General features: G+C 37.0%; 2 protein-coding genes across 3 annotated transcripts; both read left to right on the top strand.

Annotated features, from left to right (window-relative positions):
• Positions 1 to 25523: 25523 nt before the first annotated feature.
• Positions 25524 to 105564, top strand: INTU (inturned planar cell polarity protein; the record flags this gene model as incomplete). 2 transcript variants are annotated; one of them, XM_079712816.1, is made up of 16 exons in its annotated part: positions 25524 to 25612; positions 48688 to 49226; positions 59927 to 60012; positions 68466 to 68669; positions 73065 to 73183; positions 75415 to 75504; positions 78023 to 78100; positions 81551 to 81740; positions 85531 to 85584; positions 92367 to 92429; positions 93262 to 93483; positions 94109 to 94564; positions 95584 to 95681; positions 100038 to 100227; positions 103029 to 103186; positions 105453 to 105564. In XM_079712816.1, 16 exons carry the CDS (start codon positions 25524 to 25526, stop codon positions 105562 to 105564), a joined length of 2748 nt encoding a protein of 915 aa, XP_079568942.1. The 2 variants fall into 2 exon arrangements, with proteins under 2 accessions (XP_079568942.1, XP_079568941.1); XM_079712815.1 differs by lacking the exon at positions 25524 to 25612 and adding an exon at positions 34691 to 34836.
• Positions 105565 to 111703: 6139 nt separating this feature from the next.
• On the top strand, positions 111704 to 143958 carry SLC25A31 (solute carrier family 25 member 31; the record flags this gene model as incomplete). Its single annotated transcript, XM_079701538.1, has 6 exons — positions 111704 to 111947; positions 126905 to 127032; positions 135968 to 136085; positions 138192 to 138346; positions 140187 to 140312; positions 143758 to 143958. The coding sequence occupies 6 exons, from the start codon at positions 111704 to 111706 to the stop codon at positions 143956 to 143958; spliced, it is 972 nt and encodes a 323-aa protein (XP_079557664.1).
• Between the last annotated feature and the right edge of the window lie 221 nt (positions 143959 to 144179).

Below are 144179 nucleotides of genomic sequence, written 5' to 3'. Positions count from 1 at the left end.
TATTTATTAAAGAAACTTGCCTAAGCTCAGATTGTTCTTTTTTTAAAAAAATATTTATTTATTTATTTATTTTGGTTGTGCCAGGTCTTAGTTGTGACAGGTGGGCTCCTTAGTTGTGGCTTGCAGGCTCCTTAGTTGCAGCAGGCAGGCTCCTTAGTTGTGGCATGTGAACTTTTAGTTGCAGCATGCATGTGGGATCTAGTTCCCTGACCAAGGATCGAACCCAGATGCCTTGTATTGGGAATGCAGAGTCTTATCCACTGTGCCACCAGAGAAGTCCCCCTCAGATTGTTTTTATGGCCACATATTTCAGTAGCTCCTTTATTATTCATGATTTAAGCTTAATTTATGTCTTGCCCCAAGGAATAAATACAAACCTTTTAACACTTGTTTTTCTTTTCTATTTTTTCCCTTTATTTATTTATTTATTTTTTTTGGCTGCACCGTACGGCTTGTGAGATCTTAGTTCCCCAACCAAGGATTGAACCCAGGCCCTCGACAGTGAGATGGTGGAGTCCTAACAACTGAACCGCTAGGGAATTTCCGAAATCCTGTTTTTCAATATTCTGCTCTGCTTCTTCAGCCTGCTTAATAATGAACTGCTCTTCATTTCTCTAAGTCTTTACTCTCTATTTCATGGTTTTCTGTACCAGGAATCTATAGGCTGACACTCAAGGAAGCAGAAAGGAAGAGAAAAACAAAAAACAAAACAGAACAAAAAAACCCTCTGCAACTTCCTTTTTAAGCCTGTATTTCTTTGTGTTCATACACTATGGCAAAGACAATACTATGTGTACACCAAACTATTTGCATTTTCCTCCTGGACACACAAGAAGGTTACATTTCCCAGCCCTCTGGCATCTGGGTGGGCCCATATGACTAGTTCTGGCCTAAGGAATGTGAGTAGAAGTGATGTACACCACTTCTAAATCTGGTCCTTAACAAAGTTCTCACACCTTTTCTTCTCTCTCTCAATCTCTCTCCCTCTCTGTCTTCCTCTGTTTCCCCATGTACTGGCCTGGACATAGGACTCCAAAATGGCAGAATCACACAAAAGTAGCTCAGATAATTGAGGCACCTCTGAGAAGAGGTGCCTGATCTGCCCCAAACACAAGTGAAAATTAACTTACACTGTGTTTGTCACTGAGAGTTCAAAGACATCTTATTACAACAAAAAGAAACACATAAATACTATCATCCCTCCCTGTTTATACACAAAGTGTTCAGAAAAAAGGGGAGGGCAGAAGGCCTATATTCAGGGAAGACTAGATTAGTGTTATTTCCATTCTCTGTACTTGGCTTGTGTTTTAAGAATGTTCAGTAGAATAAGTTTAATGCCTAGTTTACTGTAGAACTCTACTGTTTAATCATAGTCATTTACCCTCTCTGAATCTCAGTTCTTCATCTAATAAACTGAGAAAGTTTGGAATAGATGATTCTGTGTGATTCTTCCCAACCTCAAAATGCTATATAACAAATAGTATATTTAGAGTCTGAAAAATGACTCTCGAGAAATATTGAATTTATGGGCTTGCTTTTTTTTTTAACATATCTTTTTAACTTGCTTTGGTAAAAGTATACCAAAGTCCTTGATCAGGCACATATGGAGTCTTAGAATTATATTGTTCCCATGCAGAATACAATCTAGTTTGTAACAATTCATTTTATAATATGGTTTCTAGAACTATTGATATAATGTGTTGAAAAACATTCTTTAAAATCACCCCATATTAATAAGAAAATAATGCCTAAACTTTTTATTTCTGATTGTGCTATGAATGAAAGTAAAAGCACTGCCTAAAAGCCTGTTTTTTAGAATTAATTAAAATACATTTTTAAAATTGAAGTATAGTTGATTTACGATGTTTCAGGTGTACAGCAAAGTGATCCAGATATATATATATATATTTTTTTTCTTTTTCAGATTCTTTTCTGTTATAGTTGTTACAAGATATTGAATATAGCTCCCTGTGCTATACAGTAGCTCCTTGTCGTTTATTTATTTTATATATAATAGTGTGTATCCATTAATCCCAACTTCTCAATTTATCCCTCCCCCCACCTTTCCCCTTTGGTAACCATAAATTTGTTTTCTATGTCTGTGAGTCTATTACTGTTTTGTAAATAAGTTCAGTTATATCATTTATTTAGATTCCACATATCAGTAATATCATATATTTGTCTTTCTCTCTGTCTTACTTCACTTAGTATGATAATCTCTAGGTCCATCCATGTTGTTGCAAGTGGCATTATTTCCTTCTTTTTCATGGCTGAGTAATTTTCCATTGTATATATGTACCACATCTTCTTTACCCATTCATCTGTCAGTGGACATTTAGGTAGCTTCCACGTCTTAGCTATTGTAAATAGTGCTGCAATGAACACTGAGGTGCATGTATCTTTTTGAATTATAGTTTGTCTGTATATATGCCTAGGAGTGGGATTGCTGGATCATATGGCCACTCTATTTTTAGTTTTTTTAAAGGAACATCCATACTGTTATCCACAGAGTCTGCCCCAATTTACATTCCCACCAACAGTGTACAAGGGTTCCCTTTACTCCACACCCTCTCCAGCATTTATTATTCGCAGACTTTTTGATGATGACTATTCTGACTGGTGTGTGTTGTTACCTCATTGTAGTTTTGATTTGCATTTCTCTAATAATTAGTGATGTTGAGTATCTTTTCATGTGCCTCTTGGCCATCTGTATGTCTTCTTTGTTGAAATGTCTATTTAGGTCTTCTGCCCATTTTTGGATTGGGTTGTTTAGTTTTTTTTATATTGAGTTGTATAAGCTGTTTGTATATATTTGAAAATTAAGCCCTTGTCAGTCACATCATTTGCAAATATTTTCCCCCACTCCGTAGGTTGTCTTTTCATTTTGTTTATGGTTTCTTTTGCTGTACAAAAGCTTTTAAGTTTAATTAGGTCCCATTTGTTTATTTTTACTTTTGTTTCCATTACTATAGGAGTAATTTTTGAAGAGTTAATTAATTAAAATACATATTTTTTAAAATATGCCTACTTTTCAGGTAATTCATGCATAATTTCACATAATTTCATTATTCTGAAGCTCTACTAAATGGGAAATGAGCCAGTAGAAAGTTCATGGATAGACCTGGGAGTTACTTCAATTCAACAAATATTTGTTAAGAACCTGCTATGAGTCAAGTCCTGTTTTGGACACTGTATGAAAAGATAAAACTATGGATAAGATACTCCTGTCCTCAAACACAGAATATGAAACAAATATATAATAACTATAATATAAGGCAGGTCATAAGACCTGGCAAAGCCATAAGCTAAAGGTGTAATTCAGAAAAAGGAGGGGTCACATCCAAACAAGAACAGGGAGGGCTTAATCAAGAATTTGGTACTTGGATGCTTCACGAAGACAGATAGAATTTTGGCAGATGGAAATGGAAAAAGAGTATTCCTAGTAAAGGGAAAAGCAAGAGCAAATGTGCAAAGGTGAGAAAATGTGGCAGAATTTTAGAAAAAAGCAAATTGATAGGTTTGACTGAAGTATAGAAAACTGCATAAGAACCCATGAGAGGTTATACTGGGAAAGTAAATTATGGAGGGCCCTAAATACCAGGCTGAAGAATATGTATGTACTCAATTTGAAATAGGCTTGCGGGTCACTAAAGATTTTGGGTGAGACGGGTTCAAGATAATGTCAGTAGCTTAAGAAGAAGTCAAAATATTGGGGCCATCAAATATCAATGGAAGCAATTAGACATGGACCACAGGATTGCTGGTAGGTTAGATTCAAGTTTCTTGAACTTTTTCAAGGTCCCAAATGTTCTTAATGGATTCTGTGGGAGAAGCTGCCCTGCTGGCCTCATACTCTTACCCTAAATGCCTCATTTTCTCTGGTAGTTATCAGAACTAGGAGTTGCCCAGTATATTATCAAGATGAAAATTTTAAAATTGTTCCAGATATGCCTCATTTCCAAAATAGATATAGTTCCCCCCAAAATGTGGATAAATAAACGTTTAAAAGATCAAATTGTATTCTGTATGCTGCAAAACAAAAGATCATTTTGTACGAAGAAACACTGTTCACAGTTTGTTTCTCAAACTTCTTTTAAACCTGTTGCCCCTTTCTAATAAACCTAAAAATCTCAGGCCCTTTAAATTTAAAACCATTTAAATTTAAATGTTATTTGAAAGTTCAGTGTAAATAAGTATTAAGAATACATCAAAATAATTATACAATTAAATACTTTTTTTAAACTAAATATGCTTGTTTACATTCTGATGTCACCACCCGCTACCTCCCAGAATATACCTCCCCCTACACACACCAAAAACATCTACAATATTTGAAAAAACAAAACAAAAACAAAACACTGACTCTAAAATAGTGCCATTGCTTACAAAAACAGCGCTTTGCTGTCTCAGAGTTAATTACACACTCAAAGGAGGGCAAATTTATTAGTTAAACTTCCAAATTATCTACACTAAAGGAGGTAACTAAAGACAGAAAGAAAAAATAACAATGAATAATCCAAAAGTCATATATTTCTTACTTTCGAATGCTAACTGGTATACTTTTCTAATACTGTTTAACCAAATATATTATTGTATCTCCTATTCCCACACTAATTTATAACATAAGAGATACTGAAAACAGTGCTGATTTGAAGAAGCCACTGGAAGTTCCAGAACATGTCTGAGTAATCCATAAAGCATATAAGCCATATAGAGAAAGTTGAGAACCAAGATATTATAAGGTTAGTGACTTAAAATAGATGCAAATGTTTTCCTTTGTAATTTTTTTCTCGTCTTTTAGGTTGGTAGTATTACATTACAATACAGTTGAAAACATCATTCTTACAGTTTTGTAATTTTCCCTTATTTGACATAATTTCCCCTTGCTTTTACCTTTCTTGTTCCTCAGCTGCTCAGATGCTCTCCCACCTTCTGATGTGCCCAGACACTATCCATCAACTAGATCGTCGTTTCTCAGGAAAGCACTGAAGCATAAAAGGAGGGGAGACACTAAATGAGCCATCCCCATTTTTACAGATGAAAACACTGAGCTTATAAAGGACACCTTCTTGCACTTTATACTTTTTAAAGTGTATTATTTCATATGTATTATTTCAATTTGTTAAACTTTCATTAGAGTCTTCCTTGATCTGAAAAAGTGAGTTCCTAAAGGCAGGGGTGGGATATGTTAAGATTCATGTTTATGATACTTGGATTAAAATTTTTTTTTCACATGTAAATACAAAAACTAGGGGTAAAATGCTAAGAAAATATTTGTTCTCTTGGATTTTGTTAAGCCATGCATTTTTATAAAGTTACCTATCTATGAAATTGTTTGTATGATTTTACATATTATGGTCTTAAATCAAGCAAATAAATATTTAGCCTTATGTCCAGTCTAAAATAAACCTATCCAAAGAAAATTGAGGCTAAAAGAAATCGCTGTTTATTTCAACCATCTCCACAGTAAAAGTTCATGAGGACTTGTACTGAGTCTCAAATTATTTGAGCACATTTTGCTGTGGCCTACACACAATATTTTGAGAATTGCAATACCCAACACAATACTTATGCATAGAGAATGTGTCCAAAATAAGAGGTGAATTTGTAAATGAATAAGTTAAATTGTATAGGGAGCAAGAGAATTGGTAAGTATAATAAGAACAAGTGAAATGGAAATAAAAGTGGGACAATTTCAGCGATATTTTATAATAAAGTGACAACTGTGTAATATTTAGATTCATTTAACTCATTTATGTTACTTCTACTTCATAATTTATTTTTGTATTTTTAAATTCCAAGAGCATTTAAATAAAGGTAACTCTAAAGTTATGTGAAATTTGTTTTTCTATGCTAGAAATTCTAAAAATGATAATTTGTATTACTTGTTAATACAATATTTTAAATTGTTATATTTTAAGAGAAATTGTCACATTAAAATTAAAGATTTGTTTCTATTATAACCTCAGTGTATATTGGGTATTCTTGCACCCTGTGGCCCACTCATCCATTTTTGTTTTTACTTTTGTTTGTTTGTTTGTTTTAGTATTCAGTGATATGCTGACATAATTTAGAAAATGAGAATTTTCATATTTTATTTCTCAAGCATATGAACAAATTGCATTGGAAAGTATAAAAACAAAGTGTACAAATGTCTTTGAACAGAGCAATGAATGCCCTCTAGTGTTTCTTGCTAGAATATCAGTTTAATAATAACAAATGTGAATATGTATATGATATTTTCATAGCTATTTAAAAAATTAAACTCATAACAATAGACTCTGAATGTGTATGTTTTAAATGCTACCAAAAAATGGAATAGCAAGGCATTTCATTAAATGTTGTCCTACCTAAATAATAGATATTATTATAAAGTATACACAAAGGTGATAGAAATCAGAGCTATTAGTTTTTCAGATATGGGGCAGCTGACACCCCTGAAAAACACATCCTGTCTTTCTAGTACTACCTTTCTAGCAAACTCCAAACTAAAGTAGTTACAGGAGACCTTCTTAAAGCATCAATATACAAGTAACAGTCACCAAAGCCACACTTTTTCCTTGTCCACTGGTATGCATATACAGAGCTTCTACCTCTAGAAGACAAAACACTATTTCCATGGGCATCTTCTGCCTCTGTTGGTATTAGCCATGATGAAAATAGAAAGCAATAAAGGAACACAATTTATTTGGATGTGTCAAAACTGTGATGTACCAGTATGCCTTGCCTTAACTTTACACAATAGCAATCACACCAAGAATAAAAAATGTCAGTGCCTCAGTGGTCAAGAGCCAGTGTCTGGTCTATCTACTGGTCTTTCCTTAGAGAGAAGCAAGGGCAGTAAAAAGCATGTTAGTGGATATCTGAGCTTGTCACAACTTAACAGATCATCTCAGTAACTATGGAAAATGATTGTAACTATCACAAAAAAAAAAAGCATTAGAAAATATTTGAGTTGAAAACATCAAGTAGCAGATATTTGTTATCTTTTCTTGCCCAGTATCCTTTCACTTTCTTTTAGGGCACCTTCCCTCTTCTAGTGCATGGAATTGGTATTGAATGGAGGGCACTTTACCTTCTCAAGACCACGGGGTGGGCATGGAATGCAACCTTGGCCAGACTTTGAGGAATATAAATCTTGGACAGAGTGGAGAGGATGAAAAGTTGCTCCCTAGGGCCCCAGAGCTGCCTGTTCCTGCACATCCCAAGGCATAGACATTCAACTTTTCCTTGCAATCTGTGTGATATACCAGTTATCTTATTATTTTCCCTTTTTGCTTAAGCTAACCAAAATAAGAATGCCTAACTGAACTACTTTATAACAATGACATTACACTGATTACATTTGCAGTTGCATAAAATATGGAGAATAAAAGGGAAAAAAATGAAGAATAAAGTTAAATGATATAATTATGTTGTCTTTTAATTATAAATGAATAATTTATGGACAATATTTTGTTATCTTAGAATAACATTGTTAGCTACCGTTTTAAAGCAGAATTTGTGGAGATAAGTTATATTATTAATGTACTTTCATAAAAACCTCTAAAAGAACACAATTTTTAAAAGTATTAGAGCAAAAATATTTTTTTACTTCTTATGGGTACAGATAAATAAAAATGCCTTCTTTCATTCTTTGCTCTAATTGTCAGGTAGGTATAAGTAGGTTTCCCATCCACCACAGCCATCCAAAATTGAAGGGAGAGAATTGCTTTTCTATCTCATCCAAATCTTTCATTCAATTTAAATTTATACTCACTTTTGTTTCCATTTTTAATCTTTCAAAGCATAGTTAAATGATAAAATCTTTCTCTTTATTATTAAACAATTCATATATTTTATATGAAAGATACAAAGTAAAATAAGGCCAATTTTGTTTATGTAAATAGTTATTTCAGAACATCTTTATTTAAGAAATGTCTTAGCATGGACTATGAAATCCCTAACTCCTGTAAAAGGTCAGAACACCTGTTTGCTTCTTTAGCAGATAATTGCATTAGAAATACAATTAGACAAAGATAATGTAACCTGAATATGCTATGTGCTTTAGTTAACCGAAATGTTTTTATGTGGATTATTTCCTTTAACCCTAATGATTGTGTGAGTCAAAGATTTGTATCTGCATCTTACATATAGGGGAACTGAGGCTAAAAGAGTGTAAGTGGGTTACCCAAGGTCTTGCGGGTTATTACGTAGTAAAGCCAACTCAGATGCAGGTAGTTTATCTTCCAAGTTATGGTTCTTTCCAATATACCACACTACAAAGCAGTGTGAAGTTTTATTTTCCTAGAGTTGTATTACCTTTCAGTGTAAGTATCAGTGAGAAGGAAGTAAACTAAGAACATAGCCATGGCGCAAGACCCCTGGGCAGTTTCCAGGACTTGTAAGTTATTGGAGCTCAAGGTCCTTCTATCAGGAACTGCAAAGTGTCTTTTACTCCATGACATTGATTATTTTCTAGAATATTCCAGTAATGTACATCCCATTTCAATGATAAAGCCAAACAAATCTGAATCTGCGTTTGACTTATCAGCAGCACTTAATATTTAAATGTAATTCTGAATATAATTTATTGTGTTTGTACAAATATGACACCGAAGTCCCTCCCTCCATATATTAAAAAAAAAAATCCACAGAGGTATTTTTCTCGAAGAGGCATTGGATTTGCCTTGATTCATCATCACTCTTGCCAAATGCTCTTTTGACTGGTACATACAATAAGATGGTTAGCTAAGTTAGGAGTCCAACCTCTGGCCATGGAGCATCAGAGCCCAGTGGCCTCACAGGACACATGTCCTCTTCCACACATGCACTAATTAGCCAAGTTGGAGAGACCCAGACCTGAGTTTAAGATGTCAAAACCTGGGGCTTCCCTGGTGGTGCAGTGGTTAAGAATCCGCCTGCCGATGCAGGGGACACGGGTTCGTGACCCTGTCCGGGAAGATCCCACATGCCACGGAGCAACTAAGCCCGTGAGCCACAACTACTGAGCCTGCGCGTCTGGAGCCTGTGCTCCGCAACGGGAGAGGCCGCGACAGTGAGAGGCCCGCGCACCGCGATGAAGAGTGGCCCCCGCTCTCCGCAACTGGAGAAAGCCCTCGCACAGAAACAAAGACCCAACACAGCCATAAATAAATAAATAAATAAAATTAAAAAGATGTCAAAATCTGATTTAATGCGTAAGAACCAGATATTAGATAATCCAAATATTAGAAAATAAGACGGATGTCTCCACTTTCACATTTTCCATAAAACTTCCGGAACGGTTACTGTTGTTAGTCTGGGATTTCTAAAAAGCAGGATCTCTTCCAAGACAGGATTAAAAATGCAAGGATTCTATTAGAAGAAAATGCCTGTGTAAAAAGAAATGGGCGGGGGGGAGGGTGCTGGGAAAGGTTGGGAGAGCTGTCAGACTGCATACAAGTCTAATCTGCAAGAATAAGAGATTGAGAGACAAAATGAATGGACGCATCTGAGACTGCTGTGCAGTCTAAGGAAGGTTTGGCAAAACAGTGGGGGAAGGCCTGGAGCCAAACTGGGCCAACAAAGGAGTCCCACCTGTCTTCCAGGGCAGGGTTGGCCTCACTACATCACTGCACTCAGTCCCTGGTGGGAGCCTCCAATGGGAGGTACGGCCTGGGCCAAATCAAGGGGTGGATGGATTTCAAATCACAGCAACTGTGGCCTGAGGAGTGTTCTTACTGCTCCACCGCATAGTATGAAGGGAGGTGTAGGGGAAAAACTTTTCCAAAACCCTTTAAAACGTTAAAGAGGCCTGTTTTTATCAGAAATGCATTATTTCATAAAAGAACCAATTGCACATAATTTGGGCACAATATCAACAGCATTATTATAAACAGAACACTGAGAAAAGCATTCTGAATTATACTTTTTATGAAATGAACAATTCTAAATCATCAAATAAAAATCATTCAGTAGTTTTGCTCAACACCAGGTGGAGCTCTTTTGCTTTTTAAAACAGTGAAGGAATATAATTTTCTTAATTTAACACAGGTTTAGGCTGATTATTTCATAGCTCTTAGGTCATCTTTTGAAATCACTTTAGTGCGTTCCCACCGTATTTGTCACCATTGTAAACCTGATATTTTTTTCCAAATACCACGAACTAGATCAAACTGCAATGTTAAAATAAAACCAAGACTAAAAATATTGTTCAATCTTTAAAAGTTGTAAACGTCTACATTCTTCTAAAGGAAAGCGCAAAGAACCTAATTTAAATCTCATAGTCAATCCTAAAACAAATCAACAACTACAGAAAATGTTCTCCCAAATCTCTAATTTGCGCTATAATCGTTCTCTTTTTATCCAAAATACCTTCTCTATAGGAAAGATATTGTTGTAAAAACAGCTCTCAGGTCATAAAGTATAATGTTTTTGACAATTTTTCTGTGCCAGTTTTCAAAAGAAGCTAAAGGATTAAATTAAGAATGTGTATAATGTGGACAGGCTTTTCTACAAGTAAATCCTGACTATGGGAGTCGTATGTTCTGTGCCTCTGCTTCAGAGTTCTTTCGTTCTCGTTGCAAGGAGACACATACAGATACAAATACATAAGTTTTTATAATCGAAAAAAAACATTTTTTTAAATGATAGGGTTGACGTACACTTAAAGGAACATATTTAATGGAATAGTTTGAATACCTATTTATTCTTTCATTCATTCAAGAAATACTTACAGAGAGCTTGCTTTTGCTGAAGAGATAGGAATGAATAAGGCAAACACTGCCTGCCCCCCTGGAGCTTGAGAGTTCAGAAAGCATACAATGATGCAATCAATTATAATAAAGGCTATTGTAATTAAGGAAATGCAGGGTACTGTGGGAGCACAGCAAGGAAACCTATAGCTGTCCTAATCTAGGAGACAAAGAGAAGACCTTCCCAAAGAAGTGAATTTTTAGCTGAGACGCCCCAGTAGAAGAGAATGAGGTGAAAAACAAAAAGCAGGGTGTTTAAGGTGAAGAAACAGCTTTTATAAAGGCCTGGGGGTGAGACAGAGTAGGCCAAATTCTAGAAAGCAAAAACATTTCAACATAGCTAAAATACAGGGTTCTAGAGGCAGGGGAAAAAAATGAAAGATCAGGAGAAATTCATGACCACCAGAAAGTGGAGGATCTCTTGACTGAATTTAGAAAATTGAATTTTATCCAAGAACAATGGGAGGCAGAAATCAAGGTTCTGAGTTAAAAACTGAAAGGCTGTGGTAACCAGCTTAAGAAATGTTCAGTGTCTATGGATGAATCATCAATATCTCTACTAAAATAAACTGCTTAGACGTGGTAATTTCAGTTTTTCTTATCCATTAGAACAATAACATTGAATCACAGACTCAATTTGTATAATTACTATTGACTTTGATGACTTTGAAGAGTTATACTGCCTTTCAGATTCTCTCTTTCTTTTCTTGGTGTAATTGTATTTATACCCCAAGCACCCGAATTAAATTCACTGTTAAAGTGAAATGTCAACATTACAGTTTCAGAAAAGGACAGTCACCAATTTACCCAATATATTTCTGGGCAGGAAATTTCTAATGGGGAAATTAGAATTGAGCCCCAAGATTAGATGATCCAAAATATTTTGCTAAGCAGACCTATCTATGCCAAGAGATCTATGCTCTGCAGGTTGTGGTGCACATTGGCTATTTCCATGTGTTTCAAAACACTGTGATGTTTATCTTTTATTTTGCTCTAAAGGTGTTTTTAATTGCTCTGTCTTCTTAGGTGCAAAATAATCATGAGCCTCCTTAAGATTAAAAACTGGTAAAGATCATGCAGAAGGAAGACTGAACCTTCCAAAGAGTGACTCCTTGCACCCTCCTCCACCACCCACTACCAATCATCTTTCTCCTTTGGAAAATATAAGAAATCTTCATTATGTTACATTTTATGTACAATCTGAATTTACTTACTTTCAAATTTTGTTTATTACATTAGTTACATCATTCAATTGCTGTATGTTTTTCTCTGTGAAAAGTGTTTGGTTATCTTGAGTTGAGATGGAATACATTGTCATCTTCCCCTTTAAGTTCACAGAAATATTTTTAAATTTATGGCATGTTTTTAATGCGATGGTATGGTTTTCAGGAACGAAATAATGTCACCAGTAAAGGAATAGGTGTCCATCAAACGACAGAGTTGAAATCAAATATCTGAGACATGTCAATAAATGTAAATAAGCTTGCACAAAATAAGAAATTAAAGGGACTTCCCTGGTGGTCCAGTGGTTAAGATTCCACGCTTCCACTGCAGGGGATGCAGGTTCGATCCCTGGTCAGTGAACTAAGATCCCACATGCCATGTGGCACAGCCAAAAAGTTAAAAAAAAAAAAGAAAAAAGAAATTATAAAAGAGAAATAACCATTAAAACAGGATATTTTTAAGTCATAAGAGATTACTTTGTAAATAAATGAACTGGATAATTTCCCAGGAAAAATCAATTTACTAAACTGATTCCAGTAAAGACAGAAAGTTTAAAAAGATGTATAGAAAAAAACAGAGTTATTAAGAAAACAAACAGACATACTACTCAGATAAGAAGAAGTAAAACAATTTCTACATGCAGATACCATGATAGTATACCTGCTAGCCCAGGAGAATCACTAATAAAGCTAGCCCAAACAATAAAATTACTCAACAATATAGCAAAAATCAATGGCCTTTATATAGTCAAACAATAGCCAGTTAAAAGAGCAGCCTTGGGCTTCCCTGGTGGCGCAGTGGTTATGAATCCACCTGCCGGTGCAGGGGACACAGGTTCGAGCCCTGGTCTGGCGGAGCAACTGGGCCCATGCACCACAACTGCTGAGCCTGCGCGCCTAGAGCCCGTGCTCTGCAGCAGGAGAGGTCACCACAATGAGAAGCCCACGCATCGCCACGAAGAGTAGCCCCCACTCTCCGCAACTTGAGAAAGCCCGCGTAGTGCAGCAGCAAAGACCCAACACAGCGAAAACTAAATAAATTTTTTAAAAATGATAAAAAAAAGAAAAGGGCATCCTTGCTTTGTTCCAAGTCTTTGTGGGAATGACTCTGGTATTCTTCTGTAAGTCAGAGGCCAGTTTTAAGACTAAAGTGTGTAAAATTAGATTTATTTATTTTAGAGATGAGAAGGTCAGGTATAAATATAAAATTTTGTTGAAGCCTTTTTAAGCTTTAATGGGAGGGGAAATGCCAGTTATAAAAGCAATTAGAAATATATACAAAGTACCTAGGAATAAACTTACATAAGGAAAACTTTTAAACACTCCTAAAGAACACAAAAATAGACCTGAATTAATAGAAAGACTTGTCTTTCTATTGGATAAGATAAATAAGATGATTCAACATAATAATGATATCAATTCTTTCCACGTTAATACATAAATGTAATGTGAACTCAATAAAAATGCCCAAAGTTTTCTTTCTTTTTCTTTTAGCACTCAGATATTTGATGCTAAAGCTCATATGGAAAAATAAACATGGAAGAATAGCTAGGAAACCCTGAAAAGTAAGAGCAATAAGAAGAGAATAGCCCTAACAGAAACTGAAACTTTCAGAAATTGGAAGCTCTAGAATGAAAAGAACATGGTGAGAGTGACAAGTAGACCAGTGGAACAGAACAGAAATTCCAGAGAGAGATCCAAGTACACATGGTAATTACTTTGTTACTGTAACAAAGGTGGCATCTCAAATCACTAGAGAAGGATGAGATTCTTAATAAATGGTGGCCTGGATAATCATTTGGAAGAAGATAAAATTAGATCCACACTTCTCACCATACACCAGAATAAAGTCCAAATGGTTAAAGACCTATCAAATGTGAAAGAAAGAAAGAATGAAAGGAAGGAAGGAAGGAAGAAAGAAAGAAAGAAATGAGAAAGAAAAGAAACCATAAAAATAGTAGAAAAGGGCTTCCCTGGTGGTGCAGTGGTTGAGAATCTGCCTGCTAATGCAAGGCACACGGGTTCGAGCCCTGGTCTGGGAGGATCCCACATGCCACAGAGCAACTAGGCCCGTGAGCCACAACTACTGAGCCTGTGTGTCTGGAGCCTGTGCTCCGCAACAAGAGATGCCGCAATAGTGAGAGTCCCGCGCACCGTGATGAAGAGTGGCCCCCACTTGCCACAACTAGAGAAAGCCCTCGCACAGAAACGAAGACCCAACACAGAAAAAATAAATAAATTAATTAATAAACTCCTATCCCCAACATCTTCTTAAAAAAAAAATAGTAGAAAAATTAGGTAAATCCCTTTATAATCTGAGCATAGGAAAAGCTTTCTAAAAATGACTTGAAATCCAGATGCAACAAATGATGTTAAATAAATTTGATTGCACAAAGAGAAAACTATTTTGCATGAACAAAAAAGCAAAACACCATAAGCAAAGTCAAAGGATAAATGACAAACTAGAAGAAAATATTTGAACAGATATCATATATAAAGGGCTGATCTAACATGTAAAATAATCATAAAAACTAAGGGGGGGGGAAGTCCCCATCATGAAAACCATGACCATAATGGAGTAGCAGAGACTAGATTACTCTCCCATCTTAAACAACTGAAAAAGCAGACAAAACACATGAAAGAATTGTTTTTAGACACTGGATCACAGGCAGCTCGGCCTGATCCTTGAGAGAAGCAAAACAAATGAAGCCATGCCTTTGATGGCCCCAGATTACTGCCTGGAGAGAGTTTCCAGGCCACAGCAAAAGGGCGGAAGAACTCAAAGCCAGGCTGTCTCCACTGAGTTGAGGAGACAGTTAGAATTTGGGGGAGGTTAGAGTGCAGCAGAGCAGCAGAGAGAGGAAAGATGCTCAGAGAGGAGAGGGCTGTGCAGCTAGAGAGCTAAAGAGGACTCCTCTTGAGTCTTCAGCTAAGCACTGGTAAGAACATGCATGTGAAGGAAGCTCCTGAGGCCAGAGAAAGAACCACTGGAAAGGAGCAGACGGAACAAATCTCAGAGTGTACACAGTACTGGGAAGAGTTGATTTCCCCCAGCCAAAGTGGGGAAACCTCAAAATATTGAATAACTGGGAAATCTGGTAGAATATGGATCTGTAATGACAGAAAGGAGGTCAGTGTTTGCTTAGGGATGGGAGTGAGGGAGGAAAAAGAGATGGATTACAAAGGATTCAAGGAAAACTGGAGGGAATCAGTATGTTCATTACATATGTTAAAGATCAAAAATTGTGTATTTTTAATGTGTGCAATTTATCATATGTTGATTATTCCTCGGTATAAAACTGTAAGGGCAAAAACTTTTTAAAAAATTAAGAGGGAGAGAAAAGAGACCAAAACCCCGATAGAGAAATGGGAAGACAGGAGCAGTTTTTAAAAAGATAAATACCCTTACATATACAAAAAGATGAAAAATTTCACTTATAATAAGAGAAATACAAGATACTTGCCATTGTTTGTTTTTTTTTTTTTTTTTTTTTTTTGCGGTACGCGGGCCTCTCACTGTTGTGGCCTCTCCCGCTGCAGAGCACAGGCTCCGGACGTGCAGGCTCAGCGGCCATGGCTCATGGGCCCAGCCGCTCCGCGGCATGTGGAATCTTCCCGGACCGGGGCACGAACCCGCGTCCCCTGCATCGGCAGGCGGACACTCAACCACTGAGCCACCAGGGAAGCCTTGCCATTGTTTTTACCTCTCATACTGGCTAAAATTCAGGAGCTTTTTACTACACACTTGGAACTATGGAGAAACAGGCATTCTCAAACTTTCCAGGTAGTTGGTAGTGCAAAATGGTATAATCCATTCAGTGGAGCCTGGCAATATCTACCAAAACTGTACATGCATTTATTCTTTGTTCCAGCATTCTCACTTCTTGGAATTTACCCTGAAGATAAACCTACAAACAAAAGTTTATACAATGTGGCATTACTGATAATAGTAAAAGTAAGGAACGATCTAACTGGCCATCCATAGAAGCCTGGTTGAATAAATTATCAAACATCCACACAATTGAGTATTCTGTAGCTCTAAAGTTGGATTTAATAAAAACAAAAGGACCTAACTATGTATCAAATTGATAACATAATTACAGAAAAAGAATTAAAGTATCTTTAAAGTACAGCAATCTGACTGTATCCTTAGTGCGACATACTCAAAGGACAAAAAGAACTGCAAACAAATATTGAACTTTACTTAGAAGATTTGGCTTTGGTAGTGGCCTTGGCATAATAATTCTATTAAAATTTATGTGAATTATAAGAAAGAGCAAAGGAATGAATATATTGATATTTTGGGAACTGAGGTTCTCTGTGGGAGAAAAGAGATGTAAATATGGAGAGGAAGAACCTTGGGGCATTGTTCTGGAATAGGAGATATTAGTATATCAAAACATGTTTTTAAAAAAATACGTTTTCTAGTTCTCTCCACTGGAAGGGCATAGAAGAAGTGAACACACCTATTTCCCAGTGTCAAAAACCGTTCGGGGTCTGAGATTTTATTCCACTTGCAACCCAACAATCCAGAGTTTCATGAATGCTAGCAGAACACAAGGAACTTCTGGGTCAGCAACAAAGGACTTTATTATTCATGGAAATAGCAGTCACCAGAGTATTATTATTTGTGCCAGCTGCCAAACCCCAGTTCCTCAGGGCAGTGTGAAAAGGGCCAGGTGATGTCTAGACATGCAGTGGATTCTGTAACAGAAGGACCCTGAACTTAGGGAACCAGAATTTTGTAGAATGGGAAGGCTGTCTGACATTTGCCCCAGAGGGAGACATTGTCTTTATTATACTGGACAGTAAACAAACCTGTCCTTGGCTCTGGAGGGAGACATTTTCTCTATCTTCTAAGGCTGTTCACTAACTACACAAACATCTTTGAAAAGACAGTCCAGAACAAAGGGCAGTACTGCATCACTCATAAGATGTACAGAAACATGAGAGAACCAGCACCTAGATCTAGGTGTCTAAATACTATTCCCCTAGTAAAAAAAAAAAAAAAAAAAAAAAAAAAAAAGACTTCTTTGATAAATGGCTGATTATAAATTTGGAGCAGGGAAAGTACAGGTGAGTCTGGCATAATTTATGATGTCAGAAAACAAGGGAATCCTTAAAAACTGATGAAGACATTCAAAGGAACACAGGAGCTAGAAAAATTTGAGCATCAAGAAGAATAGTTATGGAATGGATTATAACACATTAAATATAAAAAGAATCCACAATACCACAGTAATCCTTTAAAAGGGTGATGGAGGGAGTTCGTCTTTACAGAAGAATGCCAGCTAATATGTGAAGAAGCAATGAAAGAATGAGAAAATAAATACAGATCATCAATGAATGCCAAAACTCTTGGTTAAAAAGTTGTTGGGGAATACAGCCTTGACATCACTCCAGAGATTGTTTATTGATTGCAAATGGAAAGAGTTACTTTTATAGAGGAGAAATCTGACAAGCTTCACCTTAATGAAATGTTTAAACTTTACATCAGCAATGATGAGGCAAATTGACATTATCAGCCTCGCAATGCCATGCACTGAAAGCAATAAGTGTTCATATCAAATGCTTAATCTGAAATCAGTCATAAGGAAACAGATAAATCCAAATTGTGGACAATTCTACAAAACAACTGACTTGGACTCTTCATAAATGTAAAGTCAAGACCCCCACCAAAAAAGACTGATAGTGTGTTCAAGATAAAATATTAAAGAGACATGATAACTAAATGCAACAAATAATAATTGATTAGCTCCTTTTTTTTTTACAAAGCTATTGAAATATTATTGAACAATTTGGAAATTTGAAAATATAACTTTTTTTAATAGATAATGCTTGTTGGTATATCAATAATGGTATTGAAGTTATGTAAAAAATGTCCTAAAGTATTAGGAATAAAGCAACATCTGTCTGCAACTTATTTTCAAATGATTTGGGAAAACAGAGAGTATGAATGTGGAAAAATGCTAATTGATTAATTCTAAGTGAAAAGCATATGCGTGTTCATTGTATTGGTCTTCCAACTTTTCTGTAGGTTTGGCATTTTTCAAAATAAAAAAATCAGAAAACAATTAATAAATCACATTCCCTGGCCATTCTTTCCAAACTGTAATCCTAACCCTAATCCCTAATCCTAATGACTTTCAACTCACCCATCTTTAGGATCATTTAAAGTTCCTCTTTGGAAACATTTGTAGATTACCTTCTAATTTGAACATAGAATATCATCAAAAACTGTACGTGGAATGCTGCTCCAAGAACACCATGTCTTTGACCTAAGGTTGACAATAACTGTATCTTGTATCCAATATCAACATTTTGTTTAAAATCTTGAATTTCTAGACTATATGCATTGAGATTATATATTAATTGACTTTTAGGTCCCTCTCCTGGCTCTATGTGTAACTGATACACATAGATAAATCTAATTTGGATTAATTTCCCATGTATTTTCCATTATTGAAATTAAATATGCCTTATTTTTGTCCATTCATATAGTTATCAAGTTCTTCTTATAGTTTATCCCACAGTAATTAGAATTCCCAAGATAGTTTAGTGACAAATGATATCTTCAAGTATAAAAATGTCATCGCCCATGCCTGCTTTCCATTATTTATAAATTGTTAAACCTATCCAGCCCTAGCTTTGGTTCTGGAGGCCCCTACTGTTCACAATTCTCTTCCCAGAGACATTTTGTTTTATATTTCTAATATTATTCTTTACACCTTTTAAGTAGTCTACCCTCCTCATCATTTTACCCCATTGTAACACTGGAAATCTCATGAAAGACTTTTTGAATGATAAAACAGATTATGCATCATTTCTGTATATCCTCATTCATATATGTCCCTCAAATAAATATGAGCCAGATGTAATAACCTTAAATAAACTGTGCTGTCTTTCCCTTATAGGAAACATGTGTTTAAGTGTTCTAAATTCCATTTAGTCCACTGAGGTCAGAACACGGACGTTCTGTGCAGCCATTGCCTTATTTCCTTTCAGGTTTCATCTCATGTCCTTAATGCTCATTTATGTGGACACATCATCCTTATTTTTACCACTGCATTATGTCATTATTTATATTTGGACCATGTCAGACTGAAAGGTACTTAACGAAGGCACAGGGGCTTTGTAGCTCTTTTGTCTATTCCCACCTCTCACACAGGTTCTTACACATTCTTATGGCTTGCCTCACTTTTTTCTCTGTGATGCCCTCAAAGGTTCAGTGAAGGTGATACAGTCCATTATTAAACTGCATTATTGTCAGCAGCTCACACAATCACACAGAATCCGAGAGTGTTCAAAACACATTCCTGTATTGTATGACTGAGTTGTACCTTCCAACTCAAAAATTTAGGGGTGTCACTAGTGGTCTCTATGCCACTCAACTGATCCCAGCTCCTGAAGAAGCTGGTACATGCCAGGGAGAGGAGTTGGTGGAAGAGCTCTTTGCCCTTATTTTGTTCAAAGGATTTACACACAGAAAGAATTTAGATCCAGGCAAATAAAACTTTATCCACCTATCTGCCTATCATTCTATCTATCTATCATCTATTTACCTATGTATCCATCACTCTACACATTTATTAAATATTAGGATGAAAAAGCCTGAATGTAGGTTCAGTGGCCTGGGTAATGGCAAGGGTGTATCAATAAGATATCAGATCATGGGGGTATAGACGTTCATGTTAAGTGTCAGTGGGACAGCAGTGGGAAGAGCCTGAGACAGGGCAGAACCTGGAGGGTCAGAGCTGAGAGCCAATTCCTGAGGAAGTGACCAGCATCCCTGGCCTTATGCAAGGCTTAAAATCAAACAAGATGCCCCCACTGGTTAGGAAGATGGAACAGGAACCAAGTGGTAGAGGGTTTTAAAAGCTCTTTTAATGATAACACAGGAATGCATTTAAGAGTACTCATTAAACCATTGTTAAATAAATATACATGAGAAAAAGTCAGAAGTGCTATATTGTTATAACCTTGTCATTGTGCCCCTTCAGTGTCTGGAAGAGCACACAAACAGGCATAGATCATTAGCAGAAAGAACACAATCTTACCAGAATTCAATCTTAAACATATTTAGGGTCCAAAATATTTATTTACTACCTATATTACATAGGCTGGTGTGTACTCGGAAGTCCTATTTCTCTTCCTCAATCTTCTCAGCCTCCCTCACTCCTCCCACTTATTACAACTTGCCCCTGTTGGGGAACCCATCGCTCTGGTGTCTTTTGTGGTCAAGGCTGTTCGAGGTCTGTTTTTGGCTCCATTTGCTGGTGCAATGGTGGATGCTCAAATTCTTCGCAAAGGGGCACCTTAACAAATGAAATCCTCCAGATTATTGATAATAACTTCAATCTACCTTTAGGCTAAAAGAACCCCCCTAAAAGATAAGAAATTGAAAGAAAACTGAAGGCTTACCTCTCTAGGTGTAGAGTAAAGACTAGATCAAGATACTTCTATAATTTAAAAAAATGTAGACATCCTATATATGTATTGTCCTGGGAGGTAGAAGGACAAAATCAGGTCTGATGTGTGAAGGGCAGTAAATTATTAAGACTCCACTCCACGCTTTCACGCTGTTACCTTTTTCCTAAAGCAGAGAGTCCACGAACGGTCACCACCTCAAAGCTGCAAGGGTAGAGCAGTGCTGAAGCAACCAGAAATGTTAGAGAAGGAAAAGCGTTTTGGAAATCCTCCAGACACTCCCACTCCACTTCATTTTTATGTTCAATACTGGATTCACTGTGCAGCATCCTTGCCAGGTCCTGAAACCTCTGTTGATAAACTCCTTCAATGACAGAGAGCCTCGGCACGCTAGTGAGTCGTCTTCTTTTTTTCTTTTTTTTTTTTTGCGGTACGCGGGCCTCTCCCTGTTGTGGCCTCTCCCGTTACGGAGCATAGGCTCCGGACACGCAGGCTCAGCGGCCATGGCTCACGGGCCCAGCCGCTCTGCGGCATGTGGGGTCTTCCCGGACCGGGGCACGAACCCGTGTCCCCTGCATCGGCAGGCGGACTCTCAACCACGTGAGTCTTCTTTTGTATTGCGTTAAATGCCATGATGTACCACTCCGATCCCTCTTCGCCGCACCCTCCCTGTCCCTTTTAGGAGGGAGGCATCCCTTCCCCATCCTGCTGGGAATGTTGACAGGTGAGGCTTTCAGCTGAGTCTCTCGCCAGGAACTGTCCTCAGCTGAAGAGAGTCACTTTGCCCAACATTACACCTCTTTTCTAGGTTGAATTGATAAGAAGATGCAAAGGCCTGTCCTTCTTGCCTCAACTCAGGACAGCTCTGCAGGGTCATCCCATATCAAGCCCATGGGATTGGCTGAGGCCTTTGTTGAGACTGCACTACCATTCAGCTTTTCACTCTGCCCAATCCTGGTCCCTTCACTCTGCCCACAGTTGTTGACTCCAACAGCACTTCCTGATAAACTTCCTACATAGAAATCTCCATCTCAGAGTCAGTTTCCCAAGGAACCCAACTTGTGATATAAAGTATAAATCTGCCTTCGTATAAAAAAGTCCACTTGTCCTAATTTTGACCTCAGAAGCTGTACTGGGTAAAGCAATTTCTGTTCTACGTGATGGCCTTTCAGATGTTTGAAGGCAGTAATTATGTGCCTGGGGGAGTTTGTGAGAAGGAAGAGGCACCAGACAATGCAATATGACTTTAGGGCCAGAAGAGTGTGGTGTCTTGGAAACCATGCCTGCATCAGAGCTGCCAAGCACAGTTAGAGATATTCCCACCCACAGGACCAGCTGGTTCCATAAACAGTTTCCCATAAGCAAACTTGAAGACAGTCTGTATAAGTTTTCTATTATGCAAACAGTTCCTGCATAAAAAATACCACAAATTTAGCGGCCTTAAACAACACCCACTTATTAGCTTACCATACCATAGGTCACAAGTCCAGGAGGGCTCCACTAGATTCTCTGCTTAGAGTCTCATAAAGGCAAAATCAGTGTTTCAGTGGGGCTAAGATCTTACCTGAAGGGTCTGAAGAAAAACACTCTCCCAAGCTTGTTCAGGTTGTTGGCAGAATTTAGCTTTTTGCAGCTATACAACTGAGCTCTCTATTTCTTTGCAGACAGGCAGTCACGGACCACTTTCTGCTTTTAGAGGCCCTTCTCACATAGCCCTCTCCATCTCCAAACCAGTGATGTCCTGTACGTTTTTCTCATGCAGATCTCTCTAATTTCCTCTTCTTCCATCAGCCAGAGTATGCTTTTTGCTTTTAAGGGCAAACAAGTGGCTATATATATATATCTCACTTTAAGAAAATATGACACATGTAAAATCCAGATTTATTATGAAAACACAATTGAATAGTGATCTATAACATCATGGGTTTTCACAAAATTTAAAGTCAGAAGGAAAAGTTATCTAATCATTTCAAACAAAAGATAAATTAGTGAAAACTTAAGGCAAAGTAGTAATTACCTGAAATAGTTACAAAATAACTTCTGTATATAAAAGATTTGTAATGGGCTTTCTTTAAAAAGCAGGCAACCCATGTATCCTTAAATGATACAATATGTTGCAAAACCACTTATGTACATCTGAGAATGGAAATCTATAATAGATAATAATTGAAAATTTTCATGTGCAGAATGCCAACTTTAAATTATTATTTTTACATATTTATATTTGAATACATCCTGATTCTAAAAGTAATATATATATTGTTTTAAATTTTGGAAAAAATACATAAAAGAATAAAGGAGAAGATAAAAATCACTCATTTCTACTTCCAGATGCAATCATTTTTAAGATTTGGTGAATATGCATCCAGTTTCCTAACTGAATGCCATTAAGCTTTCTATTTAAACTTCATTTTAATAAATACATATTAGTTCACTGTATGAATGGACTTTAACCTACTTAAGTATTACACTAATTTTGGATATTTATACTTTTAATATATTTGCTATGATAACATACTGGGATAAACATCATGATCTACATTTTTTATCATTTCCTTGGGATTAATTTCTGAATCACAAGATATAAACATTTTCAGTTTCTTGAAACTCTTGGACTCAAGGACACCAGGCAGAGTGTAGGGCAGTGGTGAGGTACCTTACTGAAAACAGAAGTGTTAGGTAAGGGGCTTCCCTGGTGGCACAGTGGTTGAGAATCCGCCTGCCAATGCACAGGACACGGGTTTGAGCCCTGGTCTGGGAAGATCGCACATGCCACGGAGCAACTAAGCCCACGCACCACAACTACTGAAGCCTGCGTGCCTAGAGCCCATGCTCTGCAACAAGAGAAGCCGCCTCAATGAGAAGCCCATGCCCCGCAACAAAGAGTAGCCCCCGCTCGCCGCAACTAGAGAAAAGCCTGCACACAGCAACGAAGACCCAACGCAGCCAAAAATAAATCAATAAATAAATAGATTTATTTTAAAAAAAAAGAAAAGAAGTAATAGGTCAAAGTCTATGTATATTAAGAGATGAGACCCTCATTAATCACCCTCTTCACCCACTTGGCTCCTAGAACACTGGCAGCCAGCATTCAAGAAACTGACCCAAGAGAAATGTCCTACAACAATGACATTTGGAAATCCTACAATGAATAGCTAAATCCCATCTAATAATCCTACATTTAAAAATTAATCTATTACTCTTTATATCTGTCATCTACAATCAGTAGTACCTTACAACTCAAACTACATTTTCCAGTCTGCTCTCCAGTTGTCCACCATTATAGTATCCTACAGAATACTTTTCACTGCCCTAAAAATCCTCTGTGCTCTGCCTATTCATTCCCTCCTCAGGCAATCACTGATCTTTTTACTGTCTGCATAGTTTTGCCTTTTCCAGAATGCCATATAGTTGGAATTATAAATTATGTTACCTTTTCAGATTGGCTTCTTTCACTTAATGTTCCTCTATGTCTTTTCATGGCTTGACAGCTCGTTTATTTTTAGCAGTAGATAATATTCCATTGTCTGCATGTACACAGTTTATTTATCCATTCACCTACCGAAGAAGAATACCTTGGTTGCTTCCCAGTTTTGGCAACTATGAATAAAGCATCTATGAACATCTTTGTGCAGGCTTTTGTGTGAACATAAATTTTCAACTCATTTGGTAAATACCAAGGAATGTGACTGCTGGATTGTATGGTAAAAGTATGTTTAATTCTGTACGAAACTGCCAAGCTGTCTTCCAAAGTGGCTGTACCATTTTGCATTCCCATCATCAGTGAATGAGAGTTCCACATCCTCACCAGCATGGTGTTGCCAGTGTTTGGATTTCAGCCATTCTAACGGATGTGTAGTGGTATCTCCTTGTGTTAATTTGCAATTCCCTAATGACATATGATGTGGAGCATCCTTTCGTATCTTGTTGGCCATCTGAATATCTTCTTTGGTGAGGTGTCTGTTCAGGTCTTTTGCCCATTTAAAAAAATCAGGTTGTTCCCTTTCTTATTGAATTTTAAGAGTTCTGTGTATACTTTGGATAACAGTCTTTTTTCAAATGTCTTTGGCATATATTTTCTCCCAGCCTGTGGCTTATTTTCTCATTATCATCAAGATAATCAAGCATCTTTGCAGTGGAGTTTTTAATTTTAATGAAATCCAGTTTATCAATTATTTCTCTCGTAGACTGAGCTTTTTGGTGTCATATTTAAAAAGTCATCACCATACCAAAGGTCATCTAGATTTTCTCCCATGTTATATTCTAGCGTCAAGTATGTTTTTAAAGCGAATAGAGCCCCAAACGAGAATAAAGGGTCCACACTAGGCAGGTCAGCCACCACTTCTTATTTATCGTTGTTATCTCCAAAGACTAAAACTCAGCTTGGCACATAGCAAGTAATCAATACGTATATGTTTACCTGGATGAATGAATGTAAATGGCCTTTTTAGTCAGCATTTAAATTCCCACCAATAACGGACGCCCAGCTCGCCTCTCTTGCTCCTTTTCTGGCCTTCCGCGGAGCGGCGGGCCTCGGAGCCCCTCAGGGCCCCCTCCACTCTTGTTCGTGGCCCTCCAGGCTGCAGGTGGTAGCTTCCTTTGCTGGGGGCGGTGCCTGGACACCGGTGTCCCTCGCCTGGAACAGCCTTGCAGCCCAGAAGGAAGAGTGAAGAGCACTAGGCGGCGAAAGAGCGCGGCTTCGGGCGGCCGGGTTGGAGGCGCTCGACGGCTCGCCGCGGGCCCCCGGGACCCTGCTGAGCGCTCGACCAAGTTGGAGAGGCGCGGGGGGGCGCCCAGCCGTGGAAGCGGGGCACTCTGGACTGGGCCAGGCCCGGCGGAGTGGCGGCCAACAGAGCGCCCACCTGCCCCGGTCCTGCGGCGCCAAGGTAGCCGGGCCGCCGGCCGCGGGGTTTCCGAGATCCGCGCGGCTCGGCCCGAGGGCGAAGGAGAGGGAGGGCGGTCGCTGACATCGCCGCCCTTCAGTCACAGGTCTCTGCGCGACGGAAGCCGGCAGGCTTTTCCTTCAGCTCTCGGTTTCCCGGCGGCGGCCGGAGCCGTGCCGGAAGCAGGCGGCGCCACGCGCGCCGGGGGGTGAGACCTCGCCGTCCTCTGCGCCTGTTACCTGTTGCGCGCCCTTGCCGCCGAGTCTCAAGTGGGCATGTTTCAGGTGGGCAGGTCCAGCATCCCCAAACCTGCCGCCCGGAACCTGGAGGACCTGGACTCTGTGCAGCGCGTCCTCTTACACAGGTCAGTGCTGGGCCGGGGGATCCGGGAAAAGACAGCCCTCCGTTCCCGGGGATGAGGGCGAGGGGAGGGGCGACCTTTCTTCCGAGCATCTTGCGGCGAAATTCTCGTTTGGGATTCTCCTTGGGGCGGTGCTCGCCGCGGGAGGGGAGTCGGGACCTGCCCTCCGCCCTTTCCAGAATCGGACGCTCGGGATTCACCCGCTCTGGTCGCTCCGAGGCTGGCCCCGCGCGGGACGGGGTTACCCACCCCACTGCAGAGAACACCACTTTCTCTAGAAGAGATACAACAATTAAGCAAAGCTGTTTTTTAAACACCTCTAGACTTTCTCCAGGAAAACGAGCTGAGAGGTTTGTTTGGATTTGGGCTGTGATTGGAATTAGAAGGAGGCACTTTTAAACAAATCTAAATTTTATCCCCCGCTCCCAAGCACACACTCACGTACAGTCACGCGTGCGCATCCACACACGTAACTACACAAAAGAGATTTAGGAGTGCCTCTCAGAAGGATGAGAATCCCAACTTGCCATAAACTGCTACTGTATTCATTTACCCTGTCGAACCTTATACTTTATGGAAAATAGACTAACAAATATTAAACCCCATGGTAACGGTTAGAGGTTTATGGAAGAAAAAGAACTAAGAATCCACATGGAGAGCAAATTCTATTTCCATTTTAAGATTAAGAGAGGATGGTTGAAACGCCAGGCAGCTTAATGCTGCTTTGACTCTAAGAGAGCCTGGCCTTCATAATACGTGATCTGGGAAAAACTCGCTTAGAAATATGTCAAAAGTATCTCTTTGTCAAAAGTATCTCTTGAAAGAGTAAGTGGCGCTTGGTAAATATCTGTCAGGGGGAGGCTTATGTGAGTTCTCTCATCTGTAAACGTTTCAAGTGACTCTTTTAAGTCTTTGTACAAAAGCATATGAGCTGTAGAAATCCTGTTCTGTTGGAAGTGTGAATAGAGAAGAAAGACATTTCTTTATTTGAAGAAAAAGCAATATTTTGAAGGAAAAAAACAATATTCAACATTTTTAGCCTATAAATAAATAGTATCCTGTTTTACTTATTCTGTTAGCCAAAGATAAGGTTGGAAATGAGAAAATTGGATAATGCTTATGGATTTAAAAGTATCAGACATAGTATTCGATTCTGAGGAAATAAAGGCATAAATGGAAAAAATGGCTTAGTACGTAAATAGAAAAAATGAACTTAGTAAAGAATGACATTTAAAGGTTTATACAATCCTGTTCTGTTGGAAGTGTGCAAGGAAGAAATCCAGTCTCTTCAGTTTAAAAACTGTCTTCTGAAACCTGCAGTTTTCCACAGTTGGTTTCCTTCCCCTCTCTCCCCAAGAGAGCCCCTGCCGTATACAATAAAATATTATCAAATGAGCAGCTAAAAGGGGATTCTGCTAAATTCCCAAAGACAGTTCTCCCTGCATTTGAAAAAATTACAGTCCATGAATAATCCCCCAATTTATTAACTAGAAACTCATTCACAGCATGACTTTGATAAAGCTGGGAGGGGTGTTTGTTTTAAATGCTTAAAACCCTGATGCAACAGAATTTCTTCATGTTTTAAATGTCAGGTGCCAAAAAATTCCAAACTGATTAACCCTGCAGGGTTTCACATCCAAAGCACAAACCTGTCTGAATGAACCAGGACAAAAGAATATGTTTAAACTACAGCCATCAAAACTGATATGATTATTTCAGAAGTAAGTAGTGGAGTGTTTCTGGAGTAAACCTGCTCAGTATATGAAAAGCTACTTTATCTGAATTACAAATAACTGCACCCACATGCTATGGGAACTAATGGAATCTGAAACTTCAGTGTCTTTGTCAGTATGATGCCTACAATTCTCTATTTTTAACAATATGTGAACATCTTTTTGCTTTTGCAATGCCTTATTTTTATCAGTGGTTATTTACTGTTTAATGTTTTCAAACACACTTATTAAAAAATTGGAAACATCTATAGAAGTTTCTGTTTCATTTCATTAAGATAGATTTTCACACAAGTTCATATTTAATCAAATGCCTTTTGTTCGTATATGTAAAGATTTGTTCAGACATAATGTAATAGAAATTAGAGAAAACAGATAACCTTTAAACTACACTCACCTACTCATTATAGTTCTCAGGCTCTAGACCAGTGCATGGCCTATTTTTTTTATGCCAGTTTTACAACATTTTCATGTTTTTCCTTTAAAACATCCCTTGTAAGATATCCACAAAATTTTGGCAATTACATTAAAGAGACCGGTAGCCTTGAGCCACAGAACATTTATAGACAAGAAAGAATAGCAGACTATTCTATTTTTACATCTTACTTTAAAGGATAACCCTTATGAGTGTTTATTTTTTAATTACTTGTATATTTTCCATTGTAAATATTGTTTTCAAAATGTAAAGCATTAAATTGCTGTGCTCTTGAAAAAGATACTTCAGCCAAACCAAAACTGAAGCAAAGTTGAAAATTTTTCTTTGCATGAGGTGTTAGCATTAAATTGCTGTGCTCTTGAAAAAGATACTTCAGCCAAACCAAAACTGAAGCAAAGTTGAAAATTTTTCTCTGCATGAGGTGTTAGCTTCAAAAGAAGCAAAGTTGAAAATTTTTCTTTGCATGAAGTGTTAGCTTCAAAATATGTCAATATTAAAATAACAACAGCTCAGCTTAAAATATTCAGCTATCCTACTTCTTTTATTTTTTAATTTTTTATTTATTTATGGCTGTGTTGGGTCTTCGTTTCTATGCAAGGGCTTTCTCTAGTTGCGGAGAGCAGGGGCCACTCTTCAACGCGGAGCGCGGGCCTCACACTATCGCGGCCTCTTGTTGCGGGGCACAGGCTCCAGACACACAGGCTCAGTAATTGTGGCTCACGGGCCTAGTTGCTCCGCGGCATCTGAGATCTTCCCAGACCAGGACTCGAACACGTGTACCCGGCATTAGCAGGCAGATTCTCAACCACTGCACCACCAGGGAAGCCCTATCCTACTTCTTGATAAAAAAGTTACATATAGGTTGTCTGAGTCAGGGAAAACTTCAGTATTGCATTTCTCAGTTATTTTTACTTAAGTAAATCAACAAATATTTGTGTCAGTCTTGATTATAGGAAGTACTCAAATAATCATATTAGCACTCATTAGAATTTTGCAAAGATTTTTCAAAAATTTATGCACTAGGTTACTGCAATTTAATCATTCCCTTGGAGTCCTATTCTGTTGCATACTGCATAGTTGTGGGATTTGGCAAGATTTAACTTGTCTATATTTTCCTGTTCATTCTATAATATAAAAGGATAATACCCACTTCACAGGATGGCGGTGTGAACTTCAGGTGATATTTAATTGCTCTATAAAAGTAAAGTTCTGTGAAACAGAAGGGATTATATTTACAACTGCCCTAAAAAAATTAAAACAAAACCCAAAAAGACAGCTATTCCTAAAGGCTCTGAGAAGATTCAGCTAAGTGACTTTTGCCCAGAGCCTAAAGGCTAATGTATGGTTCTGGTCCAGGCTAGAGTGCTGACATTTGGACGCCTAAGCCAGCAGAGAAAGTGAGCTAAAGGCGAGTCTCTGAAAATGTTTGATGACCTAAATTTCATGCTTTTGGCAACAGCAAAATAAGCATATTTTAAATACCTCAAATATCCAAAACTCTCAGGGGTAAAGGTGTGCCCCATTAGATAAAATTCCTGATGAATAAAATATCCTTTTAAACTCAAAAAGTAAGATCTAAAATAAATAATAAAATCAAAGCTCTTTGAAAATATGGTATATATCACACACTGCTCTGTTTCCTAACGTGTAAGACATTAGATTTTAAAGGTTATCTCAGTTGGTTCTTAACAAGCCTGTATAGTAGGCAGGGACTATTATTGCTGTCTTCAGATGAAGAAACTGATCTTGTTCCCGGTCACTTGTTTATTAGTGACAGAATCAGGATGAGAACCTGGCTCCTCTGACTGGGGAATGCCTGGCACTTATGGATTATCAAGCATTTTCATAGTGGTTATCAAATTACTGTAGAGTTTGACAAACATAGTGGGGTTTTTTTAGGTGCTTCTGAGGGCACTTGACACTCATTTATAAACTATGGTTTTTGTAAATCTCATGTGTGTCCTACTTTTTTCTTCATCAGCAGATTGTCAGGCATCAACAATTTTTGCTGCTGTGTATTCCTGTTTTAAGGAGGCCTTCCTTCCTTTTGGTTGGCAGCTACTGATCTATGGCAGTAGAACAGTTTACCAAATTTGTTAGAACTTGTAAATGAAAATATAAAATGAGGATTAGTAAGAGTAAATGAATTGGGTTTGGGGCTTAAACTTTGTGCCATCTACTTTAGTTACTTTTATGTTTGCTTCTGGATTCTCATCTATATTCTGTTATTGTTCAAATGCAGCATGCATGATCTTAGAACAAGTTCCATACATTTTTACGGGTAATTCAATTTTTATATAGGAAAATGAGAATTTTCAATCATAACGCAATTCTATAAACATAAGATTGCCAAAATGTTATTCTTATATATTATGTCTCTGTCCCAAATTTGAAAAATTCCACATTATGAAGTCTGTTTTTAAAATGCTATTTTGCTGAGTCTACCAAGTTAATTATTCATGATTTTAAAATGACTGCAGTTGTCAGTATTACTACATAGTTCATGAATTATTATTTCCATGTGCACAATTAAGGTGATATGAATTAGTTCCTAACAAAACTCTGTTACATGAATTTCTTACCTTGCAATTAATTTTTTTTTAATGGACATGACCTCCTGTGGCCCTCTTTTCATTTAGTTCTCATTGCTAGCTTATATTACTATTTAGGAAAGAGCTCTTGAACCTGCTAAAGATACTAAATATTTAATTATGCTCTTATCTGGTGTATTTAATGTCAGAATTGTATTGTTTGCCTAATTGAGATGGTAATCAATGGAAATAAGGACCTTATGTCTCATATATATTAAACTAAACATATCTGGGCCTCAGAAGACGGCTGGCCATTTGTGTAGTGGAAAATAGAAAATAAGAATATACCCTGGCCTGGAAGTTCCCTGGTGGCCTAATGGTTAGGATTCTGGGCTTTCACTGCTATGGCCCAGAGTTCAATCCCTGGTCGGGGAACTGAGATCCTACAAGCCATGCTGTGCAGCCAAAAAAAAAAAAAAGAATATACCCCGGTCTCAATCTTTTAAGTCTTCCTGCAATTGATAGTTATGAAACAGACAGACAAAGTCAGTATTCTTATAAAGCCCCTGAAAATGGCATTTTCTTCTTTTCCTTTCTTCATCCTCTCCAGTATATCTAAGGGTATCAAATATTCATTTAATTAGTATAAATACGATATATAAAGTTAGAAATCTGGAAATCAGATTACCATACCCTGAAAATTTAATTAAGAATTTAAAATGATTGCTATTATTTCTTCTTTTGTGAAAGATCAAGCAAAGGTGTAACTTTCTCTGGGGGCAGGGGAGGAATTTTGTTCATTAAACATACAGAAATAAAGTCGACATAACTCAGAGATTTATCTAGTGTGAAAGGACTTTTTTTTTTTTTTTTTGGCCGCACTGCGCGGCATGCGGGATTAGTTCTCCGACCAGGGATCAAACTGGAGCCCCCTGCAGTAGAAGAGCAGATTCTTAACCCCTGGACCACCAGGGAAGTCCCAAGGACATTTCTTAAAAGATATACTTTTATGTGGCACTTCTTGCTCTGGTTCAACTTTGTGTAAGATCAAAGACTGAAAAAAAAAAAAACAACAGTCATGTCTTCTAAGAGTTGTCATTTGGTAGTGAAGATAGACACATTCCTAATTAGTTTAGATACTAGGCAGACTGGCAGTTAATTATACCAGAACTTTATGGGATATGTTATGAGGGGAAGATGGAAAGAGGAATTCTTACTATAAGGTAGGAAAAGAGTCTGGGAAGACTTCTTGGAAAAGGTACAGCTTAAATTGGGACTTGAAGGAAAATGTAGTGTTTCGGATAAGCAGCGCTCCACAGACAGGGAACTGTGTGAGTAAATGATCCACAGAATAGCTAATGTTTTTTGACACTTTGTGTGCTAGGTATTTTACATGCATTAACTCGCTGGATTCCAAACAGTCCCGTGAAAGAGGTACCAATATCCTAAGTCGCAGGTAGGAAAAGTGAAGCTTGCGGAGATGGGTGCTGAGGCAGGGAGAGGTCTGCCTGCCAGGCTTAAAACCAGGAGGTGGGAGTGGGTTCCAGCCTGTTTGTGAAATGGTCAGTGGGACTTATAGGTATGAAGCATAGAACTGAGGTAAGGCTAAGGGCAGTGTTTCCCAAGTTTGCCTTTGAGGATCACTGGGGTTACTTTTTAAAATAGAGATTTCCAGGCCCCTCTCCTGGAGGTTCTGATCCTGTTGAAGTGGGGCAGGACCCTAAAGTCTGTATGTTTAACAAGCACCTCAGGTAAGATATTTTGATCAGCAAGTTGGACACACTTGATTAACTTAATTAATGCATAGCAGGAAATAAGGCTTCTGATTCCTAGTTGGTGCTCAATTATTTGTAGAATTGGAAATTTTTTTAAGAGACTACACAGTTTGGATTTTATTCTCTGTTTAATGGGGTGGCATTGAGACTTATAAGCAGGGTATGAAATTCTTACATACTTATAGAAAAAAATGAAGTGTTATTTATAGTAGGAAAATGTGGAGTTTTGTTAAAATTTAAAATGTCTTTTTTCTTTTTTTACTTCCAATAGGTTGCTTTTAAAATGATGAAAGGCTAAGTATTAAAGAGGTGCCTAAAGCATTTTAATTTTAGAATGGAATCTTAGGGATTGTGGTGAGAATAAGTATGTATGTTTTAACGTGAAACATAACTATTAGTGATTCTACCTTTTAAAATAATAGGATCTCTGATTTTAAAAGTAATACATCTTTTTTTTTTTTGGACCTCAATACTGATGGAAATATTTGTTTCTCTTCCTTCCTGGTTCCACTGTCTTCAGGCTTCTGACCCCATTACTTTCTCCATCACTTTTAGCTGGCAAGGTTGCCTTCTACTTACCAGAGAAAATAAACACCATCACATGGAGACTGCCTCAGCTTCCTGAGTGAAACTGGAAAGTCAGCATCCACACCTGCACCCTCCTTTGGGTACCAGCTTTAGGGAAGAGGTGTTAAACAAGGTCATAGCCCTCCATCTGTTCCTAGGGTGCCGTATCCTCCTGCCACCTCAAGAACCTCCTTTACCATTTATGAACTAGTCCCCTGTTCTCTAATTTGAGTGGTATACGGACCTCTCTTTTCAGGAAAGACTCTTGCAGATTTCCAGGGATGACAAACTTTATTATAATTTTAAATAAACAGGCATAAGCTCTGTGCTTTATAGCTCTTATAATAAGATAAAAACAATTTTATAAATTAATACAAATAAACTACAAAATAAAATTCAATAGCTAGTTTACAGTTATAAAAAAGTAAATTTAGAAATCAATACAAGTAAAACTTAGGATATTCAAATATACATAGTTTAATGTGACAAATGAAACTAAATTGCAGTTTGAAAGTTTAAATATTTGATGGCTACTGCCCAGGTTCTTTTGAGTTCTTCATGCATATATCTCTCTGGGCCATGGGGTGACTCATCTTCCTCATCTTCACTACTCTTCTCTGTTTGGAACATAATATCCCATAATAACAAGATAAGTTAAGCCTTCCTCTAAGAAATCTGCTGTGGCCCCACATGCCCTAGTTTGTTTCCCTTTGGGTATTCCAGTAGAACTCTGTATTTATCATAGGACACTATATGTTATAAACTGCCCATTCACCTTTCAGTCTCTACCATCTACCCATGTAGTTTAAGTTGAATCCCCAGCACCCATCCATTGATATCATAAAATAACATTATATCCTTCTCTTACCTGCTACAAAAGGAACATTTCCCCATGCATTACTCTTTGAAAACATTTCTATTCACATCATAATATTCATCATACTTTATATATAAAGGTGTATTTAACTTTTCCCCTATTGTTGAATATTTAGATTGCTTTCAGCTTTTCAGTTTTACAAATTTTATAAATTTTATTTATATCCCTTATTTTCTTAGATCTCTAATAGTTGAATTACTGGGTCCTGAGGAGTAAATATAATCTAGTGGTTAATGACTTAAGTTCAGTTCTCCGTTGGCTTTGATGCCTGCTAGCCATGTGACCATTAACAAGATGAATAAACTCTCTAAGTTTCAGTTTCCTTATTTTAGTATAGGGATATTTAGTTCATATATATTTATATACATATGAATAGAACAAGTAATTAGAACAATGGCTGAATCTCACTAAATGCTAGCTATTATTTTGTACTTACAAAAAAATATTTGATGTAGATATTCACAAATGACAGGTAAATTTTACCTGTTTAAACTTCCAACTTCAGTGATGAGAACACTTCATCAAATTATAAAATTTTCAGTTAGAAAATGAACACGCAGTAGATTTCACAATATGGGCACCAATTTGAAGCACCTCTACAACATCTGCTTGGGAGAACTGTTAAAATGTTTGCCACTGCGAAACAATAAGAAAACCAAAGAAACAATGGCGCGTATTTACATCAACACCTAGAAGGCATTGCTTAAAGGCGTCCATTCCTTGCGCGTAAGGAGAGGTAAAGGGTAGCTTTCTTTACCTCAAGGGAAACTCAGGCGGAGCGCCTCTAAGGTTTTGGAGAGCTGTTCAGCGTAGAAACAAAGTGCAAACCGCAAGAAAACAAAACAGTGGGCCTCCGGCAGTTTTAATAAGTTACGCTGCTCCAAAGGAGTGTGTTTAGGAGAGTGGAAGTGGTTAAGTTTCAGCTTCTTCCATTCCTCCCGGATACCCTCCTGGAAGTTCAAGTTCATTGGCTCCGTTCAGTCGTCTCGGTTCGCTCAGGGAAGCTTCCTCGTCTCCCTGGCAACCTGAGCTGCCACCAATTGAAGCTGAGGATTGGTGGTCACGTGTCCCCTACCCCTTCCCGAGCGGAGGCAACATGGCGGCCCCGGCAAGCCGTAGCTGCGAGATTTGAATTACCCTACTTGTAGCTGCTGCGTCCCTGCTGATGGCGTCTCCGGCGTTGTGCGGTTCACGTCAGAGCCCAGAGGGACTCCCTGGAGACCCTTCCTCACAAGAAGAAGATGAGGATTGTGATCCTGAAGATCCGGTCAGCGACTCGGGTTCATACTCCTCTACAAGTACCGATTATGAGTAAGGTTCTCAAAGAGGGACAATTAAATCCATTCCTTCTGCCTCGAGAGTGTACACGTGGGCTGGGGGGAATTCGAGAGTGTTGGTGTGGTAGAGACTGAGTGTTTGAGGTTCTATAATAAGTGGGGTTTATTTGCACCACGTTTCAATTGTGTGGTAATGTGAGCCGAAATGACTGTGCCATTCTTTGTTACTTTAGGTTTTTGTGATTTTCAGAGGAGGAGGTTCTCTTCTTTGTGATGGGTTCTATAATATATGAGAGTGTATCTATCTGTTAGAGTGTTCATAAAATTCTGTTTTGTCGCAGTGGCTTCTTGCTTTGGTGTCATGATCTTTGTGACTTTAACCTCATTAGTGTTTAGAGTGAAGTGCACCCTTCACGTTTTATGTCAACTATTAAAATTATGTAGATTTTTCTGGTTATAAAAATGAATATATATATAAAAGAAAGAAAATCCACCCTAGCCTCACCATCGAGAACAACCTCTCAGCATTTTGGGGGGTATTTCTGCTGTATTTTCCTATACATTCCCATGGTTTTCTTGTTTTCTATTTTATGTTATAATGTAATTTTAAAATACAGAATATCTAAGTGTTATTTTCTACTTTCTTATCCCTAAAAATAATGAAAAAGTTATTTTTATTCACAGTACCCAATGCTACTTCAGTTTTGAAGGAATTTATCCCTTACTGCTATAGATTAGAAAAGTCAAAGTAATTAGCAGTAGCTGGAAATGACTAGCATTGAAAAGGTTCTAGTGCCAAAACATCAATCAGTGACTGCCATATATAGTCATTTTTAGGATGACATTTTATGTGTATTTAGAAATAACAGTTACAGGTATTTAATGTGTATTTAGGAGTATCAGTTACTTGGCAATTATTTTCACCTATAGGTATGTAAAACATTTTTATCATTATCTTTAAAAGCACAAGGGAGAAAACCATCACTAATGGCTGCTTAATTATATTCTAGAGGCTTAATGAGGACAGATTATATTCTGGAAGACTTGAACAAATTTAAGGATCAAATACTTTGTACAATCTTCTACTGTGGTCATTTAAAAAATAATTACAAAACTCATGGCTATCAAGCAAGGCTGCTGGAAGGAAGTATGGATTATGTAGAACCTTATTTGGTCTTGCTATGGGAGCCATAGACAGTGTGAGATTCAAATTCTTGCTTTCTCTACATCTTAGAATCACACATTTTTAACCCAGAGAGAATCTATAATAGTCCCATGGTCACACAGCCGAATGTTGTCAGTGGAGAAATTTAAGAGACCTGATTTCAAATGGGGTGCATTGATTTTGATGAGTGAATAAATGAGCTAGTCCTTTTTTCTAGGAAATAAGCAAGCTGAGAACTCATGTTAGAAAACTTATTTCAAAGCATTTTGTGATTTGGAATACATGTGTGCATATATATATATATATATACGCACACACATATATATATATATATAATATTTTAGTTTTTTAAAAAATGGGCATTAAACTTTATATATCAGTCATTCACTGATCACTCCACATATTCCAGTGTCTTTATCATCCTAATAATTAAAGTACAGGAAATCTCGATTGTAAACTCTTTGGCTGGTCTATATTTCAAGTCCTACCAAGATTCAGATTATGGCGGTCGCTTCTTGGTGTTTAGGACATGAGAGTTGATATACACTGACCAGGTAGGCTTCTGTTCTGTTTCTTCCTTATGGTATTTACTTCCCTAAGCTGCAGCGTCACCAGTGCAAAAGGTGGGCTTCCCAGCATGGACAGGACACTGGAACATGTGGATCTAAGGTATACGGATGCGAACCTAAGCTTTCTCATCAAAGCTAAGATATATGAATTGCCTATTGTCTTTCATTGCCTACATGGAGGTTATTAAAGAAGTTATGCTACTTATTGATTCACATACAGTATCCTGAACTTTCAGGGTTCTAGTTAACTTCTGCATATTCTTTCTGGAAATTATCATTGTTTCTTGCATGCTTTGAAACTGAAAACCAGTTTGAGCTGCAAGTGATTGTCAATATAGAATTAATAAGTTTATCATTTTTTAGATAAAATATCTTTAGGGTACATTCTGGTATAGTACTTTTAATAGGTTTGTTTAAGACTTATAAGAGAAAATTTTTAGATTGGTGCAGTACATCTTAACCTGGCATATTGGCAAGTTCCTGAGGAAGCTTCAGAGGTAATACTGGAGGGTGGGTTGGGTTGAGGAAACCATTGACTAGTTTCAGTATTAAAAAAAAAAAATTATTTATTTACTTATTTGGTTGCACCGGGTCTTAGTTGAGTCAGGTGGGCTCCTTAGTTGCAGTGCGTGGGCTCTTTAGTTGTGGCATGCAAACTCTTGTTGTGGCATGCATGAGGGGTCTAGTTCCTTGACCAGGGATTGAACCTGGGCCCCCTGCACTGGGAGCACGGAGTCTTATCCATGGCGCCACTAGGGAAGTCCTGACTAGTTCCAATGTTGAAATAACAGAAATCATACATTTACTTGCAATAATGCCATGCTTTCTTTGCTTTGGTTTACAATTACCCAACTCATTGAAGCCACATTGGTTCATGTTGGCCAAAGTCATCCGTTTTATGACTTAAATTTTTGATTTTTCAGAGTAACTTGTTTATTGTTGTGAGTTTTAAAGCCTTGACTGATGGAGAGAAAAAAAGAATACTTTAAAAAGAGAATTTAGCTATAAAATGCTAAGGAGCTTCCACTGACAATAAGAAGAATGACTGGAGAAGAAGGAAAATATGTCCTTTAATTTTTTTTTCTGGGTTTTTTTTAACAACTTTACTGAAGTATAATTGACATACAATAAACTGTACATGTTTGAAGTGTATGGTTAAATTTTGATAAGTTTTGACATGTATACATCTGTCAAGATAATGAACATATCCATCTCGTCCAAAAGTTTCCCTGTTTGCCTCCCTCATACTACTCATGCCTGCCTCACTCTTCATAACCACTAATCTGCTTTCTGTAATGACAGCTGAGTTTGTGTTTTCTAGAGTCTTATAAAAATGGAGTTATGTAGTATGGACTCCCTTTTTTGTCTGGCTTCTTTTAATCAGCATAATTATTTTGAGACCATTCATTTTGTTGCCTATATGTTGTTCGTTCCTTTTTATTTCTGAATAGGATTTATTTCTGAATAGGATTCCATTTATTTCTGAATAGGATTTCCTTTTTATTTCTAAATAGGATTCAGCATAATTATTTTTTTCTTTGTGATTATTCAGCATAATTATTTTGAGACTCATTCATGTTGTTGCCTAGATGTAGTTCTTACCTTTTTATTTCTGAACTGGGTTCCATGGATATATCAAAATTTATCTTTTTCTTGGGTTTTAACTTGGGAATGTGCTACTCGAAGAATAAAAATATTTCATTCAAAGTTGTGATGCAATATATTAATATCAATTTAGTATAATATTTTCCTTTTTCTCTCCTGCTCTGAACCTTGACTTTTTCCTTTTAATTTAATTTTTCTTTTATCAAATTATATAGATTAAAAAGTCAAATAGTATGTAACTAGGTTTATGATGAGACATGGTAATTCTCTGCCAGCATCTCTGTATGCTTCCAGCTCAGCATGTTTGAAGAGAATTCATTGTCTGCCTTGTTTCTCCTCTAGTGTTGCCCATCTCATTTGCTGACCTCACTCTCTTCTTACTCAGGTCCTCAGATCTAGTAAGTCTCCAGCCCTGTTGACTTGCTTTTCTGATATCCACCCCACCACCTCCTCCTGCTTCTCACAGGCGCTGCCTTGCGTCTCCCATACACCAGTTGTCTAACTGGTCTGGGTGCCTCTAATTTCTCCTGTTTTCAGTCTTTCTCCCATACAGCTGCCAGAGTTTGCTTTCTAAATAATTTTTCTCTTAGAGAACCTACTACAAAAAGATATAATGTGGCAGTTTGGATCAAAAATAGAATTAAACACATGCATGAATATTACCAGTGAAGCTAACTAAAATGAAGTAGATATCCACCTGCTTAACCAGGTCATCCCTGTGATCAGGAGGAGAAGGCCAAGGTTTAAAAACTAACAGTAATACTTCAGGTTTGTTTGCTGATGACTATTATTCAGAGAATTCAACCACTTCAATTACATTGGAATGTCTTTATAATGTAGCCTGAAATAACTGAGACTTTTGAAAATGAGACTAATTCTGTTAGTATTCATAGCACATCTGCAGTGTCGGAATAATTTTTTCAACAGATTATTATGAGCGGCATCCTGGTACAGAGTAATAAGTACTAGATTAAGAGTAGGAGTCAGACAACCTGAAAGTGTTAACATTTTCATTTCATCAAGTTTTCCCTGGTCTTGAGGGATTCAGAATTAGGAGAATTCTTGGTTATAATTTACTGTTTTACAAGATGTCTCAAGACTGCTATATACTAAGGGGCAAGTACTTAAAGAGAAAATAAAGGCTGAATGTGTAAGCATTTCTACCTCTTTGGAAATGAAGTCTTTGTGTAGATGACCTAGAAAAGACATGCTTTTCTTTAACACGAAAACTATCTTCCTGGTACTGGGAAACTTGATGGGCCTTCATCTATTTTGACTTTTATTTCAAAATTTAAAATATTAGGACAATTGTGTTAGGGCAGTGGAACTCTATGATACTATATGATACTATAATATCATATAGTATCTGTATAATACTATACAGATACTGTATGTATCTGTATGATACTATAATTATACTATAATGGTGGATGATACATGTCATTTTACATTTGTCCAAACCCATAGATTGTACACCACGAGAGTAAACCATAATGTAAGTTGTGGATTTGAGGTGATTATGTTGTGTCAATGTAGGTTCATCAATTGTAACAAATGTACCACTCTGGTGAGGGATGTTGATAATGGAGGAGGCCATGCAAGTGGGGGGACAAGGAGTATATGGGAAGTCACTCTACCTTCTGCTCAGTTTTGCTGTGAACCTGAAACTGCTCTAAAAAAAGAAAAGTCTTTTAAATCATTTTTCTACTCAAAAGCTTGATGGCCTCCCAAATAAACTCCAGATTCCTTAGGATGTTTTTTAAAGCTCTTTTAGATCTGTCCCTAGCCTATCTGATCTCATCTTTGATGATCTTCCTTTAAGTCACCTGTATTCCTGTTTGTCTTAGCTCTGGCCACTATTTAACAAACATCCAAGGGAATTAATTCCCTGGCTGTCCAGTGGTTAGGACTCTGCACTTCCACCACAGGGGACATGGGTTCAATCTGTGGTTAGGGAACCAAGATCCCACGAGACGTGTGGTGTGGCCAAAAAAAAAAAAAAAAAATCCTAGACTGAGTGGCTTATAAACCATAGCAATGTATTTCTCACAGTTCTGGAGGCTGGAAGTCCAAGATCAGGATATCAGCATGGTCAGGTTCTGGTAAGGGCCCTCTTCCAGGTTGCAGACTGCAAATTCTCATTGTATTTTCACATAGCAGAGAGGAGAAGCAAGTTCCCTGTGTCTCTTATAAGGGCACTAATCCCGTTCGTGAGGGCTACACCCTTATTACTTCATCCAATTCTAATTACTTCCCAAGGGCCCCACCTCCTAACACCATCCCATTGGATGGAAATGTTTCAACATATAAATTCTGGGGGAACATAAACATTCAGTTCATAATATTACTACACTGAAATATTCACCCATTCTCATTCCTAACATTTTCTTTCATACCTACACTTATACGTATTGATACTTTGTTCTCTGTTTGAAACACCTTTTCTTCCTATCTCTGCTTGTCACAATCATTCAAGTTTTCATTTAAGTGCCACCTTCTCCTAGGACCTTATTTGATCCCTCTTAGACTTAATTTCTCCAATAACATTTTTCTCCTATAGCAGTTTTCATTCCTCACTTTTGTCACTTGCATTTCAGCTAGGTGATGAGCTCTCTGTCCACCTGACATCTTTAAAAGCACAATAAAGCCCTATCAAAAAATGATTTGCTGGTCTTTGATTTCAGCTACTAGAGTTAGATCGTATCCTTAACTTAGTGATGTGTAGACATGCCCTGTTTAGCAGAAGGGCTGGGGTAGGGAATGGGGTCATTATTAGCATAGTTCTAGTGAAAATGTGTTCCTGATGTAAAAATTTATTTCATGCATTGACTACACAGTTAGTAGTTCACTGGCTGATCCCTTCTTCTCTGACATGCTCCACATTTGTTCCAGTGGTAACTGGCTGGGCTAGAAGCAGCATCATCAGCTCCCACCAGGTTCCCCACCTCCTCAAGCTGCTGTAACAGCTAGCATAGATTTTAACCCTTAAAATCATGGTTTCCTTTTAGAAAACAATCAAAAGACTTCGGGGATGAAAATTAGATATTGCTGGTAGACAGAACACAGAAATGAAAACGCAGAAAAGCATTAGGCAGACCCGTACTTACTGAACAAGCCCCAGATAGAATCCATGATAATTTGTCATGGTGTTTTTATTTTGTGTGGTTTGTCTCTGTACCTGGGATTGTCCTGCTGTACCTTAATAGGCACTATATAACTATGTAACTACATGTGTTGGCCACTTTGGTAAAGCACATTGTGCTTTCCCCACTAAAATGAAAAAAAAGAAAAAAAGTATTATAACAGGTTTGAAGTAGTAACAAAAGTCTGTTTTCCTTAAGGAAATGTGCCATGAGGGCTGGCTATTTTGTTAATGTTTTTTCTTGTGGTGGCCAAGGAAATTGTGATACTACTTCATTTGGTGAAAAATGCTGACATTAACGCAACTAAGGACCTGAGAGATTCAATAACTTAGAAGAAGAAAAAAAGATTTAGTATCAACATAGAATTTTGAAACACCTGAGTAATTGAGAAACTTAAAAGCATTATCTGAAGTTCATTTTCTTTAATATACTGTTAGAGCTTATGTAAGTGAACTTGTTTATTTGCAAATTAGCAAGTTTTTCTTTGGTAAGAAGGACTCTGCTCACATTTACCACATCACTTAGGGCCTTGAAACCAATTATAGTGCCGTCAAACTTTGCAGGCAGACTATAAGTATACAGTTATTTCTGTTTAGAGCAAAGTAGAATGCACAAAATAAAGATCTCATTGAAAGACATTTGCACAATGACAGCTTTGCAGCTTGCACCATAGGCTCTCAGAAAAAAAAGAAAGAATATTTATATTAATATTGATTAATGTAACCCATGTATTATAAAAAATATTAATTAAAACTGCTAGATTTAATTCTTTTTTTAAAATAAATATTTTAGACTTCCCTGGTGGTGCAGTGGTTAAGAATCCGCCTGCCAATTCAGGGGACAAGGGTTTGAGCTCTGGTCCGGGAAGATCGCACATGTGGCAGAGCAACTATGCCTGTGCGCCACAACTACTGAGCTCACGTGCCACAACTACTGAAGCTCACGTGCCTAGAGCCCATTCTCCACAACAGGAGAAGTCACCACAAGGAGAAGCCTGCGCACTGCAACGAAGAGTAACCCCTGCTCGCCGCAACTAGAGAACGCCCACAAGAAGCAATGAAGACCCAACGCAGCCAAAAATAAATAAATTAATTAATTTAAAAAAAACTTTAAAAAATATTTTATTTTGGAATACATTTAGATTTACAGAAAAGTTGAAAAGATAGTACAGAGAATTCATGTAAATTCTTTACCCAGTTTTTCTCTGATGTTAACCTTTTACACAAATAGGGTACATTTTTCAAAACTAAGAAATTAGCATTACTATAATACTGTTAACTAAACTCTAGACTTTATTCAGATTTCACCATTCCCCTACTTATGTCATTTTTCTATTCCTGGATCCAATCCAGGGTATCATATGGCATTTAGTCATCACATCTCCTTAAGTCTCCTCTGGTCTGCAGTAGTTTCTCAGTCCTTCCTTGTTTTTCATAACCTTGATCACTTGGTTAAGGTGATGTCTGCCAGGTTTCTTCACTGTGAAGTCGCTGTTTTTCATTTTCCATACTCTGTTCTTTGAAAGCATGTCACTGAGTCCAGTCTACACTAAAGAGGAGGAAAGATTAAGCTCCATCTCCTGGAGTGAAGAGTGTCTATATATAATATTAATTTCATTATTAATAAATAGTTACAATGAAAAGTTGGCGGTTTTGTTTTATTGTTGCTTTTAATACACCCCCTCCATTCTAATAGAACTAGTTTGAGAGTACAGTCTTTCCAACTCTGTTAAACTTTCTGATACGTTAATCAGTTATGCTCTTGATGATTTTCTAAATAGGAAGTAATCACCTGTAATAGGAATAAGGAACCTTTTGGGAATCCTGAACTGTGGCCTTAAAGGCAGTATCTAGTTTTGGTTCATATCTTACCAGCACTTAGCCTGGAATCTAGTAAATAGAGATCATTGGAGGCATCTTCATTTATTGCTAGGGGTTGGAAAAGTGCAGAAGTACAGGAGCTATATCTAATAAAGGTGCAAGTTTCTCTCCAGTTCTGACTGTGGTGCAAGAGGATGGGAACTGTCATTTATTTGGCCTTTACCATGCCAGGCACATTATTTTATTTGCTGTTGATAACAGCCCTGTGAGGTAGCTATAATCTGTTTTCTGGAAAAGGAAACCTAAAGCTTAGAAAAGTGAAAATCTCAATAGAACAGTGTTTGAACCAAGGTCTGTGACCTCTCAGGTCGTTTTCTTTTTACTATATGTTTTGTCTTCTTTTTCAGTTTCCTATGTTCATTTCCTTGTCTTTATTCCTGTCTCTTTTCTCCCTTCTTTTAATTTCTCCCTTTTTAAAAAAATTTCTTCTGCTTAAAGTGAAATATTTTTTAAATAGCTTAAGAAAGTGGATCTCATTCATTGCTGGTAGAAATGTGAATTGGTATAGTCTTAAGGTAAAGACACCTATCTATCTATCTATCTATCTCTCTATCTATCTATCTATACCCCTACATAAAAGAATGGTTACTGTATTGTTGTCCATAGGGGCAAAAAAAAAAAAAAAAAAAGAACACAAAGCTTATCAGTAGGTGAGTGACCAAATGTGCTACATCCCTCATGCTACATCCCTTAATGTAGCCATTAGAGGTTTTTAAATTGTTTCTTTAGTGATAAATGATAAAGGGGTGTGTGTGTGTGTGCGTGTGTGTGTATCGATTCCACTCACTTTTTCAAAACAAACAGTAACAAATAACCCTATATATGTTTTATATGATTATAAGAACACAGATTAAAAAAAAATTTTTATTGAAGTATAGTTGATTTACGATGTTTGTTTTTGGTATACAGCAAAGTGATTCAGTTATATATATATATCTATATTGTTTTTCATATTCTTTTCCATTATGCTTTATCACAGGTTATTGAATATATCAGTAGTTCCCTGTGCTATACAGTAGGACCTTGTTGTTTAGAACACAGATTTTTAACATGTTAGTGAAAGGTAGGAAGGGAGAATGACATGTATGATAATTACGTGCCCATTTATATAAAATGAGTCTGTGCTTATGTGTGCATGAAAGTACAGTCACCAACTAGAAATCTAGTCAACACCAGTTCTTTCCTCTCCCTCATCATCGCATCTAGTCAGTCTCAACGTCCTGGTGATTTTCAAGCATTTCTCAAATGTTTTTCCTACTTTCCATTTCCTCTACAATTGCCTTAGTTATCATCTTTGGTTGGACTATGGAAACAGCCCCCTAAATGGCCTCTTATCTTTTTTTTTTAAATTAATTAATTTTTGGCTGCGTTGGGTCTTTGTTGCTGCATGGGCTTTCTCTAGTTGCGGCGAGCGGGAGCTACTCTTAGTTGTGCACAGGTTTCTCATTGTGGTGGCTTCTCTTGTTGTGAAGCATGGGCTCTAGGCACGCGGGCTTCAGTAGTTGTGGCACACGGGCTTAGTTGCTCCACGACGTGTGGGACCTTCCCTGACCAGGGCTCAAACCCGTGTCCCCTCAATTGGCAGGCAGATTCTCAACCACTGCGCCACCAGGGAAGCCCCTGGCCTCTTATCTTGAATCTTGTCCACCTCAATTCCTTCTTCTATTGTCCTGTCAAAGTAGATCTATTCAGGGATTTCTAACATGTAAACCCCTCTACCTAAAACTCTTCATTGATGCTCTCTTACCTACACAACAAAACCCAAACCCTTTGCCAGGGTCCAAAAGGGCTTGCAAAATTACAACTTGCAAAATTAGACTTCTCCTCTCATTCCCCACCTCACCACCTCCACTCTGGCAACCGCAGACGAGCTTTAGTTATCCACATAGGCCATGGGGACTACCCCTCAAGGCCTTTGCTTGTGCTGGTACTTCTGCTTGGGATTCTCTTCTTGTCTTCCCCCTCAGCTCCCCAAGCCCTCCTCCCCAGACAGTTGTTGCTTTAAAACTCACCTCTGGGGTCTCCTCTGCCAGAAGTCCCCCTTGACCTCATCCTCAACCCCAGGCTAAGCTGGATGACCTCTCTTTTGCACCTACCATGTGTATTGTCATGAATTCCTTCTCAGTTTCTCTTCCCCACTAGACAAGGGAAGGAACTGAGGTTTTCATCTTTGTAATTCCAGTACTGTCCACCATGCCTGGCACTGTTTATTTGTTCCACAACTGAATGCCACCCCCTGTGGCACCTCCACCTGCAGGAATCTTTAAATCATAACCAAAAAGTGGTTTTGCATTCATATTTTAGAGAATAAGTGACTTCCCTGGTGGTCCAGTGGTTAAGACTCTGCACTTCCACTGCAGGGGGCCCCGGTATGATCCCGGGAGCTAAGATCCTGTGTGCCACACCACACTGCCCAAAAAAAAAAAAAGTATAAATTCCAAATTTTAGAGAATTAGGTGAACCATCTTCATGTTTAGCAGAGAGGGAAAAATGTTTCTTTGGTGTCACATATCTCTCATACAAACGACAGACCAGATTAAAAGGGTGAGATTATAAAGCAAGTAAATTTCATTCATTTTCTAATTAATATATATCTTCATAAGTAATTGTGTTTAATTATGGTATTTTCATTCTGCCATTTTATTTTATTTTTAATTAATTAATTAATTAATCTTTTGGCTGCACCGGGTCTTAGTTGTGGCAGGCGGGAATTTTTGTTGCGATGTGCAGGCTCTTCCTTGTACTACGTGGGCTTCTCTCTAGTTGTAGCATGCGGGCTCCAGAGCATGTGGGCTCTGTAGTTGTGGTACACAGTCTCTCTAGTTGTGGCGTGTGGGCTTAGTTGCCCTGTGGCATGTGGGATCTTAGTTCCCCGACCAGGAATCAAACCAGCGTCCCCTGCATTACAAGACGGATTCTTTTTTTTTTATTATTATTACATATTTATTGGAGTATAATTGCTCTACAATGGTGTGTTAGTTTCTGTTTTATAACAAAGTGAATCAGTTATACATATACATATGTTCCCATATCTCTTCCCTCTTGCATCTCCCTCCCTCCCACCCTCCCTATCCCACCCCTCCAGGTGGTCACAAAGCACAAAGCTGATCTCCCTGTGCTATGCAGCTGCTTCCCACTAGCTATCTACCTTACGTTTGGTAGTGTATATATGTCCATGCCACTCTCTCGCTTTGTCACAGCTTACCCTCCCCCCCCCATATCCTCAAGTCCATTCTCTAGTAGGTCTGTGTCTTTATTCCTGTCTTACCCCTAGTTTCTTCGTGACATTTTCTTTTTTTTTTTCTTAAATTCCATATATATGTGTTAGCATATGGTATTTGTCTTTCTCTTTCTGACTTACTTCACTCTGTATGACAGACTCTAGGTCTATCCACCTCATTACAAATAGCTCAATTTCGTTTCTTTTTATGACTGAGTAATATTCCATTGTATATATGTGCCACATCTTCTTTATCCATTCATCCGATGATGGACACTTAGGTTGTTTCCATCTCCGGGCTATTGTAAATAGGGCTGCAATGAACATTTTGGTACATGACTCTTTTTGAATTATAGTTTTCTCAGGGTATATGCCCAGTAGTGGGATTGCTGGGTCATATGGTAGTTCTATTTTTAGTTTTTTAAGGAACCTCCATACTGTTCTCCATAGTGGCTGTACCAATTCACATTCCCACCAGCAGTGCAACAGTGTTCCCTTTTCTCCATACCCTCTCCAGCATTTATTGTTTGTTAATTTTTTGTTGATGGCCATTCTGACTGGTGTGAGATGATATCTCATTGTAGTTTTGATTTGCATTTCTCTAATGATTAATGATGTTGAGCATTCTTTCATGTGTTTGTTGGCAGTCCGTATATCTTCTTTGGAGAAATATCTATTTAGGTCTTCTGCCCATTTTTGGATTGGGTTGTTAGTTTTTTTGTTATTGAGCTGCATGAGCTGCTTATAAATTTTGGAGATTAATCCTTTGTCAGTTGCTTCATGTGCAAATATTTTCTCCCATTCTGAGGGTTGTACAAGATGGATTCTTAATCACTGGACCACCAGGGAAGTCCCTGTGCCATTTTAAATTATGGTACATTGTTATCTAAATTTTTTATGGTGGGGACACAGTTATTTAGACTCATCAGAGTAAAACTACAGAGATATTAAATACTGATTTCTGCAGATACAGACAGATATAGTCAAAACAACTGATATGGTAAATAATCCACAGTAAGTAGTGCTAAGTGCCTAAAATGATTCCACACACTGGGAACCAGCAAGTGCCAAAGAAATGTTAGTTTTGATATCTGGAGATAGTTATGCCTTTTTTTTTTTAACCATTCATATATAGTTGAAAATTCTATGTTAATTACCAACTACAGACCAGCGTAGTGGTTAGTTTCTGATTAATAGAATAGTGCATTTTTTGGATGAATTTTCACAGTATTTAGAAAGAGACACTTGACTTTTAAGTTAAAAAGAACCAGGTTTGCTAATAAACACTGCAGAAAACAGATGTCTTCTAACTGATTGAATGATTAGAACACAAATTATATCGTGCCAGGATATTACAGCTCATGTTTCTGAAAAGTCTCTCCACATGTTAGTTTTTCCACTGTAACCAGTTTTGCTTTAAAGAATAGCAGTTTGAAAGGTAAACTGTTCGTAACATTGAACAGGGTAGAGTTTGTGGTTAGGTCTGTTACCCTAAGATGGGTATTTTTGTTTTTTAATGCTCTTTGAATCATTTTAATAAAAATAATTTTGTGTTTTTCAATGGCCTACTTCCCAGTTAAAAGTTTTTTATAATCACATGATGAATCATGTAATGTGTGGTTTACTTTTCTTACTACAATTATTCATTAAAAGGAATTTTATGAAATTATAGGCTACAGAAGTGATTATTATTAACTGTGATTACAAGCTATTTGTTTTCAGCAAAGATTTTAGTTCGTGGTGGGTGAATGTTCCTTTTTTGAAAACTTATTATATAAACAAAGTCTTTTAATACTGGTAGGCTTTCACTTTTGTTTTAACATGTCAGCCATGCTGAATAATTTCTTTGCACATAGGATATTTTTATGTGCAACTTCTGAATGTCTCACATCTGTGTATATAATTGTATAATCAACTACTAATGTAAATCATTGTCCAGTGAAATTGTCTAAAGTGAACAGTAACCACACAGTGACTGAATTAAATTTAAAAAACAAAATAGAACCTTAGATTCTAGAAGGGGGCCATCTCTTTTTTAATTTTTCTTTTCTATCACTATGCCATTTTGATTCCATCTCCTCCAGCCCCAGTTCTTCAAGGCTCTACAAAAAGCATTCTACGGGAAATAATGTTGATGCTCACAATAAATTAGAATCAGTGAGGAGACTCTGAAATAATCAAAGAACTTTCACCCGTCCCATCTCCCCGCACCTCAACCCCTACCCTCACCTGCCTGCCGGAAAGGCATAACTGTTTTTCCCATGTTTGACTGCGATTTAGATTATCTTTTCTCTTTTTCACAGTGACCTGGAGCCTGAATGGCTGGACAGTGTGCAGAAGAATGGAGAGCTATTTTATTTGGAGTTGAGTGAGGATGAAGAAGAAAGCCTTCTTCCTGAGACACCTACTGTGAACCATGTCAGGTTCAGCGAAAACGAGATTATTATTGAAGAGGATGATTACAAAGAAGGAAAAAAGTATGAACCCAAACTCAAGCGGTTTACCAAGATTTTAAAAAGTAAAAAACTTTTACCCAAGCGCTATAATAAAAAAAATAGCAATGCCAGTGGGCCAGTATCCATTCTAAAGCATCAGTCCAATCAGAAAACAGGAGTTGTTGTCCAACAGCGGTACAAAGATGTGAACGTTTACGTGAACCCCAAAAAGCTAACTGTCACAAAAGCCAAAGAACAGCTCAAGCTTCTGGAAGTACTGATTGGGATTATCCATCAGACCAAGTGGAGCTGGAGAAGAAGTGGAAAACAGGGCAGTGGAGAGAAGCTTGTGGTCCATGGCCTGCTGCCAGGAGGATCTGCTATGAAGAGTGGTCAGATATTAATTGGTAAGTCCTGCTGGTCCTTGTTTGCAGGGTTAATGGTTGATGATGCTTTGTGAGGAAAGTGATCAAAACAGAATTATACCCTGTGTCTCAACCAATTAAGGACTGCCTGATGATATTTGGGACAGTAGTGAAATTGGAAGGATTGTGTACTGCAATGCACAGCATTCTTAAGACAAGCACTTTAGTGCATTGAATACACATGTGTGCCTTGTTAGGCCAGGGAACAGCTTAACTAATTTTCAAGTTTTTATATAATTTTATTTCATCTTGGTTTTCTTTGCTGACAAGAAAAAGAAAAGTTGACTGTACAGTGATAATTTAGGTTTGAATGACCTATATCCAATAACATGATACAAAAATATATAATTTATGAATAAAAATATTTTAAAATTGTATGCTTGCACTTAAGTGCCCCGAGTTCTTGGAGTAGTTTTAAACTGTTTCCTATGGCATATATAGCAACATTGGTGTTATACATAAATTTCCTTTTAAGGGTGCTTGTCATAAAATATCCCACCAATTTTGAGGGGAAAATAAGAAATCCACAAGTTATTCTGAATATATGTTAAGATGAGCATTTTGTGTTGCTGATACATTTTAAGCTGTTGGGTATGTTTGAGTTAGTAGCAAAGATAGATTAGTTACCTAGAGATAGATTAGTTACCCAGAGATAGGTTAGTTACCCAGAGATAGATTCATTACCCAGAGATAGATTCATTACCCAGAGATAGGTTAGTTACCCAGAGATAGGTTAGTTACCTAGAGATAGACTAGTTACCCAGAGATAGACTAGTTACCTAGAGATAGACTAGTTACCCACAGATAGATTAGTTACCCAGAGATAGATTCATTACCCAGAGATAGATTCGTTACCCAGAGATAGGTTAGTTACCCAGAGATAGGTTAGTTACCTAGAGATAGACTAGTTACCCAGAGATAGACTAGTTACCTAGAGATAGACTAGTTACCCACAGATAGACTAGTTACCTAGAGATAGACTAGTTACCCACAGATGGATTAGTTACCCAGAGATAGGTTAGTTACCTAGAGATAGACTAGTTATCTAGAGATAGATTATTTACCTAAAGATAGATTAGTTAAAGATGAGGATATGTTGTTAACAAAACTTACAGGTAGTAACAGTTCTCCAAGCTGATGGTCTTAAGTTGACCCAACCTGAGAGATTTTGGTAAAGGAACTTCTATAGATTCTTTAGAAACATTTCAAAATATTTCTTTAAGTCCAAATTTTTTGTTTGTTCATTGATTCATTAGATAATTTTTTGAGCACCTGCTAAATGCCAGGAGCACGAAGATTACTCTAATGATCCAGTTACTCCTCCTAAGGAGCTCATGCTGTAGTGGAGCTCACGTAGGGTCAGAAATAAGCAGACAGTTTCCCACAGTGTGATAAGTGCCATGATAAGGGTTTGCAGGGAGGAACCCTGTAGGAAGGGCATCTGTGCAAAGCATGTATTCCACATGGTTGCAACAAGATCTCCACATTCTCTTCTTACAGTGTGATGTTGATACTCCTCCCATGGAGAGTTATGGTATGTGTGTGTGTCTCTGTGCCCCACTGCCCTGGCCTTGAATCTGGGTGGGTCTGTGACCACAGCTTAATGGGTACTGTACGCACAGATTTAAGGAGTGGGCTTATAAAAGGGGATGCACCTTCTGCCCGTCCCCATTCTGGGAGGAAGGCCAGGCCACATGAAGAGGCCCTGAGTCGTAGCATTCTGGCTGATAGCCCCAGCTGAGGCCCCAGCCACGCTCAGGAACAGCCATCAGACGTGAGTGAAGAAGCCGTCCCGGTAACTCCTGCCCCAACCATCTGGCTGCAGCTACACAAGGAACCCTGAGTGATAACCTCAGCTGAGCCCCATCGACCCCAGAACCGGGAGAGACAATAAATGGTGGTGGTTGTTTCTTTCGTTTTTTTTTTTAATTGAGATATAATTGACGTATTACATTACATTAGTTTCAGGCGTACACCATAATGATTTTATATTGGTTTATCCTCCGAAATGATCACTGCAGTAAGTCTAGTTAACATCCATCTCCACACATAGTTACAAAGGATGGCTGTCGTTTGAAGCTACTGAGTTTTTTGGGTGATTGTTTATGCAGTAATAGGTAACTGGAACAGGAGCTAATGCATACTTAACATTCTCTCAGGTCCTCACCTTCCTTTTTTGTCAAGTTACAGAATTGGACCAAAATATCTCTAAGGTTTGTTCTGTTAGTTCTGTCAAAGGAGACCAGAATTCCTGCTTATGAAATCCGGCCTGGTTGTTGCCCACCACCATAACTGTATGATCCCACATACTGGGAAACCTCGGCTACACATTCTCTTTATACTCACCTGGGGCTTCTGCTTGAAATGCCTATTTGGACCGAGTTATAGACAGATCTCTAAAATTCTTTTTACCCTTTTCTCTTGAAACCTAACAGAGTGGTGGTTATGACCAATGAGCCTCCTATTCCATATTTCCTTTCCCCTGATACTCCAGTCTGCTGAACCTTCTAGGAATGGCAGTTACCTCTGGCCGTGATCTTTGCACCACTGTATGGGAGGAAAGAGAATGAACCAGAGAGAGGAAAACTACCAGGGTGGTCCTACTGTTTATCGTTAAAATAATTTAAAGATACACAAGATGCTAGTAGTCTACCTTTTAACCTGAGTGAGGTAACATGGATGCGTTCACTTTGTGATAATTCATTGCATTGTACTACAATTTATGCACTTTCCTGCATGTGTATTAAATAGCAATAAAAAGTTAGAAAAATGAGGCTCATGAGTTCAATTTTGTAATAGAAAAGATTATGATTTACTAATAAGTAGAAAAGGAAATTTGTCGGAATAAAATGATTATTTCATCTTTGATGTGTAGCAAAATGGTTGGCTCATAATAAGCCCTCAAAAACATTTACTGAATGAATGAATAAACCATGTGAAAAGAATACATGCAGGGAAAACAATTAGAAGTTAATATCAATACAGCAAAATGCTAATAGTGTTGGATTAGGGTGGGGGCATTATGGATAATTGTTATTTCTACTTTTCTAAGTTTTTAATTTTATGATTATGTTCCATATTTTTTAATTATATAATTTTGGGACTAAAGAATGGATGATTTTTTTTTCAGCATTAATTTTTTAAAAATTCTCTGAGCAGTCACAGGTGTTAAGCTTATAAATAATGAATATTACCTTATGCCCCTTAGAGCAGAGATATAAATCGCTGTTAGGAAAGAGACTTCCTCCTTGAATACTTCATCAAGCAGATGCTCTTGTTTATCAAGATCAGAAATCCTATAACAAGTTGGGTATGTGTTCATACCCATTTGCAAGAATGGACGATTTTAATGTCATGGTGGGTTTGCTAACTGCACAAGGTGCTTCTGTGGTGGTAATTTCTCACTTGCTTCTTTCATAGTGACATTTCACACTGCAGTCACCCCACAGGCAGGAAGATCATGAACGCTTTGTCCTGGTCAGTGCAGTTTGCTGGGGTGGCTTCTGCTGTTGTCTGGCTGGAGGGTGACCCACTGTTGACTGAAGTCCCTTGACCAGCACAGTGAGATGGGTGACTCTTCTTTCCATTTACGACAGCAGAACTCTGTTCTATTCTCATTCTTCTTTGCTGGATTCTTGGGGGTCTTGCTACCTTTTTTGGTGCCATTTTTGCTGTTCCTGCTGCCAAGGGCTTGCATGTTTATTTTTTATATTTCTATTTTTGCGTTTCTGTTAAAGTTTGACAGTTGATAGCTCCTGGACTACCTGTAGCCAGCCACTGACTCAGTTCAGAACAAATAGAAGTTCCCCTTTTATCTACATCCTAGAAACTGCATATCATCTCAGTGATTTATTTTTGTCTTCAAGATTACCCATTTTTTGGTCATTTTAAACTAGATGTTTTTTTAAGGATTGGGAAGGCTTGGGTTAGAAAAATTACACATTGATATTCTTTTTTTTTAATTAATTATTTATTTTGGCTGTGCTGGGTCTTCGTTGCGGCATGCAAACTCTTAGTTGCGGCATGCATGCGACATCTAGTTCCCCAACCAGGGATCGATTTCAGACCCCCCCTGCATTGGGAGCATGGAGTTGTACCCACTGGACCACCAGGAAAGTCCCCACATTAATATTCTAGACACACATACCCCTGGAAACTTTTTCTGATGAAGAATAAACAAAGTTTTTATTTCAAGCTCTTTTTGTGTCAACTTCTAATGTTCTCACCTGTGATCACTAAATAGATTTGTTTTGTATAATATTTGTGCTAAGTTTCTCTTTTAAATTTTAAAAAATTTTGGAAGTATTTTTGGATTTACTTTTAACAATCATTTTAATTGAGGTATGACCCATAATATGCACAAATCTTAAATATATACTCAGTAAATTTTGACATATGTATGTCCCTGTGTAACTACCACCCAGGTCAAGATATAGAATGTTTTTGGTACCCAGAAGGCTCCATGGTACATCCTCCTAGTCAGTACCCCCTCCCAAAGGTAATCTTTTAAAAGTCAGAACTTTTCTATCAACAGAGTTGATTTTGCCTCTTCTTGAACTTCGTGTATATGAAAGTATATTGTGTGTATTCTCTTGTTTCTATTATATTTTCTTTAGTTTATAATCTATGAGAAATATCCATGTTCTCACCATGTAGTATTCCGTTGTATGAATACATACTATTTATTTTTCCATTCCACTGTTGATGGACATTTTGGTTATTTCCAATTAAAATATCTGAAGTGCTCTTTTGAAAAGACAGATTTGATTTTTATGAACACATAACGTATGGTTTTATTCTCTAATATTTTGCAGACTATTACTTGGTATACATTTTTATTTTCTCCTGTAATAGGTATAACATTTTGATATTCTTAATGAAAATAACTCTACTTGTTTGTCTCTCCTCTCGCACGTCATTTTTTCTCCATACTTTTCCCCATGGTACTTGAACCACTAGTAAAGGAAAGACACTGAAGCAGTGTGTTCACTGGAAAGACAGAATTTTAGAGTTTTTAGGCCTTTGTTGAGAGCGTCTGGTTGTTACTTCCCCCTACAGATGAGCACCAAAGGAATCACATGACTTACCTGAGAGCAGACAGCCAGTCAGTGATAAAGCTGAGACCCATGGGTTGTGAGTTACACTCACAGAGCTCTTTCACTTGCCAGGTTGCTCACTTGAATGGGTGGGGAAAGTGCCAAAAGATTTCTCTTTGAAATGAAAATGAAAAGAAATGATTTAATCCTTTCAAAATGTAATTGGGAAATAAGTGTTAAACTACCACAATGTACTGTTTAACCCAGTTAATTCATTCTGAGACATTTGTCCTAAAGAAGTAATCTAAAACATATCTGCAAACCGCAGCCAGCAGATCAAATCAGGCCCACCACCCATTTTTGTACAGTCAGCAAACCAAGAATGGTTTTAACCTTTTTCAATGGTTTTAAAAAAAAATCAAAAGAGCGATATTTTATGACATATGAAAATTATATGAAATTCAGATATCAGTGTTCATAAATAAAATGTTACTGGAACACAGCCACATTCATTTGTTTATTGCTGCTTTCAAGCTACAATGTCAGAGTTGAGGAGTTGCGACAAAGGCCATATGGCCTGCAGAGCCTAAAATATTTACTGATCCGACCCTTTACAGAAAAAGCTTGCTGACCCTAGATGTAAAAACAGGAAAAGCTATGTGCACGAAAGCATTTATTCGAGCATTTTTTAGTAATAATAAAAAGCATGAAAATGTCAAACCAAGGGTCTGGTTATTTAAATTATAATTTAATAAAATTTGTATGTTATTTGACTATTAAAATTGTAATTCTAAAAACTGTATACCGGCATAAAAATTCTTATTACTTGAGAAGTTTAAAAGGAAAAAAATCCTTGATGCCTCATTTGTGTGAACAAAGGTAAAGACTAAAAATAATTTGCAGAAACAGTCATGGCTATAGTTCCATTAATAATTTATAGTTATCAATAATTTTTACAACATTTCTGCAATATTATTTTCTATTTTAATGAGAAATAAAAACCTGACACTAGTTTCTTATCCATCATCTTCAGAGAATGTGATGTTTTACTTAATATTCTGAATGGTAGTTACAGTAGATGAGCTACACTTATTCAAGGAATTCTAAAATGGTAGGTTGGGAGGGACCTTAATTTTCTCTGGTTTAGTGCTTACATGGTATAGTTGAGGGATTGATATTGAAGTTAAAAAAATACAATAATTTTTATTCTCTCAAAACTTAAGAATTTGTCAGTAAATGCATTAACTTGAATGTATAAAATGGCAGTATGTAACTATGTTTCAAAAACCAGATGCTTTCCCCTCTGAAGTCAAATTCAGCTTAATTTAAATGATCTATTTATTTATTTATGTACATTTATTTATTTTTGGCTGTGTTGGTTCTTCGTTGCTGTGTACGGGCTTTCTCTAGTTGCTGTGCGGGGACTTTCTCTAGTTGCCGTGAGCGGGGCCTACTCTTCGTTGCGGCGTGCAGGCTTCTCATTGCAGTGGCTTCTCTTGTTGTGGAGCACAGGCTCTAGGCACACAGGCTTCAGTAGTTGTGGCTCATGGGCTCTAGAGCGCAGGCTCAGTAGTTGTGGCACACGAACTTAGTTGCTCTGTGGCATGTAGGATCTTCCCGGACCAGGGCTCGAACATGTGTCCCCTGCATTGGCAGGCGGATTCTTAACCACTGCGCCACCAGGGAAGTTCCTAAATGATCCATTTAAATGCACAGTCTGATCCCACCCCACTGTCTCACACCTATTTCCCAGTCCTCTTGTATGTAAATACCAGCTTCTAACAAGACTGATTTATTCTTTTTCCAGTGACTGCCAAGTGTACCTTGTATATCCTTCTATTCTTTAGCATTCATGGTCCCTGGCTCTCACTTGGTGCTTAGCCAAAGTTGCTTTGTTCTGTTAAGCGGGTATATTAATTTTGTATTGCTGCTATGACAAAGTACCACAAACTTAGTGATTTAAAGCAGCACAAATATATCATCTTGCAGTTCTGGAGGTCAGAAGTCTAAAATCCATCTTCCTGCACTAAAATCAATGTATCCACAAGGCTGCATTCCTTCTGGAGGCCGCAGGGGAGAACCCCTTTCTTTGGCCAGCTGCTGGAGGCCACCTGCATTCGTTGCCTTGTGGTCCCTTCATCTTCAAAGCCAGCAGCATAGTATCTTCATGTCTCTCTCTGACTGTGGTTTTCCTGCCTCCTTCCTATAAAGACCCTGTGATTACATTGGGCTCATTTGGATAATCTCCCAATCTCAAGATCCTTAACTTAATTACATCTGAAAAGTCTCTTTAGCTATGTAAAGAAACATATTCACAGATTTCAGAGATTAGGATGTGGGCATTTTTGGAGGACAGTTATTCTGCCTACCACAGTGTGTGTGAGTTTTAATTTTTTTCTCTTTGCAGTAGTAATAATATATGCTTATGGTAGACCATTTAGAAAATGTAATTAAACAAAACAAAGAAAAAGCCCAATCAATCACCCAAAGGGATTTACTTAAGCACTTTGATAAACTGATCTCCCCCTTTATGTTTTATTTGATTCTTGAATGAAATCTCTTGATAAACTTGATAAATTTTCCCTCTTACTTCTACCCATCAATAATTCTCAGACTATTTCTTATTTAACGATTCAAATCAATTCATGCAGTTCATTTCCTTTCAGCCTTTGAAATGGGACCCTGCATACTAATGACTCCCATGCACTTGTTGAGAAAGAACTTTCCTGGAGTGCAGGCTGCCCACTGCAGTGATGTGATGTCCAGGAAGCCTGCCATCTCTGAGTCACCTCACAGAGGTGCTCAGAAAAATGTGAGGAAAGCAAGTATCTGGAAAATGAGAAGTGGATGTACCATTTCTTTTATAGAAAGAGACAATTTTCTACTAAACATTTAAAAATATTGTGTATATACTACACTTGTTCTAAAATTTATTTTCATATCTTTTGTGATGATACATGTCTCCTATTTTTAGAGGTTTGTTGGACATGATGCTTTTAGATGATACTTCCTATAACACTCAACTACAGAACTGTATTCATTAGGGTTTGGAGGGGGAAAAAAGAGTCATTTGGGACATTATCCAATGGAGTTTTAGTTTAAAGGAGCAAGGTTTAACTCTTTTCACTATTTAGGTGTCCTGAGGATAGAATAATCTATAGACAGTAGAACTCATGGTTGGTACGGTCCAGAAGGGGTTTTGTTTTATCAATACATCAGTACTTCTATATTGTGTTCACCTCCCTCCCTCCCAATCTCTCTCTCTCTTTCTCTCTCCCTCCCTCCTTTTTAAAAATGTTTATTTATTTATCTATTTATTTGGTTGCACCAGGTCTTAGTTGCAGCAGGTGGGCTCCTTAGTTGTGGCATATGAACTCTTAGTTGCAGCATGCATGTGGGATCTAGTTCCCTGACCAAGGATTGAACCCCGGCCCCCTGCATTGGGAGCGCGGAGTCTTAACCACTGTGCCACCAGGGAAGTCCCCTTCCTTCCTTTTTAAAATCACGATAGCTATAAATAATTTGATATAGTACACTTGTTTAATCTCTTATTTAAAAATAATTAGGGGAGTATGTTGCTTTTTCATTTTTCCAAGTTGAATTGAAGTTGGAAGCTTATTTTAGTTTGCAAGTTCTTACTCTTTTCTTCCAGTTTGATTGAGATATAATTGACATACAGCACTAAGTTTAAGGCGTACAGCATAACGATTTGACTTACATACATCATGAAATGATGACCACAGTAAGTTTAGTGAACCACCATCATCTCATATAGATACAAAATTAGAGAAATAGAAAAAGAAATTTTTCCTTGTGATGAGAACTCAAGATTTACTCTCTTAACACCTTTGTTATATAACAGACAACAGTGTTAATTATATTGATCATGTTGTACATTACATTCCTAGTACTTATTTATCTTATAACTGGAAGTTTGTACCTTTTGACCACCTTCATCCAATTCCCCTCTTCTCTCCTCCCCCACCTCTGGTAACCACAAATCCAATTTCTTTTCTGTGAGTTTGTTTGTTTATTTTGGAAGTATAATTGACCTACCACCCTATGTTAGTTCCTGTTACACAACATAGTGATTCGATATTTCTATACATTTCAAAATTCTTTTAAGAAAAGTTGCCAGGTTGCTCAAAGTGCTGCAACAGCGGACCATCATATAAGGCTTGGTGCCCAAACCTGAGGAACTCTCAACTGAATAGCATCTCTTGAGCATTTGAACCTAGTGTAGGTCATTGCAGGCTTTCAGAGGGCTGGCCTAAGAAACTCATGCTCACTCTGCACTTAACCTCTTTCCCATATGATAGATATCAGGGAGAGCAAGGAATGAAGGGATGGGGGGGTGAGGAATAGCAGTAGCTAAAGTAATGGCAGTTTCACCTGTTCCCCAACCCTCATTCCCACAGGGCATCATGAAAAGGGCCAGGTGACCCCTACACACATAGTGGGTTGCATTAAAGGACAGGAACTTGGAGCTTAGGGAACATAAATCTTTTATAAAGAACAATTATTAACAATAAGATGTTGTTAATATATCTTATACAGTATTTTTTTATTGTTATTATACTGTACATTTGCTCTGGAGGGAGACACTATCTCATCGAAAGCTATTCGCTATACAGACAATCTTGAAAAGATAATCCAGAACACAGACTTTCAGTGCCTTGGCTTTTAAGATATACAAAAATATGAGAGACCAATGGAGAACTGTCTACCAACACTATTTTGGCTATATATATCAATATATATTTATTATCTGTCTTCCCCAAAGAGTATTAAGCTCCATGTGAGTAGAGGTTTTTGTCTGTTTTGTTCAATTCTCTATCTGCAGTGCCTAGAACAGTGCCTGGCATACAGCAGATGCTCAATAAGTATTTGTTGGATAAACTAATGAATGGATGAGTATGAATTATTTAATCAATTTCCTAATGATGGGAATGAGGAGAAAAAAATAACCTTGGTATGTGTATTTCTATTAATATACTCACTGGTGTTTAGATATTACCTTTATGTTGTGAAAGTAAATTTCCATTTTAACACTGATCTTTATTAAAGCCACCTGATTTGATAATATACACATTTAAAGAAAAGCCATGGAAAAGAAGATTTTTTACCGAAACATGCTCTAGGTTTTATTGCGGTTGGGGGCTTTTGAAACAAAGACGTGTGTAGGCACATATCAGTAATAACAGTGAATGCGCAGCATATTGAGTTATGATATACCACATGGATTTAATTAAAATTTCAGCTGAATTTTTTTTACTGTGAGTCTAAGTGGTTAGATTCAATTTTGTTAAGTGCAATATTTGGCTACAAATTTTCCATTTGTCCCTTGGGTTTATGTAATTCCCCCAATTGTATGAAAAAGGAGAATATTCATCTCTTTAAATATTCATAGGTTGTATTAAGTTATGGTGCAATGTTGGGCTGCGTTATAGTTTAAGAAAGAGTGCAGTGGGAGATTAGTTCTGCCACTAATGAGCTTTATAACCTTGAACAAGTCCCTGAACGTCTGTACCACATTTTCCATTGTACTTTGAAGATCAGAATAGATGCTTTTTAATGTTCCAATTCTAGATCTTTTTCAGTTTTGGATACTCACACAACTGTCTTTTATTGTGATTCTGTTTTCAGGTGATGTCCTTGTTGCCGTGAATGATGTAGATGTGACCTCTGAGAACATAGAGAGAGTTCTGTCTTGCATTCCTGGACCTATGCAGGTATGGACATTCTTTTTCTGTGTTTTATGATGAATTACATGAAATAAGTGTTTGTGCTATCTTCTTTTTATGAAATTCTGAAAATAGTCGTGTATAATGGGTGAGTTATACTTACATGCTAGGATATTTTTAAAATTTTAGCTCTTAGAGATTGTTCCAAAAAGAGAGAGAAATATCTACAAGAACAATAATAAAAACATACATAATGACCAACTTGCCATTTTAAGTACCATACCTGCTGATGAAAATCCAATTCCTAGAAAAGCCATTTAAAATAGTCATGGAATTTTCTATTTTCTGACTTAGTAAAGTCATAATTGCTATAAAGTTTTTTATTGTGGTTTTGTTTATTTTAAAAGCTATACTATTTTCTTGATCTTTTTTTTTCTTTTTTGTTATCTAGTTTAGCCTTACTCCTGAGCTTTTAGTTAGCTACTTAATGAATTATTTTTCATTCCTTGTAGGTAAAAATAAATCTCTTTCATAATAAGTTATTTTGATTCTCTGAGCATTGACATATTGTATTACAGATGACATTTTTATGTCATTAGATGTATTTTTTCTTTTTTAGTTTTGTTTTTTTTAATTTAATTTAATTTATTTTTTTATACAGCAGGTTCTTATTAGTCATCAGTTTTATACACATCAGTGTATACATGTCAATCCCAATCTCCCAATTCATCACACCACCAGCACCACCCCCTGCCGCTTTCCCCCCTCGGTGTCCATACATTTATTCTCTACATCTGTGTCTCAACTTCTGCCCTGCAAACTGGTTCATCTGTACCATTTTTCTAGGTTCCACATACGTGCATTAATATACGGTATTTGTTTTTCTCTTTCTGACTTACTTCACTCTGTATGACAGTCTCTAGATCCATCCACAATTAGATGTATTTTTAAAATGCTATACCTCCTGTTTAAGAATGTTCTGCTCTTGTTATCATCAGGAATTGGCTTTCTCTCTTTCAAGGGGTAGGGAGGGTGATATGTTTTAGACAGGTTAGAGACTCCATCAGACAGTGAGAGGATGAAGCAATCTTCAGATTGATCACGATGAAGAACAGAATGCCTGATAAATCAGAATCATATCTGCATCTGATTTGAGATTCTGAAATAATAGGACCCATTATGAAATTTCTTGTTTTCTAAGAAAAAAGACTCCTGTTATGTTCACTTCCTTCTCTTAACACACACACACACACACAGATGCTCTGTAAATTTAGCTATCTTCGGAAATGCAAAATGAAAATGCTAGAATAAGTATGGTAGCCAGTGACTAGCAATGTCTAGGAGTGGATAGAGAGATGGAGATGGAGGTGGGGTGCTGTTTGAAATAATAACAATCAGGCGGACATAGTGCTTCAGTAGGGTGTGCTAGTATCCCCTTTAGTTGCTAGATGAGGGGAGGAATAGGGGTGGGCCAAGGTACTAGGGCACCTTAAGGGGTCCAGACAGCAGCTACTTGCCAGTCAGTAATGAAGAATCACAGTATTTTAATGACTGAAACAGTATCACCCAAGTAAACTGGCTGTGTATCAGCCCTGAGTGAGGGCTCCTCCTTTCTTGCCTATGTCAGTGGCAGGTGTCCTGTCAGTACTACCAAAGTTCAACCACATCTGTTCTGTCTTCAAAAAAAGAATTATGTTTCCAGTGGAGTCACATTATACTTATATTTAATTAACATTTGCAAATTCAGCTATGCACACTTGGCAGAAAAAGAAGAAAAAGAAATAATGATTTAAATATTTTTGGACCAATTTCACCCACCATTTCCATGTCCTCATTAAGCATGAAATAGCAGTGTATCTGCTGTCTGCCTGGTTTGCCTTTACAACTGCATTAAATGTGGTTCTGTGCTTAAACATACACACACACACATACACACACACACACCCCCCTAAATATATGTATTTGTATATATATTTATATTTATTTTATATATATATATGTATATATATATTTTTAACAACATGGCTCTTAAGTGCCAATTCTTACATCTTGTGCCAAAATGAGAAAACAGCAATTTGTTTTAAAGATGGAAGAAAAACTGTTGTGAGTTGGAATTAGCCTATTGAGAGAGTCTGTTGTACTCCAGCACGGCCTTGCCTTCGTACTGCAATTTCAAGGGGATTTTGACTATATACAACTTGAGAATTGGGAAGGGAACTAGTGTTTGTATGTGCCAGCAAGTGTGTCAGTGCTTTGCTAATAGCATTCCCTTTGATAATTTCATTTGTTCCCCATAACAATCTGTAAGAATCTGATAATTTGTATTCCTATTTTATACATGAGAAAAAAAAATCTGAGAGAGAGTTAATGATTTGTCCAAGGGTGCAGAATTAATAACTCAGAGCTAGAACTGAAACTGACTCCAGAGCATGATCCTCCCATTTCACACACAACCTGGGTGGATCTTTGTGTCTGCATCCCCTTGTTCTTGTTGGGCCAGAACTAACTGCAGTGGATTTGTCTCAGAAAAAGCTGTTCTACCTAGTTTGTATCTATGGCATTTGAAACCGTTATGCAAGCAATAAGGGGAGAGGAATGCTGACTTATAAAGAAAACCTTAGCAGACTTAACATTTAAATTTGGAAATAGCCAACAGTAACATTTTAAACTTAGAGTATAAAAATAGCCTGAAAGCCTTCTTGTCATCCAATAGAAGATGCCCTGGAGGAGAGTATAATGTGGTAGAAAGGTCACTGAGAAGGAGGGCAGATATCTATTTTAAACCTCGCTCTGAGCAAGTTTCCAAACTCTTCTGGGTTTCAGTTTCCTCATTTATAATCAGAGGGGATTTGAGAGAATAAATCTCTGAGTCCCATTCCAACTCTACAGTTCTGAGTTTGAATTTTAAATAAGTTCTGTTATAAATAGTTTCAGAACACCAGGATGAAATCCAGAGGCAAAGTCTATATACTCCATGAGGCACAAAGAACCCAAATCATTTCTTTTAAAGCCAGGTTTTAAGATTCTTCAAAACAATTATCTTAGATTCTTCAAAAATGTTAATGTCATGAAAGAAAAAAAAGGCTGGACAACTGTTTTAGACTAAGACAGACTGAACTAACATACAACCAAATGCAGTGACTAATCCTTTATTGATCCTGTAGTGCAGTTAGGAACAGCTGTATTGAGATATTTGGGGAAATTTGAATACAACCTTTACTAGAGAATAGTATTGTGTTTAATATTAAAATTCTTAAGTGTCACAATTGTATTTAGTTTTGTATCCTTAGGAGACATGGACTAAAGTACTTAGCAATGAAGCATTAAAATAGCTGCAAATAATTCTCAGGTAGTTCAGGCAAACATTTTTTTTAAATAGAGGGTGAGGATGGAAGGAGAGCGAGTCACACAAGCGAGAAGAGCGGGAGGCAGCAAATGTGGCAAAATGTTAAAAACTGCTGAAACTGCGTGAGAAATATATGCATAATCGTACACTTGTTGCAACTTTCCTTAGGTTTAACATTTTTTGAATAAAAAGTTGTGGGTTTAAAAAAATGTTTTAAAAATTCAAAATGACAAGAACAAAGGTGCAAGTACTTTTCTAATTACTGACTTTTGTGACCTTGACCTGTTGTCACAGCTCTGTTCACTCATTTATTCCACAAGCACACAATGATGCAGTTATGCCATCCCCTCCCCTGGCTTGATCAGGAAACTTGGGTCCAAACATTGCAGTTGACCGGGATTGATTGCATTAAGCCCTGGGCCATCACCGGGTTTCCTGGAACTCTGGAGGAAACCAACTCCTTTTCTGGGAGATCGGCCTGCAGAACATTCATCTTAGACTCTCATCTTTCAAGTACTTCTTAGGCCTAAGAGAGAGGAGAAAAGGCTTCTTAAAGGAGATGACACTTGAGTAGAATATTTTAACTTTTATTATTTCTTTGTTCCACAAAAAGTGGTGCTCATATATATTGTGGAAAGATTAGGAAATAGGCAAATTTTTAAAACAGTATTTGTAAGTGTTTTTTTTATTCTCAGAACCCAGAAGTAACCAGCTATGTCAATGTTTTAAAAAAGAAGACTGATGTGATCAGATTTGCATTTAGGAATATATCCCTCTGGATGGGACTGGAGGTTGGGAAACCAGGTGGTCAGCTTTCCAGTAGTTCAGAAGAGAAGGGGTGAAGGCCTGAGCAAAGGCCTTGGCTGTGGATATGGAGAAAAAGGAGTAGATTAGATTTAAAGTATGTGGAAAGTAAAGAGGACAGTACTTCCTGCAGGAGAGAGTGGAGTCCAAGATGCCTTCCAAGTTTTGTCTTGAGTAATCTTGTGAGATCACCCGAAAGAGGAGGATTGAGGAGAGAGAATTTGCTGAGCCATGTAGACTCAATTCCTTCAGAGTTTTGACTAAAGAATATTCAGAGCATCTGCCAGACAAAGGAGAAAAGATCAGACACATGGAGAGCAATGAAGATGTTGTGAGAGAGAGTTCAGACCATGGGGCAGAAGTGAGAGTGTGGTCTGGCTCTGGAGCTGCTTCAGATTCTGACAGCCTCCCCAGGTCCCATGTGTGAAGAGGATGACATGGTAGCTAATGGGGAAAAAGGGTTGGTTGGTTGGTTTGGCGGAGGCTGAAGAGACATTGCTTGTCATGTGGGGTGGGTTGGAGGTGGGAGTAGAGAGAGGATATAATTAAAGCAACAAGGTTTTGGAAGTGGTGAGTTATAGAGAGCATATCCTTGGACCTGAGGTAAGACATCATCTCCTGAACTGAGGGGCCAGGGGGGCTGCTGAGGAAAGAAAGGATGGGCAAATTGCACAAATAAGAAAACCTTTTGAGGGAGACAGGAGATGATGAAACTTGTCACCAGTTAATGTCCATGGAGGAACAACAGAAAACCTTTTTTATAAGAAGCCTCATATAAACCCAACAGAAAAACCCTCTTTATAAGAAACTTCATATGAACTCTTATAAAAACCTTTTTTTTATAAGAAGCTATAAACTATCTTATATCAGATGCTTAATAAAAGTTTTTTCCTATAAAACGCATAATATCCTTAATATTTACATATATCAACCCCTTTTTAAAAATGGCACTAAACTCTTAATTTGGTTATCTGTCTTACCCATTTATCATTTTATCAAGACAATCAGATTTCCTGACATTTATAGCTACTTAACATGTAAGCTTTTCAGAATGTCTTGTTAAAGTGTAGTTATCTTTGCATTATGGAGCCAACTTTACTTAAATCAGAAGAACGGTGGCTAAAATAGTTCCTTAAAGAATGTTAATGGATGGTTCTGTGGTTTGTGTATTTGAGTTTTTGTCATGCTGAGGGGAAAAGGTTCTTGCCCCACAGAAAAGAAGTTCTGTTGTTTGCCAAGTGTAGCATTAAAGTTAGTTTTCAAGTGTGTCATTCTTCACCAGGCATAACAAACCAGTCTTAAATTTTAGGTTGCCGTTGCTGCCTAAAGTAAAATTGGTAAATTTTTATTTTAAGTCTACCAACTCATTTCCTTTTGTCATTCTTGGTGAGTCATACCCTATCTTTTGACCTTTCCACCCACAAGAATCTCAGCTGGAGAACATGCCCTCCCTTCTTTCTCTTTGGACACATATTTCTTTCTCTTCGGACCACTGGGGCACACAGCTCTCGTAGACATTCCAGCTGATGCAGCCCGCCTCTGTGACACCTGCTCCCCTAGGATGTCGCTCATCTCCTGTTTCCTATAGTCAGATTTCTCACCCTCTACTCCATTCATATACCTAGTTCCTCCCCAAAGCCCAGTGCTGGGGACAATCTTCAAAGCTCCCCTCTATACTGGTACAAAGTCTGCACTCGGGATTTCCCCCAATTCGAAAGATTTCTCACATTCCCAAAGAACACCGTCAAAGACTCCCATATATTTTCTTTTGGACACTCCTAAATCCTCATTCTCAAATGAAAGAACCCCCTGAGCTCCAAGCCATTTTTACTTCATCGGATCCTTGTTCAAGGATTTAATATATTTATGCTTATGTTTATATTTTTACTTATGTATACATATATTGAGCATTACCCACTAGAACAGATGCCATCCTCAGAACATAGTCTTTCAGGCCATATAATGCTTCCATGTTGCTTGCTTGGGTCAAAACCTCACACCAAATAGTCTTTTTCACATATTTCTAAGATTATTTTGGAAACAGTGTCTCTTCATCTCTCCTCACCTTATCCTTATATTAATTTTCCTCAGATCTTGATTGTTCTCATATAGGATCTCTAACTTTTTATGTTTTTGTTTAGCTTATTTAATATTTTCCCCCCAAATATACTAGCGTTCTATTAGCCTTTTTAGATACAGTGTTCTAATAATACCAAGGGCCCATTTTTCAACATCAAGTTTATAGAAAACATTAAAAATTAGTAAAGGTTGATCTTTTCCATTTGGAATAGTAAATGTTTTGTAAAGAAACCTGATCGTTTGGCCTCAGAAAAATTTCATGAGGAACTTCTCCCTTCCTACTCTGTAGTCATGACCTGGTTCATCTTAACTCTGAATATATATATATTGATGAATTTAGACTTCATGTCTCTTTTCTACTTGTTAATAAAATAAAATCTGAAACTTATTTTTTATTATTATTTATTTATCTGGCCACGCCAGGTCTTAGTTGCAGCACGCAGGATCTTTAGTTGCAGCATGCGGAATCTTTAGTTGCAGCATGTGGAATCTTTAGTTGATATGCGGGATCTTTTAGTTTCAGTATGCAGGCTCTTATTTGCTGCATGTGGGATCTAGTTCCCTGACCAGGGATTGAACCTGGGCCCCCTGCATTGGGAGCATGAAGTCTTAACCGCTGGACCACCAGGGAAGTCCCAGAAACTTATTTTAGAAAATATGTTTATTTAACTAAATTCACTTTAGGTAGACAAAGATAACTTAGTGCCTCTGAAGTGCCAGACAGCCACAGATAAGCAAAATTGAATACAACCATAAATAGTCAGTCTTTGCCAACCAAAAAAAAGTATATCTAGATATTTCTTCATTTGAAAGCTTTTATTCATCAGGATAGATTTATTTTACAGTATAACACTAACAATAGTTAGATGGGCTGATGGGATTATGAATGAATTTTTAAAAATAATATTCTTAACATTTTTGATAAAAATGTATAAATATGTAAGGCTTATTTTTTAAAAGAGTGATAGTAATATATTCATATTTATCATATAGTTAAAGTTGGCCTTGAAAATAGTACCTCTTTTAATAAATTATTAAAAATAGGTATTGTTTATTATTGTCTTGATAATAATTTTTAAATGTTTCCTCTCAAAATGCAACTTACTGCATACAAACAATTTTATCTTCTTTTAAATATTGACATTTCCTTTTTCCCCCAGTTTTTTGAGGCATGATTGACAAATAAAAATCATACATGTTTAGGGTGTACAGTGTGATGTTTTAATATCCTATATTGACCAGACTTCTTTATTCTTGATCAAGCATGAATTTATTTTTTGACTTTTAAAATTTAATCTAATTAAAGGAGTCATTGCACTTTAATGTCTAAATTTAAAATTTTATAGGTTGTTACAGTTAGAATGTCCTGTCTTACTTATCTGTATTCTGATAAGACTTTAAACATTAGGAACATTTTGTGCCTATATAGCTTGTGATGATGTCCTTGCTACACAAAATTAACTATATTTAGTGAAAACTTCTTTTAGTCAAGATACACACTGGTGCTTCTTTGAAGTAAGCAAGTTATCTTTGGCCAGCTGACATCTAGTCACATATCTCCTTTTTCAAGGAAAGTTAATTGAGAAGTGGAAGCTACCTTTCAACAACTGGAAAATGGCCACATTCTGGACTCTTACCAATCTTGTTTGACATCAGGCCATGAAATTAAAACTATCTTGACAAAACTGATAGATAATCTTCTTAGGGTCATGGTTCAAGATCTGGCATGTTGACAGTTTTTACTGTCCTTAGCCTTTATTTTAAAGGACCACAAAGAGTGTCTAAGAGAAGAATATTTGAATATCACCTCACTTGAAAGGAGAGCTAATTCTGGTTGTATGAGGTCGCTTTTATCCTGAATCTCTTCCTTTTACCTTCCCCAGATGAGACAGTGCTATTACCATTCTTAATGTAATGTTACTCTCTATTACGCTATCAGATCATACGAATTTTTGTTTTTCCATGGCATTTCTTGTATTTGTTGTCAGTACTTGGAATAAAATGATTAAGTTTAAACTAATGAACTTATATACAGAGAATTATATATTCTTAATAAATATTTATAATAATGTGTGCCAGATACTGTCCTAGGACCTGGAGATACAAATATAAATAGAATACACAGTCCCTGCCATCAAGGAGCCCATACTCTAGAATGACTTTTATGCCTACTGTGCGTACCTGAGTGAAAGTGCATGTACAGATCCTTCTTTGTGAAAACCACAGCTGATTTTCCTTTGTTGAAAAATCAACAAATTTTAATTTTTTAAAGGTGAAACTGACATTCGAAAATGCATATGCTGTGAAAAAGCAAGCAACTCAACCGAGACAGAAAAAGGCACAGTCAAACACAAGTGATTTAATCAAACTTCCATGGGGAGAAGAGGACAAAGGTACCCAGCAGAATATTCTAAACACTCCTCACATCGTTATGTATCTCACACTACAGCTCGACTCGGAAACATCAAAGGAAGAGGTGAGTGTCTTCTCAAAAGTGCAAAGGAAAAAAGTAAGGACCTTTTTATAGTCTTCCAAATGATTCTCAGTCATTCTGTGTCTTATGTTTTTGATATGTCTCTTACACACAGCAGTCTTCAAATTGACAAGCTCAATGAGTCCATTTATAGAGATTACTGAAATATTTGAATTTGTTTCTTCTACCTTCTTTAAAAATTTCTATTTGAATTGCTTTTTCCATGATATTTTTTAAACTATACTTGGTTGCTTGTATCATTATTATTCTTGCTGTATATTCTTATTTCTGTTTTCTTGTGATTACTCTAAAAATTTTATCATGATATTTCTCTTAACAGATTCTAAAGTTAAATACTATCTTAACCCCTTTTCAAAATAATTCAAGGCCTTTAGTACACCTTAACTCCAATTTTCCCCTCTTCACCTACATGCTATTGTCATCAATATTTCAGTGCTATAATTTTTTTAAATTCTACAAGTTGGGCATAATTATACTACTAGTACTACTACTTATTATCATATTTTATACATTATAAAACATATAAATTACATATCATAAAATGCATATTTTGTACATCGTATTTCGTACAGATGAGTCATCTTTAAATTTACATATATGCTTGCCATTTTCTTTATTCACTATTCGTAAATCTCAGGCTGACCTTATTTGATCATTTTTCTTCCTAAAACATATACTTTAGGCATCTCTTTTTAATGAAAATCTGTTGGTGATAAATTCTTTTTGTTGTTATTTATTTGATGATGTCTTTTTCACCCCTTCTTGAAAGGTAGCTTTATAATTCTACATTGTGAGAATAGGCCAGTCGCTATAACAAACAATCCTAATGTCTCAGTGGCTTAACATAGTAAAAGTTTATTTCTCATTTCAATGTACATGTTCCTGGTCAAATGGCTCAATGATTTGAGCCCTTCATCCAGTGGTTCCATTATTCCCAAGGACTTCAGAGTCCTCTGTTGGATCTTTTCCATCTAGTTGGCCAATGAGAGAAGAGAGAAAGCATGCAATATCACATGGGACATTTCAGAGGCCTAGCTTAAAAGTAGGAACATCACTTCTGTTCATGCTCCAATGCCTAGAACTAGTTATATGGTCTCTCCCAATGCAAGAAGGTGAGAAATATAGTCTTCCTGTGTGGCCAGAAAGAAGGTGAAGTCAACACATAGCATTACTTATGCCAACTAGGTAGAAAGTTATTTTCTCTAATCTGTTTGAAGATAGTATTTCTTTGTCTTCTGACTCATAATTGCTGTTAATAAGTCTACTGTTGGTCATTTCTTTTAAGGAATCTGTCTTTTATTTTCTTTGTTCAGTTTCTTGCTTCTGGTATGTCCAAACTATTTTTAACCTCTCCATAGTGTTTTTTTGTTTGTTTGTTTGCTTAAACAGTCCTATTTTTATTTTTAGAAGTTCCTGAAAAGTTTTAAACTAATCTACATGCAAATCTGCCATGCTATTCCTAGTAGTCTTTTGTTGTTTGCTTGTCTTAGTGATTCTATACTTTATTTCTCTAAGCATCTCATACGTAGCTCTTCTTCATTCTATATCTTCCCATTCCAATATCTCTAAGTCCTAATGGGGACTCTGACTTGTTGTGGCTTACCTTGTTATTTCCTTGGGTATCATTGACTAAACTTACTGCTTGATTTTATCTTTGGGAGTCCTGTGTTTCTAAATGGGGAATGCCTTCCTTCAAAGAGAATTTGCTTCTTCTGCTTCTATCACTGACATAGAGCACTTAAGCCTCACTAAAGGGTCTAGGTTTAATGCAATGGTCCTAGGCCCAGCTCACCTATCTAGCCACTGGTAGGTGTCAGCCCTCAAGACAACCTGCCTCTGTCCTTCTGCCCACTACTCACCACTCCCAGCTGAGGCCCCAACTTGCTTTGCAGTGCTGGGGAAGGGGGTTGGAAAGGTATGGAGAAGATGTCATTGGAAACCTCTCCACTTGTTATATATCCAGCAGTTTAACAAGTATTTTTTGGCCATGAATCCAGTTGTTTTACAGCACAAGGGTCTCAGAGCATCTAGTTTACCATAATGCTTTGAGCAGAAGTGAGATCTAAAAAGTTTTTACCTAGTTTACATTTCTTTCCTTTTGAAATCCTTGCAGCCTATACTCTCAATGCCAAACCCATTTTATCCAAAAGGTGTATTTCCTTGTGTTGCTTCTTCATATGTCAAAATTTAGCCAATAATTGAACTGGAAAGGAAGGGATTTACTTCTACATATTTTTATAATTTTCTGTGTTCTGAAAAATACATGGAGACCTAGAGTTGATAATTCTAATTTCTTGCACGTTTTACTAGTCCTTTGTATCTTTAGAACAATAAGAAATTTAACCATGTATTAAATAGAACACACAACATATTTCTGGGATGGTAGCATCCTGAATCTTTCTAGGTCATCTTGGAGTAGGATAGTGCTGAGGCCTTTTGTCATCCTTGCCTTTCTTTCCATGGGAAAGTGTGTAGATGTTTCTCTAATGAACAGGTTTCTGTCTGTCGACAGCCCTGTATCAACACTGTAATTAGGAGAGGCTTTTTATTCTTACTGAACAGAGTGGAAACTGCTGCAAATGCATGCTATTAATGAGTGCTTTAAAATACAGCTAATTAGGGAAGAGATATGGGAACATATGTATATGTATAACTGATTCACTTTGTTATAAAGCAGAAACTAACACACCACTGTAAAGCAATTATACTCCAATAAAGATGAAAAAGAAAATACAGCTAATTAAATTGGTTAGGAACTGTAGAGCTTGCCAGCTCTTGAATTGTGAGGCTTTCTGGGCTGGTCGCAGCAGAGGTTGGAATAGAGACTTTCTCAAATGACCTTTGTACTCCGGTATTAGTTATTTTACAATTAAATGTCATAGGGTCATTTTGTTTTCATGTGAGTTACATATTTAATAACAGCTTGTTTTCTTCAAGTTACAAGATTTGGACATTTTTTAAAAAATGGATCAAAGACTATATGGTTATTTGTTTAAAGTGGTATTTGGTATTTGGCTAAATACAGTAAGTTTATTTACCAGTTAAGGTTTAAATTTATCAAGTAGACATAACAGATGATCTTCACTGGTGTTTGAGTTAATTTCTAGAGATAAAATGTTTTACAATAGTTTTACACTATTACAGAAATTTTGAGTTGTTAGGCAGACTGTATTTGGCCCACATAATTCCATAGCAATTTTCATGTACTGAATGTGCTTAATAAGTATAAAAAACAGCTGTGTCCAGTTTATTTATATTTTATCCTAATGTAAAAGTTGCGAAGGCATGGACTCCAAGTCGCATAATTACTTCTTGTAAAGAGAGACCAAAGCAAAGTGTAGAATGCTCTTTAGAGAGAGAACCAAAAAAAGATACAGTATTTTAAGAGTTTGGGCTTTCAATAATGGCTATGTTAATATTTATGGATATTGTTATTAAGTAGCATAACTGGAAATTACTCTGAATTCTCTATGGTTTCTATCTAGAAATTTTAATTTTGCCTGCTTTTAATTTGTCTTGTGAGAAAAATAGCATGTTGCTTTAAGTAATAGCAAAAAAGTGAGGCACAGAATGATTCAATCCGTCATGTAAAAGTACTAGCAATGCATATCTTGATTTTGCAATTTATAAAAATGAAATTTTTAAAAAACTGTGTGTTTCCTGGGAATATGCTCTTCTTGAAAATAGAAGACTATTAAGCATTTTGTGAATAATCTTATGGATTTAGTATTTTCCGTAATTTAAAATGTCTCTCTTTTAAAGTTTGAATACAGATTAATTTGTGGTGGGCAAACGCTTTCAAATTTAAACAGAAGATTTTATAATATCATAATACTTCTTTCTTCCTATCTGCATGACTTTAATTTAATTTTGTATTCTCACTCTGTAAGTTTAATTGCAGTCTTGTCTTGTGTTTCAATAAAGTTTAATGGTTTCACCAAAGATGAAGCTTATCTTAAAGACTCCTAAAATTTACATTTGGTGTCTGTGTGCATATGTAACCACAGGAGATAAGAATATCTATATAATGAAATATAAATATTAGTATTTTAATATATTGTAAAGGGAGATTAATGTTTGAAACATTGTTTGCAATTAGTTGTAATTATTCCAACTAATCACTGTCCTACTCAGCATATGTATCATGACTAATTTTGACAGTCTCTAACTTATTTTCAAATGTGGTATTTTAAATACTAGGTAATGTGTTAAAATTCCAGGCATACTTCTCTCCTTATGTTTGAATAAACCTCCCACTGAAGCTGAAAGGAATCTTTTTTTTTTTTTTCCTTAATTTGAAGTCTGAACTTGCCATGAAAAATATAACGGTTGGAAAATTTGGGGGAATTGACATTTCTATTTCTTTTTATTTAACAGCAGGAAATCCTATATCATTATCCAGTATCTGATGCATCTCAGAAACTTAAAAGTGTGAGAGGGATATTTCTCACACTCTGTGACATGTTGGAAAATGTAACTGGGACACAAGTTACTAGGTAATAATTGATTTTTATTTAGCTTTAATTCTCTTTCTCTCAAGTTCTTTACCTTAATTCTGACAAACAAAATACTAAGACAGGTATCTATTATACAAATATATTTGTATCTCTAATGTAAATATTTATATGGCAGATATGCTGTCTGCAGATATTTTGTTTCTCACCTAGGTTATTTCTACTAATCATCTATTTAAAATGTAAGTTCCTAGTACAGTTGTAGATCTGGATGTTTTGGACTTTAACAAAATTGGATTAATGACTATACTTTAGAATTTCTTCGTGAAGGCAGTCTCTCTTAAGCACAGCATTATGATGAGTTTGGGCTTTTTTATGACTTTATCTTGATTATTAACTTGCTTGACAATAGCTTTGTGGTTGGTAAGGATGACTGAATACTGAATTTTTCATATAGTTCAAAATATTTTGTTCTGTTCTTAGAACAATGATAGAAAACACACAATACACATACACTTTAGGAAGAGTATTCAGAAGGCAGTATCATCTGTGCAAGTTCACTCAGTGATGGATAAACAAACTGGTGTGAAATAACTTTTTGAAAGTTGATTATAGAGCCACACATCCCATTCCATGTTGATTTATCAAGTCTTGACTTTGAAATATTATAGTTAACTTATGGAAAAAGGAGGCTCAAAGTTTTTGAGTTTTGTTTTTGCTTTATTTCATAAAATAGATCTATAGATTATAAACCATTTTTCTTCGTTAATATTTCAACAATTTCAGACTTTACCAAAATAGTTTATCTCAAACTTTAAGAGCTCCTTAATATTGACAGAATATCAAATTGGATTTTCTAGGCTTTAATTTTTCTTTTCCCATCTTCTGATTAAAATGACACCTCTAGGATTTTTTTTTTTTGAAGTATATAGTTGGCTTACAGTGTCGTGTCAGTTTCAGGTGTACAGCACAGTGATTCAGTTATACACACACACATATATATATATTCTTTTTCAGATTCTTTTCCCTCTATAATAGGTAATTACAAAATATTGAGTATAGTTCCCTGTGCTATACAGTAGGTCCTTGTCTAGGATTTTAATAGATGGGATCTGCAAGATGACGGGAAGAATTTCCTTGTTTTTCTAAATGAAAGTGATGTTTAACTCTGGGACTTTTAGTACAGTGTATATAGAAAAGATTAGTTCATTTCAGAATACTAGTAACCGAGGCTCCATTTAGTCTATAAATTCACATTTATAAAAGCATGTGATAGGCCTTTTAAAATTTTTTAAAATTGCTTTATTGAGATATAGTTCAGGGCTTCCCTGGTGGCGCAGTGGTTGAGAGTCCGCCTGCCGATGCAGAGAACACGGGTTCGTGCCCCGGTCCGGGAAGATCCCACATGCCGCGGAGCAGCTGGGCCCGTGAGCCATGGCCGCTGAGCCTGCGCATCCGGAGCCTGTGCTCCGCAACAGGAGAGGCCACAACAGTGAGAGGCCCGCGTACAGCAAAAAAAAAAAAAAAAAAAAAAACAGATATAGTTCATATATCATACAATTCACCCACTTAAAATGTACAATTCAATGGTTTTTGTATATTCGAAGATATGTGAAACCATCACCAGAGTCAGTTTTAGAACATTTTTTTATCTCAAAGAGGAACCCTGTACCTTTTAGCTATCAATGCACCTACTCCACCCCAAGCCCTAAGCAACCCTTAATCTACTTGCTGTCTCTATAGATTTCCCTATTGTGGACATTTCCTAAGAATGGAATTGAAATATGTCGTTATTTGTGACTAGCTTCTTTCACTTAGCATAATGTTTTTAAGGTGCAGGACTCATTTTTAATCTTATTAGTAAGAAAATGTGTTTAAGTTTCCCCATGTGGAAACCAGTAAATATAAAGAGAAAAACTTTTTTTGTGAAAGAATATGAAAATAATTATTATTTCAGGGATTCCTTGGAAGCTTTCTTTTGAAAAAAAATTGCGTATAGTCAGTTAATGTTAGCAAAAGAATTTCAACATATTTTTGCTGTAATGGGTCTACTTTTGTTTGACCTAGAGTTTTTTGTGGGTTTTTATATTTCAGAATATGTTTTTGTTGTACAATTCCTTGCCTTTTCTGTGTGGCAGGTATATGCCAAGAAATTTGCTGATTAAGCATGCAGTTCTTAAATCATACCATATGTAATCTTTTATGAATGACTGTTTATAATTTTATGACATTTAAAGATGTTCTAATTTCATTTTGACTCTATTTCTTCTTAGCTCATCCCTTCTTTTAAATGGGAAACAAATTCATGTAGCTTATTGGAAAGAATCTGACAAGCTGTTGTTAATTGGCCTGCCTGCTGAGGAGTAAGTTGAGATGTTTGTTTACCTTAAAATCATTTCTAAAATACTGCTAACAAAGTCTGTTTCATTAAAATGATGACATTTTTGTCAAAGGTAAACTCAAGAAGTTTTACAATTTAAAGGTTTGCTGCACTAGTATAATGGCTACCTGTGTTCATTTGGTATGAATAGTATAGAAAGGTACCAGGAAGGCCCAGCTAGACCAATTAGTAAGGGTGGAGGCCGTCAATACACTTTCCTCTGAGATATGGCCAGTACAGAGGTGGCTGAGAGATGAGCTTGTCCTCTGCTCAAACTTTTGACAGTATCGTGGTTTGGATTTTGCATGTTTACAGTTTTTTACTGTTGATGATTTTAGAGAATTAAGGGTCAGCAGAGGCGTTTTGCCTCGATGTTGAGCACCTTTGACCAAATAATGAATATTTATCTTTAAAGTGACTTCTCTAATGGTATGTCTTATATTATCATGGTCTCCTTCTTAACTTTTTTGCAAGTATTTTGAAAAATGTCTTATTTTAATAGTTGGAGGTAAGAGCAGGGCTGACGATTTATACATTTGGTAGAAGTGAGTTACTAAATCAAGCCCACACTCAAAGGGGAAGAGTATCAAACAGCTGTGGACTTGTTTTAACACCACAAAGAGGAATTCCAAAGGAGGCTTCAGTGAAAAATATCAAAGTTATTATGTTTTAAAGTGGTCTTTAATTTTGGACAGAAAGAGATATGATCTATCATAAATGTGGGATTCAAAACTTTTAACATGAGGGGATAGTGGTGCCATTATATATGTTAAATGATGGCTCTCTTTTACCAGCTAATGTGCATTTTTCTGTCTAAAACCCTGCTCAGAGACTGCCCTATGCCAATGGGTTGGATCGTGAAAAACTGAGTTGTTTTGAAAGAACAAGAATCGGAGAACATCCAGAATAAGATACCTTAGGGTGTGGTGGCAGGGTGAAACATCTGCCTTTGGACTTTCATAGTAGCCCAAAAGGCAAAAGACAAGACACAGATAATACAATGGTGAGATAAGGTAGTGTGGGCAGTTAGACAGCAGAGAGGAAGGCCCAGCTAAGGAACTGAGCAGAGGCTGCTTCCGCACTTTCTGATGCAACCAGCCAGATTAGTTAGGCAGACAGAGACAGTTTCCAGGAGAGGTTTTACCCTGAAAGCCAAAAAAGGACTGTCACTGCTGAGCTCTGGATCCAGGTTGTGCTGGTTAGGGGATGCTTTAGCCAATTCTCAACCTTTGTTTCCCGGGGTGGGAGTGGGGAGGCGGGGTCTTCCCTAAATACTTATGTCATCCCTATCCTAGAGAACTTGGCTTGTTAAGTTGGAATGAATTCGAAGGTCCTCCTCCTTCTCTATCCTGAGCTTCAGGTCAGAAATAGCCCTAGCCACCTCTTTACCCAGTTCTCTTACTGCTCATAGCCACCACCCCATACCAAACTCCTTTCCTTATTGCATCTTGTTTCACATGACTGTGGAAGGTAGTTATTATTATTCTCCTTTATTTAGACTGGGAAACAGAGTATTGAGAGGTCATGCACAAGCACCTCCTCAGTGTCAATTTATATGTCTCTGTATCTCCAGCATCGTACAGGTGGTTTGTAATTGAACTCTGGCAGCCCTGGGATTGTTTTTCCCTTGTCTGTCTTAATGCCACAGTCTGTCCTTTCTTTCTTCACCACTGTGCCTTTTACAAGCAGGATGAGAAAAGTGTTGCCTCACCCAGGATACAGTGGAGCAGATACTCCAGGAACATGTGTTTTCACGGGGGGAGATCATCTTCCTGTGACAGCTGCAGTCAATAGCGGGGACCTAACCAGGAAGACAGTGTGAGGTAGTGGAGAGAGTAACCTTGGAGCTAAGGAAATGAATGCCCACCAGCAGGTTCTATTCCCTGGATGTGCCTGCAGAAGTTGCTTAACTTCTTAAACCTCAGTTATACCCACTGGTATAATGGGAATAAAAGACCTGCTCTGTAAAATTCTTACAAGGCTTTAATGAGAAAATGTTAAGTTCATTTCTTTCCTTTCTCCTACTTTCTTTCCTTTCTCTTTCATTTAGGGGTGTCTTTTTGTTACAAGAATTAGAGGTTAAGTTGAGATCCGAGTATTACTGGAAAGTGTCAAGAATTTTAACATTTCTTTCTATAGGCCCAGATACTGAACCAGCTGCTTTATATGCATTAATTTTATTTAATCCTCAGAATGAACCTGAGAAGGCTTAGTGATTATGGTCCCATTTTACACATAAAGGAAATTGAACCCTAAGGGTGTTAACTAATCTCCATATAGATGGTGATATAAAAGTGCCTACTTGTAGAACCCCAGATATAGACATCAAACTCTTTAATTGCTAATGCAGGAAACAACCATTATACACAGCTATACTCACAGTTAACACACATGCTTTTCATATTCTTTACGTATAAAATGTAAAGATGATCTGCTTCTTTTATATTATGAATCAATTGATTACGTTATAAATGAACAGATGTATTTTTGCTTCTTTTTAGAGTTCCTCTTCCTCAGCTAAGGAATATGATTGAAGATGTTGCCCAAACCTTAAAATTTATGTATGGTTCTTTAGATAGGTAAGTACTTCTTTGAATTGAACCTCAAGTTTTAAGTATATGATTCTAAATCACTTTTTTGCACTAAATAGTGTTCCTTGATTGTCAAGTTAGTTGTTTGGGTTTTTTCTTATGATTATTATTATTTTCTCATCCTTCATGACTGGCTTTTATTTTACAGCTCTAGGCAGTTTTTCATTGGATCCATTGCTTTTTCTTTTTTGGTCTCATATGTTACTTTTGTGAAATAGTGATGTAACCACAATTATATTCTGATTTGATGTATTTTTGTAGGGGCAAATGTAAGAGCATTTCTTCAGAACAGGTACAGAAAAGAGTAAGAAGTTTTTTGTGTTTTCCTCTGATTATAACATTGTCAAATTCACTATCCTAAAATGTGATACTTTTTCCTTAAAAAAATTTTTAGTAAAAAAAATGTATGTGCTATTAAAATAAATAAAAGACATGGTAGAGAAGGTAAATGTCTATTTAGTTTCATGTATATTCTTCCATATATTTTCTATATAATATGAATATACATACTCTTTTTTTACACATGTGGGCTCATATTATGCATATTTTTCTGCTTCTTGCTTTGTTTTTATAACTTTTTTTAATATAAATTTATTTATTTTTATTTTTGGCTGCCTTGGGTCTTCGTTGCTGCACGTGGGCTTTCTCTAGTTGCAGCGAGCGGGGGCTCCTCTTCGTTGCGATGCGCGAGCTTCTCACTGTGGTGGCTTCTGTTTGTTGCAGATCATGGGCTCTAGGTGCACTGGCTTCAGTAGCTGTGGCTTGCAGGCTCAGTAGTTGTGGCTTGCGGGCTCTAGAGCACAGGCTCAGTAGTTGTGGCTCATGGGCTTAGATGCTCCACAGCATGTGGGATCTTCCCGGGCCAGGGCTCAAACCCGTGTCCCCTGCATTGGCAGGCGGATTCTTAACCACTGCACCACCAGGGAAGCCCTGCTTCTTGCTTTTTCAACCTTGCAGTATGTGATGTATCTTTCTTGATCTGAAAGAGGAAATTTGGGGTAACCGTTTAATATTTGAACATGTAAAATTATGGATGGAAAATCGATGTTTGTAAGTCTCAGTACTTCAGAGGGCTAAAATGATGCCTTTGCTTTCAAAGCTTTAAGAGTATATCAATATAAAAATTCAAAGACAGTTTGTACATCTTTCCAAACCATAGTAGTATCAGATCTCTGTTTATCTAGAGTGGATCTTTATTGTCACTGTTCTCAAAGCCGCCTAAAGGAATTTTTTATGATGATGCCATCTGAGAAAATTGTCTAATTTGCAGTATTTTCCTCCAGGAAAATACATACACCTCCCTCTCAAACCCAATTACTTATTAGCATTTTCCAAATGTGTGAACTACAAAAGACTGGGCAGCCATATACAGTGCTTTTACCTTTTACTAATAAGAAAAATTTTAACCAATAAAGAGTATAAACGCTTAAGGTGGTTATAAACTACCTCCTTAAATTTATACTAGATGAACAAACCTTGCTATGTTTTGCCCTAATTGAAGCTTTCTATTTTCATAAAACTAGAGATAATCAAAGATTAAGTTCCTGCAATGAATTCTGTATATGAAGATAAAGCAATTGGAGTTGTTCTGCAAATTCCAATGGAGTAGGTTGGGGGCAGAGGGACTCTTAATTTCTCTGAATTTCATTTTGAAATTTAGCTTCCATTGATTTGGAAGTATCTCCACGTTGACAGCAAATTTAAGTAGTTTCTTCTTGCCTAGGTGGGAATTTGAAAGGCAAACTAAGATAATAAATGTAAAGATCCACTGAGTTCTTAAAACCAAGAAGCAGTATGGATCCAAGATATTGTTAATAGTCATTTTGCAATATTTTTTTAATCACAAGGTTTTTTTCTGATTATGAAAGATATTAAAGGCCATTGTGAAAAATTATGAAAAGACTAAAATGTCCAAAAACTTAAATTATCTTCTTCAAGTTGTGAGCTGGTTAGTTCCCTGTGAGCCACAGAAAACTGATTATACATTAATAAAGATTAGTGTTGTGATCAAATTAAAGATATAAGTATCCTTCATCATTCCCAGCCAATCCATCAGCAAATCCGAACCAGTCTGTCTCCAAAACACATCTCAAATCCATCCATTTCTCCCCATCTTCACTATTACCCTGTCCACCGCCATCTCTCACTACTACAGTAACTTCCTGATTTCCTTGCCTCCATTCTTGCCTCTTTAATTTCCAAAGTTACAGTGACCTTTCTACATTATTATCTGGCTCCCACATACCTTTCTGATTTCAGATCTCAATCCACACCACCCCTCTGTATTGTTCTGCAGGCACCCTGAACAAACTTGTTCCCACTCTGGGCTTTTGCACTCTTCCCTCTCATTAGACCTTCTTGACATCGGGATCTCAGCTTAAATGCCCTGTTCTCAAGAGACCCTTCCCTAACCATTTGATCCAAAACAGCCAACCAGTCACCTCACCCATTTAGATGGTCTGTTCTCTGCTTAGGCCTTTGTACAAGTTCATGTTTTTACTTTTTGTTCATTTGTTGTCATTCTTCAGTAGAATGTGAGCTCCGTGGGAGCAGAAACCTTCTCTTTTGTCTTGATATTTTTACTGCTGTACTTCCATCAATGAGAATAGTTCCTGAAACATAGTAGGCACTCAAGTAATTAGTTGAATGAATCAGTGAATATTATTCTGATATATTAATGGTATATATACCAGTTATTATGTTATCCAGTACTTTATACCAGTGAATGGTTGTAGGTAATACTATATGCTACTTTTACATGGCTAAAACCAAGTTGTCTTTTTTTTTCAAGAGTTTTTAAATAGTTATGCCTTCATTACTGAAGAGGGGAGGAAATAGGCTAATTATGTATTTACTGTATACCAGTAAGTAATAAGCATAATAAGTACTTACTGTGTACTGGTACTTTGCATGAGAGTTAGATTGTATTATCCCCATTTTTACAGAGTTGGGACCAAAGTTCAGAGAAAGGTTAAATGATTTCCCTGTGAGATTTACCTAGTAAAAGCAGTGATAAGATTCAAAGTCAGATCTGTTCTATTACAAAGCTCAAAATCTCTTTGTTATCCCATGTTGCCGGAAAGATACTGGGACTTGTAAATGGTTGAGAGATAGTCAGAGGTAAAAGCAAATTACATTTTTTGCAAAAAGGGAACTTCAGCCCATTCTGTTATAGATATACCACTTGTGTTAGCCCTTTGGTTTTCCCGTAGTACCACCTGCCCTATGTATTTGAGAATAGGCTTTAGGGTAAAAAATACTGACAGGGTGAATTTCTTAACACACTCCATCAGTAACATAGCAGTAATTCTTATTAAGGGAGGAGAAGTAAGGAAGAGAACCTATGTAGTTAGGAAAGATCCAGTCCCCTTAGGAGCTTACAAGCAATGACGACCATTTCTGTATGTTGTTCTAACTTTACAGCTCTTGTTTTTTCAGTGCCTTTTGCCAGGTTGAGAATGTTCCTCGTTTGGATCATTTTTTCAGCTTGTTCTTTCAAAGAGCACTTCAGCCTGCTAAACTACATTCCAGTGCCAGTCCCAGTACACAACAATATGATGCTTCCAGTGCAGTACTTTTAGACAATCTCCCTGGAGTTCGGTGGCTCACACTTCCACAGGATATTAAGGTAATCTTAGGTGTCATAAATAAGAATCAGAGCCAGTTGCCTTATATTCTTTTTTTTTTTTTTCTTTGCGGTACGCGGGCCTCTCACTGTTGTGGCCTCTCCCGTTGCGGAGCACAGGCTCCGGACGCGCAGGCTCAGCGGCCATGGCTCACGGGCCCAGCCACTGCGCAGCACGTGGAATCCTCCCAGACCGGGGCACGAACCCGTGTCCCCTGCATCGGCAGGCAGACTCTCAACCACTGCGCCACCAGGGAAGCCCGCCTTATATTCTTTATCTTCTCTCTCTCTTTTTCTTTTCTTAGGCTTTTTGTTATTTTCAGGGTTATGGGTAAGAGTTAAAGGGGCAATTGGTTGATAAGGTAGGAGGTTCAGTGCAGTGAACTTTTTCTTTCTAAATAGAAATTAGCTCTTTCATCTTACTTTAACATTTAAGCTTTGTTCAAACTTGGAATACTTTTCAGAAATCGTAATTATGTGGTGTGTCTTACTTTTGAATTTTGTGATTTAGATTTTATAATGCAGGGTCATCGAGTCAGGTAGATGAAATGACTGGCTAACAAATTAATAATAGCAAAATCTTTGTTTACATGAACATTTGTAATTAGCTTTTGCCCTGTGCCAGAGATAGATCACTAAAGGTAAGGTTCATGATGGTTAAACATTATCAATGTGACTTTAGTCATTTCTGTACATCCAAAATAACTTTACTGTTGAATGATTGAAAAGCTCATTTCAGACATTTTCATCAACAATAATGTATTTAGCCACAGCATTTGTAATAGTATTAATGAGGCACTATGCCATAGCAGTTCCCTGCCCATGAAGAAACCCAGGTTATGTTGTAGTAATATCCCAATTCAAGATTCTGCTCTTCATGGAATTCTACAATATATGATCAAACAAATGCCTTTTGAAGTTTAGTAATAATTTAAACAGATATATCAGTCCCTTTGCTCAGTTTCCTCATCTGTAAAATGGGAACAATAATACTACCTACTTCATAAAGAAGTTATGAGTTATCTCACATGAAATGCTTAGAATCATGCCTGGCACTTTGTAGTTGTAATTATAGCTGTGAGAGTACTATTATATAATGATTATTTGGAGGGAGTTGAGGGCTTAAAGCATATTTAAAGGAAACTTTACCTTCTTGTATTCTTTTTTTGTCCTTGCCTTTGTCAACTGCCCCCTGCTGCATTTTGTATCTCAGGCCAATGATTATCATTTTCCTAAATCATATAAAAACTAAAAAGTATGAGATAAAACTGTGCTCCACAACGGGAGAGGCCACAGCAGTGAGAGGCCCGTGTACCGCAAAAAAAAAAAAACTAAAAGTATGAGATATATAATTCTACTCCCATCAGTGTTTTCATAAGAAACCATAAGTGTTCAAAATAGACAGAATTTAACTAGATAACCTTACATTTAAGATAGAAAGACACTGTTTCCACAGTCTGTCTCATGCCCATTCTGGAGTCTTTTTCTTCTGAAAGACACAAGGCTGCTTTTCGTGAGTCAGAGTTGCCATCTCATGAGGCCTGTCGGTCTGGTCTTGCCCAAGTTCTTTCTCCTGTCTCAGAATCTCTTCACTAAAGAAATCTCTTCCCTCAAAATATATAGTCTCTTCTGTGAGATTAGAGGTACTTAATGTTTTTAGTGGTAAAGTCTTTAGACTTTGGATATATTAAGATTAAATATTATTTTCCTTCTAAGAGTTCTTGTTTAAGACATTTAAAATATAGCCTATTTTGGTCTTATAAATTCCATATGAAGGCTACCTTCTGTATTCAAATTTCTTTTTTATTGGCGTTTTTTTCCCTTAATTTGACATATATTTGATTAAAAGGACTGTATGCTTTTATTTCAACCTAAAAGAATATCAATCTGAGAAATCACTGTGTGAATTCTACTGTATATATTTTTTAATCTTTTGACTTAAATCGTACCTGTTGCTTATCTCACCAAAGCTCTGGTTGTCTTTGTCCTTGTTGAGTTGGACACTACTGTATGCAGATCAGCCTTCATTGTGCCAGGTACTCAGATTTGTGCTGTGCTTTGGGAATCCAGAAAAGTCCTCTGGATACTCACAGTTTAGTTGGGTAGGTGGAATTAATACATGGGAAACAATGAGGATATAGCTTAGACATTTTCTATATTTTGTATTCTGGTTAAGAGAATTAAGAACAATATTTTTGCAAAGAGATAGATATCTTCTGATAAAGTGATCTAAAAGTCTCTGATGAATGTAAAGTTTAAAATACATAATAACCCTTAAAGTTTTTGTTTTGTTTTACCAGCAAACTCAAAGAACTCATACACTTTCCTTTTGCCTTTGAGATTTCTTACTGTGTGAAAAATAGTAGGGTTTATTGACTATATATATTCTAATGGAAAATATTAAGGAATTTTATGCCTTGAGAAATTTAGTTAAAAGCATATGTGTGTGTAAGGTAATTTGTGCCTGGTAAATTTTAGGTGGAAATAGTTGTTTTTAACTTGGAAAAAAATGTACTTGTTCTGAGTTTAGTATATGATGAAGTCACACTTCTGTTTTCTTTCCCAGAGAACTTCCTTATTTTGTTTGTTTGTTTGTCAGGTTTTTAAAAAATAATTTTTCCTAAGATACACTGGAGTAATAAAGAGAAAAGATATTTTACTTCTTCTCTTAAGAAATATGAAGAAGCAATTATAGTAACTTTGTATATTAGCCTGTAGAGTTCAGTAGCAGGAATAGCAACCTGTTAAACATTAATGTCTCTGAGATCAAAAATCACAAGTAGGTAATTTTCTTTTTGTCCTGTAGTCTTTCACAAGAGAAACTATAGCCACAAAAAGGAGAACATGAAGTATTTGCTAGATGCAGAAAAAAGTAGGTCACAAATGAGTAATAAGTCATACCATATGAAAAGCATTGAAAGGCGTGACTAATGTTTCCACAGCTTTTGTAGTCTCAGTAAGACACATTTGTGAAACAGTCCTGCAGAAAGTGCCTTGGCCTTAAAAAACAAAACAAGGATTATTTTTCACAAATACTGTATATGCTACAAGCTTCAACTGTCAATAGTTTCCAATTTATATATATGCATTACAGATTAAACTGCAGATTAAATTTATTCTGTTTTTACATTTTGAAGGCTTCAGCGAGGGACAAATACATGAAAGAGTTCAGGCAAATTCCATAGAAACAAAAGCTAAATCCTAAGAGATTTTTCTAATAACTCTGTAGGGTGGTTAAACTGTGCCAGATTCCAGGGGGACACTTGCCTTCATGATTTAATCCGTGAATAAAGATGAACAGTCTTTTTATACAGAACATAGGAGGGAGACAGGGAAGAATGTTGGATTCTTGGATTTTCCAAGAATCCAACTGTTGAAAAATATGTAGGAAATAGAAAAATTAAAACAATTCATAATAGACTGGCTACATTCAGATTGATTTTTTTTCCTCTTAAGATTTTTAAAATGTTAAAAATTTTTCTAACAGAACTGTAAAGCAGCTTTTTAACCTCATGAATTAGTTTGCATTGAGTACAGAGTGAAGCCCATTTTTCAATAATTGAGATTTAATTGAAAAATGCCTATAGGTTAAAATACATTAATTTTTTTTTTTGTAATCGCAAAGCTTAAAAGCAAGATGTTCCATTTGGGTACATTTCTTAAATAACACAAAGGAGAGAGATATATTTATTCAATTCTTCAAGTAATTATTAAGCAATTTTATATGGTCATTACTAAAAAGTAAGTAATATGAGTTAAATGTTTGTGTTACTCTTTTTTTTTTCTCACATAGGTGGAATTAGACACAGCATTGAGTGACTTGGAGGCTGCAGATTTTGCAGAACTGGTAAGAGAAGCAGTGGATTTTAGGAAAGGTTCATTGTTGATTTCTTGTTTTGTAATAAATCAGTCATTATTCTAAGTATTTTCCAAGGGGGCATGTAATAATCTTGGAATACATAACATTAGGTTTCTATATTGAAATGGACAAAATCTATTTTGCTTGCCTTAAGATTTTCTGTTCAGTTAAAAATATTTGTTACGTAATGTATACGTAATGATTAATTACATTAGTACTGTTTGGAACCGGGCTTTGAGAGAAAGGATACACATGTAATATTGGCTGGTAGTATGGTTTTTAATCTTTTTTAAAAAACTATTGATATATTTCCTAGCTCTGTCCACTAGAGCACCACTATCACCCAGGCCATGGTGTATAAATAATATTTCTCGCTAAAGGGAACCAAGACTCCTATGAGAAATGACTGATTCCAGATTTAGGGCTGACAGTGTACAAGATAAGCCTGGCAACATCTTGTTATATCAGACATCCAGGAGGCTTTCAAAAAGTACTAGGGTTAATTTAGGGTTCAAGTAATCAGGAGAGACCTTGAAGAGGCTCCCTCTTGAGCATCTATAAGGACAGTAACTGCATTGGATTGAAGCACATCAGATATGTCTAAGTCCATGAGTTCATAATGGTACTAAAGAAAAAAAGAAAGTTCTTGGTCAACTTTGGAGGATGGTAAGGAACTAATTCATTATTGTGAAAACTGGTAATTAAGGAGAAAGAATCAAACATTTATCTGCCTTTCCTATCTGAACCATACCTCAAGGTTACCAAATAGAGATGAGGGGGAGTTTCTCTTTATGGAAGTGGTCTAGCTAACATATCAAGAAAGAATGAGAGAATTGGAATACCATCATTTTTCAATTCCCCTCAGTGAGTTAAAGGATCTAAGCAATGATCATCAGTAGCTGTTAACATCACAAAAAGAAAGTCAGCCAGATAGTATGTGGTTCCTGATGGAAGCACACAAACCACCTATGAAATATACCTGATCACGCCTCCAGGTCTAACTACCAGTTTACAGGAAATACAGGGGAAGAGGGACATGTTAAATGACCCCATTTGGGGGAGGGGGATTGCAGTCAGCAAAATTCAGACTAGACACAACAGGACGGTTTCTTCAACAAATAAATTTGTTGAAGAAGGTGAGGGGGTGGGCGTGGGGTTAGGAGAAGCTGAGAGAGACCTATCAGTCATAAGAGACTCAAGAAACATATCAACCAGTTTCAGTGTATGGACCTTACTTGGATCCTGATTCAAGCAAGCAAAAATTTTTAAAACATCTATGAGACAATCAAGGAAATGAAAACACTGTTAACTGGATATTAGGTGGGAATAATTCTCTAGATGTGGTAATGATATTATGGTTATGTATTTTTTTAAGTCCTTCTGTTTTAGAGATGCATTCCAAAGTATTTACAGATGAAATGATATAACATCTGGGATTTATTTTGAAATAATTTACCAGGGAGAGGGAAGAAGGAGAGAGGGATAGAGATGAAACAAAATTAGCTATGTACTGGTCATTATTTAAGCTGGGTGATGATGGGCACATAGGAACTAATTATACTATTCCTTTTTTGTATATGCTAAAATTTTCAGTAATAAAAGTCTTTAAAAAGTAAATGGGAAGTTAGGAAGTAGAAGCAGTGAGGCTGGATCATTCTTCATAAGATTGCTGGTAAATGTAGGGAGAGAATATTAGCTTAAGGGGTGGCTTAGTCTTAGCTAAGATCCTGAGCAAATGGAAGTGTATTTTGTTTGCAAAAATAGTGGAAATTTAAGCAAGGTGAACTCTTCATAGGTCATAATTTTTTTCACTAATGGAAAAAAAATTAGCTAGATACTAATCATTAGGAGCAGTTTAGATCTAAAATATTCAAATATCTGGGTTTTTAGGAACCTATATCCAATAGATTTAATTAAAACTCTAATTCCTGCCTTTATGGAACATCATTTTAATGAGCAGTGGAACTAACTATGGCTAGAAAAAGATCTATTGGGATTCCTTGCATACAACGTCAAGACACAGTACATAAAAGAAAAAAGTTGATAAATTGAGAATGTAAAGTGATACATTTACTTTGGAAAACAGTTTGGCAGTTTCTTAATAACCTGAACATACACCTACCACATAATTCTGCCTTTCTATTCCTATCTAATTACCCAAGAGAAATGAAAGCTATGTCAGTACAAAGACCTGTAAACAAATGTTCATAACAGCTTCATTTTTAATAGCCAGAGACTATTCAAATAACTCAGGTGTCCATCAACCGGTGAATAGACAAAACAAATTGTGGTATATTCATGCAATGGAATAATATTCAGCAAAAAAATTGGCAGGGGGTATTGATGGAACTGTTCTCTATCCTGATTTTGGTGGCACACAGCTGTACACATTTGTCAGAACTTGCAGAATAATTCACAGTGAGTTTTACCTTAATTTAAATAAAAAGAAGGGGGCTTCCCTGGTGGCGCAGTGGTTGAGAGTCCACCTGCTGATTCAGGGGACACGGGTTTGTGCCCCGGTCCGGGAAGATCCCACATGCCACAGAGCGGCTGGGCCCGTGAGCCATGGCCGCTGAGCCTGCACTCCGCAACGGGAGAGGCCACAACAGTGAGAGGCCCGCATACCGCAAAAAAAAAAAAGAAGGATTATTCTAAACTTTTTGTGAAATTAGATTTAAGATTTAATCTTATATTTTAATTCTGTATTCTTTTCTTTAGTTGTTTTAAATTATTATTAAGGTATAATTTATATTCAGTACATTCTTCTGTGCCCTTTTATAGTCGGTCCCTCTCCCTACCCCTGCCCTCTGGCAACCACTGATCTGTTTTCTGTCCACATGGTTCTACCTTTTCTGGAATGTCATATAAGTTGAACCACATATGATAGATAATATTTTGGGTCTGACTCTTTTTTAAGTAGGAAGTTAAAATATGTCTTTTTATACAAATATTACATGAGTACATTTTTAGGGAGAAGTACAAACAACAAACATAAATCTAGCATTTTGCTAGACCACTCATACATCAAAACCCGCCCTATTCTTAGAGTTAACCATTGTTATCAGTTGATATATATTCTTGGTAACCTTGTGTTTATGATCATACACTGAAGTAATTTTGTCTGATAATGTTCAGTATAGATGATGCTTTCACACTGCTAGTAGCTATATAAACTGATGCAACCTTTCAGGAACGCAATCTGGCAAAATACTTTAAAAATATGTATCCTCTGATCTCGGAATTCAACCTCCAGGACCTTATCAACTAAGGAAGATATCAGGGATGTACACAAAATTTCTTTATAGGAATTATCTGCACAACACTATACCCTGAAAAAATTACTGGAAACAAATTAAAATATCACATTATGGAATCTGTTAAATAATACATCCATTAAAATCATGTTGGGCCTCCTTGGTGGCACAGTGGTTGAGAGTCCGCCTGCTGATGCAGGGGATACGGGTTCGTGCCCCGGTCCGGGAGGATCCCATGTGCCGCGGAGCGGCTGGGCCCGTGGGCCATGGCCGCTGAGCCTGCGCATCCGGAGCCTGTGCTCAGCAACGGGAGAGGCCACAACAGTGAGAGGCCCGCGTACCACAAAAAAATAAATAAATAAATAAAAATAAAGTATGACTATAAAATCATGTTTAGAAAACTGTCTATTGATATGAAAAAATGTTCAAGATCATTTTCTAAGGAAAAAGCAGGGTCCAAAACTATACACATAAAACAGCTTGCCCACACCCGTTGGGATGGCTACCATTAAAAACAAGCAAACAAACACCCCAGAAACACCAAGTGTTGGCAAGGATGTAGAAAAATTGGAACCCCCGTGCACTGTTAGTGGGAATGCAAAACAGTGCAAATGCTATAGAAAACAGCATGGTGGCCCCCCAAAAAATCAAAACCAGAACTACCACATGACCCAGCAATTCCATATACTCAGAAGAATTAAAAGCACAATCTTGAAGAGACATTTGCACACCCACATTCACAGCAGCATCATTCGCAACAGCCAAAAGGAGAAAGCAACCCCAGTGTCCGCCAACAGATGAATGAACAAACAAATAGACAAATCCATGGAAAATACATACAATGGAACATGACTCAGCCCCAAAAAGGAAGTAAATTCTGACATAGGCCTCAACGTGGATGAACCCAGAGGACAGATACCACACTAGGTGAACCAAGCCCATCATGAAAAGACAAAGTAGGGACTTCCCTGGTGGTCCAGTGGTAAAGAATCCGCCTTGCAATTCAGGGGACACAGGTTCGACCCCTGGGCAGGGAACTAATATCCCACATGCCAAGGGGCAACTAAGTCCACATGCCACAACTATTGAGCTCACACACCTCAACTAGAGAGCCTGTGTGCCTCAAACTACAGAGCCCACATGTCCTGGAGCCTGTACACCACAGCTAGAGAAGAGCCACAACTAGAGAGAAGCCCGCACACCACAATGAAGAGCCTGCGCTGCAATGAAAGATCCCGCATACCTCAAGAAAGATTCCGTGTGCCACAAGTAAGACCCGATGCAGCCAAAAATAAATAATAAATAAATCTTTTTTAAAAAAAAAAAAGACAAAGTAGTGCACAATTCCACCCACAGGAGATGCCTAAAGTAGTCAAACTCATAAAGACAGAAAGTAGAAGAGTGGATGCCAGGGGCTGCAGGAAGGCGGGGGGGGGGGGGGGGCGGGGAATGGAGAGTTGTTTAACGGATACGGTGTTTTAGTTTTGCAAGAGGAAGAGTTCTGGAGATCTGGCTGCCCAACAGTGTGAATGTACATAACACTACTGAGCTGTACACTTAAAAATGATTAAGATGGGCTTCCCTGGTGGCGCAGTGGTTGAGAGTCCACCTGCCAATGCAGGGGACACGGGTTCGTGCCCCGGTCCGGGAAGATCCCACATGCCGCGGAGCAGCTAGGCCCGTGAGCCTTGGCTGCTGAGCCTGCACGTCCAAAGCCTGTGCTCCGCAACGGGAGAGGCCACAGCAGTGAGAGGCCCGCGTACCGCAAAAAAAAAAAAAAAAAAAAAAAAAAAAAAAAAAAAATTAAGATGGTAAATTTTATATTATGTGTATTTTACCATGATCAAAATTTTAATTAAAACAATTTTTAATTAATTAATTAATTTCTATTTCATGCTTTTTTAATATTACTGAACACCCACTTAATCGCATTCCAGAGAAGGATGACATTTCTGGGGCACAGAAAGAATGGTATTCACAGCTATTTCCCCAATCACATTTACTACCATGAAGCCAATCAGAGCTTCCAGACCCTCAAAAAGCTTCCAGTGAACTTAATACCTTGTTCTTAAATATGAGGACAGTAAAGCATCACAAGAAATATCTTTGACATAAAGGCAGTCAAAACAAATGAAAAACGGTGGGCCTGATTTCTTTCACTTAGCATAATGCATTTGAGATTCATTCATGTCTATATCAGTAGTTCAGTCCTTTTTATTGCTGATAGTATTCCATTGTATGATGATATCACAGTGTTTATCCATTCCCCAACTGAGGGATATTTAGATTTTTTCCAGTTTTCAGTTTTCCTTAGGTTTTGTTGTGTTGTTTTTTTTTTCAACTTACAAAAGTAATGCATGCATATTGGTTAAAAATAAATGCAAGCATGGCCATTAAAAACAAATGTCCTCCCTCCTCATCCCTCTCCCCCAGTTCCATCCCCAGTTACAACTGCTTTTACAGTTTGGAATATATTCTTCCAGACCCTTCTCTATACACATACATACCCCCATACAAACTAGCGCATATGTATATACATACATGTATATAATTGGGGGTGCTGTTTTTAACAAGACTTAGATCACAGTGAATATTTTGTTCCACAGCTTGCATTCTTTGCTGAACAATGTATTCTAAAACCTTTGTGCTTGCTCATATAGATGAACCTTATTTTTTTAAACAGATGTATGATATTTTGTGATGTGAACATAACCTTATTTCCTTAACCATTTTCCATTGTTGAACTTTATCTCCAGTGTTTGCATATTACAAATTCTACTCTTAACTTTTTATACAAACATCTTGAATCTCTTGTTCAAGTATTTCTGTAGATTTCTAAAAGAGGAATTACTCAAAGAGTATATGTATTTAATTTTTTTTCTTTACGTACTGCTCAGTTGCCCCCAAATAGGTTGTACCAATTTGTACTTTCAAAAATAGTATATGGTAGTATTGGATATTTTAGGTGATGTCCAGTAGAAGCATTTTGTCTTGGTAGATTTCTTTCAATCCCTCTTGGGGTAACAAATCTTATGTTCTACTCTTAGATGTCTCTAATCAACATTATCTTACAAGAATCAAAAATAAGATTGTTCTCAGTCAAAAATAAATATATAGGCACCTTATGTCTCACCCTAATAGCCTAGTATATTGATTTCTAAAGAAGGCACTATGAAAAGTTCAGTTACTACAAGGACCTGCTGTTCAGGGAACTATATTCAATATCTTGTAATAACCTATAAAGGAAAAGAATCTGAAAAAGAATGGGTGTGTGTGTGTGTGTGTGTAACTGAATCACCTTGCTGTACAACTGAAACACTGTAAATCAACTATACTTCCATAATAAATAAATAAATACCAAAAGAAGAAGAGATAAGTTACTAAAGAATGTAATTTCCATTTTAACTGTTGTAGCTTAACTAGGATTTTTTTAAATCATAAAATATATATATATATATATAGTTATATATATATAAAATTTTACACATATATAATCCACTGTGGTTTTTCCCCCAGTCTGAAGATTACTATGACATGAGACGGCTATATACAATTTTGGGCTCTTCTCTATTTTACAAGGTAAGTTGAAGCTTGAAATTTTTATGTATGTCATACTGCTATATGAACAGACCTAAAGTAAATTTTCTCAAATTGTTACAGACATGAAAAATACATTTAACTCTTTTGCTCTGAATGTAGATACCATAAAATTTAGATCTTAAAACAAGACTTGTACCTACATATTTACAAATACAATAAATATTTCTGGTTTCATTACATTTTAAAGCATTTACAAACGTGTAAGAGAGAAACAGTACTCAAAGAACCAAGTGTATATGAGAGAAGAGCAATACTACTTTGTTGATTTCCTTTTGCAATCATGTGTTTTTTTTTCCTTATCTTCAGAAAGTAACTATGCATCTTTCTGGTAAATTTTTTAACATTAAGTAGTTGACTTCCATGTAAAGCAAGTTAAACATCAAATGAATTTAAGTATTTTAATTTTTAAAAAAGATTTTTAAGCACAATATAAAACATATCTAAAGAAGAATCAAACAATACAGAACTGTAAGCAGTGAAAAGTAAGTCTCTCCCCACCTCGACTCCTGCTTCTCTGCTTTTCATCTTCAGAATTCAGTGCTTTGGTAATTTTGCCAAATTCTCAGGCTAGTGCTACTTAGAGGTGATCTTGCTTTATGCTAAAGTGTACCTGTTATAGACTTAAGTTATCCCAAATACTTGATGTCTAGTTGAAAAAAACATCTATTTTTACTATGTCTTCATTTATTCCATTTGAAACTGGAATATTTTAAGCCAACTGAAGAAATACCTATAAAACTCTTAGAACTATATTATAGGATTATTGCTTTATGTCACTAGTTGACTTTTATTCTCTGTGGTTAAATTCAAGGGTTATTTGATATGCAGTCATTTGCCTAAGGATGATCTTATTGATATTGCTGTATACTGTCGCCACTATTGCCTACTGCCTTTAGCAGCAAAACAAAGAATTGGTCAGTTGGTAATATGGAGAGAAGTATTTCCTCGACATCACCTCCAACCTTCTACAGACTCAAACACTGAAGTCTTTCAGGAACCTGAAGGGAGGTATTTTTTGCTAATTGTTGGCTTGGTAAGTTTACCTTAGTTTTTCTTGGGATTTTTTTTTTTTTTTTTTTTTTTTTTGCCATTTACAGACTAAATAAATACACAAACAAAAATGATAGTTTAAAATTATAAGCATGTCAAATAGTAGTATTCAAACAAAATATGTGCCCTTATTTCTTTTGTATCCATTTAATACTCATGGAGAAATATTAATGAAACTCAAGATAAGATTTTAGCAGGTTCTTAAGATCTTTTGCTCCCATTTCTATAAAAACAGAGGTTTTATCTTCTAGTTTGTTTTGAGAAATAGAGAGAGACATGAAAAGAATATAGAACCAGAAACAGAATAAATATGTGATTGTAAATGAAAGGACTACCAATTATTGAGGCTCTTTGAAAGCTACCTTAGGGAATTTCATGTGCCAAAAGTGGCAGTTGATGGTATATCAGGATAAGGCAATGTGAGATTCGTTTTCAAGGGTGATCAAGAAGCATTGAGGATAACTAAGAAGGGAAGGGAGGATTTTTCAATAATCATCACACGATTATGCCACATGCCCATATCTGTTTAGTATTCATAAATTTATACATGCATGTTACATACAAATATTTTCATGCAGCTAAACCTATATTAATTTTTTTTCTTATAGAGACATTATATGTTGTGTGTACTATTAGAAGCTGGAGGCTGTGCATCCAAAGCTGTTGGGAATCCTGGACCGGACTGTATATATGTGGATCAGGTCAAAACAACTCTTCACCAGCTGGAAGGGGTAGATTCCCGCATAAATGAACGGCTAGCCTCTTCTGCAACCCCCTGTTTGTCTTGTGCTGACTGGTTTCTTGCTGGATCACATGAAAAATTAGATAATTTAACAACCTCACCTATCCTCAGTAGGCTACAAGGTACTTCCAAAGTAGCAACCTCTCCAACATGCAGAAGAACTCTTTTTGGTGACTATTCCCTAAAGACACGTAAGCCCAGTCCATCCAGAAGTGGAGGATCTGACACTGGTTGTGAAGGTGGAGAAGGTGTTGGCCTGAGTCCCCGCACTACAGCATCTCAGGGTTCTGATGGTTCAGAAGAAAGTGGGGCCTTGCTTAAGGTGTGTGTTCATTCAAGTGTGTACATTCTGGGAGCTGTCTCTCCAGTCCTTACTTATAACTGCAAGAGCATTTTTAATGGCAGATACTTCCTCATTTGTACTAGTGATTTTAGTCACTGTTGGCAAACCAACGATTTAGGACCAAAGAAAGAAGAAAATGTCAAGTAATAAAACATTAGCCCCTTGACAGCTAGGACATCTATTTGACAGTAATTACAAGTAGGGAAACTCTTTTATCCCGCTTTCCATGTTCAACTCTTTCTTTTCTATTCACAGTGATAACAGAAAACATCCTACTTGTGGGGCATTTGGTGGCTGATCTAATTAAATAACCTAGGAAGTGTTCAGTAGAAACAAAAGAATCAGAAACTTTAAAAAATTATATAGATAGATAGATAGGTAGATAGATAGATAGATAGATTCGATCTCCTAATTCCAAACAATAGAGCACTCTTGGAGCCCTAAGTGGGTATATTTAGGAAGTACTCACATTGGTGGTACTCATTATCCAAGTCTGTGAAATTGGTAGGAAATATAGGAGGAGGATAAGATAGGATTTGGATAGACTTAAAGAGCCCTGAACAACTCCTAAAAGAAATTGAATTAATCTCTAAGATTCAGACTTTTAACAAATATTGATGGAGCATCTACTATGTGCTATGCTACACAAAGGAGATAAAAAGATGAGTAAGATGCAGCTCTTGCCTTCGAGGAGTGCAGAGTCTAGAGAGAGGGGTAAGTATGCATACATATAAATTGTAACAAAATTTGGTGATAGCTCCATTATGGCTCCAGTAGGTTTACGGGGAGAACTGTCATGTCTTCCCATGACATGGCCCTTGGGTCACTGTTAGCATAGGATAAGCCAAGAAGTACAAGTTAGCATCAAAAATATTTAAAAGAAACATTGAAAAATAGTAAGTAGTTCTCTTAGAAGGATTTTTAGTTTTACGTAATTTCTCCTGTTTGATTCCATTCTTAGATATAAACGGATCTACTTAATAATACTTTTTATTTAGGTCACTAAAAAGAAGTCTACTCTTCCAAATCCATTTCATTTGGGGAACCTGAAAAAGGACCTTTCAGAAAAAGAATTGGATATATATAATACAATGAAGTAAGAAACTTCCTTGTTTTATTCTTTTTCACTTAACTCTGTGTCTTCGAGGAAATGTTACAACAAAAAAGTGCTATTCCATAACATATAGAGATTTTATTCAACAAATGTAATTATGATATCTCTTACATATGAAAGGTAATAGCTATGCTATTTCTTTAATATCTTTCATTATACATATAGGAAACATACTCAGATTATAAAAATTAAAAAGCATACAAAGTAATACTTCAAAATATGAAAGTTCCCACTTATGTCTTTTCCACAGGTAACCTCCCTTTTGTGTGTCTAGTTTTTACATTAGAGTTTACTATTTTTAGACTCTGGTGGATGCTGTGTTTTTGCAGATAGTGCTCAGCCCTGGGTACTCATTCCCAGTGCTTGAGAGTGATGGCTGCTAATGGCTCATACATGGCTGAGTCCCTCCCCGGCCTTGTCCTATTTGGAAGTTTACTGACTCCGCCAAGGTTACAACCTCTCTCTAGGAGTAGCCTACATCTAATGACTAATAGATAAGTAAGTACAAAGGCTTGGCCCCTACTTAAATTCAGGACAACTCTAAAAGGCCATCCAAGCTTCAGCATTCCCGGTGGTATCTGTTGAGACATCTGTCACAACTGCGGCACGGTTCAACTTCTCCCACTGCTCAGTCCTTCAGTCTTACCCCCACAGGTGTTTCCAAGCATCCTCCCTGATAAACTTCCTCCCTGCATATCTCCCGATCAGAGTCTGGGGCCAGAGAACTGAGCCTGTGACACCCTCTTTAGAAAATAGGTAAAACCTCAAATTTACAGTAAGTAGGGAATTCTGATGTAAAAGGAACTAAGTGAGAGGAGCATGTTTAACAGCTTAATTATTAAAATATGAAATGTTACATATTTACTTCTTGTTGGGCAAGAACAAGAACACTATTATGTGGTGACAAGCTGGTCTTCCTGAGCTTCATCTGCTATTTAATTACAATGTCATGCGTGGTATCAACTTGTGTAAAAAAGTCAATTGCACACTTTCTGTTTTTTTTTTTTTTTTTTTTTTGGCCGTACCACGCGGCTTGCGGGATCTTAGTTCCTTAATCAGGGATTGAACCCGCGCCCTCAGCAGTGAAGTGCAGAGTCCTAACCACTGGACCACCAGGGCATTCCCTCAATTGCACACTTTTTTTTTTTTTTTTTTTTTTTTTTAGCTTCTTGGCCTCTTCATGTTTTTCTTTTTTTTTTTTTTATTAGTTTCTGCTTTATAACAAAGTGAATCAGTCATACATATACATCTGTTCCCACATCCCTTCCCTCATGCATCTCCCTCCCTCCCACCCTCCCCATCCCACCCCTCCAGGCGGTCACAAAGCACCGAGCTGATCTCCCTGTGCTCTGCGGCTGCTTCCCACTATCTATCTACCTTACGTTTGGTAGTGTATATATGTCCATGCCTCTCTTTCCCTTTGTCACAGCTTACCCTTCCCCCTCCCCATATCCTCAAGTCCATTCTCAAGTAGGTCTCAATTGCACACTTTTATTTGAACAAGTAGACATATACAAATAGACTTCCCATTAAAAACAAAAGAAGTTCAGAGCTACCGCCTTCTTGATCGTTGAAACATTTTATAATAAGTTCAAATACATATCTCACAGAGTTGTCAGGAAAAGCCTTTTTCCACAAGTCAGGGCAAAATCAAGATAATTTGTCTACATAAAATAATGCACTGGAAATATTGATATAATGTGTTAAAATTTGGAATTTAATGCCTTCCAATATGATGTTTAATTTTTTAATAGTTAAAAATGTTTTTTAATCAAAGAAATCTAAATCAAACCTTTGTTGGAATCCTGAAATACCTTCCCCAAACCCTAGTCTTCCATTTAACAAAAACTACTGCTCTGAATTTTTATTACCTCCATATCTTATTTTTTAAATATGTATGTGTGTTATTTGGGCTTTATCTCTAGTAAAAAGAAACTTTTTCCAAGTTTATAACTTAAGTTTATATTATAACAACATAAATTTATAATTATGTTAAGCATAAAGTAATATGTGATGTAAATCATAGGCTCTCCTATTTAAAAGGGTGCTACAGATGCATATTTATTCTCTTTATTAACATGGAAAGATCTTCAAACTATGTAGTTAATTTTAAAAGTGTGATATAAACCAGTGTGTAATATATTATCCTAATTTGTATTTGTTTTTGTAAAATAAAAATATATAACATACTAAAAACAACAATATACAGAAAACATTTCATTCAGTAACCAAGTCCTATCCATTCTGCATGGATCCAACACCTAATGATCCTACCCTAGATCAAGCTCCTATTCTCTCACCTGGTTGTATTGCAATGGGCTCCCAACTCCCAGCCTACCCTGAATCCATTCTCTGCTGTAGGAGTGACCTTTCTGAAGAACTAATCTGATTTAATCTACATTTTTTTGAACAAATATTTGTCTTCCCAGTGAGTAATTGCTTGTTTGATGATTTTTAAACTTTCGGTTTATACACTCAGTGAGTTAATATACACTGAGTTGATTTATGGTTTTCAAGCACTAGACCTGCTCATTTTGTCATGGGTTTGTTTTCAGAGAAAATGAAAGAAGTTAACACAAATGTTAATTCTAAACTTCCCTAAATAGGAATCTTATTAATTAATAATTCCTATTAAGAATTAATGATTCTTGGGCTTCCCTGGTGGCGCAGTGGTTGAGAGTCCGCCTGCTGATGCAGGGGATACGGGTTCGTGCCCCGGTCCGGGAAGATCCCACATGCCACGGAGCGGCTGGGCCCGTGGGCCATGGCCTCTGAGCCTGCGCGTCTGGAGCCTGTGCTCCGCAACGAGAGAGGCCACGACAGTGAGAGGCCTGCGTACAGCAAAAAAAAAAAAAAAAAAAAAAAGAATTAATGATTCTTATTAAGAATCATTTCTGTTCTATACCTTTTCTTGAATTTGGTGACCTCAGGATTAAAATGTATGTTTTAAATTATTTTCCTTTTTGAATAATTATAATTTTTTTCATTTTGATTATTTTTTACTTGATTGAAAAAATATCAGCCACCAGTATTAATGAGCCAACCACCCTATGGCAAAGTATGAGAAAAATTTGTAGATGATCTCCTTCCCTGCCTATCCCCCGTCTCTAAAGAGAACCAAGAGCATTAGTTAGTGATCAAAAGTTATTCTGATCTTGCTGCCTAATTAGTAGTTTAACAGGAATTTTGTTATCATGGATGACTGAGGCAGTATTTAGGCTAAGAGCTGAAATATGCCTTTGCTTTGCCTCTGTGCTATGGCTGGAAGAAAAATCAACTAAATGAATTTTTTTAATAGACATTAGAATGAGAATAGAGCAGCCTGAGTGAGATGCAGCTGGGGAATTGCTGTCCATATAGTTAAAGATTGCCAATCAGGAAAAAGCAAGGTATAGTGGAGCAGAGTCAGTTAAGCTCTGACACTTAGCTATGTGACCTCAAACAAGTTAATCCAAGTCCTCTGAACATTGATTTCCTCACGGTTGAAATGAGGATAGTAATGTTTAATATCTTACAGGGTCATTATGAGAATTAAGGTATTTTAAAGCACCTACCCTGGAACATAGAAGACATTCAGTATATGATAACTGTTGCCATTATTTCATTGTTGCTGTTATTGTTGCTCTTTAGCTCTTCATACTGCTGGCAGAAATAAGCAGTATTTATAGGTTCTCCTGGCCTGTCTGAGATCTCAGTAGGGGAAGAAAGGATGGAGAAGAATAATGGAGAAGTGAAAATAGTAAGAGAACATAGAAGAGAAGGAAAACTGTAATGATAAGAAGTAGTAGAATACTTCTAGCAATTGCCATGGTATTCTAGAATATTAACTCAGCTTTGCAGTTGGTAATAATAATTTTATTTTTCTTCAGGATCATCAGTTTGACTATCGTGGTAAGAGACTTTAATGCTACTAACTGAAAAGCTTAGTTTATTGGAAGGTGTTTTTATTTGTGGTCCACGCTAGACATATCTTGTTTATGGCTTGTAGATATCTGGGCCAGACATGGGCTGTTATTCATTACCAACCATGGAAAAAGAGGAGTTTAGCCAGTTTGGGTTGCTTAGCAAAGGGATGATTAAGTTACTTGCAAACGAATTGGTGTTTATTTATCCTTGCATAACATGTAGTGTTTGCCTCCATTAAGGGAATTGATAATAACCCTAGCCTGTATTTCAGATAAGGAGGAAGAGGGAATTCAATGTTTGGCCTAGTTTCCCTTCCCTAATTACACTCCTAAATATTCTGTTGTAGTTAAAAGCTTATTAGATGTCTACAGCATTCAAAATGAAGCAACATTTTTAAGTTTACTTCTAATATCTTTTTTTTTTCTTTTCAAGATTGACATCTGGTCCTGAGAACACACTTTTCCACTATGTCGCTTTAGAAACAGTGCAAGGGATCTTTATTACTCCTACCCACGAAGAGGTGGCACAGCTAAGTGGCTCTATCCATCCTCAGCTGATAAAAAATTTCCATCAGTGTTGTCTCTCCATTCGTGCAGTTTTCCAACAGACATTGGTTGAAGAGGTAGGGCACTGCTATAAATATAATTTTCTGCCAGTTTATTTCCAGACCTCTAAATATTCTCTCTAAAACTCTTTAATCAATATGTCCAGCAATGACTGTTTTGATTTATTTTTTTTAACAGTCATTCCATCTACCTTGAATGCCAAAGGATTATATTCACTGTACTTAACTTTAAAACTTTGTTTCATAATTCTGAGTTTGATGTCCCGGATTACTATTTCAGGAAACGGTGGACCTGTGTGTTTTCTATAGCAAAGTAGAACATAGTAGTTTGTAATGTAAACTTGCCTCCCATATTTGACCCAACCATTTCTCGGACAGTTATCTTTACCACTTGGTAACTGATAATTCTTTAAGTGTTCAACCAGCAGGATAAGGTATTTTGGAACAAAATGGAATAAAGTATAGCAGTAGGCGCAATACTGTTATGTTTCAGCCACTTGGCTGGTTGGTTGGTTGCTTGCTTGCTTGCTTGCGTGCTTGCTTTTCAATCCAGGATGAAGTTTCATTTAATATTGTACCTCTGGATAAGCAGTAATGTTGTATACAATTAAAATATCAAGTAGATAGTTTTAATAGCAGGGAAAGATAAGTATTGATTTCTTGAAAAGGATAAACATACAGAAGTTTACTTGTGACTGGTCAAACATCATACTGCCAAAAAAAAAAACAAAACTCCCTGAAGAATGATTGTAATGTACATAGCAATACGTGTACTAAGGATACTAAATTTGTGAAGAATTTAGGCTTAAAGGTAGAAGAACATTGGGCTGGGAGTAAGGAATCCTGGACTGAGCCTTATAAATTCTTCCTGTCTTCTCAGCTATAAAGTGAGTGAGCTGAATTATATCATCTCTTAGGACTCATTCAGCAGTAAAATTCTTTGTCTTACAGGATTTCTTCTTCGAGCTATCAGAAATTGGTATTCAACAAAATGTTATGTTTGACTATATATCTCTATGTGCTTTGCATTCTTAGGCTCCTCCTTTCCTGTTTAACATACTGATAGATTCTATAAGGTTTATTTCATTAACTTACTTAGTAATATTTGGTAATATAAATTAGGCTTCCCCATATTATTTAAATATTGAGGTACCTACTACACACCAGATACTACTCAAGATGCTGGGGATACAGCAGTGAACAAAACAAAGTCTCTTTCCTCATGAAGCCTGTATTCTAACAGGGGAGGCTAATAAATTAGCAAGCAGTGTAATATATCAGGTAGGGTAAGTTTCAAGAGGAGTAATAAAACAAAGTAAGGTTGAGAGGTGGGGGTAACTATTTTGAAAGATGCCTCTGATCATGTCAAGTAATATTTGAACAGAGACCTGAATAAAGTGAGGGACCAAGCCATGTGGCAGATGTGGAGGCACAGCTTCCAGGCAGAAGGAACAGCAAGTACAAAGCCACAGAGGTAGGGTGGCTGAGAGAGCCCTGGAATGGGCTGAGTAGGGACAAGAGTGGTAGCAGTTGAGATGGCAAAGGTAGCAGGGCCAGGTCATGTATGGTCCAATAGATTAGAGAGTCTGGGCTTTGTTTGGAAGAAGATGGGAGGTTCTTGGGCAGTTCTGAGCAGAGCAGGGACATGATCCTTAGTTTTGAAAGGATCACTCATGCTACTGTGAACGAGCTTGTAGGGTAGAGAGGGTGGAGGCAGGGACCAGTTAGGAGCTGTGGAAATTCTCAAAGCAAGAAGTCAGTGGCTTCTGGATCTTGAATATATTTTGGAGGATGAGCCAAAAGGATTTGCTGATGTCTTAAATAAGTATTTTGAGAGAAAGAGCAGAATCAAGGATCACTCCACTGTTTTGGCCTGAGCTTTACAAAAAGTCTTTATATTCCAAATGAGTCACTGGTTTGCTAATGATTTACTCAGTGGGAAATTTAGAGTATGCTTCAGAGGAAGAGACAATACTGCTTTAAGTATATGTGTTTTAAGTATATTACAAAATCATCTATTCACTTAGTAACTCATTAGTAATCTGTACATTACTGTGTATCAAGCACAGCTGCTTTCAAAGAATACAAAGATGAATAGCATATTTTGTCTGCCCTGGAAAAGAGATTTTAATGTACTGGGAAAAACAAACCTATAAACTGATGATATAATATAGCGTATATATATATACATATACGCTATATAATATAGCGTATATAATATAATATAATATAGCGTAAATACTAATAAGGTAGGGCTGTGAACAAAATGTTCCCTTGGAGAGTCAAGAGAGACTTTATCCATGAAGTCTCTTTTAGGAGATGGTATTTCAAGTAAGTATGAGGGGACTTCCCTGGTGGCACAGTGGTTAAGAATCGGCCTGCCAGTGCAGGGAACACAGGTTCAAGCCCTGGTCCCAGAAGATCCCACATGCCGTGGAGCAGCTAAGCCCGTGCGCCACAACTACTGAGCCTGTGCTCTGGAGCCTGCGAGCCATAACTACTGAGCCTGTGCACCACAACTACTGAAGCCCGCACGCCTGGAGCCCGTGCTCTGCAACAAGAGAAGCCACAGCAATGAGAAACCTGCGCACCGCAACAAAGAGTAGCCCCTGCTCGCCGCGTGCAGCAACGAACACCCAACACAGCCAAAAACAAATAAATAAACAAATAAATAAATGTATAAAAAATAATAATAAAGTAAGTATGAGGAAGAATAGAAATTTTCCTGCAGGTAAAGAGAAGAATGTCATTGCAGGCACTTAAAGTATTACGATCAACCAATTCAAATCTATATATAAAACGTTTTAAAGTAACACTATTAATACCAGTTAATATTAATAATACCTATTAATTTACAGAAGAAGAAAGCACTAAATGGTGGAGATCATTCAGGTTCTACAAATTCAGTGTCTTCTCTTAACCCTGTGAAAGAACATGGTGTATTGTTTGAATGCTCACCTGAAAACTGGACTGATCAGAGAAAAACACCACCAGTTATGGCTTACTGGGTAGTAGGGTAAGTGGAAAAAAATATTAAAAAGTGACAGAAAAATGGTAATGGAGATAAACATGTTCAGATATAGGCATGGAATTATTAATCTAACTATAATATTTTAATGTATTTTAGAATTTTATTTCCTAAGTATCTCCTTTAAATTGCTCCCAACTCTTTTTCTGTTAAAAAAAAAGAAGAAAACTTATTCAGTTATCTTACAAAATTGTATTAGTCATACACTAAAAGGTAATGAGTCTACACTTTCACTGCTATTTCCTTCTCTCTGTCCCTACTTCTTTTCTTCCCTCTCTCCTCCTTTCTTTCCCTCTTCTCTTCCCCTCTCCTTCTCCTACCCCCAACTAACTACAAGACCCTGCCCTCCCTGGCCCCTGCCCACCTGTCTGTTTCCACCTCCTGTCACTCTCTTCCTCCGTCCACTGTGCACAGTCACATTGGATGGGGGATGGTCTACTTCTTCACCTTTGCATATCTGGCTCCTGGATATTCAGACCAGTGCTAGCGTGCCATCCCCTGTTAAAGAGACAAGCCATGATCTCTTGCCCACATTAAAGTGGCTACTTGGTTATTCTCTGTTCTATCACCCCTTTATTCTTAATTTTCTTGTTTGTTTATGATCTTTCTCCCCGTCACTAGAATGTCAGATTTATGAGGTCAGGAATTGATCTGTCTTGTCCACCACTGGCACCTGCACCTGGCACACAGTCACTTGATAAATATGTAAGGATTTAGTAAATGGAGCTGTGCTTGGCAAAATGTGGTGGTGGGTAGGTGGACTGGCACATGCAAAGCAAAACACAGTCATTGCATCTGATGGTCTTACATCTAGCAGAAGAAATATGAAACATGCTTAAATACCTATGTATATATGGATGCAAATTCTATGGAGATAGAGAGAAAGATAGCTGGCTATATATAATAAATTAGGTAATACAACCAAACACTCTGGGAATTCCAAGGAAGGGGGGGAAATCTAAGCTGAGATTATAAAGAAAGGCTTAGAGGTTCCATTGATCTGCTTTAGAAAATTAATTGGATTTTGGATAGAGCATTCTAGGAAAAGGATGGGATGAATAAAGATCCAAACAGGGGAAATCATAAGGCATGGCAGTGAGTAGACTGGTTTGCTAGAATGGTACGGGAATAGCATATGCAAAGATGAAGTGAAAGATCAAGCTGGAAAGCTAAGTTAGGACCACTGCAGAGAGCCTTCAATTCCTGACTAAGGAATTGAATTTTGAGGAAAATATTGAGCCACTGACAGTTCTTTGAGTTGCGGTAGAGAATTGGTGGAGGAAGGAGCACAGAGTAAGGTGGGACTAATGTTACTGGACACCATCATATAGTACTAAGCTGTATGACAAATGCTTTACAAAGGTTATCCAAAGCAGTAATTCCCATGTGCTGGTCCATGGGATTTAGAATCACCTGAGTCACTTATTAAAATCAGAGATGCCTGCACCCCAACCCAGACCTACTGAACCATAATCTATGGGAGTGGGACTCTGTATGTTTAGTAAGCTCACTTGTGATTCTGATGTGTAACCAACCAAGCTTGGGAGCATCAGCATGATCAAAACTCAGTGTAGTGTGATCAGAGCTGTGCTATTGGAAGATCAAGCTGGGAGCAGCAAATGAAAACAGTGTGGACACAGGAGAGAATAGAGATAAGAAGACCAGTTAGGCACACATGCAGGTGTACAGTGGAGCCTTAACTACATTCACAATTGGAATTGAAAAAAATCAATAGGTGTTGAATTATGACAATGCTGATCTATGTAGAATAGAGAAATTTAAGGAAGTCAGGCAGAACTACACCTGATTTAAATGGCTTGATTTGTATACATTAGTATTGATTAAATAGACTAAAATTTTAACTCTTTAAGACAATCAAAGTTTCAATGTTAATCCCAATTCAATGTCTAATAACTATTGTACTTAGAATGATGGTACACCATTGCTGTATTGTAATAATAATGACTACATTTAATACTTTAAAACTGAGGGACATGATTATACATATTGATATAATAGGCTTTTTACACTCTGGAAAAATAAACATAATTGACCTAAGGCATATATTATTTATTTTATAATAAATCCAGCTGCATTTCCCCCTACTGTAGATTTAGATTGGTGGTTTTGGATTTCCTACTTATTCTTTCAGAAACAAAAGAAATTAAGTAAAATAAATTGAAGAGTTGGAGTCTTTTTCCTTTGTTTTTTGTTTTTGGAATTTCTGAAATGAGTGTGTTCTTTTCCTCTACAGGAGGCTCTTTCTTCATCCCAGACTTCAAGAACTTTACGTCTGTTTTCATGACTCAGTCACAGAAATTGCCATTGAAATGGCTTTTAAATTGTTCTTTGGATTAACCTTGTAGCTGTGTTTTCTTGATGTACAGCAACACTGCACAGACCATAAAGTAGTGTTAGAACTGCTGAAATCCATTCACAAAGAGATAAGGTTTAACTTCTTTCCACTGTTCAATACTGAACATAAGATTGTTAAAGACTGAGATGATATGCTGCTGGATTTGATGCACTAAATCTTATTGTGAGACTTTTGAAGAAGATACTTGATCAAAATATGAAGAAGGGATTGTTAACTTATTTCCATTTTGGTATATACCATTAATTTATTTACTAGTTTGAAATAATGTGATGTGTTTTATGTAAAATTAATATAGGAATGTTTATCTGGGAAAAATACCCAATTCGTTGTATATTTTTCTCAAGACTAATATTGATATCTGGTGAAACAATCATGAAATTGGGAGGAGGTGACCAGGTTCTGTAACTGATTAGTGCTGTGACCATGAGCAAGTTGTTGTACCTCTGTGAGCTCAGAGTTTTCATGTACAAATGAAATGATTGCTTTGAGGTGTCTAAGTATATGAAATGATTGCTTTGAGGTGTCTAAGTATAGACCCTCTTAAGTATAAAATGTGCAATTTTTTCCCTCTTGCCTATTGTTTGGTACCTAAATTTGTAATGTCCAAGTACTGATTGCTTCTTAGATCAGATACTTTTCTTTAGTTTAGGTGTTTTAGTAGATACCTCACAGTGGGGGAAGAGAGGAGTGAAAATTAAACTTCTTTTTTTATTTATTTGATTTTCTTTACTCTTCCAGGTCAATTCTGTTTTGACTAGGATATTTTTTTTTTAACTATTTGTCCATAAACTTTCATTGTTTTTCTCTTTGTTGAAATATATTCAGGTATACACACAAATTTTATGCAAGTTCATGAATTTTGGGAAAGTTGTATGTAAACCTTTTTTAAAAACCTAATCATGTTGAAAACACTGAAAAAGCTGACTAAAGAAATTCTATGGTGACTTTTTTTGTTCGATACAAATTTTTGCCTTACAAGTATGGATGATGATGTATTGGGTTTTCCCAAAGGGGGACATTTTAATGAACAATAGTTTACTTGACTTTGAGTAGAGAAAGAAAAGTACTAAGATGAGAATTTTCATTGGCTCTCAGAATTTGGTGGATTGAAAGAATGGAAGAACATGACAATTCTTAATTGACATTTACCCAATGGATTCTACTGAAGTCTCAGATGCCCCCAAGACTTTAAAATACTGGGTTCTTTCTTCTTCAGGACTTAACTTTGGAAGGCAAATTATGTCGGCACATCTAAAGCCAGTCCCTGCCTTTCCCCTACCTCAAACGTGAGACCTCCAGCTTACTCTGAATTAACTGCAAAATGTAGTGGATGCACCATTTGAAAGATTTGGTCTTAGAAGAAACACTATTATCCCTCTGTCATGAGTTTAAGAGATTTTCACCCAGGCGTTTAAGATGCAAACCACTATACTTGTCCCATTAGTGACTTGTGGGCCTTAATTTTGGCATTCAAAACAGGGAAAGAAACTCCGGTTCTTGAAATGTAGAAAATGGCTTTCAATATCCTCCCCCTTAAGATTATAATATTGGTCAAATGGTAGATAGACTCTTTACTACTGTCTTAGGACTGCTTGTGTACATATATAGGTATTGAGGTATTATTTAGAAGTATTTAGTAAATGTCTTAAATTTCTTGATATGTCCTCCAAAACACCATGAGCTATTTTTAATACTGAGAAGTATTCATAAATGCAGCTATTGATCACCTCAGATTTTCAAACAGACTGAACTAAGACTTGGGATTTTACCATCAGGAACTTTTTGTTTCATTTAATGAAATTTTGGCTTGTTGAACTGCTTTCCTGGTGTCAAAGAATCATGAGACCACCATTTAATAACTGAAATAAAAAGACAAAGCAGACTACTGATGGTAATAAGGGCGAAGTCATTTGCAACATTGTAGATGTGCTCTGTAATGACCACGTTGCAGAGACATTGCATTTTTAAGAAATAAAACCAAATATTATCTTGGCTTTTATCTCTAAATGGATATCAAAATAAGCATTATAAGTAAACTTAGCTGCCCATTTTTCCATATATGTTCAGATTCACATCTGAAAGTAGATCAGTCTGGTTATTAGACAAGAAGTGCCTATCTGCCATTTTATTAAATAAAGAGGGACAAAGAATACTTTGGCAGATATAGAAGCATTCTTGAGTTGGAGTTTATTAGCATCCTGCAAAAGTTCTTGTTTACCAAAGACTGTAATGCAAAAGCCTATATAACCAGCATTAAAAAAAAAAAAAAAAAAAGTCAAGTGCTGTCTTACCACCATCATATATTTTTTAGCCCCACAAAATTACATTTTAGCTTCTAACCCCTTTCTCTTTCTTTATCGCTCTTTGTTTCTTTTGGTCAGGTTAGAGAAGAGAATGTTTCTTATTTGTGCCAAGGGACCCTTGATGGTGATGCATGCTGGCAAGATAGTAAATTTGCAGTGCCTGCTTTTTTATATTTCTAATACAAATGGGAAAAGCTATGAAATCAATTTACTAGGTTTGTCCACTCTGAACATTCTTGAAAATAATATTGTGAATAATCATGTGTTGTCTGTGTGATTTCCCTCTAAATAGTGCCTGGCATATGCTATGTGCTATAAAAGTGTTAGCTGCTACTACTACTACTACTACCACCACCATTTATTATTATTATTATTAAATATCCATTGGTTGAAAACCATGGAGTCAGCTAAATCATACCTTCTACTGTACAAAATTTTGGAAAGCTAAGAAAAAGTATTCTGCACTAAACACTTCTAAAATGATGACTTATACTTTGGATATTTTAAAATATATTATTGAATGTTACTAAAACTTTAATCTGTATACTAAACTGTGTGGAAATAATTTAATTTTGTAGAGTTGTACTTCTATATTCTATATAATTGAAGATATTTTTATACTATATTGATAGTTTTTAATAAAGATGGTTTAGAGGTTTGTTTGCAGTTGTGTTGCCTTTTTGTCCGTTCATCCTACCCTACAAACATTTATTACATTTCTGCTCTGTACCACGCACTGTTCTGGATTCCAGAGATACAGCAGTGAACAAAACAGCTAAAAATCCCTACCCCCGTAGAGCTTATGTTCCCGTGGGAGAGGTAGGCCACAAGTAACACAAATAACTATGTTGACAAAAGCTAAGAGAAAAAAAAAGTGAAGCAAGAAAATGAGATATGAAGTGTGGGAGACAGGGTGGCCAGGGAAAGTGGTGCTGAGGTGATCCCACATCTCAAGTAAGTGAGGAAACTAACCAAGCTGATTGCCAAGGAAAGAAGAGTGAACAGTGCAAAGGCCCTGAGACTCTATACTTTCAACATATAAATCACCAGGACTTTTTTCATTCCCTAAATCAGTAAATAAAATACAATGCAGCAAATTAAACATTTTCAGCTTTATCTATTGAAAAGAGCTGATTCAGAGCTCTTAATAGGGTTATAAAAAAAGCTACACTTCTAAGTACTTTCACTTTCACTTCTAAGTACTTTCACATGAATACATGTCAAAAGTAAGCTAGAGGATATCATAAAGGAATATGCTATGAACATGCCAACTATGGGGTCAAATGTCAGGGGAGAGGGGCAAGGGAGGCAAGAAAGGAAGGGACAGAAAATTGCCCTGGGAAGCAGCAGAAGACTTGCTTTTGCGGCCTCCGAGATACTTACTTTCCCTGTGACCAGAGATGGTTCCGTTGACCTCTCTTGGCACCTTAAAAAGACAGTCTGGCTTGGAGTGTGATTCAGGCAATTCACCCTTTAAATCTCTCCCTAAGTCCTCTGAATTACCTTAAAAGAATGAAACATTCCATTTTTCAGATTTTTGCAGATAAAATGCCCACCATTTCTTGAATTTGCAATGGGTTTCACAAAGGATTTTGAAGTCAACACAATGAGAAGACTTTAAATTTTTCAAGCTAGGAATAATGATTAATGCAATTGCTTCATTAAGATTAATCTGGCAGCAGCATGTAAAATGTAGAGAGACTCCGGCTGAAAAACCAGTTGAGTCAAATAAGCCACTATGGAAAGGAAGGTAGCACCAAACATGGTACCAGTAGGACTTGCCAACTAGCTTTATGTGAGGTAATCAAAATATTAACAGAATTCCTGCTCTGGAATCCTTCTGGCCTAAATATTTGTTTTTTTATTAGTGACAAGTACTATTAAAAGTGTTCGGACACACTTAAGATAATAAAGAAACAAATGTAACAAGTTCAAAAAAGCCAGTAACTTATCTCACATTTTATAGATGTGTTTCAAGACTGCAAGTCCTACAGAGTAAGAGATGATAAGATGGAATCTTCCTTTATTAGAAACCATCAAACAAGCTGTAAACAGGAATCAGGAATATATTCTTTTATTAATAATACTAAGACATTATTTGCCTCTTTCACTCATTAGCATACAGTGGAGTTCTCCACCAGCTACATGTTGTGTGATATTGCAGCAAATGGAGTGCAAAAGCAGCTATGTAAATCCAGCTGTCTTTTATTAAGCCAGACATTTAAAAAGACTTTCAAAAATATAAAACAAGGCTGTTCCCACTACGGTTTTTTTTTGTTTGAAAATAGTTATTTTTTATTTTAAAATATTTCTTATGTAGGGGTTTACTATTGTTACTTTAAATGAGTTGATTTTTAAATTTTTCTGTTTCAATTTCTGAAATGGTTAATGTCAACACATATCACCAAAACAGAAGCTTCTTTGTGGTCTTCAAAGAAGAGTGAAAAGAGATCCTAAAATCAAAGTTTGTGAACCACTGTTCTCGAACAGGTCATTGATTCTCAACCCTGCACATTAGAATTACCTGAGGAGGACTTCCCTGGCTGCGCAGTGGTTAAGAATCCGCCTGCCAATGCAGGGGAACACAGGTTCAAGCCCTGGTCTGGGAAGATCCCACATGCAGTGGAGCAACTAAGCCTGTGTACCACAACTACTGAGCCTGTGCTCGAGAGCCCGTGAGCCACAACTACTGAGCCTGAGTGCCACAACTACTGAAGCCCAGGTGCCTAGAGCCCATGCTCCACAACAAGAGGAAGCACAGGGGCAGCAATGAAGACCCAACGCAGCCAAAATTTAATTAATTAATTATTTCTAAAAAAGGAAGAAAAGAAAATACAAGGCTTAAAATAAAAAAATCTAAAAAAAAAAAAAAAAGAATTACCTGGGGAATTCAAATTCAAATACAGACACCAAGGCTCACTTCTAGATATCCTGATTTAACAGTCAGGACCTAAGCCAATCATCAGTTAGACTAAACACTCCCCCACTCCCCACCTCTGAGTGTGCAGTCTGGCTTGAGCACCACTGCTCTATACAGAATTACCAATTTAAATAAAATACAGGAGAAAGAGGAACATCTTGTGTTACGGGGTGCAGTCAGTAAAACCAGACAGTGAGTAGACAAACGACCCCTGCTAAATTAGACGAGCAGAAATTAAAGCAATTTCTAACAGAAGGTGTAAGGCAGTGGTCCTCAACCCTTTTGGTACCAAGGCCCAGTTTCGTGCAAGACAATTTTTCCAAGGACAGGGAAGCTGGGGATGGTTCAGGCAGTAAGGCCATCGATGGGGAGGGGCAGATGAAGTTTCACTGGATGGCCCGCTGCTCACCCCCTGCTCTGCCGCAGGGTTCTTAACAGGCGGCGTCCTAGTACCTGGCCTAAGGGTTACCCTGGGGACTAAAACTAAACTCGGTTAATCCCACACAGTTGGTTTACTGCTCTGTCCTGGTTTGGGCTACTAAATTTCCTTATACAGAACTGGTTCTCCCGCGACCGTTCCCGCACCTTCCTGGGTCAGAACCCACTGGCCTCCTAGCCCTGCCTGCCGCAAGGACAGCCCCACACCAACACTTGCCAAGACACTTTTAGAGACTTGCACCACGCGGAGTAGCCACGTGTCGGGAGTCACGTGGCCGGCGCCGGGTGGCGGAAGGCGGTTGGAGGCGCCTGCGCAACTCCGCGACCCCGGCGCACTGGTTTCCCGGCGTGCTGAGTGCCGCTTTCCAGTCGGGACGACGCTGAAGCAGTTTTTGGCTTCCCTTCGTCCATCTCTCCCGCTTTCGTTTTGAGCTTCTGCTGCCCGATTTCACGTCTATCGTCCCACCATGCAGCGTGTACCTCCGAAGAAGAAGCTGGAGAAGAAGGTGGAGAAGCAGCTCTTTGACGCCGCGTCCTTCAGGAAGGACCTGCTGGCGGGCAGGGTGGCGGCGGCCGTATCCAAGACGACGGTGGCTCCCATGGAGCGGGTAAAGCTGCTGTTGCAGGTGCAGGCGTCGTCCAAGCAGATCAGCCCAGAGGCCCAGTACAAAGGCCTCGTGGACTGCCTGGTCCGGATTCCCCGTGAGCAGGGTGTGTACACGAGGCCGCCACGCCAGCCTCTCCCCGCGCCGGGTCAGCTTGCCAGAAAAGCGGGTGGGTGGGCCGGGCGGGGATGCTTGCGGGCGCCACGGCCATGTTTGTCGGTGATGAGTTTGTTTTCTTTGCCTTCGATAATTCAATTTCTTAACCGGTCTAAGAGGCTCTGCTTTCCCAGGGCCAAGAAGGCCTACACGTGACCAGTCCTGGGTCAAGGGAGACCACCACCTTCTCTTTCTCTATTTTTTTCCTTCGCAGGAGGCTCTGCACCTCTGTGCACCTGTGTCTGGCTCAGGAGGAAAATGGTTGACCTCCCCGTATTGGGGTAGATGCCATCAGGCCCTTGGCTGTATGTTAATAGGTGCTTTAAGTTGCTTAAATATTTGTTGAAATAATACGTTTAAGAGAAGTATTCCAAATATGGAAGCATTGGGGCCTCTCAGTATCTAGTATGTATTCAGTGAAAAGAGGTTCTGTTTATTCTCAAGAACTACTGAAGACCAGGGCTGAGACCAAGGAGGCACTCAGATCTGCCCAAATTTTAGGGGGATGCCAAAAAAAAAAAAACTCAGTAGTAGAAACAAATAACATTTTAATGCAGTATTTTTAAAAATCGAAATTAATGCGAAAAACCCATGATGAGCAATATATAAAAATTTTAAGTAAAGACGGGATCAGTATTAATTTTTATTTTTTTGCATCAGGCTCTGTTTTTACTTAAAGTTTTGATATTTTGGTCCCTTGTGGAGTTTTTTTCCATTAATACTGAAATGATTTCAAGGAATAGATAATGAAAATGCTTTATGAATCATTCAGTGCCCTCCTCTTACTGAATGGCTCCTTAAGTTAGCTAAGTGGATAAGAGGATAAATTGATCAGAAATTTTCTGATATAGTTGGATTCAATTGAAACCTCTATATGAACTCTAAAAAGGAAAGAGGTCTATTTATTGTGTATTCTGAACAAGAAGTGTAGTGGCTTCAACTCCAGTGCAGTCCTTTCTTTCACTCCTAAGTCTAGGGCAGGTTACTCTTCCTCCCATAAAAAAGGATTCCTGGGAACTCCCTGGTGGTCCATTGGTTAGGACTCCTCACTTCCACTGCAGGGGGCACGGGTTCAGTCCCTGGTCAGGGAGCTAGGATCGCGCAAGCAGAGTATTTCAGGTTGAGAGTAGACTGTTAAGGCATCATCTAAACTGTGGATTTAAAGTGCCCATCTGGGAGCTGAGTTTAGATCTTTAATGGTAAGTGAGTGGTTCACATCCTCTCACTCCCATTTATTTTATCAGAGCAAGCTTCCCATTTCTCTTCAGAGAAGTAGGAGCCTCTTTATTATTTGCTAATCTGCTTTAAATATTCAGTCAGGTAAAGTTAAATATTCTGGATAGATTGTGCTGACCAGTGCTAAATCGTTTTATATTTTAAAGTTTTTTGTAGTATTTAAACCTAAATTTATTCCGTATGGCTCTTGTAAATTGATACCATTATGAATAGTATTCTGGTTCCAGCTTTCTTTAAGCAGAATTTTAAGAAAATGTTTTCTAGTATATACAAGGCCTTGTTATGAGTACACCATGGTATATGCTATGCTAGAAGATTAGTAATACACAACAGGGATAATATTGCCATCTAGGGGCATTTTTGGAAACTCGTAAGGAATTTTTTGTTTAACACAAAGATAGAGGGGAATAATCCTTAACTGCAATGATATGAAAGGCAAAATCCAGGGCTGCTAAACATCCCGCTGCTGCTGCTGTACCCGGCCAGTCCTACACAACAAAGACTTGCCCTGCAACCTCATGACTCAGATCTCCCACTGGACATTCACGTAGCAGTAAAACCTGTTTATGATTATCTAAGCCTAGAAACTAACTCTTATTTACCTATAAACACAAACTGTCTGGGGCAGAATTCTAGTACACAGTGATTCCAGTAATGCAGCTATCTTGTAAGTAGAGGAAAGATTGTACTTTGTTTTATTCAGAATTTTACTGAGAGTTATTCATCATTGTGAAAACTCATGTTAGCAGTTCTGTGTGTGATATTTGGTCACCACTTATATCATCTGCATTTTTTTTTTTTTTTTTTGCGGTACGCGAGCCTCTCACTGCTGTGGCCTCTCCCGTCGCAGAGCACAGGCTCCCGACACGCTGGCTCAGCGGCCATGGCTCACGGGCCTAGCCAGTCCGCGGCATGTGGGATCTTCCCGGACCGGGGCACGAACCCGTGTCCCCTGCATCAGCAGGTGGACTCTCAACCACTGTGCCACCAGGGAAGCCCATCTGCATTTTTAACTATTGAATTCATGATGATTGTATAGATATATTTATTAAATATAAATAAATATATTTTTCCAAATGTCAACGTGTGTCTTAAGCACAACTGATTCATTATAAATAGAAGCAAGCATCGGACTGTTACATCTATGGTGTGATCACGCCTCACCAATTTACTAAGTAATATATATGTTTTATTATAAACTCTTTTATTTTTTCTTTGTATATAGCAGAAAGGGCATTATATTGATTTTTTTAGAACTAGTGAAGAGGTCATTGTCTTTGAATTCTATTTCTAGATAGTAAAGGAAGCATTGTAAAATATTTATTATGTATAGAAGACTTGAACCTGGTAGCGCTGAGAATCACTGCTAAATCATTATGGAACTTTACTAGGCAATCATATTCTGAGGCTGTTATTTTCTGGAATTTACCTTCTGTCTCTTTTGTGAAAGTCAAATACATTGCAGTCTCAGTGTTCTGAAGTTTCTCTTGTTTTTCCTATTTGCTCGAGTTTTACTGATAACTTTTCCTTTCTTTAGGCAATATGGAATAAGCATAAGAGACAATGAATTCAGAAGGTACAACAAGATGCTCTCGCACTATCTTCTTACCTTATCTCTTTCTTTACACCTCAAGGAGAGAGCTCTTCATTCTTCCTCTGAACATAGCTTTAAACATCTCCTTGGGTGTCTTTGATACTTTTTATAAGCTTTCCTTGGCTTATGAAAGCTTCTGGATTTATCCTGACTAATGCTTTTTAAAAAATTTATTCTATTCTTTAGTTGGTATTATGACCTTCCAACTTTGTATGTGTACTTTTATTTAGTACTTTTTAAACCTGTATTACACAAATAATGCATGTTTACTATAGAAAATTGAAAAACATAGAGAAACAAAAAGTTTTTTTAGAGCACTGCTAACATCACCACAGTTAACATTTTGGTGCCTGTGCTGTGATTTTTTTTTCACTGAGCAAGCTATGCATCAGTAAATATATTTTAATTAATATAATTGTTTTATTTAATATACTGTAACATAGGCTTTTAAAGATATTATTTCTAAATCTCATTTTTAAGACCCTACCAGAACTCTTTTCTCTTTTAGGTATTCCTGGCCATGAATTCATCAGCTGTCTTTAATCTGAACTTTTCCAAACATATTTTCCTGAAGGCTAAAGCAGGGAGGTTTTTATATCTTGAAGAAGATATTTTGGGGTATGGAAAGAAAATGTTAGGTATATGTGTTATCTAAATAAAATGGGAATATAAACTTTACTGATATTTAGTAAATGAATTGGCACTGGCACCTGTGGTTGGCCAAATGTCAGTTATATATCACAGGATGCTAAGGTATCCTGAAAAAAAGAGTAGGAGTTACACAGGGTAAAGGGGATAACAGGTACCCTTACTCAATTATTGTATACTGAACATATTATAGTTTATGTTGGCTCAGTTAAATGGATTTATAGAGATAAGAAGACTATTTGAATATTTGAAATTGTCAAGAATACTATTTGAAATATAGATTCACATACACTATTTTTAAGAATGAACCTCACCCTAAGGGTGCCTTGAGATAATAGCAGATGATAGTATGAAAACATCATGATTAGCAAGATATCTGAAAATACTGTTTTTTAACTATTAAAACAAATGCTCAGTTGTGCCCTAATATCTAAAAGTTTTCCCTGACCATCCTATCTAAATAGCCCTTCCTCATTCTCCAACTACATATACTATTTTTTTCTTGTGGCCACTTGACATATTTATTTGTTCATTGTCTGTCTTTCTCAAAATGTAAGCTCCATAAGACCAAGAACTTTGTTCCTATGCACTTGGTACCAAATAAAAGGTTTTTAAATGAAGAATCTTTTTTTAAAAATTTTTATTGGAGTATAGTTGATTTATAGTGCTGTGTAAATGAAGAATCTTTATCTCATTCTTTAATTTCTCTTTTGGATATGTTTTACAAATGTACGTAACAGGGTAGTATAGTAGCAAAGGTATATTATTTACATTTTTAAGTATGTACATATTTGAGAGTCATGATTACATTTTTTTAACTGATAGGCAGACTGTCAAAGCATGTTGGAGCCTGCTAGTCTAGAATATACAGTTGACCCTTGAACAACAAGGGTTTGAACTGTGTGGGTCTGCTTACACATGAATTTATTTTTCCCCCAGTAGCAAATACTACAGTACTTGATCCCTGGTTGGTTGAATCCATGATTGCAGAACCGTGGATATGGAAGAACCACATATAGGGAGAGCTGACTACAAGTTATTACTTGGATTTTTGAGTGCATGGATAATCAGCATCTCTAACCCTTACGTTGTTCAAGGGTCAACTGTATACCCAAACATGCCTAGCATTTCCATTCTTGGCTAGTAAGTGGACCAGTAAATGGCCCAGTAACTTTTTCCCATTTTCCCATCAGTTCTGTATTAATTCTTAATTATTTTCTCAGAATTAAGTTCAGAGTAGGTTTTTCTCACCCTTAAATTTTGAAGAGATTATTTTTACTTAGCAATTAAGTAAAAAAAAAACTTAGATGTTCTGCTATTAGCAGAGAAATATACCACAGCCCCTATGTTTGTCTCTATCAATTTTGTGATTATATATTAGGAAACTCTCCTTTTGTTCTGTGTGACTAGAGTCAAATACTGCTACATTTGCATCACACTTGCTTTTCCCTTGTTTTATTCTGACCACAAAGTACTACTGTTTTTATCCAAAATGGATTTTTACCTAGAGGCAATAGAGATTTAATAGCTCTAGGTCTGGAGTCAGATAGATCTAGAAAATTCTGAAGTCCCAACCTTTCCCTTACCTTGTAACCTTGAACAGTTTTTATTTAACCTCTCTCAACCTCAGTTTTCTCAGTTCTATACAAGGTATAATAATATTACCTACCTCATATGGAAGTTGTGACGGTTAAACAAGATAATGCCTGTAAAATACTCAGCCATGTATCTATTGCATAGTTAGTGCTCAATAAATTTTAACTCTTTAATCATTTTGAATACATTCCTAAATTTAGAAACATGTATTCCTCATGTTCATTTGTAAATGAGTGTATTTGGGATAAATTTGCATTACATATAGATTTTTGTAATCTATCTAAAGAACCTACATAGTACACAGTGTACTTAAAGTACATTTGAGTAAAACCTTGAAACCTGGCCCCCAGAAATAATATTTCTATAGAAGATGCATTCAGAGTTCCACTTTGAGGTTCCTCCTCTTTGTACTCTTACTAAGGACATTGGAACTCCTAAAAGCATGGTACAGCAGTGAGATGCAAAGAAGGGAATAAGTTTTTTAAGTATGATCTGTGGAAAAAGAGGCTAAAGCAGGGGTTTTTAACCTGATATCTGTAGCTCCAGGGAATCCATGAATCCTGAGAAATACATGCAAAAGTATTTTATGTGTGTGAGATACTTTTTCATATATAACTCATTAAGAGCTGCCACTGTTATACTGCTAGGGATTTTTTTATTTCTAGATTTTTCACTGAGACAATGACAGTTGTTTTGATGAATCCTCTAGGTTTTTTCATGCAAATACACTTTTGCTAACAGGAATACGTTCTTCTGTCAATGCTAGCAAACCCCTTTAGTCATTAAATCTGTCACTCTGTCATGGTCTCGTTAATTTGCAGATGTCTTTCTCATCAAAATCTTCCATTTATATTCAGTACATTAGCCAAAGTTACAAACCTTTATACTATTCTTATATTTATATGACACACTTTTGTGAAATAAATATTAATTCAGTACTATAATCATAATTATATAATTATAACTAATAACTCATAATCTGAAACCTGTAATATCTCAATACCATCTAGCTGAATCAACCATTTCCAAAATGACTATTAATAAATAAGAGCCATGTATAAAATGGGAATTCTAATACATGATACATGTATTAGAATTCGTGATACATGACACTTTTTAAAACTCAGTTTATTACTTTGGGTTTTTTTTTAAACGAATGATGATTTCAACTTAAATCCCATTTGATCAGATTGGCAGTTCTTTAGCCAGTATGTTCTTTATCCTTTTAAGATCCTCTGCGAACTTCCGGGGAAGATGGCGGAAGAGTAAGACGCGGAGATCACCTTCCTCCCCACAGATACACCAGAAATACAGCTACACGTGGAACAACTCCTACAGAACACCTACTGAACGCTGGCAGAAGACCTCAGACCTCCCAAAAGGTAAGAAACTCCCCACATACCTGGGTAGGGCAAAGCGGAGAGATTCCCGCACAGAGGATCGGTGCCGAGCGGCACTCACCAGCCCGAGAGGCTTGTCTGCTTGCCTGCTGGGGCGGGCGGTGCTGGAAGCTGAGGCTCGGGCTTCGGTCAGAAAGCAGGGAGAGGACTGGGGCTGGCGGCGAGAACTCAGCCTGAAGGGGGCTAATGCGCCACAGCTACCCGGGAGGGAGCCCGGGAAAACTCTGGAGCAGCCGAAGAGGCAAGAGACTTTTTCTTCCCTCTTGATTTCCTGGTGCGCGAGGAGAGGGGATTAAGAGCGCTGCTTAAAGGAGCTCCAGAGACGGGCGCGAGCCGGGCTAAAAGCACGGACCCCAGAGACGGGCGTGGGACGCTGGGGCTGCTGCTGCCGCCGCCAAGAGGCCTGTGTGCGAGCGCAGGTCACTGTCCACGCCGCCATCCGGGAGCCTGTGCAGCCCATCATTGCCGGGGTCCCGGGTTCCAGGGAAGGCTTCCCTAGGAGAACGCAGGGCGCGCCTCGGGCTGGTGCAACGACATGCTGGACTCTGCCGCCGCAGGCTCGCCCCGCACTCCGTGCCCCTCCCTCCCTCCCGGCCTGAGTGAGCCAGAGTCCCCGAAGAGGCTGCTCCTTTAACCCTGTCCTGTCTGAGCGAAAAACAGACGCCTTCCGGCGACCTACACGCAGAGGCGGGGCCAAATCCAAAGCTGAGACCCGGGAGCTGTGAGAACAAAGACGAGAAAGGGAAATCTCTCCCAGCAGCCTCAGAAGCAGCGGATTAAAGCTCCACAATCAACTTGATGTACCCTGCATCTGTGGAATACATGAATAGACAACAAATCATCCCAAATTGAGGAGCCAGGAGTCAGTGCTGTGCCTCTGAGGTGGGAGAGGCAATTTCAGGACACTAGTCCAAAAGAGACCTCCCAGCTCCACATAATATCAAACGGCGAAAATCTTACAGAGATCTCCATCTCAAAACCAACACCCAGCTTCACTCAACGACCAGCAAGCTACAGTGCTGGACACCCTATGACAAACAACTAGCAAGACAGGAACACAATGCCACCCATTAGCAGAGAGGCTGCCTAAAATCATAAAAAGTCCGCAGACACCCCAAAACACACCACCAGATGTGTACCTGCCCACCACAAAGACAATATCCAGCCTCATCCACCAGAACACAGGCACTAGTCCCCTCCACCAGGAAGCCTACACAACCCACTAAACCAACCTTAGCCACTGGAGACAGACACCAAAAACAACGGGAACTACGAACCTGCAGCCTGCAAAAGGGAGACCCCAAACACAGTAACATAAGCAAAATGAGAAGACAGAAAAACACACAGCAGGAGAAGGAGCAAGATAAAAACCCACTAGACTTAACAAATGAAGAGGTACTAGGCAGTCTATCTGAAAAAGAATTCACAATAATGATAGTAACGATGATCCAAGATTCTATTTCCATGATCCAAAATCTTGGAAATAGAATAGACAAAATGCAAGAAACAGTTAACAAGGACCTAGAAGAACTAAAGATGAATCAAGCATCGATTAAAAACACAATAAATGAAATAAAAAATACTCTAGATGGGATCAATAGCAGAATAACTGAGGCAGAAGAACGGATAAGTGAGGTGGAAGATAAAATAGTGGAAATAACTGCTGCAGAGCAAAATAAAGAAAAAAGAATGAAAAGAACAGAGGACAGTCTCAGAGACCTCTGGGACAACATGAAACGCACCAACATTCGAATTATAGGGGTTCCAGAAGAAGAAGAGAAAAAGAAAGGGACTGAGAAAATATTTGAAGAGATTATAGTTGAAAACTTCCCTAATATGGGAAAGGAAATAGTTAATCAAGTCCAGGAGGCACAGAGAGTCCCATACAGAATAAATCCAAGGAGAAATACGCCAAGACACATATCAATCAAACTGTCAAAAATTAAACACAAATCATATTAAAAGCAGCAAGGGAAAAACAACAAATAACACACAAGGGAATCCCCATCAGGTTAACAGCTGATCTCTCAGCAGAAACTCTACAAGCCAGAAGGGAGTGGCAGGACATAATTAAAGTGTTGAAGGAGAAAAACCTGAAACCAAGATTACCCAGCAAGGATCTCATTCAGATTTGATGGAGAAATTAAAACGTTTACAGACAAGCAAAAACTGAGAGAGTTCAGCACCACCAAACCAGCTTTACAACAAATGCTAAAGGAACTTCTCTAGGCAAGAAACACAACAGAAGGAAAAGACCTACAATAACGAACCCAAAACAATTAAGGAAATGGGAATACGAACATACATATCAATAATTACCTTAAATGTAAATGGACTAAATGCTCCCACCAAAAGACACAGATTGGCTGAATGGATACAAAAACAAGACCCATATATATGCTGTCTACAAGAGACCCACTTTAGACCTAGAGACACATACAGACTGAAAGGGGAAGGAAAAAGATATTCCATGCAAATGGAAATCAAAAGAAAGCTGGAGTAGCAATTCTCATATCAGACAAAATAGACTTTAAAATAAAGACTACTAGAAGAGACAAAGAAGGACACTACATAATGATCAAGGGATCGATCCAAGAAGAAGATATAACAATTGTAAATATTTATGCACCCAACATAGGAGCACGTCAATACATAAGGCAAATACTAACAGCCATAAAAGGAGAAATCGACAGTAACACTTCCATAGTAGGGGACTTTAACACCCCACTTTCACCAATGGACAGATCATCCAAAATGAAAATAAATAAGGAAACACAAGTTTCAAATGATACATTAAACAAGATGGACTTAATTGATATTTATAGGACATTCCATCCAAAAACAACAGAATACACATTTTTCTCAAGTGCTCATGGAACATTCTCCAGGATCATATCTTGGGTCACAAATCAAGCCTTGGTAAATTTAAGAAAATTGAAATTGTGTCGAGTATCTTTTCTGACCACAATGCTATGAGACTAGATATCAATTACAGGAAAAGATCTGTAAAAAATACAAACACATGGAGGCTAAACAAAACACTACTTAATAACGAAGGGATCACTGAAGAAATCAAAGAGGAAATTAAAAAATACCTAGAAACAAATGACAATGGAGACACGACGACCCAAAACCTATGGGATGCAGCAAAAGCAGTTCTAAGAGGGAAGTTTATAGCAATACAATCCTACCTTAAGAAACAGGAAACATCTCGAATAAACAACCTAACCTTGCACCTAAAGCAATTAGAGAAAGAAGAACAAAAACATCCCAAAGTTAGCAGAAGGAAAGAAATCATAAACATCAGATCAGAAATAAAAAGAAATGAAGGAAATGACAGCAAAGATCAATAAAATTAAAAGCTGGTTCTTTGAGAAGATAAACAAAATTGATAAACCATTAGCCAGACTCATCAAGAAAAAAAGGGAGAAGACTCAAATCAATAGAATTAGAAATGAAAAAGGAGAAGTAACAACTGACACTGCAGAAATACAAAAGATCATGAGAGATTACTACAAGCAACTCTATGGCAATAAAATGGACAACCTGGAAGAAATGGACAAATTCTTAGAAATGCACAACCTGCCAAGACTGAATCAGAAAGAAATAGAAAATATGAACAGACCAATCACAAGCACTGAAATTCAAACTGTGATAAAAAATCTTCCAACAAACAAAAGCCCAGGACCAGATGCCTTCACAGGCGAATTCTATCAAGCATTTAGAGAAGAGCTAACACCTATCCTTCTCAAACTCTTCCAAAATATAGCAGAGGGAGGAACACTCCCAAACTCATTCTACGAGGCCACCATCACCTTGATACCAAAACCAGGCAAGGATGTCACAAAGAAAGAAAACTACAGGCCAATATCACTGATGAACATAGATGCAAAAATCCTCAACAAAATACTAGCAAACAGAATCCAACAGCACATTAAAAGGATCATACACCATGATCAAGTGGGGTTTATTCCAGGAATGCAAGGATTCTTCAATATATGCAAATCAATCAACGTGATACACCATATTAACAAATTGAAGGAGAGAAACCATATGATCATCTCAATAGATGCAGAGAAAGCTTTCGACAAAATTCAACACCCATTTATGATAAAAACCCTGCAGAAAGTAGGCATAGAGGGAACTTTCCTCAACATAATAGAGGCCATATATGACAAACCCACAGCCAATATCATCCTCAATGGTGAAAAACTGAAACCATTTCCACTAAGATCAGGAACAAGACAAGGCTGCCCACTCTCACCACCCTTATTCAACATAGTTTTGGAAGTTTTAGCCACAGCAATCAGAGAAGAAAAGGAAATAAAAGGAATCCAAATCGGAAAAGAAGAAGTAAAGCTGTCACTGTTTGCAGCTGACATGATACTATACATAGAGAATCCTAAAGATGCTACCAGAAAACTACTAGAGCTAATCAATGAATTTGGTAAAGTAGCAGGATACAAAATGAATGCACAGAAATCTCTGGCATTCCTATATACTAATGATGAAAAATCTGAAAGTGAAATCAAGAAAACACTCCCATTTACCATTGCAACAAAAAGAATAAAATATCTAGGAATAAACCTACCTAAGGAGACAAAAGACCTGTATGCAGAAAATTATAAGACACTGATGAAAGAAATTAAAGATGATACAAATAGATGGAGAGATGTACCATGTTCTTGGATTGGAAGAATCAACATTGTGAAAATGACTCTACTACCCAAAGCAATCTACAGATTCAATGCAATCCCTATCAAACTACCACTGGCAATTTTCACAGAACTAGAACAAAAAATTTCACAATTTGCATGGAAACACAAAAGACCCCGAATAGCCAAAGCAATCTTGAGAACGAAAAATGGAGCTGGAGGAATCAGGCTCCCTGACTTCAGACTATACTACAAAGCTACAGTAATCAAGACAGTATGGTACTGGCACAAAAACAGAAAGATAGATCAATGGAACAGGATAGAAAGCTCAGAGATACACCCACGCACATATGGTCACCTTATCTTTGATAAAGGAGGCAGGAATGTACAGTGGAGAAAGGACAGTCTCTTCAATAAGTGGTGCTGGGAAAACTGGACAGGGACATGTAAAAGTATGAGATTAGATCACTCCCTAACACCATACACAATAATAAGCTCAAAATGGATTAAAGACCTAAATGTAAGGCGAGACAGTATCAAACTCTTAGAGGAAAACATAGGCAGAACACTCTATGATATAAATCACAGCAAGATCCTTTTGGACCCACCTCCTAGAGAGATGGAAATAAAGACAAAAACACATGGGACCTAATGAAACTTAAAAGCTTCTGCACAGCAAAGGAAACCATGAACAAGACCAAAAGACAACCCTCAGAATGGGAGAAAATATTTTCAAATGAAGCAACTGACAAAGGATTCATCTCCAAAATTTATAAGCAGCTCATGCAGCTCAATAACAAAAAAACAAACAACCCAATCCAAAAATGGGCAGGAGACCTAAATAGACATTTCTCCACAGAAGATATACAGACTGCCAACAAACACATGAAAGGATGCTCAACATCTTTACTCATTAGAGAAATGCAAATCAAAACTGCAATGAGATATCATCTCACACCAGTCAGAATGGCCATCATCAAAAAATCTAGAAACAATAAATGCTGGAGAGGGTGTGGAGAAAAGGGAACACTCTTGCACTGCTGGTGGGAATGTGAATTGGTACAGCCACTATGGAGAACAGTATGGAGGTTCCTTAAAAAACTACAAATAGAACTACCATATGACCCAGCAATCCCACTACTGGGCATATACCCTCAGAAAACCATAATTCAAAAATAGTCATGTACCTAAATGTTCATAGCAGCCCTATTTACAATAGCCCGGAGATGGAAACAACCTAAGTGTCCATCATCGGATGAATGGATAAAGAAGATGTGGCACATATATACAATGGAATCTTACTCAGCCATAAAAAAATGAAATTGAGCTATTTGTAATGAGGTGGATGGACCTAGAGTCTGTCATACAGAGTGAAGTAAGTCAGAAGGAGAAGGACAAATACTGTATGCTGACACATATATATGGAATTTAAGGGAAAAAAATGTCATGAAGAACATAGGGGTAAGAGAGGAATAAAGACACAGACCTACTAGAGAATGGACTTGAGGATATGGGGAGGGGGAAGGGTAAGCTGTGAAAAAGCGAAAGAGAGACATGGACATATATACACTACCAAACGTAAGGTAGATAGCTAGTGGGAAGCAGCCGCCTAGCACAGGGAGATCAGCTCGGTGCTTTGTGACCGCCTGGAGGGGTGGGATAGGGAGGGTGGGAGGGAGACGCAAAAGGGAGGGGATATGGAAACATATATATATGTATAACTGATTAAATTTGTTATAAAGCAGAAAAAAAATAAAGTTAAACTTAACTGGTAAAAAAAAAAAAAAAGATCCTCTGCAAGTAGTCTGTTGTTGTGTTACTATAAAACATGGTCTAGAAAATCAAATCTTATTCTTCAGTATCATTTACACCGTCACATTTTACTTTCAACATTTCTCTTCCACAGGTCTGACCTCAGAAAATAAAAATGCTTAGCTATGTTATCAAATGTTTTTTATTAACTATGAAGAACTTAAAAAGCTCTAAAAATACCTCCAAAAGTTAGATTCACCAACTTCCCTCAGTAATTCAACATGGCCATAACTAGCAAGAAATATTCCTTTATAATTTGCTTATATTTCTCATGTTTTAAGATTTTTATTTTGCTTCCATTAAAGAAAAATTGTTGAGCTTTCTTAGTACAGAAAATATTTGTATGATTAAATTATTTATGGAAAAGTGTTAAGGGACTGATTTACTGAGCCAGATTGCTTCGGTTTGAATCCAGGTCTACAGTTTTCTGACTAAGTGACACTGGGCAAGTTACTTAACTAACTTCTCTCTGCCATAGAAGTTGTTTTTAACTCATTTCTTCATATTTAAAATGGAGAAACTAATAGTACCTACATCATGGGTGATTATGAGAATTAAATGAATAAAAAGCAGTTCCTAGAAATTAGTATTATTGTTTTGTTTATATTGCCTCAAAAAAATTTACAGTAATCATTTTCCATTTTTTAAAAAATAGAGCTTTATTTACCATAGTTTAATAATTTTAGGGCTTCTCTAAGTTTTGTTTCTGCAGAAACCCAAAGCTGAAATAGAGCTTTGGAGACAGAAGACTTGATTCAAAATCCTGGTTATAGTTTCTAAACTTATAAAAGTTTCAACTTATGCATGTATAAAATGGGTATTATAGGAGAACGTATGTCATAAGCATAGTGTGATGATTAAATGAAATATATAAAGCTTTTGCCAGTGCCTGGCACTTATTAAATGCTCAAGAATTTGTAGCTATTACCATTATGTGTTAAATGCCCTAGTAATTTATGCCTACAACTGAATGCCTTGTAACTGAATCAGCTGTGAGGACTGAGAAGATTTCTTGGCTATTAATAAACTTCTTAATTGTCTTTGTGCAACTGCTTTATATTTAGCTTGGGATCACCAATATTCAGTGTTTTTTCCCACAAAGTATAGTTATTTAACAAATAAATGTATTTCCCTTTGTGTGTTTATCTAATCTAACTTTCAGTTTCTGAGCACTGGGCCCAGTCAACTGAGATTATCTTCATTTGCATTTTTATCTTTAGAAGACTGATTCTGGGTATCCTATTCTCCCAGCTGGGACTAAAGGTATCCTATTCAGAGTAGCAGGGTCAAACCATCTGTAAAAACAACTATGGGTCATGAAGGGCTAGCCTGTTGTATTCCAGGGCAGCTATGGATTATAAAGGCAGTTCTGAATTATCAGGGTAACACAGTGACTGAATTATAAAGTTTGGTCATTCCATGGAGATTTGAAGTGGGAAGATTATTGACCTTGAAAGTTTCCTACTATCTCTCCATCAAGCCTCTGGAGACTGCCTTGAATTGTAAATTGATTCTTTTTTGGCTAGATTTTAAAATATAAAGATACGATTCTTTTATCCCTTTCTCATTCTCAGGAGTGTAGACACAAAACAGTTTTGTTCCAACAGCCTTGTTACCATAGGAATTGTATTTTATGATTTGGAAATGAGGCTAAGGATTACTAGCTTCTCTGACAAACACTAGTAAGCTGTTTTTCTACTACTAAAGACCCCTATATTCAACTGGTAATGCTTTCCATAGGTTTTTAGGCATTCACGGCTTCCTTTTGGAAATTAACAAAATTGAAATGGGGTAGGTGGAATTAACACTGCCTTTTTTCTTCAGTTGGAGACACATGTAAACTTTATTTTTTTTCTCATGAGAAAAGATGTTTTAGATAGTTCAAACAGCTAAGTTTGTTAAAAGTATGCACATTATTTAATAATAATAAAATATAAGTTTATATTTAGTATATTTTCTTTTGTAGGTTTCTTCAGTTATTGGCGTGGCAATTTCGCAAATGTTATCCGGTATTTTCCAACACAAGCTCTAAACTTTGCTTTCAAAGACAAGTACAAACAACTGTTCATGTCTGGAGTTAATAAAGAAAAACAGGTAATTATTGTTTATTTTATTTTGTTATTTTTTAATTGAATGAAAGATTCTTTAAATTATATAGTACTTTGCAATTTTCAAAAGTTTTACACACATGATTTCATATTGTCTCATAGTAATCCCTTTTTTCTGCCATCCCTGTCTACCCCTCCCCCTTCCTTCTCCCCACTGGTAACCACTAGTTTGTTCTCTATATCTGTGAGTTGCTTCTTTTTTGTTTTATTCATTAGTTTGTTGTATTTTATAGATTCCACATATAAGTGATATCATACAGTATTTGTCTTTCTCTGACTTATTTCACTTAGCATAATGCCCTCAAAGTCCATCCATGTTACTGCAGATGGCAAAATTTCATTCTTTTTTATAGCACAATAGTATTCCATTGTTTATGTATACCACATCTTCTTTATCCATTCGTCTTTTGATGGACACTTAGATTGCTTCCATACCTTGGCAATTGTAAATAATGCTGCTGTGAACATTGGGGTGCATGTATCTTTTAGAGTTAGTGTTTTTGTGTTTTTTTGGGTATACACCCAGGAGTAGAATTGCTGGGTCATATGGTAGTTTTATTTTTAGGAAAAACAGGTAATTATATTTTAATATCTCTAAAATTTTTTAAGAAGTAGTTGGATTTGTCTTACTTGAGGGGTTTTTTTCAGTTGAAGTATAGTTGATTTATCAATACAGTGTTGGTTAATTTCTGCTGTATGACAAAGCAATTCAGTTATACATATATGTATATATATACATTCTTTTTTATATACTTTTCCATTATGGTTATTCCAGGATATTGAATGTAGTTCCCTGTGCTATACAGTAGGACCTTGTTGTTTATCTGTTTTCTATAAAACAGCTTACATCTGCTAACCCCAGCCTCTCCCACCTTCCTCCCCCACCGCCATCCCCCTTGGCAACCACAAGTCCATTCTCTATGTTTGTGAGTCTGTTTCTGTTTCATAGATAGGTCCATTTCTGTCATATTTTAGATTCCACATATAAGTGATATCATATGGTATTTGTCTTTCTCTTTCTGATTTACTTCACTTAGTATGATGATCTCTAGTCCATCTTCCTGCAAATGGCATTATTTCATTCTTTTTTATGACTGAATAGTATTCCACTTTATATATGTACCACATCTTCTTTATCCATTCATTACCTGTGGGGTTTTATTTGGAGAGGAGGTGCTCAAATGGTGGAAAAAAATAATAGTTAAAGCATAGTAACTGTTAGGGACTTCCCTGGTGGTCCAGTGGTTAAGAATCTGCCTTCCAATGTTGGGGACATGGGTTCGATGCCTGGTTGGGGAACTAAGATCCCACATGCCACAGGGCAACTGAGCCCATGCAACACAACTAGAGAGAAGCCCACATGCCACAACTACTGAGCCCACCTGCTCTGGAGCCCATGCACTGCAGCTGCTGAGCCCACACACTCTGGAGCCCGTGCGCCAAAACTAGAGAAGTCCACAAGCTGCAGCTACTGAGCTCATGTGCTCTAGACCCCGTGTACCACAACTAGAGAAGTCTGCACACCGCAACAAAGAGTCCATGCACCGCAGCGAAGACCCAGCGCACCAAAATAAAGAAATAAAAATAATAAATAAATAAGTACCTTTAAAAAAGATTAATAATACCTGAGAAAAAACATAGGAACTGTTAGCATACTATAATATGTATTAAGTTATAGAAATGACATATGGAAAACATAGAATTGTATTAACTTTTACCAGTTTCTCTAAACCTCTTAACATAGTTTTAATAACTAAGAGATGTTTTGTCTCAATGCAATATTTCTCTGAATAAATATTAATTTTAATATAATTTTCATTTTATAATCCCTATTCTGCTGCACTAGAAAAATTCAGCATTTAATCTGGTTTTGATAAGCAAAAAAAGCAGTCAACAAATGTGTATTTCCTAATACTGAAGTAATTTATTTCCTAAAGAGGCAAATTGTTTCTTCTTTATGACTGAGGCTCTATTTGGCTGAGATTAAAGTGTGTAGGAAGATCAAGTCAAACACAGGAAAATGATAAATTCAACTTAGAGAATTCTCTTGTAAAGCAACTATATTCCAATAAAAATTAATTTTAAAAAAGTTAGAGAATTCTCTTTTTTTAATTACAAAGGTGCTTTTTCTTTTCAAGTAATCACTCCCTTGGTTATAAAATCTCATTTTCAAAATTTCCTACTCGTATGAACTATGTGTCATTTGTCCTGGTCTCTATTTGTTTTGTTACCTCCATATACACTAGACCACCTACATTACTGTCAAGATCTTCCCCTCACCCGCCCTTATAATGTCTCTCTACCCCCTCATCCTTTGTCTTTTTCTTTTCCTCCAGCCAACCAACCAAGCTGTCCTAGCAGATTCTTTAAAAGCAACTATTTATGGAACATTTCTTTGTTGCTATTTCCATTAATTTCCTTTTAGACCCCTTATTTCCTTTATTGAGTGCTTTGCGCTATCATGTAGTTGAAGGTATAAAGGTAACAAAGAAAATTCTTTATGCTTAGATTCAGAAAATCTGGATTTAGGTCCTGGCACTCAGCTTATTTAGCTGTGTGAATTTTTGAATATCACCTCTCTGATCTTTAGTTTCCTCATCTGAAAATTGGACATAAGAATACCTACCTCATGAGGTTTAGATGAGACTAAACATGTAAAGGCACATAAAGTGCTTACAGTAGTGCTGTGCTTTTTTTTAAGTAATTGGTATTTTTTTTTAATTTATTTATTTTTGGATGTGTTGGGTCTTTGTTGCTGCGTGTGGGCTTTCTCTAGTTGCCGTGAGTGGGGGCTACTCTTCATTGCGGTGCGCAGGCTTCTCATTGCGGTGGGTTCTCGTTGCGGAGCGTAGGCTCTAGGTGCGCGGGCTTCAGTAGTTGTGGCACACGGGCTCTAGAGCACAGGCTCAGTAGTTGTGGTGCACGGGCTTAGTTGCTCCGTGGCATGTGGGATCTTCCCGGACCAGGGCTCGAACCTATGTCCCGTGCATTGGCAGGCAGATTCTTAACCACTGCGCCACCAGGGAAGTCCCAGTGCTGTGCTTTTATGGTAGGCACTCAGAAAAATGTTTCTGTCATCTTTACGTAACAATTCTAATAGTTGGAACTTCTCTTGACTAAGAACCTATGTCAGAGGGTCCTCAAGACCATCTTCACGTTCAGCGGTTCACTAGGCCTCAGAGAACTCAGAAAAGCTGTTATACTCATGGTTTATTACAACAAAAGGATATAGATTAAAATCAACAAAGGGAAAAGGCACATAGGACAAAATCCAGGAGAAGCTAGGTGCAAGCTTCTAGCTGTCCTCTCCTCGTAGATTCACCTGGACAGCACTTAATTCTCCCAGCAATAATGTATGACAACACATATAATGTGTTGCCAAATAGGGTTGCTCACTTGAGCCATGATGGCCAGGCTTTTTGGGGAGTCAGTTTCATAGGCATGTGTAATGTGACTGACCTTAGCTACTCAGTCTCCAGCCACTGCCCCCACCCACTCAAGAGGTCATACTGATATAGTTTAGCCCAAAGCATACAAAGGGGTGTTCACCATAAATCAAGGTTAGTATGAACCATCTGGTGTTACCCAAAGCTTCAGGCATATAAAGACACTCTAATTAGGTAGGATATTCCAAGGGCTCAGACGGTTATCTCAAAGGAACCTTTGAGTTTGAGCAAGGGTGGTCCTGAAGATCTTTTCAGTGTGTATAGGGTTTGGGCAACACAGGCCTGCTGAGTTAACTCTTTATTGAACATTTTCCACCCCATCTCCCCCAAAAGATAATTCCTATAAGACTAAGCCAAATGGAGCAATTAACTCCAGAATTAACCAGAAAATTTATGTTACTAACATCTATCCCTAACGGTGTAAATAACATGGCTCTAAAAGTTTTGAAGTTAACTTTGATCCGTGCTAAAATTCTGTAATAAATTTCAAATTAGTAGAGCCTGAGGTAAAAACATTTTTAGTATACCTATAAAGAGCATGCTATCTTATTTAGAATGTAAAGGTATTCAGTCACAAGTAATAGTGTAATGTTTAAATATATATTATTTACTAAATCTGGATACCAATGACCCTTTTATTTCTCCCCTTGGACATCAAAATTGTATCCTATCTCTGCCCCCAACCCCCTGCCAAGAAAAGTGGGGGGAAAAAAAAAGGACTGAAAAAGAAAAGTCAATATTTTTGGTTTCTTACCTAGTCTTAAAAGAAGCAGAGGGGCTTCCCTGGTGGCGCAGTGGTTGAGAGTCCGCCTGCCGATGCAGGGGACACGGGTTCGTGCCCCGGTCTGGGAAGATCCCACATGCCGCGGAGCGGCTGGGCCCGTGAGCCATGGCCACTGAGCCTGTGCTCCGGAGCCTGTGCTCCGCAAGGGGAGAGGCCACAACAGTGAGAGGCCCGCCTACCGCAAAAAAAAAAAAAAAAAAAAGAAGCAGAGAAGGTAGAAAAAACAAATACAGTGTATGTGATTTAAAAGTGGTTGATCTACCACAGTGAGGTATCTCTGCACACTTACCAGAATGGCTAAAATGGTGACAACACCAGATGTTGGCACGGATGCAGAGGAGCTGAATCATTCTTACATTGCTGGTGGGAATGTAAAATGATACTGCCACTCTAGAAAAGAGTATGACAGTTTCTTACAAACTAAACATATGCTTATCATACAGTCCAACTCTAGGGCACTTATCCCAGAGAATAAAAACTTCTGTTCACAAAAAAAGCAATGTATACAATGTTCATAGAAGATTGTTTCATTATAGACAAAAATTTGGGAATAACCCAGATTTCCTTCAACAGGTGAATGCTTAAACAAACTATGGTACATCACACCATGGAAGATTACTCAGCAATAAAGAGGAACAACCCTTTGATAAAACAAATACTGTATAATCCCCTTAGGGACCTAGAAAAGGCAAGTTCATAGAGACAGAAAGTAGAATAGAGGTTACCAGGAGCTGGGGGGGATGGAGATTATTTAATAGACACACAGTTTATATATAGCATGATGAAAAGTTCTGGAAGTAGATAATAATGCCGCTTATACCGTATTGTACTTAATGCTGCTGAATTATATACTTAAACATGGCTAAAACAGTAAATTTTACGTATATTTTACCACAGTTTTAAAAACAGACTTTTGATACCTACAGAAACTTTGAATGCTAAGTGAAAAGAAGCCAATCTCAAAAATTATATTTGCTTTCTGATTTCATGTATATAGCATTAGTAAGGTGAGAAGATTATAGAGATGGAAATTATAATAGTGGTTGCTAGGAGAGAAGGAGGTGGCTATAAAAGGGTAGCAATGAGGGGTCTTTATCATGGAACTGTTCACCGTGGTGATTGGTGGTTACATGAATCTGCACACATGATAAAATGGCATAAAACTAAATATACACACAAATAAGTGTGTGTAACTGGTGAAATATGAATCAGGTAGATTTTTATCAGTGTTAATTTACTCTGCTATAGTTATGCTAGATATTACCATTGGGGGAAATTGGTTGAAAAGTTTATAAACTCCATGTGTATTAGGATGCATGTGAATCTGCAATTATCTCAAAGTAAAAGGTTTAAAAAAAATAACCATGGTAGGGAAGTGTGTGCCTACTATATACTGTTTCACTGAATTTTTACCTCATCCTTTGAGGTAGTTATTTTTATCCTTAATGTACAGATAAGGAAAGCAAGACAGAGCTTAAAGCACTTACCCTAGTCATGTGTTCATGTCTTTCTAACTCCCAAATTTAGTTCTTTCTATTGCACTCTATTCCTCTCTCAGCTGAGGTGACTAGACTAGATGAGTCTTAGCTGAACTGGGCATAAAATATGCCTCTGCCACTCCTTAGCAGCTACCAGCACAACCCTCAGCAGAGAAGACTAGAACTTCCAGCTGTCTTCCATGCCCAGACAAACTGTTAGAAAGAACTTTGGTCTCAGGGTATTTGTTCTTGGAGGCATCAAGTCTGTTTATCATCTGTCAACAGTTGAAAATAAACAGGATTATTTTCCTCCAAACCCCCTAGACTCTTTTGTTCTCCTCTCCTTGCCTGACTCTTTTTGATGCCCTCTCCTTTTACAGTATAGTGGTATCTGAAATTACTAACTTATAATTAAAAACTCATTTATGCTGATATACAACCTCTCCTGGGTCTGTTTTATTTTCAGGCTTAATTGTGGAGGGACAGACTTGTTACACAAACACTTGCAGGATTATCATTCAGCATAGATTCTTACTTCTTATCTCCCTCTCCTTCCTCCCTTCCACCCTCCCCCTTCTGCCCTTCCTTCCTTCCATTAGTAGTTTGGCCATACTATTTATACATGTTGTGCCTGCCTGCTTTTTCATAGGCCCCACTTTCACTAGCAGAGGGGTCCTCATTTGAATAATAAATTATATGATCATTCACCCAGAAAGTCATGGATCTGTTTTCTTTCTCTTATCTAGGAAGGAAAAAAAAGGTTAAATAGAATTTAAGATGTACTTTATAAATCTTTGTGCTGCATATCATATTTGGTTTGGTTTATTTGCTTGTAAGAAACAGAGACTTAAATTACTTCAAGAAAAATGGGTATTTCTTGCAATGATACACTGGCACTGGAATTTGAACCAAAGACAGCTCTAGGGATCAAACTGTATTCTTTATCTTTGTCTCCCAGGTCACTTAGTCTATCTCTGTCTCTAATGATCTGCTTTTTGTGTGTGTTTGCTCTGTGTTTTCTCATTATTGCCCTTTTTTACTTACCTATATTTTCTTTGTTTCTTTTAAGTTCAGTGTTAATATCATAGTGATTCCTTCTAACCTTTCAGATGGTGAGAGGTTCTTTACCTGAGATCCATGCATGCTTGAGGAATAACTTACACTAAAAGTATATGTTTATATATATGTGATTTTTATTGGAAAAGTATCTATAGGTTTCAACAGTCTCAAAGTAGACTGAAACCTAAAAAAAATTATTTAATATCTTTTCCATTTCTGTCCTTACTGGTAACTGGCATAGACATTCTGGAGTCAAATTCCTAAGACTTAAACTATGGCCCAGCTCTACTTTTTCTACCAGGTTACAGATCATCTTCTGGACTATGGATTAGCTGCCCTGGGGTGAGATTCAACCTTCTGGTCTAATCTCTGTGTGATTATGAACCGTGGCTACCAATACAATAGAACTTATGAGTTTCACTTAAAAGGCACAATGGGAGTCTGAGTACCCTTCATTAAACAAATATTTATTGAATGCATTACTCTTACTCTGGACAAGGCCCCATGACTTGCTTTCTGAAATAAGCAAATGAATTAAGAATCTAGGCCTCAAAAAAATGTAGACAACCTAAATGTCCGTGAACTGAGGAATGGATAAATAAAATGTGGTCGTGAAATATTATTTGCCAGTGAAACGGAATGAAGTGCTAACACATGCTACAACACAGATGAACCTTGTAAACATGTTATATGAAAGAAGGCAGTCACAAAAGACTGCATATTGTGTTATTTCATGTATAGGAAATGTCCAGAATAGGCAAATCTGTAGAGACAGAAAGTAGCTTAATGGTTATGTAGGGCTCAGGGGGATTGGGAAGATGGGGAGTGACTGCTGGTGGGTACAGGGTTCCTTTCGGGGTGAAGAAAATGTTCTGAAACTGGTAATGGTCGCACAGCTCTGTGAATATGCAAACAGTCCATTGAACTGAATACTTGACGTGGGTGAGCTGTATGGTGTGTAAATGTATCTCAACAAGTAAAAATAAAAATAATAATTCTGGCCTGAAGAAATTTATAGTCAGTAGAAGATAAGACAAGACAGGTACACAAATAATTATCAATTGAAAGTAGAAAGTTATTGTAAATACTATTTAAAAAATGAGAATCTGGAACATGTTGACACATTTTACATATTGATCACATGATTCACCTTTAATTCTCTGAGAGATGAAGTATTTATGGGGAGAGGGTATGATTACATGCAGTTTTGGGTGGGTTTTTATGGGGATCAGAGAATTCGTGGAAGAAATAGAATTTGAGTTAGAACATAACTTGATAACTTTTTGTTTTAAAAAGATAGGAAGAAAATTTAAAAACAAGAAGGGCATTCCAGGCCAAGAGAAAATTGAGAGTTCCAAAGCATCTGAGACTTAAAATTGTTAGAAATAAGAGCTAGAGAAGTGAGAAACTGAGCTTGACTAGCTAGAATGGTTACTGTGGCCTTGTACCCTAGATTTTCTATGACAGTTCCAATTCAAATATTCCTTTCTTCTCCAGTGAGCTCTAATGTTGAAAAGCAGTTTATTGGACTTAAGCAGGGCACATTTCAAATGTTTATCAAAAAGAACTTCAACAGCCCACATGAACTAGTAGATCAATAAGGTCTTACATGCCACTCAACCACATTATAATTGATTTCTGCCAATTTACATGTTGGCATTTGAACATAATCTATATTTTTGAGCTACTTAAATTTATTTCTACTAAAACTACAAAGTGAAATTGTGGCATTATGATGTATTACTGTCCCTCTCCACTGCCGCCAAGAAGGGGAACCACTAAAGCCTCCACAGATGCCTAACATTTTAGTCATAACTAAAATATATTATTAACAAAAAACTTTATACAGTCTAAAGAGCAGAATATCTTATGTGGCCTCTTTTGATAACTTGGGCTACTTTTGCTGGAGGACATTAAAATATCTTGGAATTTCAGTATGTCAGCATCTAAGCTGTATCTCCCAGACCGCCTGGTAAGAAATAAAGGCTGCATGGACATGAAGGGAAGTATTTTGCATGATAATATATGCGTTATTATAGGTGTTCACTTTATAAAAGCAGTTTGTAAATCTGGCTTTTTAACCTTATAAAAACAAGGATGTTTAAAAATCAGATTCTATAGTTTAATAACCATGTTTTAATTAATATATTTCAGTTCTGGAGGTGGTTTTTGGCAAACCTGGCTTCTGGTGGAGCTGCTGGGGCAACATCCTTATGTGTAGTATATCCGCTAGATTTTGCCCGAACCCGATTAGGTGTTGATATTGGGAAAGGTATGGGATTTTTAGAAATACTAACTCTTTCTTCTTTGTGTTTTTGAACACTGTATTATCTATTTTAGTTATGCTTATAACAAGTGTTGTATTCCATCTAAAAATTTTATTCACAACCAAATGATAAAGTTATAGAGCCTAAAGATTACTACTTTTTTCTTTTCTCTTAAAAGAGAGAAGGGGAAGGCCAATACTGTAGTAACAAAAAGAGTAAGCACAGAGACTGCTTATAACTTATTTCCAGTTTGTTTGTTTGTTTGTTTGTTTAGAGAGCCATCTCCTAGATCCCTTCATGCACTTAGTTTCCTGTCTTGACTGTGGCTCCTCTCTACATTAGGTGTATAACTCTCATCCTAGAGATTCCCTTTTCCTCTGTCCTTACTTATTTATCACATCTTTCTGTGTTTTTGTTATACCCTTGTTTTGGTAGATATGTTCTTTGATAGCTTTCTGAGAAGGTTGAATAGGAGATAAATTGAGATCTTGCATATCTGAAAATGTCTGTGTTTCACCCTCTTAATGTTTGGCCATATGTAAAATTCTGGATTTAAAATTATTTTCTTTCACAATTTTGAAAGCATTAATCTGGATTCTAGTTTCTAATACTGCTCTTAAGAAATCACTCTCTTACTGCTGATCCTTTTTATGTGGCTTTTTTTCTTTTTAATTACCGTATATCTCTGATGATCTGACGTTCACAATGATGTATCTTTGTGTGAGTCATTTTCAGTAATTGTGGAGGTCACTCAGTTGGCTCCATGTGACTGCAACACAAGTTGGAGCCTTGTGTTGAGTTCTGAGGATGACAGAGGAGTAAGTCACTTGGCTACTCAGGGTGAGGTTGTGGATTTTGAGCATCCAGATGCTAATTTGTTCTCACCACAATAGTACTTACTTACTCTAATTTTAAGTATTTCTGTGGTTATTGGAATCAAATGGCTCGCTTCTCAACAATATCTCCCTCTGCAAGAAATTATGTTTCAACTTTCTCTGTTCCACTTAGTGAGTTACCATCCTCCACCTCCTTTCCATCTTGCTAAAATTTGTGGATTTTATTCTCGTCATGTACTCTTTTTTGCTTATTTGGCTTTAAACCTGTTTTTTCTTTATTATTATTTTAATAGAATTTCTTAAGGGAGCAGAGATTCTTTCAACGAGTATTATTGAGTGCGTGAGGTGAACCAGGCCCTGCTTGAGATACAGGTTGTGTATGTGTAATATACACACACATACACACACACCATATTAAACATGGAGCTCCTGGTTCATGTACCTTACAGTCTAGTGGAGATCACGAGTAGTAAAAAAAAAAAAAGAATAAATAACTAAAATATACTGTCAGCAAAAAAGTGCCATGAAAAAAATTTAGGAGACGAGAGTGACATCAATTTAGTTAAGTGATTAGAGAAAATGCCTCAGAAGGGGTGGCAGTTTGAACAAAGATGAGAATAGGAGTTTCATCTATGATGTTTAACTGGCATTCCAAATTTTTTTGTTATTGTTAAGAAACTGAAAATAACATATGTACCTTGGTTTAATTTCAATTCTATAGTTTTGTTTTCTCTCAAAATTGGGAGAACTTAGTTTATTTTGAAAGATTGTATTCTATATATAATATTTGTAAAATATCGAGGAGTTCTAGGTCAAGGGAAAATAAAAACAAAACCAGCAAACACTAGAAAAATATGACACCTCATCTAAAATGCCAGTGATCCTTAAAGTTACTAGTTTTTAGCTTTGTCTTTTTGCTTCATCCGTCCTTCTGCTCTTCAGCTGAAGCAAGTTTTGCATGCCTAAGTATTTTCTGAATGCTGACTAGTAACTTCTCATAATTTTATTGAAATGTTTTAAGCCAGTCAGATTGCTTGAATTAGATTGCTTTTATAAGAGATTAATATTTTCAGTTAAAATATCTTAAGATACTACTTGACATCTTAATTATCTTTAAATGAATGGAACGGCACAAAGACTTGTGCCTTTTTTTGTTATAAAGATTTCTAAATGTTAGTTCCAGATAATTTAAATCTGTAAAATGTTTAATTTACTTTGATTAAAGTACTTATCTGATATAATGTTACTAATAAATTTTAAATGGCTTTATTTTAGGTCCTGAAGAGCGACAATTCAAGGGTTTAGGTGACTGTATTATGAAAATAGCAAAATCAGATGGAATTGTTGGTTTATACCAAGGGTTTGGTGTTTCAGTTCAGGGCATCATTGTGTACCGAGCCTCTTATTTTGGAACTTATGACACAATTAAGGTAATTTGGTACTTTAACTAGTATATATTAAATAAATTGTTTGTTTCTTTTTATTCTAATTAGTAATATGTTCAGCAGGTATGTTTACTTTTAATTATAGAAATCAAAATAAATGATGACATAAGAGATATTATAGCATTCTGTTTAATCATGACTTTGCCATAACCTAATTAAATTATAACTGTATTATGGATCTGACTTTGGATATAAAGCATAAATATAAACGTTTGATTTTTGTGCTGTTTGCACTGAAAGACTCAAATAGAAAACATGCTGATTAGGTTATATCATAATTAGATCTTTGATATATAGGAGGGCATCTTCTAACAGAGTTTTTCTGATTTTACATTCATTTTATTATCACTTTTTTTTTTTTTTTTTTAAATTAATTTATTTTATTTATTTTTGGCTGCGTTGGGTCTTCGCTGTGGCATGTGGGCTTTCTCTAGTTGCGGCGAGTAGGGGCCACCCCTCGCCGCGGTGGGCGGGCCTCCCATTGCGGTGGCCTCTCCTATTGCGGAGCACAGGCCGTAGGCGCGTCGGCTTCAGTAGTTGTGGCTTGCAGGCTCTAGGGCGCAGGCTCAGAAGTTGTGGCACACAGGCCTAGCCGCTCCGCAGCATGTGGGATCCTCCCGGACCAGGGCTCGAACCCGTGTCCCCTGCACTGGCAGGCAGATTCCCAACCACTGTGCCACCAGGGAAGCCCCTTATTATCACTTTTTTACATGCATATTATCAGTTTACTCTCATCAATGGAAAGCAGGCAAGGCATAATTAATTAGTTAAATATGATAAATGCTACTGTAGCTCAGTGATCTATTGGGTACTGTTAGATTTTGTATTGTATTCTCCAGGTTGTTCTGCAATTTGCCTTTTCAGTTCAGATGTAAATAGCACTTCATAAGGTAGGAAAGAGAAAGATTGTAATAATGGCTACCATTTTTTGAGGTATTACGTAGTTTTGAGAACCTTGTTAAGGACTTTATATCCTCACAGTGTTCTAGGATAGCTTTTAATATATCCCATTTTAAAGATAAATAACCTAGGAATGGCTAAGTAATTTATTTATGTGGCAAGCACAGGCCCCGTGCTCTTAATCACTACATCATAATGCTTCTAAAAAGAAGCAATGAGATGAATCCCAGTATTATTTACTAAATAAGATTAAAACTTGAGGGAAATTTTATAATAGTTTTATATATTATCTCTGCCCTCCCTCATTAGTATAAATGTATCCATAGTTGAATGTTATTTTTATTGTGGTCTGGACATAATACTTTTAGTTTATAGTGTATTTTTTAGACAGATAAATAGATTAATGGAAATTACAGGATCTTATATATGTTTATTTAATCACAGAAAAATTTATGTTTAATCACCCTCTGCTTTCCTCTGTTATCACCTGTAGTAGTTGTAAGATTTAGGAATGTTTCTTCACTAGCTTAGAGCTTTAAAGCTGCTTATCAAACATCACCTGTTAATAATAACAGGCATTCTTTCATCTTTTCCAACTCTATGAGGAAGAACCAGGGAGGAACTTTTTTGGTCACTGGCTGCCATCTCTAGTTTTCAGTGCTATTAATAACAAATCTCCTGTAATAGCAGATATGCTATTCTTTTTCAAATATGCTTTTAAAGTATAGCCATGTGTGGGATTCTCATTTCTTATTGATCTCCTGCTATTATTTTTATCTTTCCACATTAAATCCAACTGTTTTTTTTACTGCATTTTAAGTATAACTGAGCCCTCTTTCATATATTTATAAGAATTATCCTTTGACTTAATGATGTAAGATACTTTGGAAATTTAGATGGTTACTTGATAATTTTTCTTTTCTGGGGCTTATTACCAAAACCAAAGGAAACTCCTTTTCTTGTCTCCTTTTTCATTGCTCAAGTTGTGACTACGTGCTCTGGCATACTCTCTTATCCCTTTGACACAGTTGGAAGATGTATGATGATGCAGGTATTTTATATTATTTGTAAGCTTAATTGAGTTTTCCAGTATTTGATATTCAGATGTAATTTATTAAAATTTTAGAGACATTTTGGCTGAAAGGCATAGGCCATTTGTTTTACTTACTAAAATAAATACATGATGTGTTCTGTCTTGTATTCTTTCCTATCCCAAAGCAGCCATCATCCAGCAAAGTTTCTTCCATGTCTGCTATCAGAACAGAAATGTCTTTTACTCCTATAGCATGTATTGTTGTTTGGAGAGTGGAGGGGCATGGCAAGGATTAGATGAGCATGTGTCTATCTTAACTGAATATTATTAGATTAAGTAGAATAAGCCCAGTCATAGGCCACTGACATATGTAATCATTTGTTGTAGTTTTTTTTTTTTTTTTTTTTTTTTTTTTTACCGTACACGGGCCTCTCACCATTGTGGCCTCTCCCGTTGCAGAGCACAGGCTCCGGACGCGCAAGCTCAGCGGCCATGGCTCACGGGCCCAGCCGCTTCGCGGCATGTGGGATCTTCCCAGACCGGGGCACGAACCCGTGTCCCCTGCATCGGCAGGCGGACTCTCAACCACTGCGCCACCAGGGAAGCCCTGTTGTAGTATATTTTAATAAAAGTAAATAATTTTAACTCCAAGGATGAAGACTTGTTTATAATGATGTATGTTCTAAATGTAAATACCCAAACCAAAATTTTGATAAAGTCAATCTCCATTGCTATTACTTGTTATACATTCATTCATTCAACAAATAATTGAGTGCCTATTCACCAAGCTCTGGTGACACAAATAAAATAAGGCAGAACCTGCATCCAAATTCATAGCATAGTATTGAAGGCATACTGTTAATGGTTTAAGTAGAAATGTGCATAGGTTCCAGGAATGCAATAGGGGAGGGGGTACCCAAATGCTTAAAGTGATCAGATATGGCCTCTTAGAGAGCTAACTCTCAGTAAATAGGCTTTTTCTCCAGACAGTGAAGAATACGTTCTCAGCATGGGGGAAAAAACATACCTAGAGGTATGGCTTGAGAAGAATTTCAGTATACCCATATGATAGGTTTCATGAGGACAAGTGAAAATAATGAGGCCAGAAAGCTGTGTTTATTATGTGCCAGAACTGTCCTAAGCATTTTACACTTTAACTCATTTAATTCTCAAAACAATGCTGTGAGGTGTAGTTATCCTCATTATCCTCTACAAAATGGTCCTGGAAGAACCCAGTGGGACACCTGAAAGGGTAAAGCATATCTAACCTATTGCTTCATTTATGGACTATCCTTAAAGTTGTTCCTTTTATATCTGTGTTTCCTCTTGATCTGTGTCTAGCTCTAGTTTAATAAACTGAAACACTTTTGAAAATTAATTTGCGAATAGACTGTGGATTAAGTAAATGGTACTGTATCAATGTTAAATTATCTGATTTTGATAACTGTACTTTGGGTATGTAAGAAAATATTCTTAGAAAATGCACACTGAAATGTTTAAAAATAAGGGGCAATGATAGCTGCAACTTAATGTCAAAATAATTCAGAAAAATAATTGTGGGTGTGGATTTATATATATATATATGTGTGCATTGCTGTATGTATAAAACCATACCACTGCCATAACATAGTGCCAAAGACTGGGTGGCTTAAGCAACAGAAATTTATTTTCTAACACTTCGGGAGGTTAAAAGACAGTCAAGGTGTCCAGCAGGGTTGGTGTCTTCTGAGGGCCTCTCTCCTTGGCTTGTAGATGGCCTTCTTCTCCCTGTGTCTTCTCATGGTCCTTTTTCTGTTTCTTTTCTTATAAGGCTTATCATAATGGATTAGGGCCCGCTCTAATGAGCTCATTTAACCATAATTATTTTTATAAAGACCCGGTCTCCAAATTTCGTCACAGTTTGAGGTTCTGGGGTTAGGTCTTCAATATATGAATTTCTGGGGGACACCATTCATAACAGTATTCTTTAATTTTTGCATTTTGATTTTATATCCCACAACTTTGTTAAGCCATATTATAAACACTAATCTATGTGTACACCCTTTGAAGTTTTTTTTTGTTTTTACACACAGTGATATAATCTGCAAATAATAGCAGGCTTTTTTCCCTTCCTTATCAATTCTTATGCCTTTTATTCCTTTTCTTGCCTTTCTGCACTGGTTGAGACCTCTGATTCAGTGTTACATTAAAGAAGTAATAACTGGCAACCTTATTTTGGTCCTAGTCTTACCGGGAATGCCTTCAGTGTTACAGATTACAAAGTTTAATGTTTGCTGTGGATTTTTCGTAGTTATCCTTTATTATATTATGACTGGTCCTTTCTGTTTTGGGTTCCAGTAATTTTTAATCATGAATGGTGGTCATGTTTTTTTCTATATTGAGATGATCATTTTTCTTATATGCCTGGGATCAATCCAGCTCCATCATGATATATTGAATTTTGTACCCCTTGCTGGGTTTGATTTGCTGGGTTTTGTTCAGGATTTTTGTTTCCGTGGTTTCTGTGACTTAAGCTTGTCATTTTTTTCCTTCTTGTGTTATCCTAGTCTAATTTTGGTATCAGGCCTATGCAAGCCTCATAAAATATGTTAGGGAGTCTCCCCACTTTTTCTCTTCTTTGGAATAATTTCTGTGAGATTGGAATTAAATTTCCATTGAATGTTTTGTAGAACTCACATATAAAGCCATCTGGACACGTGGTTTTCTAATTTATGAGAAGATTTACAACAACTGATTGAATTTCTTTAACGAATTTAGTATATTCTAAAGTTTTTTCCTATTCTGTTGGTAAATTACACTTTTTAGGAATTTATTTCCTCTGTGTTTTCAAAATAATTGTCATAAAGTTGTTCATAATATCACCTTGCTCTTTCTTAATTTCTGGGTCATCTGCAATGATGTTACCTTTGCCACTTCTAATAATTTGAGAGCCTTTTCTTGTTTTTCCTGAAACAGTGTTTCTAGAAATTTGTCGAAGTATTTCAGATAACTAACTTTTGACTTTTTATACTTTCTCTTGCATTTATTATTTCCTTTATTTCCGGTGGTTAAAGTTACCACTCAAGCTGCATCTTACAAATTTAGTTGAGGAGTTTTGTGGTTGTTAGTTAGGTTTTAAATATTTTCTAAGATGTGTTTTTCTTAATACCCAAACGTGATATTTTTCTAGTTACCTTTTTTGTTCTTGATTTCTCTCTTAATTGCAATTTGGTGAGAGGATAAATCATGGTATGTGATGCCAATCTTTTAAAATTTGTTAAGCCTAATATGTGGCCATTTTTCAAGTGTGCCTGAAAAGCATGAGTATTCTGCAGTCAGTGGGAACAATACTCAATATATGACCATTAACTCAACATACTTACTCAACAGTGTTAATTTTAATCTATCCCTGTTGCTAAATTAAATCTGTCTTATGATAAAAGATGTTAAGATAATGGCAAACTCTTTGTCTTTCTTTGTACAGAGTGGTGAGGCTGAACGGCAATATAAAGGAACTTTAGACTGCTTTGTGAAGATATACCAACACGAGGGAATCGGCGCATTTTTTCGTGGTGCCTTCTCCAATATCCTTCATGGTACAGGGGGTGCTTTGGTGTTGGTATTATATGATAAAATTAAAGACCTCCTTAATATTGATATTGGAGGTAGTTCATCAGGAGATTAAATTGAAAAATGGATATAGTTAACTTATTAAAGATACAAATTACATAGCTGCCATTTGTGTACATTTTGATAGTGTGTTATTACCATCAGTATTTTCTTAAAGTGCTACTTCTGCAGTGAAGCATAGGCTTTTTTCAAGGATTTAAATACTAAAAAATCAAATAAATGTGGTTTCTTTCCTACTTAGACTCAAACTCACTTTAATGAGGAATTTTACTAAAG

Source organism: Hyperoodon ampullatus (assembly GCF_949752795.1).
Source record: "Hyperoodon ampullatus genome assembly, chromosome: 1".
NCBI classification, from domain to species: Eukaryota; Metazoa; Chordata; class Mammalia; order Artiodactyla; family Ziphiidae; genus Hyperoodon; species Hyperoodon ampullatus.
Note: the sequence above shows the minus strand (reverse complement) of the source record. Positions and strands in the feature narration are given on the sequence as shown.